The 144179-nt window shown below is 40.3% G+C and overlaps 1 protein-coding gene across 1 annotated transcript; it reads right to left on the reverse strand.

The window, feature by feature from the left end:
* Nucleotides 1–6153: 6153 nt before the first annotated feature.
* LOC136876933 (complement C1q-like protein 4) lies at nt 6154–88950 on the reverse strand. Its single transcript, XM_067150696.2, has 3 exons — nt 88887–88950; nt 9672–9979; nt 6154–8903 (listed from the first exon to the last, which is right to left on the reverse strand). Exons 2-3 carry the CDS (start codon nt 9968–9970, stop codon nt 8699–8701), a joined length of 504 nt encoding a protein of 167 aa, XP_067006797.1. The 5' UTR covers nt 9971–9979; nt 88887–88950; the 3' UTR covers nt 6154–8698.
* Between the last annotated feature and the right edge of the window lie 55229 nt (nt 88951–144179).

Genomic DNA, 144179 nt, shown 5'->3' on the forward strand with positions numbered 1-144179 from the left:
TTTCCCATTTTCACACCAGGCAAATGCTGGGGCTGTACCTTAATTAAGGCCACGGCCGCTTCCTTCCAACTCCTTGTTCTTTCCTATCCCATCGTCGCCATAAGACCTAACTGTGTCGGTGCGACGTAAAGCCCCTAGCAAAAAAAAAAAAAATAAACCTTCACTCCATGTGAGCACTGTGGAGAGGTTTTTAACTTAACTCTGGCTTTTGTCATACAATTTAGTGATTAGGATTGTATGCCATCACCTCTCCTAACCTGTTAGTCTACATTGTGATGAACTCATGATCAACACGATTTCCGCCAATGGGAACCACTGTGTCAAACAATGAAGACTTGATACCTTAACGATCTGAGCTGAGCTGTATTTTAGGAAACTGAAAATGAATCAAAGAAACTGTAAAAGTCAACTTAGGTCCTGTGCAGATGGTAAGTAAGCGCTGTCTTTGGTGTTTTGACATGTGCTAATACATCTCTATGCTTAGCATTTCTGAGGACGTTTTGCATTGTTTAAAATATACCCTGTAATGTTGTTGTATGTTGGGTATTCAGCCCGAAGGCTGGTTTGATCCTCTGCAGCTCCACCAACAGCTGTCATAAAGAGCCTAGGCGTCACTGAAAAGGCGAACAAGGGAAATGAGGAATGAGGTACTTTTCCGTTGTTTTCCTAGAAACTTCCTCCATTTAGCCCTTCAAACCAGTATACCTCCCGGAACGCCTTCGAGAATTACACTTTTGGCATGGCTCACTATACCAAAGCCAACGGCCGTAGCCGTGTTGAAACACCGGATCCCGTGAGATCTTCGAAGTTAAGCAACATTGGCCGTGGTCAGGAGTTGGATGGGTTGCCACGCGCTGTTGGTGAGGGGTAAGGGAATGGAGGAGCGGAAAGGAACTGGCCACCCTACCGCACTTAAACTCCGGCTCAGGAACACCTCTGCGGAGGTTCGGATCCGCCTTCGGGCAGAAAAACCCTTACCTTACTCTACAAAAAAAAAAATGACTTCAAGTGAACTGAATACGTTTGAAGGTTTACGAATTTATGATTCCCATATCTCACCATTACCGTAAATACATAATTCATTATCTAAATTTACATTTTAGCATAGCGGTTTGAAAACAGAAGACCGCGAAGATATTACAATGATATATAAAATCTTCGTTACTGTCAGTCTCTTTTATGCCATAATTTTGAATTAACTCTTCGAAGAAGAAGTATTTCAAACTGAGATAAGTTATATTCCTCGTTTGCAAACTAATATCCTAAGTGTGCATATTGATTAATTCATTATTTGAAAATCTATTAATGTTCTCGAAATACGTTGAAGTTCTGTAATAGTGAAAGTTCTAAATTTGCTAAGAATATTTTGCTGGCGTCATCCTGTACTAGTCACATTCATTTTCGCATGAGTCGTTGTGTGTTTTACAGTGAGAAAAACCCTTACCTTACTCTACAAAAAAAAAAAATGACTTCAAGTGAACTGAATACGTTTGAAGGTTTACGAACAACAGTTGTTTATGAACAACAGTTGTTCATAGTATAGGCAATATATACGTAGAATCGAAATGTTCTGCAACTCTGTTGAAGTTAACTGTGACAAAACCAGCAAATAAGCCACTGATAAAATTTCGTCGTTACCTCGGTTACTATTAACGAGGGTATTATTTTCAAAGATGGCTGTCTTGATATATTTCATCCTCCATGTAACAACTGACAATTAGGCACTACTGCTACTACTACTAAAATGTTTTAATTCCTCCCCTGAAGGGTGAGGCGGGCCTCATAGAAGATGACGCCGTCTCTCACGTCAGGAGATATGTTACGGTGAAGGTAGTGTGCGGAGAAGGTGACGAGGTTGGCGGCCGTGGCCTATACTATATAGGAATGGTCCCGGCATTCTCCTTAGTGGGGGAGTTCATTTTCAACTAGTCCCGGCATTCTCCTTAGTGGGGGAGTTCATTTTCAACTACAGTGCAGCAAGAATGTACTAGGGAAGAAAGTACTCCTACCTATTAAATACACTAACTAGCCATATAAAATTAAATAATACGTTCTCTTAACGAAACCTATATTTATTGAGCGGCAGTGGTGACTCAACCATTTATTTCATATGGCACACACTACAATAATAAATAAATAAATAAATAAATAAATAAATAAATAAATAAATAAATAAATAAATAAATAAATAAATAAATAAATAAATAAATAAATGTTCTTCTTGATTATAGACTGTTATATGCCTTTCAGGATTCAGTCTGCAATACTCTGTGAATTAACTACAATCCTCTATTTGTAACTAGCTTTGAGGTCTCGTTAGTTTTCCAAACTTTAGATCACTAAACTGTCATCATATTGGTCTCCCTTTGCTTCTCTTACCTTCTAAGGCCAAGTCTATTATTGTCACAGGTAATCTATCCACCTCCTCTTACCTCACATGACCCAACCACCGAAGTTGATTTTATGCACACCTTTCTACATAGATTTGATTACTAACTTAGGCTTTCGCTCCTTATTCAGAGTACCCTACTGCCATTTTTCCTACCAGTAATCATCTCTCCTTTCCTCCTGTTAGTTACAGCTTATGAATGAGATATCCTAAGTCTATCCAGGATAATTTCTTCCGAGAACCTTTCTTACAGAATACTCTGTTGATTACAAACACAAGCTCACTGCATTAGCTTTGTTTACACCTTGATGTTATTTCACTTACTATACTACCATCGTAGGAAAGTGCACATCCTACGTACTTGAAGTAATTCACCTCTTCGAACTTAATATCTCCTACCTGACAGTAGTTCTCTATAACTGTTATTAAGGACCGTAATGGCATCAATGTAAGCCTAGGTTATTCTGGTTATGCAGCACATACCTGTCTACGAAATGTCACTGTATTATTTGTCAAAAATGGAACTTAATAATTCCTTTTACACAAATGAAGTGAAAAATCTGCGGTAAATTAAAAAAAATACGGTCGTTACTAGAGAAATATGTATACGTACTTACGGGCTGTAGATAGGACTCCCTTATGTTTTATTCCGCTGCTCGTGCCGTCTTTTGTTTCTTTCTTGAGGTCCAGGGCTAGCACTGACGAATGGAAGTGCTATATCTGTGAATTCTCAATATATTTGTCCATATGACTAGCGCGGGCAGTTGAAATAGCAAAATAGCATGATCCTTGGAGCAATAAATATATTACTTTTTTGTTGAAAGGGAAATAGCATTCTTGAAAGAAAAATAGCATTTAATGAATAATGAATAATAATAGCATTTAATGGATGAATTAGGGCGCAAAACGAATGAGCAACATGAAGAAAACGACACCTAATTAATGAAAACAACTTCAGTGAGCAGACATCACACACGAAAGTGTTAGACAAACAAAACACATACGGAAGTGCTGGGACGTAGCAGAAAAAAATAGTTGTAAGGTAGTAAAGTATGTATCCATATCATTCTTTGCATGCAAAATATTTCGAACTATTTCATAACTTACCGCAGATTTTTTTACTTTATTTGTGTAAAAGCAATTATTATGTTCCATTTGGGACAAATATTACAGTGACATTTTGTAGATAGGTATGCGCTTCATAACCATGTATGGGTATTGCTAGTATTTATAAGAGATAACAGAAGCTTGTATAATTTGAAAGGTGTAGAATATGGAAGTAAACTCACGTCGAAATGTTGGGATGAACAGTTTTCTTTCACAGGCAGAGTCAAAGTGGATTGTAATTCTGCTTCTCGTGGCTCCTTCATCGTGATGTGCTGTCGTCCTTTGGTCCCAAACTCCCGGATCAGATAAAGGAAGTCATCTTGCACCTTCTTGCTATATTTCCTGTCGCGCCTGTGTTAATTACAGTGATCCTTGACTTACGAGGATTTCAGTGACAGTATTGCTACTACTTCGCTCATTGAATGTTTGAGTGACTTCAATTTGCACGCTTCTATTAGACTCCATGAGGTTCATATTTTGATATGAAGCCTAAATATTTGTTCAACAGTGAACCGTGGTATACTTATTCACAACAATGCGGACTTGAAATGTCTGTGTGACGGTGAAGTGACTTAGCATTTGAAATAGACGACTTAGTGACCATTACTATTTTAATAGGTACTTCACACTCTTTCACGCCTTTCTTCGGTACTGCAGTTCTGTTGAATAAAAAGCTGCACCCACTTCTTGACAGATGTAGCTCACAAAACCATTGAACTTAAGAACAGCCGTTTGAGAAGGATGCAAGCTTCACGATGTGGACTCGCAACCAATCTCGACGTCCTCCATAGCCTTTTCAGGTGAGCTAGTGTTGATAAAAGTGGCGTTATTAATGCATTGTTTTATTGTTTATGCACTTATAAAATGCATTATTTTGTTTTGAGAGCAGAGCTGATTAAGGCGTGCAGGATCATACACAAAAAGTGGTGATTAGTTTTCAAGATACACATGACAGTAGTCGAACCACTCACCATCTAGGATAGCAAAATAGCATTATACCAAAGAGAGGAGCAACAACATCCATTTGACCATTCTCTTTTTATGAAAGTGAAGAGTATTATATAAAGGAAATTTAGCATACACAAGGTGAGATAATTCCAACTGATATCTACGTTCTCTGTTATAAGTGAGTGGACAATGAAAAAGGTTGTCTTAAAAAAAGAATACTCTCCTACACAAAACTAATATTAACGTAATAATATGATGATATTTCGGCCAATTCCTACTAGAGGTTCTAAATTTCTTACATCTTCCAGTAGGTCAGGTAAGATTATAGCGACTATTGCACGAGATCCTCACAGTAGTTTTGAAGTTTCGCGTGTACCAAACTATATGCTTGATATTCCATATAAAATGAAGAATACGACGAGGAAATAATATTTCAATTGAGGAATTACTTTGCTTTCTACATTACTGGAGAAGATCTTCGTTGTTCGTAGAAATGACTAGAAGTAAAATTATGACATTGCGAATCTAATAAATGTGAGACGCGTAAGACCTTTCATATCGAAGAAAAGTATATATATTTTTAATTCCTGCTGAGAGTTATCTGAGGGAGCAACTACTGTGTCCATTGTGCCAGAAGTTAGTTATGATGCAAAGCGAGTATTAGTTTCCTTAAGTGCTTGAATATTGTTCTTGATTTGTTCATTGCTTGTTGACGCTGAATCGTTTCGGAACCTGTCGAGCGAATCCGACGCTGAACATCTCAACCCTTCTTGATTATCGTAATACGTTTTATTACATAGAACAAACACTAATGACTAACGTTGTGGTGCACCAAGCCGCGGTCGGATTGAATCCCGGATGAGTTGATGTCTATGGAGTTTTGCGTATTCATATATCAGTACTAACGGAGGCCATTTTGAAAATGCCATGTAAGCGAGTTTCATATACGTTGTGCTCCTATATGATGCGTGTCTATTCCAATTCCATCAATCCACCAAACCCGCCGAATCTCTTGGCCAGAGAGAAGGTGTCACCTTCTAGTTGGCCCGCCCCTCCCCTTCTGGGAGGGGGATTGAAACCTTTCCTAGGTTCTAGGTGTTTCAGTTAATGGACTATGCAGAGTTGTAGAAAAGTAGTTCTGAGGTGGAAATGAAGCGTTTCCGAACCTATACCCATGTAACGTATTTTCTTCTTCTACGTGTGAAGAGTGTGTCTTGAAAGTTTGGCTGTAAATTATTGTTACACCCTGCATACCATTCCGGATTTTCCGTACAGTATTTTATACCCAACAGTTCTTTCACACATAGTTGGGATGTTTCGCGTGGATGTTTCTTTTTTCTTTGAAATTACGACTACTGGTTCTTAAAGCCTTTTATCAATACACGCTCTAAACGACGATAAAAACTGCAGCAAAGTTCATGCGGTAGTTCCCATTATTGTCAATAACAGACTGACACATACCGGGGACTTTATTTTACAGAATGTATAGGCAACTAATGTCGTAGATAAACAATATATGATATTTTATAAATCATGTAAATTCTATCCGCGATGAACAAAAATTAAAGTATGACAGATACTAGTGTTTGCAACTTGTTGTTTCATTGTCCACCCATCTTTTATCACAGATAAAGAGAAAGTAAGAGAAGAGTGCTTACATGAAGAAGGAAGGAAAGGCCAACAGTACTACAAGAATAAAGCTCTGTTAGTTCTGTCCAGAAACATAGTGCCAAGAACTTTATTACAGTATTTCCATTTTTTGTTTCCAAAATTAAAAATAAAGAGAAAAATTAAAATGTACATCTAATATAGACAGATTTGTACTTTGGAGGTAAACAGGAAATAATTATAATAAAAAGTACAGCAGGCGAAGAGTAAGATACACGCTAGATAGGCTCAAGTCTGGTGAGCCTATAACCACAGTTCCAAAGGTTCCCAAATACACACACACATTCACTTGCAGGCAGGAGCTTCGTCTCACACAGGCCAGTCTTAATGTTGGAATAATACAGTTCCACAGGACCTCTAAGCAAGATGAAGATTTATCCCACAGGGAAAGCAATGGAATGCCAGATATTCATTAGGAACATTCTTAAAAAGTTTATATACAAGCAACATAGAAGAAAAATCAAAAGACGAGTAAACGCCAGAAAACACGAAATATAGTAATCCATTTTATAGTCATGTTTTCCAATGCCCAATAAAACTGAAGAAGAATATGAAGATGAAGATGAAGGTTGAGTTATTGTGTAGATATTATTGTAAAATATTTTTAAAATAAGATCATACGAATATAATAAATATGGGAGCTGTTCTCGCTGATGTCTTTCTGGGACATATCGAAGTCTCCAGTAATATCTGCAAGTTTAATCATTCTTTGATAACCTGCATCATTTTGTGTCTTAGACTGCTTAAGTGAGTGGTTCTATGGGCCTACATTACGAGTAGATGCCCCGATGTGATGAGATATAATCTTTGCTTTTCGTAAAGTGAGTATATAAAAGCACTTGAGAAAAAGTTCTTAAGATACAGTGTAAATGAGCGAGGTATAGTTATCGAATAATTCGACTAACATGTTCTAACTTGCAAGTGACTTAAAATAAATTATTTACGTTATTTCGTCATAATAGTTGACAGTTGTCCTCGTATACGCTAAGTCTCATATTCCTTTTAAACTTCAATGCCATCTGCCTTGTGTTTTCTATAAATCATAACTGTTCATGGTGACAAAAATGATTTCTTCTAATTTACACGCAAAATTACCCATACACTCGAGAAATATTGGAATTAAATGACATGGATCAGGAATAAATGTTAAAACTGACGAAGTTCGGTTCGTTTTATGAATCGGCAGCGTCGCAGCCTTAGGTTCATAAGTTCCTTTGTTTGATTCCCGGCTGGGTCGAGGATTTTAGCCACGTGTGGTAATTCCTCTCACTCGGGGATTTGGTGTTTGTGTCTGCCTCAGTAGACATCATATGTATACTAAATCACAGTTCACAACAGGAACACTCAATAGAGAATATATCTCGGATTAACGTAAGAAAGAGTGTGTGGCTATGAAACAGGATCGAGTCCATACGAGAGACACAGTTTACATCTGCGATCCCACAAGGATGTGGGAAGAACGACGGAAAATAATAACAATAAGAAGTTATTTAAAGTTGATGGAATGTGTTTTCTACCGGTTGTACAGACATATTTAACAAGGAACTTCCGAAATTCACTCACTGCGAGAATAGAAAATGACACATAACATTCATTTGTAAATGTTACGAAAATATCCTAATATTCTTTCATCGCTTATTTTTATAATTCTTCGTGCAAAACTATTATATATTTCTAACAGTATAACTAAAAATACGTCACTTTGCAGTTGAAGAAGCAAGAGTTCTAAGATTTTTTTTTTTGTTTGCAGATTTCTCTCTAAGACATTTTGTTATTGGAAGTCATTGTAAGGGAAATGGTTAAAATCTTCGATATTAAGCGTCGGAAAACATGAGCGTTGCAGGATTAATTCTGTGTTGTATCTTACGGGTATAATTATCATCTTGGCTTTTAGGAACTTTTCATTGTTTAATTCTTCAAATAAGATAAAAACATATTGTGAATGCTTGCTTCTTTCCGCCTGTGAGAAAGTCATTGATGCATGTTATTTAGAGGCCTAGCATTTCATGGCCGTCTAATGTGTAGCATGCTCCCATAATATACCTTATACCAGATCTACGAAGTAGTGCAGCATAGAGAGTACACAGGCAGAAGGAAGCATTAGCCTGGCATTCCACTGCAGCGGAGCACGACCCATGCATGCGGCAACATAATTATAGCAGCAGCCTCTTCCTTCAGACTAGAGTATTAATTGTCTTTTTTAAATTTCATATGACACGTATCACAGTCTAGGAACAAATGAATTATAAGACATTATTTGCAGTGATAGCGAGCTAGGAGCACGAATAATGTGATTCAGAGAAGATAAATATTGATACGTATTGAAACCGTCTTCCCATTATGGGAATATAAACGATCGGATGGTGGAGGTTTATTATTCGGAAATTATCGTTACATTTTCCGCTCTGGACATTTAAAACCATTTACCTCCGGCTGGTAACCTGTAAACTATTTATTTAAGAATAAAAAGAAAGAATTCGTTTCAAAAATTAAACGTCGAATAATAAAGAAATTAGCGCTTATTCTTTCTTTGAAGAATGGAAGAATTATTGAATTTAGAGAAAGTAAAGCCCTAGAGAACGATATCTAAGGTTTTTTCGCGATTCTAAATCCATTAAAAGCACAAGAAGGTGCATCCTTTTCCTGATGAAGTTCTCCGTCTTCCAACCAGATGGCAGCCTGGTCTCCAATATCCATGTCCAGAAGAGCGATGTTACTGCCTCCTCCTGGTCCTGTGCTCACTATAGTGCTCCACGTATCGCTGCTAGAAGCCTTCTTCTTCAACGCCAATCTGGAAAGCAAAAGTAAATCTATTTAGTAGCTATTCCTAAATTACTTCCATGGCATGTAAATATCATGAGTGTTGTCATGGAATTACATTATGTGCTATATTTTCTACTAACAATCGTTGACGGGACAGTGTTTGTATAATTGCATAAGAAACCCCATCTAGTGGAGTTGAGTATCAGCACACCTTAACTGACAACAATAGTCTGCAAGGGTATTACTACTGTTGATAAGTTTTAGGAACATGAGACATTTTCCTCTTAAAACAATAATCACCACCACCACCAACACTTACGACATCAAAGGTCTTTTAATTTTTTTGGACTCAGTGATCACCTGAATTTTAAGCTTATTAAAACAGTCACAACAACCACCACCAATAAGTATATGTAAGGACAGGTAAAATTAGAATAATCAGACTCGTCGCCATAAGACCTATCTGTATCGGTGCGATGTAAAGCCACTAGAAAAAAAGAATAATCATTATTTATAGCTGAGTTTCCTTATTCATCATTATTGAATTATCTATCTAGGTTCATAAACATATAAATTTACCGCTATGGGCAGCTAAACTTGGTACAATAAGCAATGATTACAGCCGAACTTTCCATCGTATTTTATTTCATATCATTATGAGTCAGGCACTTCGTGAATATTCCTTGTAAGAACTACTCAGCAGCTAATTAAACTTTAATTTGTTTTCTACTGTTAGCATTCATCTTGTGTACTGTTGAATATCACCCTTTCAATAGATATGTGTATTGTCTCGTACTTGGTATTCCTGTCGCCTGAACCGGAGAAAGCGAACTGGTACAGTCCAGGGCAGAAACAAGTGAATTCCCCTGAGTCCCGGCTCCAGCCGACTCCCTTGTCCGTGAGTTCTGTGGCGTAGCCCAGCTTGGCTGGTCCCTTTCCTGAACCCTGAGGACGCGCTCCAGCACTGGAGAACGCCACGACGCCATTGCAGTCAATGGCAGTGGCGAACTTCTTGGCGCCCACCACTCCTCTCGGTGTCTCCGGGCGTGCTGTGACGCCCAGCGTCAACCCGAGGAAGAGCACTGCGATGAGCATGGCGGATATCTGAAACAACAGGAGAATATGAATGAAATGTTGCGATTGGACTAAGATAAATAGTACGACTAGTTTGGGTTATTGTGTGGCTCAATAACATTATAGATGTTATTAGTTGTTACGTCCCACTAACTACTTTGTACGGTTTTCAGAGACGCCGACGTTCCGAAATTTAGTCCCGCAAGAGTAAATCTACTGACACGTGGCTGACGTATTTGAGTACATTCACATACCACCGGACTGAGCCAGCATTTAACCTGTCAAGTTGGGGTCAGAAGGCCAGCGCTTCAATCGTCCGAACTACTCAGCCCGGCGACTCAGTAACGAAAGGCAATTCATCTATGGTCGAATTTTATTCATTTTCACAAAAACATCTAAATGCAACATGTCTATGACTTCGGAAGACTAAAGCCATTAACTTCACCCTCCTTTCTGAATGGTGGAAAGCCCGCCCAGGCTTGTCTGTGATTTACAAGCGGGTGGGGGAGTTAGCAGAAAGACCGCAGAGCGCACAACAATCCATTGTCACATTGTCATAAAAATAAATTGTTAGAGGTGTTCATCCAATCTTGCAGAGACTTAAAGATCAGTAGAGAAAAAAAAAAGTGTCTCCCTCGAATTCGCGTGCTTGAGTGTTACAAATTCTTCAGATGAAAAGAAGAGGGGAAAGAATTGAGAAAGAATCGCATAATAGTTTACTATGAAATTCCATCACACTAACAAATACTGGTCACTTTACAGAATAGAACAGAATACTCCCATCCCATAGTTCCCGATCGTCTGAAACTAGGGAGAGAGCATTCATTTGTTGTAATTTATTTATTAGGTACAAGCATTAAGTTGTCCTTGTTACAACGATTTATGTATTACTTCTTCTTCTTCTTTTTTATCTGTTTACCCTCCAGGGTCAGTTTTTCCCTCGGACTCAGCGAGGTATTCCACCTCTACCGCCTCAAGGGCAGTGTCCTAGAGCTTCAGACTCTGGGTCGGGGGATAAAACTGGGGAGGATGACCAGTACCGGTACCTCGCTCAGGCGGCCTCACCTGCTATGCTGAATAGGGGCCTTGCGGGAGGATGGGAAGATTGGAAGGGATAGACAAGGAAGAGGGAAGGAAGCGGTCGTGGCCTTAAGGTAGGTACCATCCCGGCATTTGCCTGGAGGAGATGTGATAAACGACTGGAAACCACTTCCAGGATGGCTGAGGTGGGAATCGATCCCACCTCTACTCAGTTGACCACCCGAGGCTGAGTGGAGCCCGTTCCAGCCTCGCACCACTTTTCAAATTTCGTGGCAGAGCCGAGAATCGAACCCGGGCCTCCGGGGGTGGCAGCTAATCACACTAACCACTACACCACAGAGGCGGACACTTTTTTATTTCTTAAATTTAAAATACTGTACACGGTATTTTTACTGAATAGAGTGTTTAAATATGTACCATGGCTCATTTCATAAGTTATATTCTTTAATCCGGATTTTTCTTTAATCCGGAATTTCATTAATTCGGTCAACCTAGAGTCTCAATTAGTCCGGATTAATGAGGTTCTACTGTACCTAGGTATATCCATTATAAATTTTATCGCCCATTTTTTTTCCTTTTTGTTACCTGTCCTAGGACAAACATATCTTACTCTTTATTATTTTCGTTAGTGTTTATTTTATTTTTCCTTATTTCCGTTTGCCACATGTTATGTAGAATAAAGAAAAATGTTGCTGTTCTCCTCGGTGTATTCCATTGTTAGTTTAATAATATATTAATTTAATAATTGAACAATTGTATAGAATTATTTCTCTCTTTCTATTTTGGTTTTATATTCCTTAGCCAGATATTTTGCCCTAAATGCATCAGTCTCCCAACATTCTCAGTAGATGGACCTCTTCAATTATTTCTCTGCAATACAAACAGCGATTTTCATCTCATGCTTCCCTCTCTGACTCTTATTCTTATATATACCAATTAGCCACTACACCATACCTCTTAATTTGCCGTCTGTAAGCTTTCCTTCATTTATTATTTTTTGATAATTTCACAGAATTCCGATAATGTTCTTTTAGTCTTACATTCTGCCATAATTATCTGTTCAATGTTTTTCACTTTACTTCTTTTTTCTGAATCTCAGGCCACCTTACAGACATGTGACGTTTACCTATTTGGTACATTTGATTCAGAATCGTTGTGATTTGAAGGTGATGATGCCTAAGTCACAAATATTATGCTGTGGATACACGATCAAACAACGGACTGTTATTTATTTATTTATTTATTTATTTATTTATTTATTTATTTATTTATTTATTTATTTATTTATTTATTTATTATTCCTCTATTTATTCTTATTATTAATTCTGGTTAGAATGGACCTACTTTGGACCACGCTTGTTCAACTGTTGGACTTTGAACTTTGCCCAATATTCTCGTATTTTATGCCGGTCAAACAACTTTCTTTCATCTGCCCAGAGGGTACCTTTCTTCCGGTTTTTTCCACGAAATCCATGGACTTCTTTCAGGGTGTGTAGTACTGACCATCTGTCTTGAAGATCTGATATTCCCAGTTCTTCAATGTCCTTCTCACTTTTTGTCAGTCAAGTGGTACGAATCTTCTTGTTCTGCCAGAAATTGAACAGGCGATTATTTATTTATTTACAAAGTTAAGGGCCGATGACCTATATTTTAGAGCCTTTAAACAACAAGCATCATCATGACCACAATCATCTTCATCATCATTATCGTCGTCGTCATATTCATCATCATAATCATCTTCATCATCATCATCATATTCATATTCATAAAATACTAAGCACATTTCACTTGTATATCACACTAGGTGACAAGGTAAATAAATAAATAAATAAATAAATAAATAAATAAATAAATAAATAAATAAATAAACTTGAATAGTAATGTTAATAAACCTTCAAATGGAAATGTTCTGCATTCTGCAGGACATACAGCACATGGATTTAGTACACCTGAAACTCAGGTAGAAGAAGTCTAATTGCTCAGTCCTTATAACGGAACTGTGAGGATGCTAACTGTCCAGGCATAACGTCCTCGTCGAGAACTAGGGTCTGTTGAGCGGATGAGAAGTTTTGTAGGTGAAGCGTAAGATCAATAAAAACATCCTGTCGCGAATGGTGATAGCTACTCCTTGTATTTTGCGACCAAGTGACACCGCAAGAAATTTCCGTCCTCCTTTAATATCTCACACTTTCCTAACTTTCACACGAGGTAACAGCTACCAATAGTACCTAGTAGGTGATGTTCGTGCCAGGAATCAAAACGTCCATTCTCTAACTAAAATTAAAAAAAATAGAGCAGGAATTTTTCTGTTCGGGGTTATCAGTTTTAATTATTTTTACAATCTGCTTTACGTTACACCGACACAGACAGGTCTTATAGCGACGATGGATAAGAAAGGGCTAGGTACAGTTCCAACATTTGCCTGGTGTGAAAATGGGAAACCATGGCAAACCATTTTCAGCTCTCCCGACAGTGGGATTCGAACCCACTGTCTCCCGAACGCAAACCGATAGCTACGTGGTCCAATCCGCTCAGTCACTTGCTCGGTAGTTTTTTAAAATTACCAACAGCAGCAGGGAGTAAGTACAAGGTTCATACATGAAATGTACTCATCCTGCAACAGAAATGGGTATCGGGATGATTCCTTCAGACAAAAGTGGTCAGGTATATAGTTTACCATTGATAACAATAATAACAACAACAAAAACAATAATAATAATAATAATAATAATAATAATAATAATAATAATAATAATAATAATAATAATAATGGTGAGTGGAGTCAGCGCGTCTTGGTGTAGGTCTTTCGAAATGACGCCTCATAGGCGACCTGTAGGTCTGTGAGGATTGGGTCACTGTCTATGATGAATTATAATGCTGAAGATGACACAAATATCTAGCCCCAAGTCATCGGAATTAACCTTGATCCAGACGGGAATCGAATCCGGGTCCCTTTGGCCCGAAGGCCAGTATGCTTCAGCATTAGAATTTATTACAGGTAGGGCCCTCATCCTCACAGAAACGCAAGTCACCTTTACAGAGACAACTCGAAAGACCTGAACCAAGCCTTTTTGGAGGCCAGACATTATTATTATTATTATTATTATTATTATTATTATTATTATTATTATTATTATTTTGCTTGTCTAGCCACCCTAAGCCACTTTGTTTCCTGTAGACAGAGCGAGTTGGACGTGCGGTTAGGGGCGCGCAGCTGTGAGCTTGCATCCGGGAGATAGTGGGTTCGAACCCCACTGTCGACAGCCCTCAAGATAGTTTTCCGTGGTTTCCCATTTTCACACCAGGCAAATGCTGGTGCTGTACCTTAATTAAGGTAACGGCCGCTTCCTTCCCATTTCTAGGCCTTTCCTATCCTATCGTCGCCGTAAGACCTATCTTTGTCGGTGCGACGTAAAGCAAATAGCAAGGAAAAAGGAAGTTTCCTGTAGATGTCTACGTATGAGTCACTCGATTGTGAAGCCAGGTCGTCAGTAAAGTTCTCATCCCGCCATTAGCTGGAGTCAAGTGGGAAGAGCACGATTAAAAACCGCACCCAGTATAGTCGCGACCCAGTCTGCCTCGAGGTGTGTGTACAAATAAGGCATTCTTATGCTCCTCATGCCATTAATTCTTAGATGACGTTCACAGTTGTACTTTGCGGATTATTTGAGAGAGACAGAGAAGTTAACATTTACACATGCGAGTCACATTTTATTTGCAATATATGTAATGTATGCAATTAAACCGAATATATTATTTAAAGGAGTCATTTTCGACATATTTACATTGTTCTTTTTCTTCTACTACCTCTTTACCCACATATGTCGGATCCCGGGTGCGAAATGGATAGCACACATAGATTTGGTCCTGTTTTACGGCCGGATGACCTTCCTGACACCAACCCTAGATGGAGGGATGTAATCACTATTGCGTGTTTCTATGGCGGTTGGTATGTAGTGTGTTGTCTGAATATGAGGAGAAAAGTGTTGGAACAAACACAAACATCCAGTCCTCGAGCCAGAAGAATTAATCAGACGCGATTAAAACCCTCGACCCATCCGAGAATCGAACCCCGGACCCTATGAACCGAAGGCTTCAACGTTGAACATTCATCCAAGGAGCCGAACGACATGTTTACATTATAATATCTAAATATCTTTCCAAATATTTTAATATTTTAACGTCGTTCCGACTCAGTTAGGTCTTTTGGCAACGATGGAATAGGAACGTGTGTGGACTGGGAAGGAAGTGGCTGTGGACTTAAGTAATATTCAGATCCAACATTTGTCTGGCGTCAAAATGGGCAATCCTTCGGGATTGTCGATTATGCGGTTCGAACGAACTGCAGTATATGCTGAATGCAAGTTCACAGCTATGTGTACGTGTAACCAACTCGCTCGGTAAACAAAATGTTCTGATCGGTTGCACGGTTTGGGTCAAGTAGCTGTCAGCTTGCATGCGCGAGTTAGTGAGTTTGAACCCCACTGTGGTCAACCCTTAAGATGATTTTCCGTGGTGTCCTATTTTCGCACCAGAAAAATGCTGCAGCTCTACTTTAATTAAGGCCACGGTCGCTTCTTTCGCACTCTTAGCCGTTTCCTATCCCATCGTCGCCAAAAGACCTATCTGTTTCTATGCGACATAAAACAGATTGTAAAAATAAAAAAATAACCAAAAATAAAAACATCTTCATTTCTGTTTCGTATTCGAGTTTCAGCTGTTCGAATTGCGACCTTTCATGAAAAATGAAACAGAAATTGCTGAGCTGCTTATCCCTTGTTAGAGAGAGTTGCAGCTGAGGTCGATATACGAATGGAAGATCGCTTTACTCACGGTTAGACTACAGTCCGATCAAGTTCATGTCTTTTACATTTAATGTACAACAAATGTAACTATGAAGAAAGAACTGACTAAATATATTGTTAACTGCCGGAATTTAAGAATATGATTTCGAAATAAGCCAAGTAATCTTAGGAGAGTCTAATGTTAAGATCGTAAATATGGACACTGCAACGACTCATTGTCATCCTTAGTTGGGACGTATTCTTTTTTTTTTGAACTCACAGTATACTTTGGAAGCCCGTACAGTGTAGATGCAAATAACGTACTGTATGTTGGAGAGCTCCATTTGAATAAACGCTCGAAGACACATTGTTCACTACCGCGTGGGTCGGTACGTTGTTAAAGTTTATTGCCTGAGTGAAGGGAATGAGTATTTATTACAATTCGTGTTCTGCGAACGGCAGGAGGAATTTTAAACTACAGGTTAGTGGAAAAATGTTGTTAAAAGTGGAAATTGTTCTGTTTTCTAATACGTGCGTGTGTATGCTTATTAGCAAAGCCGGTGCATACTGCTCTTTAACAAAAATAGATACTCCAGTTTGAACCAGTGTGTGATAAAGTACAATGTGCCTCTAAAATGTGGCGGAGTGAGGGAGACATGGTAAATGTAGGCACCTAGCCGACACCAATGTAAAGATGGGGTGGAGACACCGAAAGTCATATTTTCTACTTTCCCTTTAGAATGAGTATTGTAACTAACTGTAGCGTTTGCCCATAGTATTGTTTTGGAATTAGTATGTTTTCTTTGTAGCTAATCTATAGTACTTAGGTAGGATTGCTGTGATAATAAACAGCGACTTGAGTGTGTAGTTATCTTAGCAGTGTCTTGGAAGTGTTTATGGGAATTTGGCACATACTGACATTTCAACGACCTCTTATTACCATCCTAGGTTGGAGCTTATGTGTTTTCGGATGCTTCATAATGATGAACGTGTATAATGAGAGTTGTTGGACGGTAAATCTGTAACATTTGTCAATAATCTGGGAAGGACGTCACTATACTGCCTTAAAAGCGTGCGTGGATGTTACATTTGAAACGGTTAAGGATACTGGTATAACAGTGTACACGATCGGGCACTCGGCCAAATGTCAAGAGCGTGAGAACTTCGAGCGAACGTTGAAATGTATTATTATTATTATTATTATTATTATTATTATACAACTTTTATTTTACGTTGATCATTTGTAGATCCAGTTTTAAATTTGAAAGGCAAAACAAAACAAAGAAGCCTTTTTTCAGTTATTCATTGTTCTCTTATTGCTCGTATATTAGTGAAATAACTGAAAAGATGATAATAGTGATGGTGATTGCTGTCTGAAGTGGTTAAACATCCAAGTAATCGACCCCTTCTGCGAAAAACATTTTCTGTTAATTAGTGCAGGTCTGTAGATGTCTCGCCGGCCCTGCGGTCTAGAGGTAGTGAGTCTGCCCTTTATCCGGAGGTCTCGGCTTTGATTCTCGGCCAGGTCATGGATGTTTACCTGGATCTGGAGAGCTGGGCCGAGGTCTACTCTTGAGGAGCTATCTCACGGTAAGATAGCAATCCCTGTCTAGAGAGCCCAGAATAACGGCCAAAAAGATTTGTTACGCTGACCACGCTTCGCCTCATACTCTGCAGGCCATCTGACTGAGTAGTGGTCCCTTGGTAGGTCAGCGCCCATTAAGGGTGTAGCGCCATGAAGTTCGGTTTGATTCGATTTCCGCAGATATCTACAATTAATTTTTCAAGTTTGCCACTTTGCGGAAGTCAGCTAATCTTTAGAGTGGCCTCTGCTGAGTACTACTGAACGGCAATTGGAGTCGCCTGTATATAAAATGATAATGGTGGATTACCTGGAACCACTTTCCAGCCTCAAGTTTCCTTCCCAGTCTAAATTATAAACAGAGTTCTCAGAATTTGCACGCATGTTATTGAGTTAAGAATTCACACGTGCAGTAGTGTCCTGTTTGCATTCACAGCGGTTTGTTGCGCAGCCTTGGAAGTGAAGTGAAGTCGGCCGGAACTGTGTACGGAGCGCTTACGAGTACTTTCACTGGAGTACGCTGCACTTTCTACTCGGGCAACCTTCAAGCACTAGATATGAGTCACCTGCGGTACAAACAAGCACAACACGGAACTTTTTGGTTTTTCTAGTGATTTAACGTCGAAGGTTTTTGGCGGCGCAAGAATGGGATCTCCCGAATGGTCACAGCTACGCGATCATAACCGCGTGGCTAACTCGCTCGGTGGCATGGAACTTGTTCAATGTTTAGAGCTGCCCTTTGATATCTGAACTGCATCCATATTTAAAGTATAAATATTTGAAATCTTCATTGCTGAATTACGTAGCCAGTGTCACTGCTATTGAATACTTTTTTCAGTTGGACTTCATCAACTTATTTATAGTGTCACACATTTCACGTTCCATCTGTAGTCATTTCTTGGTGGAAGTAGTACACTAATGCACAGAAATGGTGTCCCGACATAAACAATCAACACTGCCCCACTCCAGTACCGAACAGGAGGGGAAAGGAGTGAACGGGTAGGGTTGAAAGCCACTTCAGTGTCGAATAGGAGGGAAAGGGAGTGAACTGGTAGTGCTGAAAGCACAGTGTGTTTATTATATATACATCCACCACTGTGCCCATTTCAATCACAACAGTCTTATAGCGGGCTGTCTACCTGCAGCAATGCATTAGGCGCGCAGGTGGGGGACGCCATGATTTGTTTGTATCCGAACACAATTTCTGTGCACGTGTTTACTTTTTCATCTGTATCTTAGTACCGACAAGAGTGAAATGTAGTTTTCACCAACGTTTCAGTCTTAACCTTGGCTGCTACAATGTGGGAGCTGCTGGTGTATGGGTGGTGCTGAGTAATGATCAGTGCGACTGAGTGTTATGAAATGTGTTACTCGCAGGGTCAGGCATGCTGCAATAGCATGGATCTGTCCTGTACGCCTCATTTTGGCGCCGTCGTCTGTTTTGACGTGAAACGACATTCAAAATAGAATCCTGTGTCACCGGTAAAAAAAATCAATTAAACAAGGAAGTGATTACAAATCAAAAAGTATAATGAATACAGGAATGGTTCATGTATTATTTTAAATTAGAAGAATTAATGCAAAAGATGTACCACGGTTACTGACCAAACGCTTATGATGTCATCACATGATGGCCACCAAATTAAGTTATGTTTTTTGGAAGTTACTTGCCGTGCGTTGTGTTGTACCTTGGCATGTAGGTGTCATGCAAAGGCGAGTGAAATGCCATTTGATTTTCAATAATATCCATCACACAACACCAGAAATGTTAAAATGTGACCGTAATTATTTTTAAAAATTGTAGGTTGTGTGACTGAAAATGTCAGCCAAGTAAAATCACTTCAGATGGTAAACGTTCAGCCGAAATAAAGAGCAGAATTGCTCAGGCAAACGTAGCCTATTGCAACAAAAAGGGTGATGTTTACATCAAGGAATCTAAGTGGAGACCAAAAAGTGATTTATTAATGGGGAAACCACGGAAAACCATCTTCAAGGCTGCCGACAGTGAGGTTCGAATCCTCTATCTCCCGAATGCAAGCTGACAGCTACGTGACACAAATCACACAGCCACTCGATCGTTTTCACGTACACTATGATGTTATATTATCCGAGAGAAAAACATATGTTTTCCTCTCTTTATAAGCGTAATGGATTAGGAAAGGCCTAGGACTCGAGAAGAAGCGACCATGGCATTCTTAAGTTACAGGTACGTCTGCGTGATGTGAAAATGAGAAACCACGTAAAATCACGGTTGCTTATAGTGGGAATCGAACTCATCATCTTTCGAATGCAAGCTAATATCTAACCGGACGAACCGCGCGCCCACCATGCTCGGTAAGGGAAACGAATGGCAGCGGAAGAAACAGAGCACTCTTCAGTCAACAGCTACTACTGACAGCACAATACAATATATTTTGGTTACTCTCAAAGTTTATAACAAAATATATAATCTTGTTACTATTAATATTTAAAATATTTTTTTGCTGCTTTTCTTTTCCGTAATATTAATTTCATCGCTCTTTCAGGCGGAATTTGCTGTACCGAAGCGAAGGTTGGTAGGACTCGCGGTAATCTTTTCACAGTGTTGAAGACAATAGATTCGAAATTAGCGAGAATGTCTGATGATACGACAGGGTGGGACCATTGAAAGGAATTTATAATGTGATGGAGTATAAGCTAGGAGTAAACACGCTGGATGAAACAGTACCAATCTGTGAAGATGTTAGGGCAATGCAAGCGAATAAGTCAAGATAGGTTACCTAAGATTTCTGGAAGTAGAAGGAGATCTAGCTGACATTGGTTATATTTCTTTCAATAGATTTTTAGGTAAAGAGCATAAAATTGAAGACGCTGCAGTTTTACCTGTGATTATAGAATAGTGCATTCTAAAAATGATGCAGAATGAAGGCTGAAAGGCACATCCGACTATAATGAAAATAAATTAACAAACAAATGTATCAATTAATTCAACGACATAATAAATGAGTTGATGTTGCATAATACTTCGGTGGCAATCATCCTTGTAGAATAGGGAACATGCATGATCCGGGGTTTTAATTAAAAATATGCTAATCTGATTCAAAATTTCGTGCAGAATTCAAAAATGTGATCAGAATGTACAAATAATAACTCCAAACATGATAAAAATCTACGAAAATGTCACGTCACGCAAGTACGCGATCTCATTGGTCTGACGTCATCGTACAGGTTGACTGAATTAGCAGACGAAATAACACATAGTGCGCTGTGAGAAGCAGGATACACTTTGCGTATTTCTACTTTACGTTAGTGTCTAGTATGATTAAATTCGAGGTCTATACATCGGATAATAATCTGAGTGGTATATTTTAGACTTAAAATGAATCCTGCGCAGACAGTGAGGCAGAAAACTTATAAATGGTGTAGAGTTCCGATGTGCAATAGCACATCGCATACCATACCAAACAAATTGTTTATACAAGTTCCAAAGACGCTAAAACTAGGGAGAAATGGATTTTGGCGAGCCGGAAAAATGCTGGTGATATATCGGAAAAGTCTACAGTTTATTTTTTGAAGATTTTAACGTAAGATGAATTTGTTTGAATTTTCAAATCATTTTTCCATGTCAGCTGTTCTAGTGGTAAAACTTCAACTTTTAATGTATGATGATTTATTTAAATGCTTCAATTACATCTTGGAATATGAAAGTAATAAACAGTGCATTAAATAATGCTGATTATTAAAGTATTCTCCAAACCTAACCTATGTTTTGGGTGATCTATGTCAAGATAATAAACCAAAGGGGATATGAACCATTTTGACAGCTCTAATTCTACCAATATATCTTGGCATGGGACAGTTATGTATGTCTTTATTGAAGAGCTTAATTGGTAAAGAAATTTAGGCTATATCTAAATAGTCTATAATGTAACAAAGAATAGGCGTGTACATCATGAAAGGAAACAACGTGAATTTAACAAATGTATAACTCTACACAAAACCAATGCTTGTTTGTTGGGGTCTTATAAGTTAACAATGCTCAATTATAATAATTATCATAATATTAATGAAATAAATAACATAATTACACACAGGTGAAAATAGTGATGTAGGTGTTTAAAATATTATCCAACTTGGCCTAAGTTTTAGGTTATACAAGCCAAGTCAATAAACCGAAGGGTAAAAATACCGCGCGAGTTGGCCGTGCGGTTAGGAGCGCGCAGCTGTGAGCTCGCATCCGGGAGATAGAAGGTTTTGAACCCCACTGCTGGCAGCCCTGAAGATGGTTTTCCGTGGTTTCCCATTTTCACATCAGGCAAATGCTGAGGCTGTACCTAAGGCCACGGCCGCTTTGTTCCCATTCCTAGGCCTTTCCTGTCCCATCGTCGCCATAAGACCTATATGTGACGGTGTGACGTAAAGCAAACAGCAAAAACAAAAAAAACAAAAAAAATCACAGCACCCAAAGACATTCCTGTATTGAGCGACTAAAATGTCACCAGGACACTTTTCTTTCCTGATATGCTCAGCTTGTTAAAAGCCAAATGTAATTAATGTTATTGGCTTCACGCCCCGCTAACTACTTCTACGATTTTCGGAGACGCCGATGTGCAGGAATTTAGTCCTGCAGGAGTTCTTTTACGTGCCAGTAAATCTACCGACACGAGGCTGACGTATTTGAGCACCTTCAACTACCACCGGACTGAACCAGGATCGAACCTGCCAAGTTGGGGTCAGAAGGCCAGCACCTCAACCGTCTGAACCACTCAGCCCAACTTGTGAAAACTAGATGAAGTCATATTTATCTTCATCATGTTTAACTTTTTCCCTCCACCAAGATATTTAATTCTCTTTCATGGGCCCCAACCATAAATATATATTTTTTTAGAAATGATAGGTTATAGACCTACAGAACTATGATCTTTCTTTCTTTCTTTCTTTCTTTCTTTCTTTCTTTCTTAATCAGTTTATCCTTCAGGGTTGGTTTTCTCTCGGACTCAGCGAGGGATTTCACCTCTACCACTTCAAGGGCAGTGTCCTGGAACGTGAGACTTTGAGTATGGTGATGAAACTGGTGAGGAGGGCCATTACCTCGCCCAGGCGGCCTCACCTGTTATGCTCAACAGGGGTCTTGTTGGAGGATGGGAGGATCGGAAGGGATAGACAAGGAAGAGGGAAGGAAACGGCCGTGGCCTTAGGTGCCTGGAGAAGAAGTAGGAAAATACGAAAAACCACTTCGAGGATGGCTGAGGTGGGATTCGAAACCCTTCTACTCAGTTGACCTCCCGAGGCTGAGTAGACCCCGTTCCAGCCCTCGTACTACTTGTTTTCAACTTTCATGGCAGAGCCGGGAATCGAAACCGGGCCTCCGGAAGTGGCACACATTAACCACTACACCACAGAAGCGGACTAGTACTATAATGCTACCTATATGTTTATGTTAGTGCTGAAATCCGATTTCTTACTTTACTAATGCTGAAAGCCCGAAAATGTAATGTTATTCTTTAATAGGGGAATCAGTCCAGAAGGAAATATTGAAAGTGATGTGATATCTATCCAGGTTCGTTGTTATCCTAATACTATGGGTTACAGTACATTGCACGTATATAAAAGACGCCACTTACAAACTTGCTTGTTATCCGCTAATTTCTGCGGCCACAAAAGTCACATTTTTCAAGAATGATGACATCTACACATGGTAGATTGTCTGACTGTGCTGTTTTGAACCTTTCTTCTGTCATTTCGAAGTTATTCGCGATCATGAATAATAAACGATCGGCTTTTAGCAACGGCTGATGCACAAAGGCTGGTAGAGCTCCATGCGGTACTGGATCGTGACGTCATAGCGCGCCGCTTACGTCAGAGGCCGTTTCACTCGCCTTGCGGAAAGGCACTATTAAATATTTTTTTAATGGTAGAAAACAAGGCAACATACCACAATGTAATACGTTTACGTACTATTTCATTGGTGTACTTTTCAAAAAAAATATTTTTGAAAATGATGCATGTTCCCAATTATGCTACTTCACCAAATTTGAGCTGTTAAAGAGATGTAGCTGTGAACTAAAATGAGGACAAATTATATCATCTTAGTCTTTTCCTGATGTTTTACAGCAAAATTGAAGGTAATAAATTTGTTAGAATTTTCATCCAAGATAGCCGTAGCCTCGTTTCGAGTCACTTAAAGATTGCCTGATTATACCGTATCTTAAATGTTCATGAAAGAGAATGAAATGTAGAACAGGCCCTACGTCAGAATCCCTTTCTAGCCTGTTCGGTTCCTTACGGGGAAAATCCTCCTCTATTTCCTTAGAAATTCCTATCATACCTTCAGTCTTCATCCAGAATTGATCCCGTAAGCCGCTTCAGGACATCGGATTATCCAGTCAAAGGGCTTCCCCATCTCTAAGGTACCATTCAGTTACCACTCTTGTCTACTTCATACCATTCAAGCAACACGCTTGTTTGGTTGTTGCTATAGTGATCATGGTCATGGAACTACACTTTCACGTGTCTGACTCGTTGGCTGAATGGTCAGCGAACTTGCCTTCGGTTCAGAGGGTCTCGGGTTCCATTCCCGGCCGGGTTGGGGATTTTAACCTTCATTGGCCCGGGTGCTGGGTGTTTGTGCTGTTACCAACATCCCTGCAATTCACACACCACAAACAACACTGCTAGTGGCTTTACGTCGCACCGACGCAGATAGGTCTTATGGCGACGATGGGATAGGAAAGGCCTAGGAGTTGGAAGGAAGCGGCCATGGCCTTAATTAAGGTATAGCCCCAGTTTTTGCCTGGAGTGAAAATGGGAAACCACGGGAAACCATCTTCAGGGCAGCCGACAGTGAGATTCGAACCTACTATCTCCCGGATGCAAGCTCACAGCCGTGCGCTCCTAACCGCACGGCCAACTATCCCGGTACACATAACACTATCCTCCAGCATAATAACACGCAGTTACCTACACATGACAGATGCCGCCCACCCTCATCGGAGGGTCTGCCTTATAAGGGCTGCACTCGGCTAGAAATAGCCACACGAAATTATTATTATTAGTTTTACGTGGAATCTGAACCACAGGGACGTAACTTCTCATTTCAAATGCCCCACGTGTATTGGCCGATATTAGAACCTCGGCGACTTTGGCGAGAAGCTAGAGGTGATACTACTCGGTTATCACACTCCCTTTAGATTTATTCTTGCTGCATGACCTTCCCATTCCATATTTCTCTCTGGTCTTGCTCTTAGTTTGTGTTCCACGTTTGGTTTCTCAGAGAAGTGCATAACAAACTTCTTGCTATTCTTCAATGGCATAAAAAAGATCTGGTGGCATACACACACATTAAGGCCCTTGATTTCGTAAGATGATGGCTAACCATGGAGATGGCCAACAGATATTAGACCGCCACATGGTCAGCCTTACGACGTCATCAGAGGTATTGCTTCGATTTCTCAGACTGAATCGCAGTTCTTTTAACTGTCTCTTGCTTAGACACTTCCTTCGTTTGTAGGTAAGGATTGTAGAATACATCCCCGGGATAACCCCTTTAGAGCGTGGGTTGGTGATCACATGCCCACAGATAATCTCGCATTGTTTCCACTCAAGTCGACCAGGCTTTATATTTTCGAATTCTATATGACTTTGTCAGATCACGTTTTCTTCCAACTCCAGTGGTATTAAGATCTGTGAGGCCTAGAGTTTCTTACCCTTTCACTCCTTTCATGATCCTTCTATTTCTTTTGCCAGTACCTTCTTTATTCTTAGTGTGGGGCCCCTTCCTTTTCGCCTTCTGACAATAATAATCTCAGGATGGTTTCCTAGCTTTAAGAGGAAGTAAAACAACTACTACTAGTTGGAGACTAAGCCCGTGCTTCTAATACTAGAACAAGTAGCATATAGTGCCAAGTGCTGAATGTACTTAAAGACGCACAGTCATTCAAAGTTCCTCACATATACACTTTTCTCAAAAACAATTGAACCTATAGATATAATAATTGTTGTAGGTATCCACAGGATTCGTACCAACATAAGAACTGAATTATATTTTATTAAAATTAAGTCTGATAAAATACAAAATGCGAGGAACAAAAAATACCATGTGTTCGTTCTCTTTTTGAATTACTGTACATAAAATTAGCGATTCCATAAAGCTGAGAAGTTATGTTAAATTACAAGGATCTTCAGTTTATCTATATTATTTGGGGAGTCACACGAACCTTACCCTTCTGGTTCTTTCTTGTTTTCGGCCATTACGTGATCATTCAAGTTAAATTTCAAATCCTAGATCCACCGGGTTTAGAAACACGATTTTCAAGTGAAAAATCAGAAACTAAGCCACTATACCCTAGGTACACACTAATGTCTCCTAGAAGGTTATGTAAATGAAATATTTACAAACAGCTTTTTTTGCCATACCATATCACTGACTGTTTATGGTAAGGGTTTAACTCATATCTGCTTTTGGCTTTCGTCGGTTGAGAAAGGGCTAAGATGATACAGCTTCGCCGTTTGATTGATGTGAGAACGAGAAAGCTTGGAAAATTATTCAGGTTCAGCCCCAAAATTTACCTGATGTTAAAGGGAAAACGCACAGAAACTACCTAAGGTTAAACTACGCCATCTTATCGGGTTATCCCGGGCTGAGTGGCTCAGGCGGTTAAGGCGCTGGCCTTCTGACCCCGAGTTGGCAGGTTCGATCCTGCTTCAGTCTGATGGTATTTCAAGGTGCTCACATACGACAGCCTCGTGTCGGTAGGTTTACTGGCACGTGAAAGAACTGCGGGACTAAATTCCGGCATCTCGGCGTCTCCGAAAACCGTAAAATTAGTTAGTGGGACGTACATCCATTATTATTATTATTATTATTATTATTATTATTATTATTATTATTATTATTATTATTATTATTATTATTATTATAGGATTTAAAAATGACGAAGATGGAAAACCATCTTCAGCGTTGTCCATGACAGGGTTTGATGCTACCATCTCCTAAACACAAGCTTATAACTACATAACCCATTCCAGGTTAGCAATACAAAGCAAAGCAAAGTCTTCTCCGTACAGGCCATGAAGGCCCTTGGAGGGGTGGAAGGTAAAGGCTTCCACTACCCGTAACCTCGGCACTTGATGGGGTAGAGTGGTTAGCCCTACGCCCAGCCGCTTTTGCCCCCAGGAATTAACCTGGTACTCATTTTTGGTGTAGGCTCCGGAAGTCGAAATCTTATTTCTTAAATTTTACGAGTTCTTGACGGGGATTCGAACCCACGTCCTTCCGGGCGAACCGAGAACGCCTTTACCGCCTCGGCCACTCAGCCCCTAGGTTAGCAATACGCTCGGTGCCAAAATTCAGCCACACTTTAGGTATTCAAACGTCTCTGCTCTTTAGCTTATATCCAGATCAAATACTCGTAGTTCTTATCAATGGATAGGTTTCTTGATCAGAAATACAAAGCTTAAGTTTACAAAGAGTAAGAAGAAACAGAAATCCACAATATTCGATAGGAAAGTTGATTCTTGGCCTGAGAGTTGTCATAACTTCCAGACCCATGCATGATACTTATTTCAGAGCACGTTCGCCGCATGTCACGATCCTCCACAAAAGGCTCACTACAAGGAGATAACCTCCCTCTCCTTGTGCAATGGTACTGTGCGACATCCTACGAATTATGAGTAAGATTCTACAAGATTTCACCACACTCGTTCAATGACCCGGTTTAGGTGGGCGCTTAGCAATATTCTCCAGTCACGTGGGAAGGTGGAAAATTGATTGCCTACAACCGAACTTGGAAACTTAAATAGTAAAGAACAAAAGGATTAATTTAGGATTTAAAAATATATCCTCTTTCAAATGGTTATATTAGTCATCTGCCCAAAATAACTCCTGATGGAGGAATCGGCCAAGATTTCCTCTGATAAAACATTGTTTTAATCTGAAGGCTAAGGGCAATGTGATCTTTAAAATTTCTTTAATTAAGACCACGGCTGCTTCCTTTCCAGTCCTTCTCCTTTCTCATTCCAATGTTACCAAAACACTGTGTGTGATAGCATCACGTTAAATCATAAGGGCTTACCGGGCGAGTTGGCCGTGCGGTTTAGGGACGCGGCTGTGAGCTTTCATCCGGGAGATAGTGGGTTCGAACCCACTGTCGGCAGCTCTGAAGATGGTTTTCCGTTTTTCCCCATTTTGACACCAGGCAGATGCTGGGAATGTACCTTAATTAAGGCCATGGCCGCTTCCTTCCCACTACTAAGCCTTTCCTATCCCATCGTCGCCACAAGATCTATCTGTATCGGCGCAAGGTAAAGCAAATTGAAAAAAAAAATCGGAGATTTCATGCCCAGGATCATATTTTCCACGCATGACAGTTTATTCTCATCATCATCATCGTCATCATCACTTATTATTCTTCTGGTATCACGGAGTGCGCTGGCCGTGCTGTTAGGGTCGCATAGCTGTGAGCTTGCATTCGGAAGTTGGTGGATTTGAAACCCACCGTCCGCAGCCCTGGAGTTCCCTTTCCCTGGTTTCTCATTTTATACACCAGCCAAATGCTGTGGCTATACCTTAATTAAGTTCTCGGCCGCTACCTTCCCAATCCTAGCCATTCTCCATCTTTGCGTCGTCGAAAACCTTCGACATGTTAGTCCGACGTTAAACCGCTAGTAAAAGAAAATAAATAAATAAATAAATAAATAAATAAATAAATAAATAAATAAATAAATAAATAAATAAATAACCCTTCTGATACCTTCTCCTCACACAAATTTTGCGGCAAAAATAGAGTAATTATTCGTATTCCTATTTTACGCTTTCCGTATTTTCATCAAATGTTTTCCAAATATTCCAATAGGTTCATGCATTGTTTGGTAAATTTCTTGAAAATTTGTGTTAGTAAACTATTTTTTTCAAGGGATAAAGTAATTTCATGCCAAAGTAAGTTAACGAGTATATGGTTATTAATACAAACAAGACGCCTGAATTTATTCCACCCACTTAGCTACAGGCTGTACAGAAAGTGCGATGGTACGCCAATTAGAAACTGCACAGATCAGGTGTGGGTGAGGCATGGGGCAATGCTCTGGAAACCTCCTGGGCTTCAGATCGGCCATTCACCTGAAAGTCAATCACACCTTTGTTGTCTTCCGTAAGATTCGTGTAAACCATTCCTTTAGGCATACAGCTAAATTGCAGTAATAAACCTATCTCAACAATAATTTATTCTCCCCGTTTAAGACTACACAGAAGGTATATTCGGAATATTTGATTATAAAGTACTCATATTGTCTACTTTTGCTCTGTACTGAACATCTCTCTGTCTAGAACTATGAGTAGCCCATGTACAAAACGTTCTATATCCACTAAAAATAAAATGTGCTTTTGTTCGCGACATTGGTCCTTAGTAACTCCTCTAGAGACAAGGTTCAAATAACGTCGCAGAACGTGTTTAATATCTAATAGAAATTATTGTAAATTAAGGTAGAGATGCAAAGAAGGTTATGTCCTTTAGGTATCCTAAATACATGATGCTGTGTTTCAAGTCGCAGTTATTTCTATAGTAATTGTTTAGAGGGCTACAAAAGCCAGTGAAACTTAGCTCATACAAAGCAATGTTTTTTGTATTGAATATTGTGTTAAAGTAGATGAAGCATTCATTTAAAGCGAAACTCTTCTTAGGATGCTCGTAAGTCTCAATTTGAGTAGCTCAGATGGTAGAGCGCTGGCCTTCTGATTCGAAGTTGGCAGGTTCGAACCTGGCTCACTTCGGTGGTATTTAGAAGTGATTAAATATGCCAGTCTCGTCGGTAGATTTTCCGGAACATAAAACAACTCCTGCAGGGCAAAACTCTGGCACTTAGGCGTCTCAAAAAGCCGTAAAAATAGTCAGTGGGACGTGCTGTAAAACCATTAATATTTATTAACTTTGAAACTTTCCCAGTAAGACCCTTGACGTTCAGCACTTTCAATCTTTTTTGACATTTTGGAATTCTGGAAAGCTACTCTATACTCTCGAAAAGGTTTTTAATGATTTTGAACCAATGATATTTTACGAAATAAAGGAATCTTTTCCCACTTCTTTGCTACAAAACTTTTTTTCACATGCTCATTATTTGATCTTCTTTTCTCAGTCTACTCGTCTGAGACTTACCCAACGATAATTCATATGACGTATTGTCACGCCGGTGTCAGTGCTAGACTAATTGTTAACCGCGCAGCAAGGTGATTTTAGTACCTTAAAATGGGGGCACTGTTGCTTCACCCGATGAAGCTTTATTGAGGTAAGGCTCTTGATGCTAGGTACAATGGCTCTTCCTCTTTACAGTGGAATGCTCGATAATCTGCTACACACCCTTCTCCAATATTCTTGCGAACAAAATATGTAATGATTAATTTATCATTTTAAAATACGATTAATATGCTGTCTTCAGTAAAGGGTACTCGGCATGAAAAGGCTATATACCAAGAAGTATTTCCAGATTTACTGCCATGTGTTAAATCCAATAGGCGAAGAAACAGCATTCTTGTAGTATTGTGTGTCTACTAATATCTTGATTATGGCAATGAGGCCTTCAATTGTGCTCAGAATCCAAACTAGTGGCCTGAAGAAACTGGTCTAGGCTCCATTCGGTTAGAGAACATAATGCGACGGCTGTACTCGGCCAAACATTTCACATTGCCATTAATACAACAACATCGCGTAGCAAACGGAATACAGCCAAGTGCAGCGATTCAGTTTCACGTACATAACATGCACTAATATGAATGCTGTTTTATTTTCTTTTACCTACAAATCAGTTGAGCTGTTGCATCTTGAGAGATCACTTCCTAAGACCATTTTTACAGTTTTGTATGTTTCTTTTCTTCTGGTATAAAATTATAATTTTGTCTTTACGTTTCATTGGTTCTTAAGCTACGATATACTGCAGATTGTGTAGAAAGCTATTTTCCATTCGTAACTCTTTGCTCAAAATTAGTTTTTTTAAAACTGGGGAGATCTGATATTGTTATAAGTGATCTTCACTTCTGTAGTATCACTGTGTTAAGAAAAGTGTTTCCAATTGAAAATATATTTTCTTACTCATAATAGGATTTAAAAGAGAATGGAAAATCCAATACGGTTTAATTATGTTTAGTTCTCATTGTTGGTGGTAGTCGTCGTACTATTCTATGGCAAACAAATGAATAATTTGAAGGGATAAATTTGACACAGGCAGAAAAGACCAAACACAAATATACTCGGCTAGATCTTTTATACTCCGTTGTAGTTTATACAGTCCGCTTCTGTGGTGTAGTGGTTAGCGTGATTAGCTGCAACCCCCGGAGGTCCGGGTTCGATTCCCGGCTCTGCCACGAAAATTTGAAAAGTGGTACGAGGGCTGGAACGGGGTCCACTCAGCCTCGGGAGGTCAACTGAGTAGAGGTGGGTTAGATTCCCACCTCAGCCATCCTCGAAGTGGTTTTCCGTGGTTTCCCACTTCTCCTCCAGGCGAATGCCGAGATGGTACCTGACTTAAGGCCACGGCCGCTTCCTTCCCTCTTCCTTGTCTATCCCTTCCAATCTTCCCATCCCTCCACAAGGCCCCTGTTCAGCATAGCAGGTGAGGCCGCCTGGGCGAGGTACTGGTCATTCTCCCCAGTTGTATCCCCCGACCAAGAGTCTGAAGCTCCAGGACACTGCCCTGCGGTAGAGGTGGGATCCCTCGCTGAGTCCGAGAGAAAAGCCGAACCTGGAGGGTAAACAGATGATGATGATGATGATGATGATGTAGTTTATACAATCGTGCTTTACAAGAATGTTTGTAGTTTGCCGATATAGCTGGGCATCAGATAATTTCATATAACCTAGCGGTCTCCAAACTGTACTCGGGCATATAGGGCTCTAATCCGAACCGGTGAGGTGTGGAATTTTGTTTGATGAATCCTTTTTGCATAGGCGGGATTTGAACCGTAGCTACCTTGATGAGGAACCAGTGACTAAGCTGAGCCACTCTGATATCACACCCATCATTCCAACAGACCACCCCGCACGTCATGCACAAGAGATTACTTTTAATGTTCTGTTTCACTGTGGGTGGTATATGCACATAATAACGATACCGCTGCACTGCGAACAAATATGGTGCCTCGCATGTTTGTGAAACTAATTCCCGTGAAGTTTGTGTTTTGTGACTCGCTCAAGGTGCCAGTGATTGATGGCGCAAGTCTTCAGCGTGGGTCTTCGCTCCTAGCGTGCGCGTAGGTAGGTCGGGGTCCAGCAAATGTTTTGACACTGTCAGTGGGAGAGGCGTCTTCAGCATCACGGGTAGATGAACCTGGTAGTGTGTGGCAACTGCCGACATGCCAGACCATATTGCTCAAGAGCTTCTTTTCTCCCAGCAAAATTTCAACTCCCATGAAAATAATTTGCTATTCAGGAAGATCTGCAATGTAGAAATGTTATTCTCTCTGATTTTACGAGTGTTATTTCTTTATTAGATACCGCTATGATTCAACATAGGAGCTACCTCTCCCAGGCAGTAAACGCTTGCTAGGTTCACACAGACGGACGTTGGTTCAATTCCCTATTCTAGAAGTTGAAATATCTAGGAACGAGGATTCCATTTCTTGAGAGGCATATAACCCTGAGGTTGGTTCACTTATCTTACACCAAAAATGAGTAATTCCTAGAGGCAAATATGGCTGAGCATAGAGCTAACCACTCGATCTTCTTGATGCCAAGGTTACGAATAGTGGAAGCCTTTGCCTTCAACTCCTCCAAGGGCCATCATGGCTTGCGCGGAGATTACTTCGCTTTGCTGTGATTATACATTACTTTACAAGTGGAAATCCCAGAAAAGGGTTATTAGCTATTACGTCAATTGTTCATATGAGGCTCAACCACTACAGATTTCAAAGCCATATTTTCCTATTTAATATGAACATTCCAAACTGCTATTTTAAAGGGACGCCGGCCCTGTGGTGTAGGGGTAGCGGGCCTGCCTCTTACTCGGAGGCCCCGGGTTCGATTCCCGGCCATGTCAGGGATTTTTACTTGGACCTGAGGGCTGGTTCGAGGTCCACTCAGCCTACGTGATTAGAATTGAGGAGCTACCTGACGGTGAGATAGCTACCCCGGTCTAGAAAGCCAAGAATAACGACCGAATGGATTCGTCGTGCTGACCACACAACACCTCGTAATCTGCAGCCCTTCGGGCTGAGAAGCGGTCGCTTGGTAGGCCAAGGCCCTTCAAGGGCTGTAGTACCATGGGGTTTGTTTTTGTTTATTTTAAAGGGACATCAATACAGGGTTAGCCAGCCCCGTGGTTTAGGGGTAGCGTGCCTGCCTCTTACCCGGAGGCCCCGGGTTCGATTCCCGGCCAGGTCAGGGATTTTTACCTGGACCTGAGGGCTGGTTCGAGGTCCACTCAGCCTACGTGATTAGAATTGAGGAGCTATCTGACGGTGAGGTAGCGGCCCCGGTCTAGAAAGCCAAGAATAACGGCCGAGAGGATTCATCGTGCTGACCACACGACACCTCGTAATCTGCAGGCCTTCGGGCTGAGCAGCGGTCGCTTGGTAGGCCAAGGTCCTTCAAGGGCTGTAGTGCCATGGGGTTTGGTTTGGTTTGGTTTCAATACAGGGTTAGATCCTCTCAAATTGTAAGGAGTATCAAATTATTCGTTATTTCACGATTACTAAGAAGAGAGTAACTCCTAAGCAGTGTCTGTATTTTTTTTTTTTTGCTAGGGGCTTTACGTCGCACCGACACAGATAGGTCTTATGGCGACGACTGTATTCTTTTAGCAATGTGTACACCATTATAAAAACCTAACATAAAAATCATAAAAATTCAAATTTAAAGTCTAATATTTTGTTCAGTGTATTTTATGTACTTCCTTCGTTATTTCTAGTTTTGTTGCAGCATGCATGGCTCATTCATGATCAAAATCCAATAAATGAAAAAATCCTTCGTTCAGTTAAAAATTCCTCGAGAGTTGTCTTCACGATGCGGGCCGTATAATTGTATAATTGCATTCGGGAGATAGTTCGAGCCGGCTCTGCGGTGTAGGGGTAGTGTACCCGCCTCTTACCCGGAGGCCCTGGGTTGGATTCCCGGCCATATCAGGGAATTTTACCTGGATGTGAGGGCTGGTTCGAGGTCCTCTCTGCCTACGTGATTATAGTTATATTTGATGGTGAGTTAGCGGCCTTGGTCTAGAAAGCTGACCATACGACACCTCGAATCGGTAGCTCTGAAGTTGGTTTTCCGTGGTTTCCCATTTTCACATCATGCAAATGCTGGGGCTGTACCTTAATGAAGGCCACGGCCGCTTTCTTCCCATTCCTAGGCCTTTCCTATCCCATCGTCGCCATAAGACCTATCTGTGTCGGTGCGACGTAGAGCAAAATAACAAAAAAAAAAAATCCAGGCCTTCGGGCTGAACAGCGGTCGCGTGGTAGGCCATGGCCCTTCGGGGCTGTTGCGCCATGGGGTGTGTTTTTGGATAATGAGCTCGAACCCCTACCATCATAAGTCAAAATTAATTTTCCATTTTCACACCAGACAAATGAGACTTTAATTAAGACCACTTCTACTTACGTTCCAGTGCTAGTCATTTTCCTTCCTCAATGTTGCTGAAAACAACAACGTATTGAAAATCGAGCAATTGTTTACCCTGGTAGTATTCTTCAGGAAGAAAGGGATGTCCTACGTGAAGATTCAAACTCTTGACATCAAATATTCCTTACATCTCATATATTTCAAAATCGTTAACTCCCCAATCGGCAAAATCGCTCACCTTTCCAATATGTCATGTTTGGCTCTTGGTTCGTCTACAAAAACTTTTATAGCTATGTTGGCTGCAGCGCTCTGTTTAGAGGTGGAAACGATTGTCAAAATTAACATACAAAACGCCCAGGTTGTGTATATTAAAAAATTCAGCAGTCGATAACAGAACAAGCTTGTATTTTTATATGATTATTAATATCGTGATCGTAGGAATACGACCTCCCGACTCCTTAGCTGAATGGTCAGCGTTCAGGCCTTCGGTTCAGAGGGCCCTAAATTCGATTTCCGGCCGGGTCGGAGACTTAAATCGCGATTGATTAATTATTTTGGTTGTTTGTGTTTGTCCCACACTCTCCTCCTCATATACACAGAAACACGCAATAGTGATTACGTCCCTCTATATAGGGTTGGCGTCAGAAAGGGTATCCGTCCGTAAAACAGGGCCGATTCCACAGGTGCGACACAGTTCGCACCCGCGACCCCACATTTGTAGAGAAAGCGGTAGAATGAGAAGAAGAAGAAAGTCACAGGACATCCAGTTTAACGTGAAATCCAACCCAGATTTGCATTCAAAATCCCATGCTTTGGCCTGTAATAATAATAATAATAATAATAATAATAATAATAATAATAATAATAATAATCTCTCCATATCTCTTCCCTATTTCTTGAACGAGCGTTACGTCATACGGTGGGTAATTGTTTTGTAGAATTACGATCGGTGTCATTTCGCACCATCACCTATTGACAGACTCTCCTACAGTCGCTGGAATTCGAGCCCTGGACCATGAGGGTGGATGCTAGTGGCTAGTTCACTGCTATAAAACACAGTGGACCGTTATACATGACATCACATCGGCGCCATCTGAGGTGAGAACATCTCATCCACGCAAATTAGCAAGTCTGAACAATGCAACAAACTTGTGCTGTATTTGTTTTCTAAGGAGCGGCTGTTGAACACGGAACCTACTGGAGGTCGTGTGTCACATACGGTGCTCTATTTGCAGCAGAAGTCCTGTCACGTCCTGCTTTCAAACTTGTCTCTAAACCTGTAGGAGATAACCCGTCTATTTCCTGTGTATGTTTCTCCTAAATTTCTTATTCTTGAATAATAATAATAATAATAATAATAATAATAATAATAATAATAATAATAATAAATTACGACACTACAAGACAGTTGTATTGACCGAAGCTTTATATGCCTCAGAAACCATATGCTTAGGTGGTAACTCTAAAATTACAGAAATTGAAAGGCAGGAGCGGAAAATTCTCAGAAAAATTTATGGTCCTATGAGAGAAAATGGAATGTGGATTAAGAGGAGAACAGCGGGCCTCTACTCCTTCACCGACAGGTTTACTGATGCCGTACGGAAAAGGCGCCTTAATTTCTATGGCCATATCTATAGAATGAACAGCGACAGACTAACTAAAAGATTATTCAAAGTAATCAACTCAAAGAAGGTCAAAATAAAATGGCTAGAAGAAACTAAGGCGGACCTCCAAGAAATAAATATCACAGACGACATCATGGAAAATCGTGGAGCTTTTAGAATAAAAGTAGCCAATCATAAATTTAGGGAGAAACCAAAAAAGACAACTGGTAGGAAGTGGTCGACAGAACGCAAGATGCAACACAGTGCATTCATGAAGAGATTTTGGGAGGATAAGAAGGCACAAACCATCAAACCAACTAACTAGTTCAAACGCGCTCTATGAATGGGCATAACGAAGAAAGAATAATAATAATAATAATAATAATAATAATAATAATAATAATAATAATAATAATAATAATAATAATAATAATAATAATAATAATAATAATAATAATAATAATAATAATAATTCTCATCTTCTTCCTAACGTATATGCAGTTATCTGTGATCGACACTTTGTACGGATTTAGCCGGCCGGATGACTTTCCTTACGCCAATTCTATGTGGACGGATGTATTCACCATTGTGATGGTGTGCACGTGATGTGTCGAATGTTAATGAATATGTGTATTAAGGCGAACGTCAGCACCCAGCTTCTGAGCAAGAGGAATTTGACCAGGCAACGTTAATCCCCTCTAAATAGAAGGCTACTGCCTTGACCATTCATACAAGGAGCTGGACAATAATGAAGATGATAATAATAATAATAATAATAATAATAATAATAATAATAATAATAATAATAATAATAATAATAATAATAATAATAATAATAATAACAAAAGGGCAGTATGTTTTGTGAAAAAGTTTCAAACTTACCGTGAAAGAATAATATTATTGGTAGCTTGTTGGAAGGCTATGTTACCAAATAATTTGTCTTTCCTTAGGTCCAAGTTCTCTTGCAGCTAATATGTTCAAAATAAATTATTTTTATCGCGAAAATGGAATTTCTCGTACAAACAGACAATTTCCGCGAACATCAACGAAATATCTAGATGTAAATCTGCCATATTCATGACAAGACGTACAAGTATCTATTGGTGGATCTAAAACTCATATCTCGTTTTTGTCGCTAGTAACAAAATACACCCGGTTCTGACGATTATAATATAGTATTTGTGCAGGTCTTTCGGGTTGACGCCCTACAGGTGACCTGAGCTTCTGTGAGAACAGGATCTTACTTGAGATAAATGCTAATGATGAAGACGGTACAAACGCTCAATTAACCAATTAACAAATTACAGTTAAAATCACCGAGCAGGCCGGGAATCGAATCCGGGATCCATTGAACCAAAAGCCAGTATACTGTCCATTTAGCCAATGAGCCCGACATGATTGCAACGATAATAATGTTACGACTCTAACGTACCAAAAACTAATTTTTAGTCCCTCATGACTGTTGATTTCAAAATTATAGTTACGGAAACTTCAATGTTGCCTTCAATGCTATTTTTTAATTTTAAAATTCCTACATGCCTTGGATAGGAATAGAACAATAAAGACTGAAAATTTCTGTAATGTACTCACACCAATAATCAGTATCATTACAGAACCATACTTCACATCAATTAATGAAACGAAGGACAAATAATCCAGAAAACAGAAGTCCTACTTCATGATCTATCGTTCTGTCTGGCTGTAACAAGTCGGATCTAGAGGTGAGAGGTGTGATGGAAGAGAGGTGATCACGACAAGAGAAGACGAACCTTTCTCGCCTGCCTTCTTGACCTCTGTGTCACGGGTCTCCCACTCACTCGCTCTGACATTTCACAGCTGGAGCAAGGCCGCTCAATTTATTTCCGCACCGCATCGCCACTTTCTATCTTCACTCTTGCACGCCTCTTTCCATTGCACCAACATTATGCAGTTGCAACAGAGTAAATTGGTATCACTATTCGTCTTTCACATTATATAAACCAATGCAAAGTCATCTCCTAAAAAACCTTGAAGGCCCTAGCAGGAGTAAAGGTTAACTTCGGCATTGGGAGGTATAGATTTGCTAGCTCTGTATCCATTCGCAGTTCTCTCCACGAATAAATCTGGTACTCATTTCTGGTATAGGCCGAGTGAACCACATAATCACTTCTTGACGTCCACTCGGGACATATTGAAGTAAACCGCGAACGCCTTTACCGCCTAGACTAGGCAACCCTCTTCACTATTGACAAAATGACATCAGTATCAAGGTTTTATGGTCAGGAATTCTAGACATAATAGACTTTTCGGTTTATGTATTGTGATACTAGACAAATCACTAGAAAATCTGACTTTTCTCGATGGCCTTGATTAACCTTTTCAGAAGAAACTACGATTGTTCTCATATGGCAAAATCAAGAAGCCGAGTGAGATAATCGTAAAATGTAGAGATTTTCTGCAGTTTGTTTCAATTTATAGAGCTGAAACATAAGATCATGAATAATAATAATAATAATAATAATAATAATAATAATAATAATAATATTTATATTTGATTTTAGAATTTTAGCATCAGCTTCTTGGTGTCTACCTTTTATTTAGGGTCTCGTGTTCGATTTCTGCTTGTTGAAGGATTTTAATTCTGAACTGACAGCTGGAACATGGCTCACTGGACCTTGTATGACCAATTGAGGAGTTTTCTTGAAGTTCTAGTTTTATCTATTATTAGTAAACTGAAGATTTATAAGCAGTAAAAATGTCCAAAATATGCATGAAAATGTAAATGAGATGGAGACTTCAATGGAAGCTACATTTTGCTCTGATCTATGTTAAGAGACAGGCAGATGAATACTGCATCCCTCAAGAAAGAATATCTTCTTCTAGTTCTTCTTTTTTCCTGGCTTTTCTCATTTATCTAAGGTTGGCAACTTTTTAAATGAATTAAGCTCAGATTTATGGTCACATGCCTTTCTTGTCGCCAAACGTACGTAGGGTTTTGCACTCATTATCCCGCGTTTCTCTGGTGGTTGGTAATGTGAAGTGTGTGTAATTTAATAAGCATAATTAACACGATCGCAGACACTCAGTCCTGATCTAGAATAATTTACCAGACTCTGTTTAAATTTCCGGCTCTGTTAGGATTCGAACCTGAATTCTATGAACCGTAGCCCACTACCCTTACCATTTAGACAAGGAACTGGACAACCAAAAAAAAGCAAAAGACTGGATGAAACTATTAAATAAGTACAATAATTATTGGAGTCTCTCAAGGAGGGTCACAGGCACCTATACCATTGTATCATTCTATCATCTACAAGCAACATCTTATTAAAATAAACAAGTCTAATTACATTACCATGGAATGATCTCGGCAACATGTAATTTATGGGGCTGATAATGACCTTGTGGGCGAGGAGGGGACCGACCTGCGTCTCGTTTCGCCACTCGGAGAGGTCGAAGGCCTCACAATACGCACACACTCTAAATACGGTTAGTTGTGTCATGATAAGGTCAAGTACCTTCGAGCACGTGGGTCGGGTAAAGAGCAGGAAGACTAGGTTCCACACCCACTAGGCTGCGTGCCGGCACAAGGTAGGCCACAGTGAGGAGAGGCGTACCTTGCTCAGGTGATTGCTCTCAATTAGCTCCCTGGCTCACCTTACACTGAGTACTGGATCCGCAGAGAAGGCCAGACGGTTTCACTGAATCACCATTGGCTTCTCATCAAGTTGGCTGTGGTTCGAAACCCGGCCGATCCATGCAGAGTATTTGAAATGGAAAACACATCCCAGCTGTACGGATTCTGCTTAAAATTTGAGGTCCCGTGGCTATGATCATAAACTATAAGCTTGCTTGGTTGAGTTGTCCAGTTAATTTCAGAGATTTCTCTTTTGAAATAGGCTCTGACTGTGCCAGGAAAAGGAGAATAGCTTTCTATGTTACTGTGGTAAGATTGTCTCTGCATCACCTGATGACGGAGACTGACAAAGATGTAAACGAACTTCAGCTGACAGACTTAAAAAACAGATAGTCTGTGAAGCAGATCCTGAGAGAAATCCATGTTCCTTTTTTTTTTCAGGAAAACCTACCGAAGAAGAGAGACGCCCTGTGGTTAGAGGAAAGAAAGGAGCTTCGCTGGGAGAAGATGTGACAATACTGGCCAACGGTTCAACAAGCGTGGTCCCAAGTAGACTATCCTTGCAAGAAGAAGAAGAAGAAGAAGAAGAAGGATGAATGAATTAAAGAAAGAAAGAAAGAAAGAAAGAAAGAAAGAAAGAAAGAAAGAAAGAAAGAAAGAAAGGAAGGAAGAAAAGAAGGTGAACCTCCCAGCCAATGTACTACATTTATGTGGCTTGCCTACCGAGATGAACGCTTCCTAGCAATATGCTCTGCATATATTTGAATGCCGAGTGATCTGCATGATGACATCATATTCTCGACCATATTACTTAACTTTCGCAGCCGGTTCCATTGCCTCTCATATCACATAATACGTTGTTTGATCTCGGGAGGCTACTCCTATCCCACGGGACTATGAACGGCTGTCAGATCCTTGGCTTTGACAACATGAGACAGGGAGAGCTGGCCGTGCGGTTAGGTGCGTGCAGCTGTGAACTTGCATCTGGGAACCCTGAATTTGGTTTTCCGTGTTTTCCCATTATCACACCAGGCAAATGCTGGTTGTCTACCTTAATTAAGGCAACGGACGCTTCCCTCCCACTCCTAGGCCTTTCGTATCCCACCGTCACCGTAAGACCTATCTGTGTCGGTGTGGCGTAAAGTAAATAAAAAATACAACATGAGACAGGTATGAGCGATGACACTACTCGAGTATCCAGTTCCTATGATGCGAACTTATAACTCATGTGGTCGGTGGATGTGTACCTTTCAGCAGGATTGACAAACCTATGTCACTTCTGGTCCAGTAGGGAAAGAAACTGGAAACTACCTCACTACTAATTTCCCTAATTCCCCTTGTCCGTACTGTCCTAGATTCCTATAACAGCTGACGGTGCAACAGTTTAGGAACTAACAACCTCTCGGATTAAGGACTCGACGTACTGAGAAATTCAATAATTTGTTTTCATTTAGCTGTAAGTTTTATATGACGTGTAGAGAATGGATTTAAAAATCACACAATACATTTTTACAAGATGTTTTACGTCGCACCGACACATGTATGGCGACGTTAGGACATGAAAGGGGTAGGAGTAGAAAGGAAGTGGCCGTGGCCTTAATTAAGGTGCACCCCCAGCATTTCTCTGGTGTGAAAATCGGAAACCACGGAAAACTATCTTTAGGGCTGCCAACAGTGGGATTCGAACCCTCTGTCTCCCGAATACTGGATATAGGCCGCACTTACACGACTGCAAATATCGAGCTCCGTACTGAATAGAATATCCACTAAGGAACATGCAATCTTCATTAAATAAATGCATATTTCGATAATACAGTAGAATTTATATTGACTCGATACAGCTAAAGTTATGGATATTACCTAGATATTCTCAGTTACTTTCATTGTGCGCGTGTCGGTGTCATAATTATTCCATCATCTCCAGGTAGTATTTAGCAAAAAATGAGAATTAAGTCTTGATTTGTCATGGCTGTAATAGGGTCTGTAAGCAGCAGCAGCAGCAGCAGCAGCAGCTCCATGACGCAATGTAACTTACATAACAGGTTATCTTAACCGCTCGGAAAATTCCTAAGCGAACTTCAGAGTTAAACACATTTTATTAATATTTACTTATTAAAAATAAAACCATTAATATCTCTTGGAAAATGAGAGCTTCTCGAGAATTGTAAATTTAATTTTTTTAAAAATAGGATAGAATATTTCACGAAACGTGGGAGTACTCCTTCGTTCAGGCGGCCGCGTTCCCTTAGATCGAAAAACAGCGTTCAGAGATGGAAGGAAAAAGTCCAGAATTTGAAAAGGGATATCCTGGCTTTTAATCAGGTACCATTTTCACACATGTTTGGAAGCCAAGCGAAAGCACTTCGAGGTACCAGATTTCAACGGACGTCTACTGAGTTGTCCTCACGTTGTTGATTACAAATGGTTAATATTATTTGTATTATTATTATTATTATTATTATTATTATTATTATTATTATTATGGAAAAGAATGACCGAGATCATCATAACAGTAGACGTGAAATCCTACACTCTCCACCCAAACGTCGCGTGAAGTGGTTTTGCGTCATTTCTACGCGCGACCACATACGGCAGTTGGTACACAGGGAACGTTGGTAACGTTTGGGTGGACAGTGTTGGAACACCCACTGTATGTATCGCCATACGACTTCCATATCTTTGGTCTGTTGAAGAAAGGCATTGGAGGGTCGGAGCTTCTACTCGGGCCATGTAGTCATAGACAATGTTAGAGACTGGTTCTAATCTCACCTAAAGGACTTCTACGAGCAGGGTATTCACCGCTTCGTGAAATAATGTTGCATGTGCTTGGGTAATTTTGGAAATTAAAATAAACCATGTTGATTTCATTCTGTGGTCGCTGTTACGTTTTCATTTCATCCGCACTTAGATACATCCAGTCTACTAGATATTAAGCCAAGAACGAAGGACAACACCAATACAAGAGACCTTTCACGAGCCAACAATCAAATGCAATCTCAGTCACAGAACTATGTCCTTATTACCGGCACAGTTCAAATTTTGGCAGAAACTTTTTCATCTAATAAACGATAATACACTCCGTTGTCATATATTCTCCTTTATTATGCATTCTCGGTCATGCCTTTTCCTTATTATTACTCCAGATCGCACTGTAAAACGCAATAATTTTAATTGCAACATTTTATTCTAAAGTGTACAGTTTACCACCGGATAGTATAAAATCATTCTTACGGAATCAAAGGTCACTGCTTCGTATCTCTGTGAGTGTATAATATTGGTGTAATATTTAGATTTAGTTGCATATTTTGATATTCAGAAAGCGCAACTAAATACCGTAAAGTATTCACTCATGCGTCAGTTGCTAACAATTCCAGTTATTAGGTAATCTTATCTGGTGAGAAAGTTGCTTAACCATTTGCTAGGTTTACTTCATTTGCCATCAATCTAAAATCTTTCGAGCGTGGCATCGTCAGAAACATATTCCAATTTAAGAACCAACTCACGACAATCAATCATGTATTGAACATTTTATACAGGGTGATTAAAAAGGTTGCACAGAAAACTCAAGTAGCCCACAGAGCGATCAATGATAGTCGTTTGTGCACATGGTGAAAGTTAGAAGCTGGACACATAGGGTTGTTGTCAGGACGGGAATCCGACTGTAAAACCGGACTAAGTCCCTATGTGGGGAAACGCAGTATAATAATAATAAGGATAATAATAAGGCGGGTATACTTCCTCTTTCTCCTACGATTAATGTTAGGATCTGCTGATAATTCAGTTCGTGTAACGAGTAGTTGCTTGTCACAGATTGTGATCTCGTTTAGAGACCCGCCCACACACAGAGTATTTAAATTCTATATAATTTTTCCCTCAAGAAATGTCACACTACACTTTTCAAGGCGATCAACGAATGCGCCTTATGACATGCAACCCGACAGCAGTTCTGGTCAACAAGTTGCCTGTCCAAGGCCGTTAGGGTGTGGTATACTAGAAACGGGAGCTGGAGAAGCCTTCTAACCACACCACTAGATGGCAGAACCCTTCTTACTATTACAGGTCTGTAAGTTATGAAGGTATTCTCCTTTTTTGAAGAAAATTAAGAAAATATTGGACCTCCTTGGCACTCTGACTTGAACAGAACATGTACTGTTACACCTGTGTGTGATCAATGAGGAAATACGCATTATAATAACTAATAGATGCCGTTTTCTTTCGCTGCTATTTCCTCAGATGAGTAAGTTTGCTACTTTGTATTTTCCGTATTAGAGTTGCCGTATTGTGGATACTGAACCACTCCCGATGGTTTCACAACCACGAGAATCTTCTCCGCCTACACACGTGTTTTCCTTCTATCTTGTCTTTTAGTATCAGATGATCGGCCTGTGTCATTTCGGAAGTAAAGTAAGCTCGCGTTCTCGTATTCCTCGAAGTACAGTAGTTCACCTCTTTAGAGGCACCCTCCCCTCCCCAATGGAGGTGAGCTAGGTGTCATTCTTAAATCTCTAGCAGTACTGGGAAACGAACCTGAACCTTCAGGGTTGGCAGCTAATAATGTTAACTATTACGCTACGGAGGCGTGAATTTTATATTGTGGAAGATATTACAGGAACAGGCTGCTTTCTATGATTCGTGAGGGCTAAGATTTCATGTGATTTCCTGGCAGGACGGAGAACCTTCTCGCTGATGACGTGGTCTAGGGTGTAACCAGAAAAATACTTAATGAAATTGTATGATTAAAAATTGAAAATTAATTTAACATAATTTAACTGTTATCAACCTCAGTGACGTGTCGACTAGTCATTAGCCTCCGGTTTCTAAGATAGTGAGTTGGATTATGGCTGAAGTCCTGTCACTCGGCGGCTCCGGGTTCGATTTCCGGCGGGGTCAGGGGTTTTTAATTGTAATGATTAATATGCTTGGCCTGCGGACTGGGTGTTTGTGATGTACTTAATCTTCCTTTCCTCACATACAACATTCCACATTACCGCCATTCCAATTACACGCAGCTTCATACAATATGGTGCCAGTAGGGGGCAAAAGATCCACATGGGTCGACGCCCCAAACAAATAGCGTTTAAAAATGGCTCAAGTCGGAGGAATTAGAAGTTGGATACATAAAACAATTCTATTATTATTATTATTATTATTATTATTATTATTATTATTATTATTATTATTATTATTATTATTATTATTATTATTACCTATAAACGCATATCCTTTACTGGCAATTAACTCATACAGAACAACCTCAACAAGAACTCTGGGCCACATTGAGTGGCTCAGACGGTTCAGGCGCTGGTAGGTTCGTTTCCTGGCTGAGTCCAGTGGTGTTTGAAGGTGCTCAAATACACCAGCCTCGTGTCGGTAGATTTACTGGCACGTAAAAGAACTTCTGTGGGTATAAATTCTGGCACCTCGGTGTCTCCGAAAACCGTAAATGTAGTTAGTGGGACGTAAAGCCAGTAACATTGTTATTACTATTATTATTAAGAATTCTGGAACTTCGTTAACACACTGAATGGTTTTAAAAATTATAGGTGATACGTGTCTATAAGTAACGAGCTGCGTGCCAAAGATAGTAAAGGTATGCTTCCTTCAAACATAAGGACGGAGGTTCGATTTCCAAAAGAAAGAAGACCACTTAATAATAATAATAATAATAATAATAATAATAATAATAATAATAATAATAATAATAATAATCTTGTTTTCCGTCCTACTAACTACTTCTACGGTCTTCGGAGCCACCAACGAACCAAAAATTTTGTCCCACAGGAGTTATTTTCTATACTGGTGTAATTATGATGCGGGAGTACTTGAGATCTTCTAATACCAGCATCGTGAGGCGGTATCCAACCTAGCAACAAAGGATAAAATACCGAGTGTCACTCAGCCAGGCGAAAATTTTGAAATGAGATTTCTGAATAAGGATGTGTTTCTGATATTACTTCAGTCTGTAACAGAAATGAGTACCAGATTAAATCCTGCGGGTATATCTACTGGAGTATAGAACTGCTATATCGAGTACAGTTTTGAGGTTACAAATAGTTGAAGCCTTTGGATTTGACAAGGAAATTTTTGGCCTATACAGGGATGAACATTTTATATGCAACGAAGACAATGATTCGAAATGAAAGAACAATTTTCGTGAGATTTTCAAACATACACATACTTTATATCTCATTTAGAGTACATGTACTCTTACCTTACGTAGAAAGGTTGAAGAACTGTAGAATCTACTGTTTGTTAATTCAAGTCAAATCTCTTCGTAAGAAATAAATCTGGACTGATATAATCAGAGGAAAGTTTTCAGGGAGGTCAAGAGTCTGCGGAATATGTGACTACGTGAGCTGCATCTGAGCCAGGAAATCTTCGTTGCAAGGACACTCAGTTTACTATACACATAACGGGGGCTCAAGGTGATTGGGTGCATTTCATTCACGGCAAATTAAGTCCAGACCACGAAATGACAGTTGACCTTCTCCCTTTAGCCTTCTTACATTTTATGATGCATAATGCGCTAATGCTAATATAGAATGCAGCCAGAAGTATTCAATAATTTGGTTATAAAGTATGGTCCAAAATATTATTTACACTGAGAATAAATTAATGTAACAAATATTTCAGATTATCATAAGAGTTCCAAAAATATGCATAAAAATAAAACTCGAATTTGACCAAGAAACGGACCATTGTTTTGCTTCCATGATTGGCATGATTTACAATTCATTCCGTAGTGATCATGCCACCTTTTCTAATCACAGGAAAATAATATTTCAAAAGCACAAATAAAACAGTCAGACAACATATTGTTATCTTCGTCTTAAAGCTATGGGTTACTGACTTTCCTGACTTCACACTACAATCTTTCAACGCGGTCATCGTGCATCTGTCTTGCTTTGGTGTGGTAATTATAGGCTACTTCTGGAAGTCTAGAAAGAGTCATATTTAAAATATGTACACTCAGTTAGTTCTAATAACTCTCAAAAGCATCCATAAGTGGATAAGACCAATTTCCTATCGTGTATCATGACTCCGGAAACTGTCATGCCTCTGCAACCTTTTACTCACAATTAAGAAAAGTCATTTCAACACCTGTTTATATATTGTAAACTTTATTCTTAAGTTCTCGAGCCTCCGTGGCTTAGACGGCAGCGCGTCGGCCTCTCACCGCTGGATACCGTGGTTCAAATCTCGGTCACTCCATGTGAGATTTGTGCTGGACAAAGCGGAGGCGGGACAGGTTTTTCTCCGGGTACTCCGGTTTTCCCTGTCATCTTTCATTCCAGCAACACTCTCCATTCTCATTTCATAGCATCTATCAGTCATTACTAAAAATCACTTTGGGAGTGGCGACCCCATCGTACTAATAGCCTATGTCTGTTTCATTCATTCCATTCCTGACCCGGTCAATGACTGGAAAACAGGTTGTAGGTTTTCATTTCATTCTTAAGTTCTATATTTACCTGGAACCCCCCCCCCCACTTCAGAAGTACACTCTGGATAACCCTCATAGAAGCAACTATACTAATGCTAAGCTCAAGCCCGTATAAGAAGAGAGGAGAGAGAATGTTTGTTTACTCAGTCCAAACGTGGGTCTTAGTTCCGTATGAAGACGTGTGAGCGCGAAATTTAACGTATTTTAACTTTATTTTCTTTTTTCTTGACTAAGATACGTAACATTCATTCTCCTGCTTGACGGTTCTGTTAGAGACTTGTAACACCTCCATGTTAGGTGTATAAATTTTAACTTTGATGAGAAGAAACACATTGTAACCCAACAACAGCGGTAGTGGGTATCATGGTGACTCTCTACTGAAGTTATATCAAGTAAAAGACCTCACACCGAGCTCGATAGCTGCAGTCACGCAAGTGCGGCCAATATCCAGTATTCGGGAGATAATGGGTTCGAACCCCACTGTCGGCAGCCCTGAAGATGGTTTTCCGTGCTTTTCAACTGCGATACATTCAGGCATCCCGAAACTTAATATATACTGGAAGGACCGGACGAGTTGGCAGTGCGGTTAGGGTCGCGCAGCTATGAACTTGCATCCGGTTCGAATCCCACTACTGGCAGGCCTGAAGATGGTTTCCTGTGGTTTCCCATTTTCACACCAGGCAAATGCTAGGGATGTGCCTTAATTAAGGCCACGGCCGCTTCCTACACACTCCTAAGACTTTTCTGTCCCATCATCGCCATAAGACCTATCTGTGTCGGTGCAACGTAAAGCATCTTGTAAAAACACCTCACTCAATCTGGGTTGGAGCACAACCACGCTTCCATAGAGATCGAGATCATCGAGTGCCAGATAAATTAAATTTTCCAGAAATGTGCGAATAAAAGCCGAGCCCGCAGCCCCACACCCCACGGTCTAGCATAAAGTATGCCTACCTCTTACCCGGAGGCCCCGGGTTCGGTTCGAGGTTCACTCTCTCTACTTGATTACAATTGAGGAGCTACCGTGGTGATATTGCTGCTTCGGTTTAAAGGCCAAAAATAAATGCCGAGAGGATTCGTCGCTCTGACCACGTGGCACCTGATAATATGCAGGTTTTCGGGCTGAGAAGCGGTCACCTGGAAGGCTAAGGCCCATCAGGGATGTTGTATCATGGATTTCCTTGTTCGTATGAAAAGGTCATGTATATGTCCGCAAGCAAGCAAGTAGGTCCGAGCGAATTGGCTCTGTGGTATAGCTGGCATTCGGGAGCCCTAAAGATGGTTTCCCGTGTCTTCCCATTTAATAATAATGTTATTGATTTAACGCCCCACCAGCTACTCCCCAAGGTTTTCCGGCACGCCAAGGTACCGGAAGTTTGTCCCGCAGAGGTTCCTTTACGTATTTGTAGATCTAATGACGTTAGGCTCTAGATTTTGAGCACCTACAGATACCACCGGACTGAGCCGGTATTGAACCCGTAAATTTGAGCTTAGAAAGCCAGTGATCTGCCATCTAAGCTACGCTAGCCCAGCGGATTCTCATTTTCACACCAGGAAAATTCTAGGGCTGTATCTTAATTAAATCCGCGGTCATTTTCTTCACTGACTTAACACGATTCTATTCCATCGTCTACTAAAACCTATCGGAGTTAGCGCAGCGTCAAACCGCTACCGCCGAACGGATTGACCGTGCGGTTTTGGTCACGTAGCTGCGACCTTTCATTCGGGAGATGCTGGGTTCGAATCCCACCGTCGAAAGCCCTGAAGATGATTTTCCGTGGTTTCCCATTTTCACACCAGGTTGTACCTTCATTAACGCCACGGCCATTATCGTCACAATACCAACCCTTTCCCATTCTCGCATCACCGAAAACCTTCGATGTGTTAATGTGACGTTAAACTACTGAAAAAAAAATACTACTAGCAAGTAGGCTTTTACGTGATCGTTGATGCTGTAATTGTAGCTCTGGGTCCTCCAACTTGACATGTAATCCGATCTTCAGGGATATGCGTTATCATTTCGAAAATCTCCTTATGCCTTGGCCAGAATGAACCAAACACGCTTTTACCGTCTTCATAAGGCAGTCCCCTAATTCTTTTTCTGCTTCCACCACTTGGGTCGCGGGTGCGAATCCACACCTCTGGATTTGGTCCTGGTTTACGGCCGGATGCCCCTCCTGACGCCAATCCTATGAAGGTTGTATTTACAATTGTGAGTTTCTGTGGTTTGTGCATATGGAGAGGGATATATTGAGACAAACAAGAACACCCCGTCGACGATTCAGAGGAATAAACCAGACACGATTAAAATCCCCGACCCAGCCAGGAATCGAAACCAAGATCCTCTGAAACGAAGCCCTCGATGCTGAACATTTAGGTAAGAAGCCGCACAGCCCCCAGTAAGAAAAATGCATCTAAAATTAACTTTCCAAAAGGGAACCATTATTTCATATCTACTGACACGAGGCTGTTTCAGATGTCGGCAACCGTCTTGGCAGTGTTTTCTCCGCTTTGTGCAGCTCGGAGTAGGTCTATAGTTGACATGATGGTCCAGGTTCTGAGATTTTTTAAAACCAGAAAGTACTCTTTTCAATACTTCCCTTTCCTTGAAGGATAGACTGCAGTACTTGATATCGGCTTCAATTTCTCATATTGTGGCCAAGGTACTGAAGTTCCCTTGTTTTCACGGTGATCAGACTTTCTTCATTCCCCTAAGAATCTTAACATCAGTGACATCATATGATCATATGTCCGTGGCACACGCACCATCCTAAGGTTGAGTCACATCTGGAACGATTCCGATCTTCTATAGAGTGACACGTTGGAGTCCGCCCCCCACCCACGGTATACCCTGGCTTCGTAAGAGGCAACTAAAAGGTGCCCCAGGGGCTCAGAACATGGGATCGTGGTTTGGCGACCACGGGGCATTCACCTGATTACTGGCATTGCTTCCACTTGTCAGACACCTCAATTTCATCTATCCTATCCGGCCTCCCTTGGTCAACTTTTGTTCTTTTCCGACCCGACAGTATTACAGCACTCGAGGCCTAGGGAGTCTTTCACTTTCACGCCCTTCGTGGACCTTGTCTTCCTTTGGCCGATACCTTAATTTTTCGAAGTATCGGATCCCTTCCATGTATTCTCTCTGCTTAGTGTTAGAGGATGGTTGCCCAGTTGTACTTCCTCTTAAAACAATAATCACCAATCACCGTTAAGGCGGCTACACACGTTACGGTATAATTGTGCGATTTAACTGCAACGATGAACTGCGCAGTAAAACTGAAAGCCCTATAGCCTCCACACGGTACAGATAACTGCGTCGATCGACAGTACTCATCACCTCATCAGACATTTATCTTAAGCAACACGTCATCGACGGACGATGATGACGTACTAGCGGTGTTGGGCCTATGTGTGTGTATAATGAAAAAGCAACAGAAGACATGCAGCGTGTGGTGTAAAGATTGGCTACTACAGAGAAAGCAATATTCACACGTAAATTTATTAAATGAGTTACGCTTCGTACCACAGAATAATAGCACGTTAGTCCTGTTCGGTCAGGTTCCATGGGTAGCGTGCTGGCCTTTGGTCAGAGGGGTACCGGATTCAATTCCTGGCAGGGCATAACATTGGAAGTACAACTGTCACATGGAAATTTACAGTATATTGCAGAATTTTCTTTAAGATCTTATATTTCGGGGAAAAGACTCCAAGACAGCTACAGATAATATATACCAGTTATCGGTTTCGCACAGTTATACAGTAACGTGTGTAGCCGCCTTAACGTTGATTTTACGAGAAAATTATTCTTAGAGTTACATGTAGTATGTGTTGTTCATATAAGAAGTCCAATTGATGAAAGTACCACAAACGTGGAGTGTATATCGTGTTATTTTAGATTGTTTAACTTTGTTTAACTCCTTTTTGTAAGAACTCTTAAGATTATTAATCTTTTTTACAACTACGCCTCTGTTGGCTTTGCAGTCAATTAATTTATATTTTTCAATCAACTTATTATAGGCGGCGTCTTTTCTGTTCCGATTGTGATAATCTTTAGACTTCGTCTACCAGAGACAAGATTCATTTCTATAGCATTCAATGAAAGCTTCTAAATGCTCACGATATCCGCTTTGGTCTTCCTGAGACATGTTGTGATATCTTCACGAGTGACTCACTTGGACTGAGCAATCGGCAGCCGCCATGGTCCACGCGTTGCTATAAAACTGTGTAAACGCAATCGACACAGTTTTATTGGTTAGAAAAATGAACTTGCTCCGATGAACTGTGCAAGTTGAAATAACTGCAACGATTTACCATCCACACGTGAGATAAATCTCCGCAGTTCGGTTGGTGCAGTTAAATCGCACAGTTATACAGTAACGTGTGTAGCCGCCTTTAGAGTCTGTTTCAGTTCAATAATGCAGAACAAAGAACACATAACATAGCAGAAGTCTCATCTTTAAATTTATTGTTAACTCATGGCGTTTGTTTAAGGCAACCTTGGCTCCTCCCATACAAGACTTTACCTCCTCAGAAGGATCCAGATGGTCATTTATGATCGCACCAATATGTGTGTCTTTGCGTACACGTTAAATGGACTTTCCTCGTATGGTAAGATGAAATGTAAGGGCAGAAATTTTGTTTACGATCAATAGAATTTTCTTGAAACCCTGACCACACAATTGTGTAGGTACGTATTATTGTATCTGAGTAGATACTGCTTTCGGTCCCGAGACCGGTCCACATCGAGTGTATATTGTACTGGCAACATGAAATTCCAATATGAAGGAAAGCTCTCTTCCTATAACATAAGATTATGCGATCTATTTAATTGGGATGAAAAAATCGCTAGGGACTGAACGAGGTACTAATTTGGAGATCGTAATCGCGGCTACTTCGTTTCACCCCAGTGTGCACTGGGTTCATCAGTTCGATTGTCGAATCTCTTCATACAATATTCACAGTCGGTATGGTAAGTCTGGTTAGAAGTAGTGGAACTAGGGAAGATATCTGATGTTTTCTCGTGATATACAATAGAGGCTTCAGCACGCTGCACTGGGCTGCTCTACCGTTAGCTCCATCCTCATCCTGGACCCGCTCACCTTGAAGACTTGCACTACCTACGCTCAACTCCAGTTCTGCAGCTAGTGTAAGTACTGATGGGTTTCTCCCACCACGAATAGCTTCGGAGAAGCCTCGATGTAACGATGACAAACAAGATAGCGTCCATTCCTTAGCTTATTGCTAGCCACTTTCCATAATCCATACGCGATATCAAGTAACGTACCTACAGTCGGTGTCACCTTAAATTGGCCCTTAGTGCTAAATTAAGATAAGATGTTTCCTTTATCCTGGCAAAGTTAGGAAGGTATTCCAATATTTAAAATATTTCCCAGTCTTAAACTAACACACTAATTCTAGTAACAACTACCCTAAGATTATGCGAACAATGTACTCACGTATGCGAATCCCAGTATTGCTGCTTGGATTTAAGTACTAAAGCAATCAATTAAATATGCTTGTAGTCTTACGTGACAGTTCAAATCATGATAATAGCTATCAGACCTGTAGTTTTACCGAGCGAGTTGGCCGTGCGGCTAGGGGCACGCAGCTCTGAGCTTGCATTAGGGAGATAGTAGGTTCGAACCCCACTGTCGGTAGTCCTGAAGATGGTTTTTTGTGGTTACTCATTTGCACACTAGGTAAATGCTGGGGGGGTGTACCTTAATTTAGGCTACGGCTGCTTCCTTCCCACTCCTAGCCCTTTCCTGTCCCATCGTCGCCATAAGAACTATCTGTTTCGGTGCGACGTAAAGTAAATAAAAAAAACAAACAGAAACGCCAGTTTTGTTTTACGTAGAAGCTGAATCACAAAAATGTAAGTTTTCATTTAGAAAACCGCACATTGCATTGACTGGAATTCAAATCGCTGCCATATTAAATGAGAGGCCAATGGCGATGCCATTCGGATATCATGCCCCTGCACTGAGATGCTATTGGGTGATTTTCATAAGTAACAATTCGAGTTGGCAGCAATTATGGATGTTACGTCAGCCGTATTTGCTTTTTTGGGGCCAATGTTACATGATTTCGAAGTTATTTGAAAAGTGGCCCGTACTGTTCGTCCACGCTGGATTCCTGAGCTGAACTAGGGTGAGCTCCGTCTAGGAAACACAACTGAGAAGAGAGGCGGGTTATAAGTTTCACTCTTCAGACCGGGCTGAGTAGACCGCTGGCATTCTGAGCCCAACATGACATGTTCGATCATGGCAGTCCGGTGGTATTTGAAGATGCTCAAATACGTCTTCCTCGTGTCGGTAGATTTACTGGCACGAAAAGAGAAAACTCCTGCGAGACAAAATTCCACCACCTTGGTGTCTCCGAAAACCTTAAAAGTAGTTTAATGGGACGTAAAGCCAATAACATTAAATTATAAAGGATTTTTCAGTTCAGTTCGACCGGCTGCGCAATGTGAATCTCGTATCTATACTAGACTTAACTAAAGTTCGTGTCTGACAGGTAAGGTTGGAGGGAGGAGCACTGCACGTGCCATTTCACGATGTTGCCACATTCCAGCATTCCTTTCTACATGCTCTTACCCCTCGCTTCCGGCTCACTTGTTCCTCCTTCATTCTGACCGCTGTGATCTGTTGTAGACTACCTGGCCAGGCGATGTCTTCCCATTTGCGATCACTCTTATTCAAACAATCAGGTTCTTATCAGTGACAGTGACAGGTTTGGCAACTCCCAGCAAGACGAGCGCCCTGAATTTTTATCTCCATGGCAACCGCAGTCGCCCCACCCTCGTTTCCATGGCAACCACACAGCCACTCCATTTATCCCGCCCCGGCAGGCAGTAAACGGACCTCCCTCTAAGAAATGTCAGACACCAACTCTTATTATTAGCAGTACACTTGTAATGACTCACGTTACTTACAGAGTCCAGACATTCTTCTCCCCACAGGATGATGACGTTAACAGTTTGGAATTACCGGGAGAAAGTTTAGTTTAACAAATAGTTGCATACTTTTCTTTCAATGCCTTAACGAAAACATCTCTTCAAAGCGTATAATGCACTTGCGAATTTATTCGCCGGCTTCTAAATTCGCTCTGTGCTAGTTGGCTGACTGAAGGTGGAGGTAAAGAACTACAAAGCGGATGTTGTTCCACTAACGTTGAGATGATGCAAGGAGGAACGTCCATCATGACGCTATAACCGTGCGTGACAAAACCTTGACACAGATAACGATCTCTGTGACATTCTTGACCGGAAGTTAGTCTCTCTATGATTCATACGTCATGCTAGAGGTGGGCTGTTCACTGGTTCCAGAGAGAGGATCCCAACCTTCCATAGCTTTATGTAACAGTCCGCTTCGGTATACATGATGTCATAATACAAATAGATGTTCCTCAGCATCTGGAACTCCCCTGTTGCATCACATAGGAAGAACCCAGACTACATAGCCACTTCTTCTGTCTGTATATGATCATATTCATAAGTATAAGTCGGACTGAGCAGTTCGGACTGAGCAAGTGACTGTGCGGTTTCGGTAACGTAGCTGTCAGCTGGCATTCGGAAGATACTGGGTTCGAACCCCACTGTCAGCAGCCCTGAAGATGGTTTTCCATGGTTTTCTGTTTTCACACCAAGAAAATGCCCTAATTAAGGCCACGGTCGCATCCTTCCCGCCCCTAGTTCTTTCCTATTTCATCGTGCCATAAGACCTATCTGTGTAGGTGCGACGTAAAGCAAATTGCAATTTTTAAAAACTGAATAGCTCGGATGGTAAAGCGCTGGCTTTCTGATTCCAAGTTGGCAGGTTCGATATTGGCTCAGTTCGGTGATAGCCTATTTGAAGATGCTCAAACACACTAGCCTCGTGTTGGTAAATTTATCGGCACATAAAAGGACTCCTGAGGGCCAAAATTTCGTCTCCGAAAACCGGAAAAGTAGTTAGTGGGACGTTAAACAAATTATTATTATTATTATTATTATTATTATTATTATTATTCATAAACAATTAATAAAACATGCCTTTTCTAGAAGCACTTTCATACACATATACGATTTCCTTAATTCTTCTTCTTATTTTTCTTCTTCTAGGCCAATTTCCTGGGGTCGGCAATTTGTGTTGAATTACCTCAGTTTTACGGTGGGATGACTTTCCTGTCGCGAACGCTACGTGGAGCGAATTCATTTTTGCATATGTCTCTGGTGGTTTGTAGTGTAATTTGTTGCATGTGTGGATGAAGATGTATTAAGACGAACACAAGCACCTAGCTGGAAGAATTAACCAGACAAAGTTGAAATCCCCGACTTGGCTGGGAATCGAACCTGGTGCTCTCTGGATCTAAGACCTGGCCATTAAGCCAGGGAGTCGGACACGATTTTAGAAAAAAATATAAGCTCGAGGACGTACTTAGAGAGGGAGGGGGAGTGGTCAATCTATTGCTTATGCAGGAATACAGGCCAAATGTCTTACAAATCACGTTCTGCTACTCATTATTCTGTTGTAATTCTGAAACATAACCTCTGCGGTAGGTGACCAGTGTGATAAACTCAGCCTGGACACTTTGAATATTAACCAGCTGTGTTGAACAGAAAGGGAGAGTTGCCTTATAAGGCTCAGTGGCTGTGTGTTGTTGCCAGGCGGACAGGAAGGTTGAGAAATGTTCTCTCTGTTCCTGCATTGCTCTGGTCACTGGTATACGTGATAAAACCTTGAAGGATTTTACCCACTTTTGCTATATACTCCACAATGTGACCTTTATGTAGATCTGTTCCAATAATAATACTGCTATTGTCTATGAATATCACCTCGACTGTGCCCTATATAACAGCCTCCACATTTCCAATTGAAAACAAGATGACGTCGCTCGAAGGAAAGCAGGCAATAATTATTGTACCGTGCGATTGCCAGCAAGTGAACGTACGGTATGCTTGGAAAGTTGACGTGCATCTAATAGGAAGGGGTGAATGCTCTCCGGAGATGAATAGTGATGATTGCAGAAAAGACGTGAGAACTATTCCGATATCAGTATCTCATGCCAGATGCATCAATAAGAACTGTTTGTAAACCGAATCGTTCAGTGTTGTCTATTTCAGTGGTGTAAGTACAGTTTTGAATCCTGCAAGGCTAGTAGTGTTGAATGGCTACAATTAAAGTTTTTCTTGTTTACAATTTGATTAACGTCGCATCGGCACAGATAGGATTCAAGCCCATAGCCGCCCGCTCCTGACCGCACGGCCAACTCGCCCGGTATATTATAATACAAATTTTGTTCATCTATACTGCTAATAATAAGAGTTGATGTCTGACATTTCTTAGAGGGAGATCCGTTTACTGCCTGCCGAGGCGGGATAAAGGGAGTGGCTGTGTGGTTGCCATGGAAACGAGGGTGGGGCGACTGCAGTTGCCATGGATATAAAACTTCAGGGCAGCTCGTCTTGCTGGGAGTTGCCAAGTCTGTCACTGTCACTGATAAGAACCTGATTGTTTGTATAAGAGTGATCGCAAACAGGACGACACCACCTGGCCAGGTAGTCTACAACAGATCGCAGCGGTCAGAATGAAGGAGGGAACAAGTGAGCCGGAAGCGAGGGGTAACAGCATGTAGAAAGGAATGCTGGAATGTGGCAACATCATGAAATGGCACGTGCAGTGCTCCTCCCTCCAACCTTACCTGTCAGACGCCAACTTTAGTTAAGTCTAGTATATATATAGTATAGTCTAGTATAGTACAGATATTGATTTTTAGGTTATGTTTATCTACCTAAGTTGAATTATATAACATTAGTTGACGATGTTTACAGAAGAACCGAAAGTATCTTGTGGTGAAGTACAATGTTTGTGAGCTTGAAGAGGCACCAAATTCGGTGTTCGAAAATTGTAATTACAGGCAAGTGGCATAATGTAAGTGATGAGTCAGCAGACGAGTGGGACGAACAGTTGTAAATAGTAGGTAAATGGAAAGAGTTCATCTTATGAAGGAGAGAGCGATGCTGCTAGTAATGACAAACTTTCAAAACATCGTGTTTGTCTCCTCAGCCCATGTTTGGTACAAGGTGAAGAGATCATCATTACTGCACCTTTCTCTCGTCGTATGCCCACACAGGATGAGAATTGAGTGCAGAATACCTTGTCAACCAAAAGTGCCAAATTGTCACTATGAACCAGATAATATTTCAGTAAACAGTGAAACGCAATTACGAGCTGGAAGACGGACCAAAATAGCCTAATAACTGTCCGACTCGTTGGCTGAACGGTCAGCGTACTGGCGTTCGGTTCAGAGGGTCCCGGGTTCTATTCCCGGTTGGGTCGGGGATTTTAACCTTAATTGGTTAATTCCTCATCACGGCACGCAGGTCGCCTACGGGAGTCAAATCTGCACCTGGCGAGCCGAACCCGTCCTGGGATATCCCGGCACTAAAAGCCATACGACATTTCATTTCAGCCTAATAACAAACCTCGCTAGCAAGAAAGGAAGACAGGTAGATAGAAAAAAAAAAAAAAAAAAAAAAAAAAAAAAAATATGGAGTATATTTTTTAAAAGATACCAACAGTATTCTTGAAGTGATGTTAGATGTTGTAGTTGTTGTTGTTGTTGATTTTGTTACTGAACAAGTTGTATGTACGTTTCGGGCTATGAAACAGCTTGCACTCGGGAAATAGTGGGTTCAAACCCGATAATCGTTAGCCCTGAAGATGGTTTTCCGCAGTTTCCCATTTTCACACCAGGCATATCTTGGGTCTGTGCCTTAAATATGGCCACGGGCGTTTTCTTCCGAGTTCTAGCTTTGTCTTATCCCTTAGCCACCATGAAACTCATCTGAATCGGTGCGAATGTTATCTGGAGAGTCCGTTTTGAATTGCTACTTTCGGATCTAAAAAAATTCATTCCGGTTTATGATGTTGCAATACTTGTACTTTGATCAAAGTGGAACGTTAATTATCGTGGTGTAATGTATGTCTATCCCTTTGTCCCTTTCCTGATACGTAGTCGGGGATGAGGTGAGATGGTATGTTACAACAACAATTGGCTTTACGTCGCACCGACACAGATAGGTCTTTTGGCGACGATGGGAGAGGAAAGGCCTAGGAGTTGAAAGGTAGCGGCCGTGTTCTTCATTAACCTTTAGCTACTCGCGCTCAGTTTTCCCCCTTTATTACTCGCGTGGGGTCTTTAAGGCCTCCGGGACAGTATGCATTGAAAAAACTCCAATTACAACACAATTGCATCTTATTTTACTGCAAACACTGCACCACATTAAAAAGCATGTTTACAAGAAATCATTACATATAAAATAACATTAAGTTCATGACAGTGTTCTTTTTTCTCACATTACACGCACTTCTCACATATTTTCTTCATGTGGTCTCCACAAACACGTTCCTTGTTTTTTTCACATCTAGTTTTTATTTTTCTATCCTTTGACTGGGGCAAATCACGCATCTCTTTCTTGAATTGTCTGGCTCCTCTACATCTTCCCTGTCACCATTATCTCTGCATAGTCTTTTCTTGAGATTTCTAGGCAAGCTAGGTAAAGCAGCACGCAACAACAGCCATGGTTTAATGAGTTCTTTCACCAGCTCTTTCAAAAATTCTCTCCTTGGCATGCTTTTCTTGTGGCTGGAATTGAATTTCCATACAACGAAAACGTTGATACCAACCACATTGAAGAGATGATAGAAAACAACGAGTGTCCATCTGTTGGTTTGTCGTGCCACGTTGTAAGTTTGGCATAACTTGTCATTTGTGTCTACACCACCTTTTGTGCTGTTATAAAACAGAACTATTTCCGATTTCTTCTTCTCAGCCTCTTCTATATCTGTCATGATGCATGCTGGAGATCAGTATTACCGCTCTGTGATTGCTGAATATTTCACAGTCTGGATCAGAATCAGAAGCAGCTGGGACATCATCATCATCATCATCATCATCATCATCATCATCATCATCATCATCATCATCATCATCATCATCATCATCATCATCATCATCATCATCTTCTTCTTCTTCCTCTAAAAGCCACTGTTAATATCCTGTACTTGACGACTGTGCCTTCCAGCCATATTCATCTGAAAGCGAAATACAAATCGAAGTAACCCGGAAATATGAGATAAATCAATAACACATCGCTCTATTTGCTGCACTGCATCTCACGTCAAAGTAGAAGCTCCTTATACTGTACGTAATAGGCTTACTTTTTGTATATTAATTCCCAGATATCACAAGAGGTTCAGATGCTGGCCAGAATGTGTGTATTTCACGTTCACATCATCAAAACTAAATAAATAGTTAGTTATAAGCAATATGTGCCAGAATAGGAAAAGAGTTACCTTACTTTATTTTCATACGTAATTACTCGCGTGGGGTCTTTCAGGCCTGGTCACTGCTCTCCACTGAGTACCTTACTCGGCAACAATGAGCCAACTACTGAACTGAGTTCCCCTCCCCACTACATGAAGCTATTGCATGTGTCAAGGTCACACGTAGTCACTTCGGGAAAATATAACAATTTAAAAAGGGAGTGGGGCCTCAAAGACCCCGCGCGAGTAATTAAAGGTTAAGGTACAGCTCCAGCATTTGCCTGGCGTGAAAATGGGAGACCACGGAAAACCATCTCCAGGGCTCCCGACAGTGGAGTTCGAAACCACTATCTCCCGGATGCAAGCTCACAACTGCGCACCCCTAACCGCACGGCCAACTCGCCCGGTATGACATGATTTTACGAGCGGATGCCTTTCCTGGGGTCAACCTCTGTTGAGGAACTGACGATGTTGAATGAAACTGGATAAGGGGGTAGAAGGAATTGGTTGTGGCCTACGAGGAAGAACTGTCCCGGAATTTGCCTGGAAGTGAAAATGGAAAACTACAGAGAACCATTCTCAGGACAGCCGACGATGGAGTTCGAACCCACGCGTGTTCCGAATTCAGAGTTGTAGACCGTTAACATGCGCGTTCACTCCGCTCGCCTATTGTGGTGTATTATTATTATTATTATTATTATTATTATTATTATTAAAAAGCAAATTCACCTCCGTACAGGCCATGAAGGCCCTTGGAGGAGTGGAAGGTAAAGGCTTCCACCATTATTAACCTCGGCACGTGATGGGGTAGAGTGGTTAGCTCTACGCCCGGCCGCCTTTGCCCCCAAGAATTAACCTGGTACTCATTTTTGGTATAGGCTGAGTGAACCTCAGGGCCATATGCACCTCCGGAAGTGGAAATCTCGTTTCTTAAATTTTACGACTTTCTGACGGGGATTCGAACCCACGTCCTTCCGGGCGAACCGAGCACGCCTTTACCGCCTCGGCCAAGCAGCCCCTTATTATTTATTATTATTATTATTATTATTATTATTATTACTATTATTAGCGTTTTGCTAGTCCACACGTATTCAATAGTACAAACAATTCATGTAACACTAAATTGTGGTCAGGTTGTCCTTTCTTTTAGTCGTCCAAAACCATCCATCATACACAGATGAAATTCCACATGGATCATTTGAATACTTCTTGTCCACCGAGGTTCATCTCGATATATGGAGCGGTCATTGGGGGAGATTCCCTGTGAGTTAACTGGCAAGATTTATGCCAAAATTCTTATACTCTTAGGCCTATGGAGAATTATTGAATGCCTATTAAAATCTTCATCCGCACGGAAATCGTATGTTGCTGTTGCAACAATGTAGGTCATCCCATCGAGAAAGAAATGCCATAGCTGGCGGGTATTTCTAAGTGCTGCTCTTATTGCTCCTCTTAGAAAGTAGGTCCGACTAGCTCTGGGCTGGATAATTTGCAGCAGTAGGTACGCATTTATCTTCACAACAGCTTTGCGTGAAGTAACTTTCTTTCAGACACAAACTGAAGTTAAGAAATAGAGGCGATGTTTTACTTATAAAACTAATGGAGTTTAATGGACATGGAGGGTATGAGAACAATAGTATTTAAATATTTTATTATTAAGGGCCACCTTTTCAATACAAACTGGACAATCTTATACATTACATTAACGTTCAGGGACTAGTTTCGACCCAACTGTAGGTCATCATCAGCCTCAAAGCAAATCAACACAAATATATCGAAGAAAATAACCAATGTAAAGTCACAAAGGTCTTAAAAACTGTATGCGCAACTCATAGAATTGAAGTTAAGAAAATATTTAAATAAAATATTTAAATACTATTGTAATCACAGTTCAATACGGATCTATCATAATGAAATGTATATCTTCTAAGGGTATGGGAACTTCAGGGAGATCTAGAGGATGTTTACAACAATGAGAACAGCGAATAATTGATTAGGTAGTGACTGTATTAAAGTCAAGTAAAAACCTGTTGCATGGTAGATTCATACTAAATAATAATAATAATAATAATAATAATAATAATAATAATAATAATAATAATAATAATAATAATAATAATAATATAAAGAGAAAAAGAAGGAACGTCAAATTAGTTGCTACAGACATTTCAAGAAAAGACGCCCAAAAATATCAGCCTCAATGGCATATTCCGAGGGTTTTAGCGATGGCGATACTATATTTGGACAAGTGGGTGAACTAAACTGGATGAAGATGTGCTCTTTGGAGTGTTGCCTCAGTAACCTGTTAACATTTGCGCGCTTCAAGCCAGTCAGTCAGTCAGCCAGCCAGCCGGCTTCACTTTCACCCAGAGGGGATAACGGGATATCAGCGGAGACAGACAGATCTGGCCATGTAAGGCAACTCACTTACCTACTTCCCCCACCATTCACCTTTCACTCCTCAACCACGATCGCAGATTCGGTTGAATTCACTTTCCACACATTTTGATGGCAATCCGGGGCACAATTTGCACATTGGACCCCACCCACTGCAACTAGATCAATGAACATTGTTATATATTGCTGCAATATGGAGCAGCTGTTGAGGTCCACCTACATCTGAGTCACTGATCACATGATAAGCGGTTCTCTTACGACAGCCACCCACAACTTACGAAATCCTTCCTGCAGAACGGGCAGTTACGCCTGCAACTGCGATATGCGCTGGCACTGCAGGAGAAACGCCATATTGCCATTGGCGTTCTCATTTGTCAGGCTAGAAAGTAAATTAGATCGTAAGAAATAACCGACATGGGAATTGTTCGGATTGGATCTGACTGAATGCAACGAAACTTAGTGCGGTAATAAAAAAGACATCAGAACATCGCTGTGCGACAACAGCTGTTACACAGACTGCCTGCAGCATGACAATTTGAGTGGTTGTGAACATCAATTCGGCATTTTTCACGTTCTTTAAATAATGTTTGGCAGTTAAGTACAAATAACTTTACGGAAGATAGGGGATAAATGTTCGCAGTTCGTAAAATCTGATGTTTTTTTTTTTTTGTTTAACGAATGGTGTGTCTGAAAGAGGAGTACGTAATAGTGTGATGCTTGTGAAATAGGTAGTAGCTTCGTTTGCCCCTCGGCATTTACCACCCGCTGTACAATGCTTCAGGTAGTATCCGTGCGAAAGTTGTATGAAAACGTTCTACGTACAAGAAGCGAACTTTTTCGCACTGGAAAATATTGTAATATGTCATCAAAGCCTTACGTCTTTTATCATCAAATACTACCTGAGCTACAAACATAAAATTGTTACCTTCATTTCTTTATTTTTTTTGGAAATAGGGCATTATTTTGATTCCATGTGTATTTAGGACACTATCAATAAACAAGGAAAAGCCCGCCTGATGGCCATGATCGTTAAGGCGCTGAAGTCTAAAAACGGTCTCACACCGAGGTTAGCCGGTTCGAGTCCCGTTGGTCGAAAAAATTTTCACCATCAGAATGTTGGCCGGCAGGGTAGGGGAGGTGGTGGTATACAATTTCTAATCACTAGATTGCGTGCCAAAAGCCTGGATTAAATTACAAACCTCTCCGCAGTGCTCATATGGAGTGAGGGCATATGACGCTGTTGATGGTGATTCGTCCGTCGGATGGGGACGTTAAGCCTTGAGCAGACCCCTTGGTGCTATTCGACAGGAGTAGGCCATGTGCCGGCACCGGGTTTCACCCTCTCCCTACTATCATATATCACGTCATTCATTTCATCTCTCATTAACTCCTCTGATGAGGTTGACGTCAGGAAGGGCATCCGGTCATAAAAAACCGCCACGACAAATTCATCTCACCTCATACCCGACCCCGTAGGGAAACGGGACAAGGGTTGGAGGGTTGGACAAACATCAATAAACAAGGAAAACGAATATTTTGTACTTATTTCAAAAGATTCAAGATTTTATGATATATTAGCTTGCATTTGGACACATTTACATACTATATTTGATAGTAAAATAGGTGTGAAGAGCGTAGAATTGTGTCCGTTTTATCAAAGTCTCATTGCCCGTAAAATGCGTTCATTTCGGATTTAAAATAGAATGATCGGAATATATATACTCTGCATATGCAGGGCCCTTTTACGTCATCGGTTGAATGTTCTGAGCCACCCAGCTTTTTTTTAATCAATTAATTATAACACTACCGTTGTTTTTTACGGCACAATAATTATTACCATTAACATTTGAGTCTATCAATTGTTCATTCAAACAAGTTTCTTTAGAGTTAGTCTGGTTGAACCCAAAGAGTTCCTTCATCAGGAAATTTAAATAGAGCGAAAAATTAAAACATAATAGAAGAATTAAATGTGAAAACATTTATTAATAATAATAATAATAATAATAATAATAATAATAATAATAATAATAATAATAATAACAACAATAATAATAATAATAATAATAATAATAATAATATAAATCGTATAACGTCAGCTACTCGTTTGCACGACTTTCTTCTGTATTTAGGCAGCCTGTGTAACCTTTTCGATACATCAATTGCACTGCCACTTAGTTGCGAAAGTAGAACCATACGAGACGATATCCAAGGGTTTTATTCTTCTTTTCTTCTCCTCAATTTCTTGGGGATGGGGCACTGTGTATTTATTTATGTATTTATTTACTTATTTAATTAATTAATTAATTTGGCCGAATACTCTTTCTGATGTCAACCCTTTGTGGAAGAATATATTAATAATTGCGTATTTTTATGGTTGTTGGTCGTGTGTGTGTGTGTGTTTTGTGTGTACATGAATCAATGAGCATTGAGGCAAACACCAATACCCAGTTCTCGAGGCAGAGGAAATAACTTTACACACTTCAAATCCCCGACCTGTCTGGGAATCGAACCCAGGGCCCTCAGACCCGAAGGACACTACGCTGACCATTCAGGCAATGAGGCAATGTCCAAAACTAAGTAGATAATTTTGTTCAGAGGATACTGAGTGGGTGCCATATGTTTTGATGCCTACTATAGTGGTAAAATTCACTACCAAGAATTTTTGCATGACCTTGGATACCGAACTACCTTGGTCGGAATTTAACATGCGTTTTTGGGATCATCTGTCTAAAAATGTACTTCTGATTGTATACGGTATACGCAAAATGATTCATGTTGGTTCAAGTGAACCCAAAAATATCCGAGATAAACGGAAGGAAGAAATTGAAAATTTTAGTTTTTCTATCCACACAGTCAACAAGAGAGGTTGAATTTCTATTGCTAATTATTGTAGATTATGTTAAATGTTATGTGTGGAAGTGTTTGAAGGTCATCAGTGATTGAGACTAAGTTCCGAAGACATGTGTACTATTACAATGAATACTTACTGCATAATTCAATGGTTTGGAACAATTATATTGATATAACAAGTGTAAACTAACGTTCAAGAAAGGGACTTCAAGAAAACTTGTTTAACATTTACGGGTTAATAACTCGTCAAAGAGAAGTTTCACCAGAGTTTGTTTACTACGCAGTGTCTAAATGTTGGCAGCTCTGTACATGTAAGATTAACTGACATGTAAAACACACAGCTTTTCACTACACTGTGATTTAAGTTTCGGGCCGTGTCTCATGTACTCATTGATTAATGGCGAGAAGAAACAAGGTACCAACACTACCACCGTCAAGAATAACTGAAGGAATGGAATTTAATAATAATAATAATAATAATAATAATGAAAAATGAAATGGCGTATGGTTTTTATTGCCGGGATGTGTTCAAGGACTTCGGCTCGCCAGGTGCAGGTCATTTTGATGTGACACCCGTGGGTGACCTGCGCGTCGTGATGAGGATGAAATGATGAAGATTACACATACACCCAACCCCTGTGCCAGCGGAATTAACCAATGATCGTTAAAATTCCCGACCCTGCCGGGAATCGAACTCGGGACCCCTGTGACCAAAGACCAGCACGCTAACCATTTAGCCATATAATAATAATAATCAGAGCATTTGACTGGAAGGAAAGGTACCGGTACCCACCATGTTGGTGCCTATTAGAGCAACTTCCGCAATCCTAACATACACTCCGGTATACCCTCGCCGCCAGCATCCATTCCTTTCTCTCGCAGAAGTTTGCTTTTGTTTTGTTTGCGAAAGTGTCTAACGGTCTGGCCAGTCATTATTAGTCTATTTCCTTTTGATCCCGTGAAGCTTTGGTCTTTTTTGAACCTCTTCACTACGTGTACTTTTCAGTGTTTCAGGATCAAAAGTAGATTTGACAAATTCTATTTCTTCAGCCAATGACTGAAAACTTTCTTGCAATCTCAGATTTCTTGTGAACAACCAGGTTTTGTGGCAGGTAAAGAGTCAGTAACAAATGTGAGGCAGATAATTGAGAAATGCCGTGAGTTCTGTGTCCCTGCCTATATTTCTTTCCTTGATTATAAAAAGGCTTTCGACTGTATCAAGTGGGACAATTTGTAGGGAGTGCTCAATGAATGTGGAGTCCCAAAACACTTAACATCATTATTGAAAGATCTATATAATAGTCATGATGCAACCGTAAGGGTGGATGGTGAATGCTCAGAATTTTTCAATGTGACAAATGGAGTCAGGAAAGGTTGCATATTGTCACCCCAACTCTACATCTACGCAGAGTATGTAATGAGAATAGCACTGGATGGCTGGGATAGTGGAATTTCAATCGGTGGTAGGAAAATCAACAATTTACACTCGTGGAAGGAACTGGACAAGAACTTGATGAATTGCTCTCTGGATTGAAAATCATTAGTTCGGATTTTGGTCTAGTAATTAACATGAAAACGACCAAACTAATAGTTATCAACCGACAACGTCAAATCCCAATCCAAATGACAGGATGCCTGAAAGATCTGGAGTTGGTAAACGATTGTATCTGGGTTCCATAATCAGTAACATGGGAAATTGTGATAAACAAATGAAACGACGGATTGTCCTAGGTCGTGCCGCAATTGTTGAACTTACAAAGATCTAGCAGAACCGGGCATTATCCAAAACAGTGAAAATACGATTGTTAGAATCACTGCTGTTTCCTGTTTTCCTGTAAGGTTGTGAGACCTGGAGTGTTAAGGCTAGTGACAAGAATCGGATACCTATGAGATGTGGTGTTGGCGGAGAATGCTCAGTGTACCATGGGCAGAAATAAGAACAAATGCCTCCATTATAGAAGAACTGAGCATCACAACACATCTGTCTTCCCGCGTTAGTGAAAGTTACCTCCACTTCCTGGGACACATTTTGAGGAGAGAAGGAGATCACAATTTAGAAAAGACCATTCTGCAAGGCAAAATTGAAGGCAGCAGACCAAGAGGCAGAACAACAAGTAGATGGTTAGAACAAGCAAAGATGATCACCGGTATAATATCTTAAGAAGAGCTGAAGACCGCTCAGGATGGAAACATCTCGTTAAGGACGCAGTTACTAATGAAGTGAAACGAGGTCACGACGCTCAGCAATGAGTAAACCGACTGCAGCAGCAGCTGATGATGATGATGATTTCTTCAGCCTCCTTTATATTGCTCATTGGCATAAATTAACTTCTTATTTTATTCTTTTTAAACAATGATTGCATTGATTTAATTTACAGTAGATTTAGATTTTCAAAACTCACGTGAACACCTGCATGTTCTAGTGCGGATAAAGAACTGATAGCCTAACACTGGAAACTTCCTGTTTCCGGCTGCGTTACCAACTTATCAATCCTATGAAACATGTAAGCAGGTACCAATTTGTGAGAATCAGAATCGGAAATTCAATTCGTAAACACAGTACCATCTGCTGGAATATTTGTAATGAATTGCTCTGTCAATAAATCGCAGTTCTGTCAAAAAACTTTGGAAAAGAAGGTGGTGATACTGCGTACAGTTGATAACCGACAGAAGAAAAGCTCTGATATAATAATAATAATAATAATAATAATAATAATAATAATAATAATAATAATAATAATAATATTTATCTTCGTGATACCCATGCGCTTGAAACTAAACTCTTGGTGTCATATGAGACAATGACGAGACTACTGCTGACTCAGTACTTCCTTCCTGATGAATAAGGGGTTGATAAGTAGTTTCTACACTAACATATTCTGTTTTCATCTCCCAACGATATAGTAAAAATATAATCCTGATTTTTAGGCGGTAATTAGTTAGAATGCAAATTTACTGAAGCGAGTAAAGAAGTATCGTCTATCCTGCACAACGGATGTGCTATGGGTTTTATATATATATATACATACTGCCAATCAAACCCCTAAGAATGAATGTAACATCCGCTACACAACTAAAAAACGGGCTAGATTACTCTTCCTAATAACCAAATTTGTTTTCATTCTAACGTATTACTCCCTAAAGTCTGGCTCCATGGCTCAGTGGTTAGCGTGCTGGTCTTTTGTCACGGAGGTCCCGGGTTCGACTCCCGGTAGGGTCAGGAATTTTAACAATAATTGGTTAATCCCGCTGGCACTAGGGCTGGGTGTATGTGACGTCTTCATCATCATTTCATCTTCATCACGACGCGCAGGTCGCCTACGGGTGTCAAATCAAAAGACTGCGTCTGGAGAGCCGAACTTGTCCTAGGACACTCCCGGCATTAAAAAAAGCCATACGTCACTTTTTTACTGCCTAAACATCTGGGGTATAAGGGGCATTAGTGAACTGGTTTAAATTTCCTCAATTAAAAATTATGATATACGTAACTCTGTTTCATAATACATGTTTGCATTTACGAACTTTTGCCCAGTAGTGGAGCATTAGCTGCCATTCTGGGAAGTCTGGAGGTGCTGGTATTGTCAGAAATTTAAGATTGACAGGAAGGCTGGTATGTTGCCAAAACTTTACATGTACCTTTCCTACATTGGGAGCGTACCAAATAAAACTTCACCACATTGGAAAGGGGACACGAATTCACGGCGTAGAAAGAAGTTAAATTGTACTGATGTACTTAAAGCCGAATGCCACAGAACTGATCTCTTTTTGTTGTTCCTATAGTTAATGACAATTATTTACGAAATTATTTTTCCACTTAGAATTTATTAGGTTATTAGTTCTTAGGAACGGCGGGCGTGATTAGCTCAGTGGCTTAAGCTTGTGGTTTCCCACTTGGAAAGCCGAGGTTTGAATCCCGGCCGAGATTTCATCTCAAGAATCACGTGGTGTCAAGAAGGGCATCCGGTCTTAAAACCCCAAAATGACTCTGTGTGGTTCCAGCGACCCCAGAAATAACTGGGATAATCTTAATAAAGTTATAAGCTTTTGGAACTGTAGTGAATATTATCCAAGAGGAAGATTGAAAAATTCGATGCGAGAGGGAACTTACTGTTACCACTTCCGTATTCTACGAGGAAAGTGAGAATGTCAAAAGGCCTCTTCTGCCGCTTGGAAGGGAATTAAGATAAAGTAATAGTGTTTTCAACGGTGCCGGCTTCGTGATGGGAGCATTCATCATTACTACATTTACCATTACGTAAGACGGACGTTAAAATGATGATGTTCTGCACATTGGACTTTCTCTTGCTGGAGCTACGATCTGAGTTGATCGTCAAGTTTCGCTCATGTACAGAGTTCTTCAGTAATGTTTGGTTTTATATCTGAGACAAGTCATCTGTGAACGCTATCAGCAATGAAGTAAGCAGGGAGTTTGAGGGCGTATAATTATATGCAAGGTCCCAATTAGAGTATAGACCCAGTGTATGGAACCACACCAGGGCTACTTGATATGAGAACTGGAAAATATTCAAAGGAAACAGCACGATTTGTTCTAGGTGATTTCCGACAAAGTGTTACGAAAATGTTGTAAACTTTGGTCTGGGAAGACCTGTGAGTAAGGAGACGAGATGCTCGATTATGCGGTATGTTTCGAGCTGTTAGTGAATAGATGGTGTGGAATGAAATGATTAGACAAATAAGCTTGAGTGGAGCTTTTAAAGTAGGAAGACCATAATATGAAGATCAAGTTGGAATTCATGAGGACAAATTGTCATAAATATTCATTTGTAGGAAGAACAGTAAGAGATTGGAATAAATTATCAAGGGAGATGTTCATTAAATTTCGAAGTTCTTTGAAAACGTTCAAGATAAAGCTAGGTAAACAACTGATACGGAATCTGCCACCTGGGTGACAAAAATATAAATTATTCATGATGTTGAAGTATTGTTTGTAGATAAGCTCCATTTAACACATGTTATACCAATTTATTTTATAGGTATTAAAGTTAAAATGTTCATGATTATTGTTACAATATTCTCCTGAATCAGGATATTCGCATGTCACCGTTATTTAATTGATTTGATTGATTGATTGATTGATTGATTGATTGATTGATTGATTGATTGATTGATTGCGAGCCTCCGTGGCTCAGGCGGCAGCGCGCCGGCCTCTCACCGCGGGGTTCTGTGGTTCAAATCGCGGTCACTCCACGTGTAATTTGTGCTGGACAAAGCGGAGGCGGGACAGGTTTTTCTCCTGGTACTCCGGTTTCCCCTGTCATATTTCGTTCCAGCAACACTCTCCAATATCATTTCGTTTCATCTTTCATTCATTAATCATTGCTCCAGAAGAGTGCGGCAGGCTTCGGCACCCGGCACAGTTCCTACCCTCACCGCTAGATGGGGACTTCATTCATTCCATTCCTGACCAGGTCGAATGACTGGAAACAGGCTGTTGATTTTCATTTTCATTTATTTATTAATTCATTATTTACTCATTCTTTCCTGTGTTTCCTTGCTTGAATATTTTAATCTTGTCTCACATCAGAATATTCATATTATTTCGTATTCCTTTTCACCAACATCCATTATTTACAAACGGTAATTTGCGTAAGTTAATATCTTAGGATGCGTTTTATCTTGGTCTCTTGCTCATTGGTCACCTTCCATGAGCTCATTTGACTTTCGTTCGGCGAGTTTCTGCGGTATTCGCAGCGTATTGTGTATGTAAAACGAGATCTTAAGTTTCAAAGTTTCACCTTGCTCCAATTTACATAACAAACAGTTATCATGATCATTTTAGTTTCCTTTACACCCGCTGGCGTAGCGAGTTGTTATTACGTCAGTCGACTTAGAACTGTTCCCGTTATCCAAATTAAGCTATGGTTCCACTGTGTCCTTCACGGCATAGATTGAATACATTTCCAAATCGCTTTCCTTATTAGACTTCCCGTATGCCATAAATTCTGACTTAGTGCTCCCATTCCTTCTCTGCCAGTTTTTTCATACTCTGGATTTATATTTACTCGGTCCGGTTCTGCGGTTGGATGCCCTCCTGACTCCAATCCTATGCGGAAGGATTTGTTCAAATCCGGTATTATGTGTTAAGTATATACAGCATGTATGCAGTGACTCGCAGTGAAAGTGGCACACCTATCCTATTACATTTATTGATGGAAAAGCACAAGTTGTGCGTGTAAACTCGCATTGTATTATTATAAATTATTTAATAAGAAATACAATTCAATAAGGCAGTACTCTGCAAGAAATGTTATATAGACGTACACAATATTATTTATTAATACACAATCTGACATCACTTCAGACATCGTTAAGACTTCGAGGAACATCTGCGTACAATTAGTACGGTGTGTGATCGATGACCATCGTTCTTTCTCACCATCGTAAGCCTGTCTGACATCGAACGAGCTAACGTTTCACAGTAGGAGGGTTCAGTTTTACACTTTTCTTTCGAAAGGCTTCCTTAAGGTGGCTATTATTAGATATGGGATGTTGGATATTTTGCTTTAAAACACCCACACATTTTCAATCATATTGTTGTCTCGGGGCTGAGCAGGGCTGCCTAGACACGAGGAAAATATTATAGAGTACGCACATGCGTAATGCACGAGCTGTATATTTCAGATCATTGGTAAAATGAGAAACTGACCTTTACGACTAACTTTTATGCACATGGTTTCAGGTGCTTTCTTAGAATGTCCAAATACATATCCTTGTCAATGGTACCATCTATGAAATGCAGTTTCCTGACACTGAATACTCCCACATGTGCCTATATCATCGAGGACACACCTCCACGTTTCACCGTTATTCTCAGACGAAGTTCTGTTATTGGTTTACGACCGACACTGACCTTTCCATGCGATGTAAAAACATTTTCTTTACTTTCATCCGTAAATATCACTGTTTGGCCTGCATGTTACTAGGTATTTCTTCTTCATGCTCATGTGGGTTTGCTTCTCATTAATCGTCAAAGGAATCATTCTATAACAAGGATCCTCCTAACAGTTTCTGTGCAGTAACCTGCAAGGTTACTTCTGCTACCTTGATGCGTTTCGGTGCACTTAACATGGATTTCCTCTTTACCTGAAGTCGGATCCTTCACTCGTGATGGGGCGAGTATTTTTCTGGCACTACATGTTTACTTGTTTGCTACCCTATTTTTCCGACGAAGGCGATGAACAGAAATTTGAACAGTAGACTGACTACAATTCACAACCTTGATGATGTTACGCAAATATCTGCGCAGTTGGTAAAGAAAAGTTGCTAGTTTTCTTATAAAAGTGTGACCTCGTTCATGTTCTATGATGATCTATGACGAGTTACTTGGATTAGCCGTCATGTAGAGAACGAAGGGTCCAAATATCTGAGCCAAAATGGCACCAAATTAGGAGTAAAAATGTTCAATGTACCACTTCCAGTGTGACGTTCATTTTTACAGTAGATTTTTTTTCTGATTTAATGCGGATATCTAAAAGGAGTAACGAAAAAATGAAATGGCGTATGGCTTTTAGTGCCGGGAGTGTGCGAGGACATGTTCGGCTCGCCAGGTGCAGGTCTTTCGATTTGACGCCCGTAGGCGACCTACGCGTCGTGTTGAGGATGAAATGATGATGAAGAAAACACATACACCCATCCCCCGTGCCAGCGAAATTAACCAATGATGGTTAAAATTCACGACCCTGCCGGGAATCGAACCCGGGACCGCTGTGACCAAAGGCCAGCACGCTAACCATTTAATCATGGAGCCGGACTAAGGAGTAATGACGTGGATATATACAAATCCTCAGGAAGGATCATGTATGGAATTATGAAATCAACAATTTGCGTTTAAAGGGATATGCCATACCTACCAAATATCATAGCTTTCGAAATGTACAGAAGAATGCTTCGAATATCCTGGATAGAAAGAAACAGCAATGAGGAAGTCCTCAACTTGTAAATAGGAAAAGAAAAACCTAACAACCGTCAAGGAGTGAAAGCTCAGGTGCATCGGTCCCATCATGAGACGTGAACGGTATGAACTTCTCTAACTCATCATTCAAGGAAAAAATTGAAGACAACGATCTGTGGGGAGGCAGAATAATTCCTAGCTTAAAGACTTGCGCCGCTGGTATGGACGAACCGCTGTTTCGTGAGTAATCATAATCAACTGGCTGTACCTTAAGTCAAGCCACAAGTACTTCCTTCTCATTCCTAGTCCGTTCCTATCCCTTCGTCGCCGAAAACCTGTCTCACAACGGAACTATCAATGAGATTATATTGACACTTACCTTAAATTTTTCTAAAATCATCTGCGTCCTTTAGGAGGTTCACTCACCAAACATAGCTGCGAGATTTAACTGGAAGGTGCCGAAGTCGAACCTTGAATATTTCGTATTAAAGCAGTGAGTTAGAAGCAGTTGGACATCCCGGAACAGTTGACATCAGACTCTGCATTTATACTACTATGTTTATCGGCATTCTGGTTTAAATTTTGGAAAAATCCAGTTAAAACTCGCAGCTAACGTTTGGTGAGTAAGCTTCCTATATGACTGGGATAATTTTAGCAAATTTTGAAGATAGTTTTCTACAGGAACTCATTGATAGTTCATTTGTGAGTGGGGCGTTGAACTGCCAGTATATAAGTTACATACACCACTAAACAAGCATTGAACACAAGTACCATGACCATGGATTTGTGTAGAAATCTCTATTTTAGACCGTTTATATCTGTAATTAAGGATGTAACGATTTTTAAAGAATTATCTGAATTTTTCTGTGCAGCAACTGCGATACGAAGCATTTTACGAAGGAATCGAACTAACCAGGATGTATATTTTTGGGAGAATTCCATCTTGGTCACAAGGACATTCGTCTGGGTATAATGAGGTCATAATTCTGTCGACCTTCCCTCGCTGTTTAAACGAAGGATACAGTGACCTTTTATAAACAAACGAGCTTTAATTAGTTGGACAACGGTGCGATTGACTTAGGACTTGTTCAAGAGGATCTAAACGTGACAAGTCCTACAACAACAGTTTTGTCCTTCCAGTACGCAGCCAGTTGCATATCAAAATTATTATTATTATTATTATTATTATTATTATTATTATTATTATTATTATTATTATTATTAAAATACACTGAAACTGGGAGATATCCTGATGGAAATGCTTGCTTATAATAGCACAGTGACGGCATTAAATCAAAATATAGATTATATAATAATAAACATACAAAATATTACATGAAACCATATCAAATTAAGAAGTGATAAGATTACGAAAGAATAAACAAAAACACGAAAAAAATATAAAAATACATGAAAATTAACTGCATAGCTTTAACAAAAAGAAAGACATCCAATCACAAGTAGCGAACCATACTAATGAAACGCAGTTACACAGTAATTAATACAATATTTGCTAACTTAACATTGTATTTACAACAGAATAACGTACAGAACTATCGGGATATTCAAGTCTTTTCTTGAAATATCAAAAATTTTGGGAAAATATTCTAAAACTTTAATTATCGGGTGATCTTTACATGAACAAGTACCAAAAAATACTACCAAATATTCCTTTACGATACAACAACAACAACAACAACATGGTAAACTATTGTAAACATTTATTTATAAATTGGGGAACTGATATACAATATCTATATCCGTAGCTAGAGTAATAGAGGAAGCGGTCGTGATGTTGGTTAGGTGTCGTTTAGCTGGAGTAGAAGAGGGAAGGTGATGGTAATTCTAGAGTTCAACTGAGTGGTTCAGATGGTATATTACTGGTTTTCTGATCCCTAGTCTCGCCTTAGTCCTGTGGAACAATGAGACACTACACTTCAAAATTCGGGAATATCTATGCTCATGAATTTTCTAACATAAATAACATCCTAGAGCTAATTTTACCTCTGAAGTATACAAATTGATTATGTCAAGGAAGAACTTTTCAATATCGAAAATATTACTTGCTACTTTATAATATACATATAATTGATATAATATACAATTTTACAACACTTCAGATAACTTCAATCCTAATATCGTCTTCAGAACAAAAATAAACAATAGAGATACCTGAAAATTTTATGTTCATTATTTCTACGCTAGCGGCATCCAGAGAGTTCAGCTGCAAAGAAGCAGAACATGTACACTTCTGCAAATTTATAAATCATATAGAAAGATACTCAACTGTTTAAGAATGTATGGGGAGCAAGTAAATTTTCCTTTGCATGTGCGAGGCTTCATGTTTAATATGACCAGGAAATGACTGTTAACTGTCGTGCAGAATGCAAATGTTGTGCATCCGCTCATAGCACGGCCCATATAATTTATGTAAGGCCAAGTAGCTTTCTCTTGGTCACTGGGTGAGTGGTCGTCGTGACTGGGTGTGCTCCTTATGCTACTCATCTCATGTGATGCTCTTAGTGCAGCATTACACGTGACCTTGTGTTCAGGACAATGTGAATTGTGAAATATCCGGTCCTGGAACCTCACGATTACTCATGCCATATATAGTTACTGTTGCACCGATTTTTATTGCAAAATGATCTGAAATGTGGTGAAATTTGAAGATTCGCAACATTTATTTGAAGTTCATAAATACATTTATTTATTTATTTATTTCAAAGACATTCTGGCCTTTTAAGGTATCCTCTTATACATGTCTTTACTCATCATTAGACCAAATACATCCAAAGCAAAGCAAAGCAAAGCAAAGCAAAGCAAAGCAAAGCAAAGTCATCTCCGTACAGAGCACGAAGGCCCCTGGAGGGGTGGAAGGTAAAGGCTTCCACTATCCGTAACCCCGGCACTTGATGGGGTAGATTGGTTAGCTCTACGCCCCGCCGCCTTTGCCCCCAGGAATTAACCTGGTACTTATTTTTGATGTAGGCTGAGCGAACCTCAGGACCATATGCACCTCCGGAAGTGGAAATCTCATTTCTTAAATTTTTACGACTTCCTGACGGGGATTCGAACCCACGACCTTCCGGGCGAACCGAGCACACCTTTACCGCCTCGGCCAGGCAGCCCCTGTCAAATACACTCACTGTCCTTTAATAAGGATACGAGCTTCTTATGGGTAAACTAAGTCATATATTTTCAAGCGTTTATCAAAAAGGCAACAAGGACATCCCGACTATAAATGTTTCGCTGGATCAGAGAAAGTTTCTTGTTTTTTTCTGTTACTGCTTAACGTCTGAATATTACGTCAGAGGAAGTAAATAGGTATTTGTTGAGGAATTGTCGTTTTACTTGACTTCTCATCAACAGAAGTGAGATATGCATAACGTGTTTTCTTTATTACACTCATATTATTAATAAGAGTAACAATAATTATATCATTCGTTTTATGTCCCATTAACAACTTTCTACGACTTTCGAAGAGACCGAAGGCCGATGACCTACGATGTTAGGCCCCTTTAAACAACAGGCATCATCAGCGAAGACACAGAGATGATGCAATTTTGTCCCGTAGGAGTTTCTTTACTTGGTAGTAAATCTACCGAAATGTGGCTCACATATCTGACCACTTCAAATACCACTGGACTGAGCCTGGATGCAACTTGATCTCAGAATTAAAGTGCTTGGACTGACTATCCCGATACCACTGTGATGGAAATATATTATAAGTACGTAATACTTTAATCTTGACACGTATAGCTGACAGTTCTTGTTAATACTCCTACTGTAATGGTGCCTGTTACATTCTTGAATTTCTCCGGAAAGAGTGATGCTCCGGTTAACCTTTACGTTATTCTTAAACCTTGAGACCTACATTGAGGGGACCATATACCATCACATTCCTTTTATTTGTAAACCTATCTGAAAATTAAATAAATACTGTTCTGATGAAAGGTTGAACATCTTTTACAAGTAAAAATGTAATAAATAGTTGTGTAAACTGCTGCGAGAAGATATACCAATTTCCTCTTTGAGAACTTTACAATCTACTTGTTTCCCAGGTATTTTATTGTACGCACAGTGACTATATTTGTTACTACAGTGCAACACTCTTATAATCAACCCGTTCCTTCATGACTGAAGGTTTACAATCAATCTGTGGTCTGATCAATTACCCTTCTCTAGTCTTACCGGCCCCTTGCTAAATAACTGTTCTAACTGCAACTGTGTCTCTTCCTTGATTTGGTCTTGCCATCATGTTTTACCTCACTTACCTCGCTTTTCTTTCCAATAGCAACCAGCTTTTAGAGGTTGTTGCCTGATCGTATCACTGTGTGTCTGAATAACTTGAGAATTCTATAACAGCTGATAGATGTATGCCATTTTCACACCTTTAGTTCATGAATGATTTGTGTAATATTTGTCCATTATTCCTTTCAGAGGTTATGCACCATTTTTCCATATGCCCATATTTCAATGGCGTCAATCATTATACTGCCTACAGGCCTATGTTTCAGTACCATATGGAAGATCTGAACTTAAAACGGGTATGAAATAATATTTTTGAAACAGTACATAGCCTGTGAGACTGAAATAGAAAGTACATTGGAAAGCAGCCCAGTTTGCGCATGTGTGTGTGTGAGATCGAAAGTACTCTGTAACTCTGATTACAAACCCGTTCTCTCCCCACTTAACGGTGAAATAATAGCTGGTCAACGCTACGGCTGACCAGTTGAAGTCTGTTGTGTCACACTTACGAGAAGCACATAGATAACGAACTAACGTCGATTGTCCATGAGCTGAATTTTCCGGTGTTCCAGAACTCCAATTTACAGATAGCAAAAACGAGTTAAGAATATAGTTCTACTAAGAGTCTAATCTGAGTGTTGATACATAAGGCTAGTCCCAATACTCATTTATTCAGTACGTTAATTACCCATGTAGTATCTTTGTGTCTGTTTTACCGGGCGAGTTGGCCGTGCGGTTAGGGGAGCGCGGCTGTGAGCTTGCATCCGGGAGATAGTGGGTTCGAATCCCACTGTCGGCAGCCCTGAGGATGGTTTTCCGTGGTTTCCCATTTTCACACCAGGCAAATGCTGGGGCTGTACCTTAATTAAGGCCTCGGCCGCTTCCTTCCAACTCCTAGGCCTTTCCTGTCCCAACGTCGCCATAAGACCTATCTGTGTTGGTGCGACGTAAAGCCACTAGCATGTGTCTGTTTTTTATTAATACGCTTGCAAAAACTGCTACGTAAAATATTTCAGTGTAGAACTTTGGACGGTAAATTCCTGCCGTCTAAGGTGCAGTACTATGCGAGTTGTATCAGTGAATTCTTTTTTTAACGATAAATGTCGTGCGAGTCAGTATTTCACCGACAACATCGTCACAAAGTGGTTTTTACAGACACAACGAAGATACTCATTTTAGAAATTTGTATGAGTGGGTAGCAGACGAACCTACTTCTCCTCGGTAGTTCATACGATCAAGTACCCCCAGTCATTACGCCAATACTTTCAAACTGAGCCATACCTTCCAACTGATGTGAACGGGATGAAATATTGCCAAAACCAGAGTACAAGACAATTATTATTATTATTATTATTATTATTATTATTATTATTATTATTATTATTATTATTATTATTATTATACTAATTAGTTCGGCATAAATTTCAACCTTGTCATTTTACACCGGTCTTTTCTTTCTTTATAAACATCGTCATATTCTGACTATATAAAGATTTCTTCAGGTTTGGTTGGACATATTAGACTCCTGAAGCCCCTTTTTTTCACAAATCAGTCAACAATTTTATCAAATAATTCACTGTCAAGGTGATATGGTCACATCAGAAGGAAAATCCGCCGTACTTATGAAATAATCATTTTCATGTTATCTTAGTCGACGTAATAAAATGGTATAACCATAATATGTATACATGTTAATTGCACCTGCTAAGAAAATGTAAGTAGAATGGGACAGGATTTACGAGACTATATCTAGTTCTAACTGTCAATTATTTTGCGATAGTTAAATTTACTTTCTCTGCCGTAATGTTGTAGATGCTGGCATTTAACCATGGCGAACTCTTCAAATCCGCATTCGACTCGTATTTCCTGATTCTTTAAGTTGGAACTTAATATTTACAATATACATCTCTGGTCAAATGTGAAGCAGCAAAATAATTTTTGAGCTTTGTTCCAGTTTATAGTTGCAAATATTTTATTTATTTTTTATTAATTCGGGGTTTCATTGTTGATATATGACTATATTTATCTTTCCTGGTCTTGTCATTCTGTCACTGATAAACCTGGGACTCCTGAAAAATAATGGTCATCGCACAATATCATACACTAAATATTATACTTTAAAATATAATATGTACTCCTCACTATTTTCCTAATATTCTCAACCAATGGTTATCAACAATATAAGCAAAAATGCAATAGAAATTAATTCGGTGTGAGGTGGTTTGCCACCACTTTGATCTATGACGACTAGACTGTGGATATTATCATGGTTTTCGTTTTGGATAATTGATATTTATAAGTTCCTGAAATTATTAATCGTTTTTTGGGTGCATCATTTCCGATGTTGATTTATGGGTATATATAATAACAACGTAAATAATAGAAATTGTTTCCAATGTATTCTAAATATCCCTAGATGTTCCGGGAAGATTGAAATCAATAAGTTCTTGAGCATAAATTATTTAGGTGATATTTCATTAATTATTAATTAATTATTGATTAGTATTATTAAAATAGTCTAGTTATTGTTACCTCGACGCAACGTACTGCATTATATCTCCAACTTCGGAATGTATTAACAACACTGAAGTAAATAAACACAAGCGCACTTGTATGGAGAAAGAGGTGATTGGAATAGAAATCCATCTTAGTAACTACACTTCCAAGCCCTAACTGTAATGCCGTGTGATCGTCAGTATTCAAAAGACCGGGCGAGTTGGCCGTGCGCGTAGAGGCGCGCGGCTGTGAGCTTGCATCCGGGAGATAGTAGGTTCGAATCCCACTATCGGCAGCCCTGAAAATGGTTTTCCGTGGTTTCCCATTTTCACACCAGGCAAATGCTGGGGCTGTACCTTAATTAAGGCCACGGCCGCTTCCTTCCAACTCCTAGGCCTTTCCTATCCCATCGTCGCCATAAGACCTATCTGTGTCGGTGCGACGTAAAGCCCCTAGCAAAAAAAAAAAAAATATTCAAAAGCACTGGATTGCGGGTCGGTCGTAGTTCGATTTCTGCTGCTCAGTAAAGGAAACCAAGCGACGTTTTGAATATTTATCGTACATAACGCTAACGAATATAACGCTTTAGGCTAAAATAACCGGAAGGAGCTTGGTGTGGGATAGTTACAATTAACGTAAACCTTGAGTGTGATGAAATAGCATCAGTATCAGCCCACGCGGGAAGAACAACAGTTACTAAACTGTTTCTACTGGTTGGCGAAAGCGAACCATTTTCTTTGTTACAAGAGCATGTTGGATAACACTGAAAATTTCGAACAACCTATGGGAATTGATATCGCAATAGATTGACGAGTTTCAACTCACGAAGGTGATAGTAAATTGAACCTGGGCCAATATGGATTTTTCGTAACTGAAATCATGTGTATGTTACGTTAACATTTCGTAAGATGGCCACCTAATTTAGAAGGTGAAGTATACATTTTACCAAGCGAGTTAGCTGTGCGGTTAGGGACGCGCAGCTGTGAGCTTGCATTCTGGAAATAGTGGGTTCGAACCCCACTGTCGGCAGCCCTGAAGATGGATTTTCTTGGTTTCCCATGTTTACACCAGGCATATCTTAATTAAGGCAACGGCCACTTTGTTCCCTCTCCTAGCACTTTTCATTTCCCATCGGCGCCATAAGACCTATCTGCGTCGGTGCGGCTTAAACCTATATGTACACATGTATAAGTCCCCAAGTCCTTTTATTCTAGAATATATTCTTTCGTCTGGTCAAAAACAATGACTGTATCTCCGTTATTTCGAAATATGTTCATGTATGTCTCTTGGTACAAACTACTCTTTCATATGCAAGTTGCTCATTTTCCGTAAGCGGTTTTTCATAATAATTCAAACACTGTTGAAAATACTATATTTGCATACATTTTGCATGGTAGTGTATTTTATTTACATAAACACCATGTTCTAGGTCATTTTCATTCACACTAGTAATGCGACGTTAAATAGTGCTAAAGAAGAAACTGATATTTAAAAGTATCATATAAGAACATTCTCAAAGAATACGGTATTTTACAGTTGTAGAGAATGTTAGTGATATACAAAAGTCTTAAGATATTTTCAAGAAAAAATATAATGCAGGGAGGTAATATATAATATAATATAATATAATATAATATAATATAATATAATAGTAATAATAATAATAATGTTAATTGCTTCATGTCCCACTAACTACTTCTACGGTTTTCGGTGACGCCGAGTTGCTTGCATTCAGCCCCGCAGGAGTTCTTTTACGTGCCGGCAAATCTATCGACACGAGGCTGACGTATTTGAGCACCTTCAAATACCACCTAACTGACCAAGGATCGAACCTGCCAATTTGGGGTCAGAAGGCCAGCGCCTCAACCGCCTGGGCCACTCAGCCCGGCAATGGATATATATATAGAGAGAGAGAGAAGGGCAAGGGAAGCCAATTTCACCGCATTTGCTTAGAATGAATGACAATGAAATGAATGAAAATCCACAGCCTGTTTCCAGTCATTCGACGGAGTCAGGAATGCATTGAATAAATCCCCCATCTAACTGTGAGGATAGGAATTGTGCCGGCTGCCGAACTCTGTCGCACTCCTCTGGGGCAATGATTAATGACAGATGAAGCGAAATGATAGGGCCTACTGGAGAGTGTTGCTGGAATGGAATATGACAGGCAAAACCGGGAAGTACCCGGAGAAAAACCTGTCCCGCCTCCGCTTTGTCCAGCACAAATCTCACATGGAGTGACCGGGATTTGAACCACGGAACCCACCGGTGAGAGACCGGCACGCTGCCACCTGAGACACGGAGACTCTCTTAGAATGAATAAAATACAAACATTTTTAGCTCAGTAACTACGGTACCACTTAACCGAAACTGTGCATACTTAAAATACAATCATTGCCATTCTTGAAATAATGATCTGAATTTAATGAGCCTAGTACGTTTCTGTCAACATTTTATCACATTTATACGTTCACTTTTTTAAAGATGTGCATGCCCCCTTATAGGCCCTTGATGCTAAATTCCTACATTTGATGATCGTGATCCCCGTAGTTAATGAGTGGAGTGGTAATTAAAGGAAGTCAAGTAGAAGGCATGCTTGTTCTTACTCGAACTAGGAAACAAGTAACGTGGAAAAGCACGTCTGGAGATTTCAATGAACGATGAAAGATGAATCTTCCATGTTGTGCTTTTTAATTTCCAAGAAAGAACAAGTAAAATACAAAAAAATGAGCTTAATATGTAGGTAAGTGGTACGGACAAAATACGTGCAATCATGCTTAAGATGGTACCGATATTCCACTGCACCGTGACCACATTGTAACACTTAACCTCCGAGGCGTGACGAATACAATGAGTCCTCTGACCAGCTGTTATTCCCTCATTTACACCTCATCATGTAAAGACGAGACCTTCAGAAACTGTGCCACCATCAAGAGATAATATACGAAACTTATTTCATATCCTTGTTGAATGGACATCCTGTACGAGTGGATGTAGGGTTACAGATACATCAACATCTCACTTTTCCTTACAAGGTCCTGCGTGATTGCACTTACAATATTATGGTGTTACAATAGAAGTTGTGTCGTTAACTTAAATGAGGAATTATCTTCAGTGCATTTATTTCTTTGAAGTGCCATTGTCGGATGCCCCATCTGACAAATATTAAAATTGCCAAACTTACGTTCCTACTTCTCTGAAATCTCCTCAGTTCTAATCTAGATGTGATTTTGGCATCTATTTTACAAGACGTTGAAGTTTGGGGGGAACAAACATTACGTAAGAGCGGTTAATTCAGGTAAATGGGTCGTGAGCCTGCTGCTTACTCGGAGCACCCGGGTTATATTCGTGACCACTTCAGATATTTTAATTCTGGACTGAGGGGTGGACGAGAGGTTACTCAGTCTCGTGAGACCAATTGAGGTGTTGTATAATGTGAGACAGCGAGTTCTGTTACGAAAGCCAACTAATACGAGTGCACAGTGACCACATAGGACTATGATATCTGTAGGTTATTTGCTGGGCAGGTCAAAATACTAATGGGTTATTGTGTCAAGGGTTTGTTAGTTAGTTTGTTTGCTTGCTTGTTTGTATGTTATCTAATTCAAGCCATGAAAAAATCTTTGCTTCGATCATGCTTTAGTGGTTGTTTTGAAACTGCAATGAAATGTTTTTTATTCTCCGTTCTGCATTTTGAGAGATATGAGTACATATAATATAAAAATATCAAATTGCCAAAAATTGCATCATGAAATCAAAAATCAAGATCGATAAACTACAGAGCCATAGTTTTACATCAATGCTACTAACTTAAACAATGCTCTTTCTAGAAAACAGTGCACACAAAATCCTTGTCTGTCACTTGGTTTTGGAAATGTGGAGGTTTCAAATGAAGCGCGTGAAAAATGGAGTAATTTTATGTGTAATTTCGTAAACCTCTAAACTAGTATTTTACAGTAAATTCGTTAATAAATGATTAGTAAATTATAAATAATGATTTCTGTGTTTGATGAAAATCTGAACATTAGAAAAAGTTTCTAATTTTAAGGGTCCAACTACATAAGGTGGTGTAGTGCTCGATTAAGAACTACGATAGCATATCGTATGTGCTTATAGGGATGCCTCAAAAATCCGGGACAGCGTTCAAATGAGTGGTATTGCAAGAAGTCAAATACTTCACTATTTCATTGCTTTCCTCTCAGGGCCAGAAAGTGTAATAGTACAACGAACAACATTATTCATCAGAAGCTGACGTGTTTTGAATGTCATTACTCAGCATCCTACATACTATGACAACTGTGAATGAAATCGAGACATCAGTGAAAGCTCTCGCTGGTGCCAATGAACAAACACAAAACTACTCCATCCACCAAGAAAAGAGTCTTCCTTTTATTAATCTTGAAAGAACTATCTGTTGTTCATTTGGCTTAATATTCTAGAGTTGTGTTCGCATAAGAAGCTTCGTCTCCAGAAGTCGTGAATCATTGAGACAGCACTTGAGGAATTATTTAGCAGTCCACTCTTGGTCAGTAGGTGAGTAGTTTTCCTCTTCAGCTAATGAGTAACACAAACAACTCAAATAAGTCATGATACGTGGGATGACACTCCTCAGTAATGAGTCATTAGCGTGAGTGTAAGAAACATGTAATCATCCACTGTTTGTATACAGCTTGACCACGAACAACAGCACTGATTCTCTCTGGCAAGATGGGTCTAACTCGTATTCATTCAGGGATTTATTAGTTGAGCATGCCTTTGCTGGCGGGACCTAGTGTTTACAGTGCACTATGTCTTCTGGTATGGGCTATAGCAATCTTGTTACTTTCATTGATCTGTCTCAGCTTTATCCTTGGCTTTGACAAAATGAAAGTGACTGAGGTTTGAGTGATCCTAGTAATGCCATTCCTTCTGCAGCCAGTCCCTGCTATGAATGGTGTGAAAATATTGCTCAGAGGGTCGGTTGTTGCATGCATTTCAGTGGGCTTGGCAGACTGATATGTAATAGCAACTTCTGGCTCGGTGAGGAAAGCAACGGGAAACTACCTCACCCCTCATTTTCCTAGTACGCCTCTTCAGTGATGCCTAGGCCATCTATGACAGCTGATGGCGGAGCTGTTGAGGATCCAACCAGCCTTCAAGCTGAGGACTAAACATACATACATACATACATTAGTTGAGTAAAGTAATAGATGGCTCTGTCTCCGGTTTGAATACATATGGTGCTGTAATTAACTTCCCATATACAAATGTGAATCCCGTCGCTATGGTCACATCCGGGAGATAGTAGGTTCGAATCCCACTATCGGCAGCCCTGAAGATGGTTTTCCGTGGTTTCCCATTTTCACACCAGGAAAATGCTGGGGCTGTACCTTAATTAAGGCCACGGCCGATTCCTTCCAACTCCTAGGCCTTTCCTATCCCATCGTCGCCATAAGACCTATCTGTGTCGGTGCGACGTAAAGCCCCTAGCTATGTTCACAATGTCAACAGCCATGTAGAAGTAAAAGCGTTCTTGCTTTTCTGTATGTATTCACCGAGTTTCACCTATCCCGCACTCTAGGAGTAGCAGTCCTTTTCCATGTTCCATTTCCGGCCAGGTCATCAATTTTTACCTCGATCTGAAGGCTGGTCCGAGGTCCACTCAGCCTAATTGAGAACAATCATTTTGGAGATATGACGGCAAGATAGGAGATCCAGTCTGCAGCGATTCAAGAATAATTTTTTGCTAGGGGCTTTACGTCGCACCGACACAGATAGGTCTTATGGCGACGATGGGATAGGATAGGCCTAGGAGTTGGAAGGAAGCGGCCGTGGCCTTAATTAAGGTACAGCCCCAGCATTTGCCTGGTGTGAAAATGGGAAACCACGGAAAACCATTTTCAGGGCTGCCGATAGTGGGATTCGAACCTACTATCTCCCGGATGCAAGCTTACAGCCGCGCGCCTCTACACGCACGGCCAACTCGCCCGGTGATTCAAGAATAATGGTCGAGAGAATTCGTTACGCTGGTCACGCGTCGCCTCGTAATCTGCAGGCCTTCGTGTCGAGCAGTGGTCACTTGGTAGGCCAATGCCCATTAAGGCTGCCATGCTATGAGGTTTTGTTGTTTTAGCTGTTGTTTTTTCACTGACTTACAATGATTCAAATGAGGAAATTGGTACGAATGATAACGTTAATAAACTAACACTGTCGGTTGAATAGCATCCTCCGATAAGTAAGATGTTAGGGGAAAATTTGGTCAGATTCGTACCTCACATCCCCTACCCAAAGTTCAGGGATCAAATCTCAGTCGGGGCGCAGTAGCTGAGTGAGATCACCGCTGGATTTTTAAAAAGGAAGATGCAGTTCAATTCCTGACCAACGTAAGGTCTTTTTGAAATGGCAAACTATCGTCCACGCAAAATTTTAGAGCATATGGTAATGGTCACAAAATCGACAGCATAGTTGTTTGTTTACTTGCAAATCTCAGCTCATTCGGTTGGCATTTCATTGGGAGAGAATATGCCAGTTGACTTACTAGCACATTAAATATAAATTTTGAAAGCATTATCTTGTGACTACGACTTTTTACATTTTATGTATATGTAATAATGTGATCGAGGAAATCCCTTTAGTGCTCATTAATCTCCAAAACGCACCTTGGACAGTACAGAATTCTCCTGAATTATTTGCCACTACAGGCGTCTGAACTTGAAACTTTACAATAACCTACACTTTGAACCGTCATAATTCACGGTTGCATTCAAACAAATTCAATTCACGTACTTGTTCTGTAAAATCTGAGATTCTCTTTCAAACAAGTAGTTTCAAAGTATGATCCTAATGAATCACATTTTAAGTTTTCAAATTTCAATACACACCATTTTCTGTAAAAACAAGGTAGCAGTAATAAGCATTGAGGAAATTACAGTTTACATACTTCGATAGCAAAACACTAAATTTTGTGAAAATATTTGCAAACATATCTGAAATTAAATTCTGAATGCTAGCCAGCGACAGCGGAATACGAAAAAATGCTGCGTGCCTTGGAGATGAGCATTCTTCGATGGGTACTTGGAATGATCGGATTGGACCATGTAACGAATGTAACTATAAAATTATGGGTGTTGCTCCGATTGTGGAGAAAATGCGCGAAGCCGGCCTCCGGTGGTTCGCCCACGTCATACGCGGCGAAGAAACATCCGTGGTGAAGAAGGTACCTCATATCACCCCATCTGGAAATTGATCTTGTGTTTGGCCCGTGGTTGATCGGATACAGGAAGACAAGCACTATGCTCACCTGTATCCTCACATTCACTGGGCAGAACCAAGTGAAGATCGGTGAGCTGAATGGCGGACCCTGAACGAATGCGGGAAAAACACTAGAAAGATGACAAGGATAATGATAATCTGACCATAATAAAATATGTACAAGAACGCTGATTTAGGTTGGCAATGCCATTTTTTAACAGATCCGCCCTGTCCAACATCAACCTCCTTCCCCCTCTAGCATGCTTCTAGCAGCGTGATTGGGAAGCTACTTAGTCCTACCTTCCTCTAAAGTGAGGCTATTTTTGACACCCCATCCCCCACCTCTTCATTTCACACAGAATAGAACATTAATTTTTCTGTGGATTTACGTCAAGCCAGTCATAGCCAGAACCAGTACGGGCTACGTGGAGTAAGTGTTAGTTAGCTAAATGTGAAAACCTTACATTATTGTGATCTATGGAAATGGGGCAGATTTTTCCGGATCCAAAATGGTCATCCTCACTGGAGGACGGACGATTTATTATTTCCTTAATAAATCTCTCCCTCCCAAATGAATGAAACAACATATTAATACATTATTTCTCCATTTCTGCCTTGGTATGTGATACTAGATATTGGAGTTAATTAACTGATACTGTAAAATGTTGTATCCTTGATTAAAAATATTTCGCACTATAAGGTGAACACTGTTCAAGACCAGATGTCAATTTTTAGGGAGTCACTTTTCTCATAATCTACGCCTCTAAGGTCTGTGCTGGCCATCTTCCACTAAGAAAGATGACCTCAATGTTCAAAGCAATAAGCTGACAGTTGAGAACTATTGCAATTAAAGAACTGAAATGTACCAAAATCGTAACAATGATATCAGTACCTATAGGACAAAACAATCCTAACCGAGCTCGATAGCTGCAGTCGCTTGAGTGCGGCCAGTATCCAGTAATCGGGAGATAGTGGGTTCGAGCCCCACTGTCAGCAGCCTTGAAGATGGTTTTCCGTGGTTTCCCATTTTCACACCAGGCAAATGCCGGGGCTGTACCTTAATTAAGGCCACGGCTGCTTCCTTCCACTTCCTAGACCCTTCCTATCCCATCGTCGCCATAAGACATATCTGTGTCGGTGCGACGTTAAACAAAATAGCAAAAAAAAAAAAAAAAAAAAAATCTTATAAGTACCAAGGGAACAACTGTAACCAGCGTATCGATAGTTAGGCAACGGTTGAGACAATTGTACGGATGGCTAGGAAACAAATGAGACAATGGTAACCGTACCTATAAATTTATCACACCTAATAGCTGTATAATTTGTTATTATTAGTTGGATGTACATTTTCTTGTAAGTATAGGGTAGACTGAAACCAAATTTTCCGTAATTGATTTTTTTAACAAGCTGCTTTTTTCTTGCTATTTTGCTTTACGTTGCACCGACACAGATAGGTTTTATGACGACGATGGTTTAGTAAAGCGCTATGAGTGGAAAGGAAACGTCCGTGGCCTTAATTAAGATACAACCCCAGCATTTGTCCGATGTGAAGATTGGAAATCACGTAAAACCCTCTTCAGGGCTGCCGACAGTGCGGTTCGAGCCCGCTATCCCCCGAATTGAAATTGCACCAAAATGAGAAATCACTCAATAAATTGCGATTTATTTGTGGAATTTTAAATGTGATATTTAATTTCTAAAGTGATAGTTTAGACACAAATGCTGAATCATTCATTGATAGTATAAAATTGTCATTATTATATGTCCACCAATAATCCCATGAGCATAGTGAACTAGATTTATACCGGGGATAGGCATATAAAATCTGCAACCTAGAATGTTTGAATTTTAAATTTGGAATTTTATTCAGTGGTTTCACTTGAACTTCCTGGTGTTCACGGAGTTGACATTTCCTTGTGAAAAAGTAATTCACGTTTCATAATTCAAGAGAGTAAAGATATTGACATCAGATTACTCTCTTTTAGTGTAGAATCATAATTAATAGTCCGAAATTCCTCTAAGCAAAACACAATAGAGTAAAATTTGATGAAAAGTAGGTGCCAATTTAGTTAAAATATGTCCTCTGTTTTTGATACTGAAACTGTAGCTATCAGAAGAGCCCGGTTCCTTGGATGAATGGTCAATGTAGTGGGTCCTGGGTTCGATTCCCGAGCGGACAATAAATTGTAGCCCTTTATGGTTAATTCCTCTAGTTCTGGGCATGAATGGGCTCATCTTAATACACATCTTCAACACACACAACACACCTCGCTACCAACCACTATAGAAACACGCAGAAGTGACTACATCCTTCTACATAGGGTTGACGTCAGGAAAGGCAGCCGGTCGTAAAACTGGGCTTAAACGACGTACAGTTCCAATCCCAAGTAATTGAGAAAAGGCCAGGAAGAAGAAGCAGAAGAAGAAGAAGTAGCTGTAGCTATCGAAAATTAGAAGAATAAGCAAGACACGTGACTTGTACATCAGGGTAATAAATATCAGATAAGAGAAAATAATATATGCATTTTAACGATTTAGAGACCATGAAAAGTAGATATTAGCGGCGGTCATCTTATAGACAATTTCCTTATCAAGAATTTAGTTTGTAAATATTTACGTCAAAAATTACAAATCCGAAATATCACAGAAAGCCATGTAAATCTCACAGTGAATGAAAGGGTTATGTTCGACAAGTAAGGAACTGTAAGCGCAAGGTATGCGCTAAACACTCTCACTTATACAACAGATTATGAGTGTTTGCTTTACATTACACCCTACTAATATTTCCACTCTCTGGTACGACACAAAATAAGTAATTTTCACTCAGGTAACATTTAAAAAATAATAAAAAATTAACACACCCCCTTCATTCACTCTGGTCTTCAATAATCAGGGTACTTACGAGAAGTGCTGTGTTGAGCAGGCGCCGACCAGCTGCACACTGGGAGCGCTTATGCGCGCAGCTCCTCGGAACCCGCTCCTTAAGTACCGCCTGCCCTCCTTTCCGCGAGCTCTCCTCTCGTGTCCAGCACCGCGTCTGCACGCTCAGGAGGGGACGCCCAATTTTGACAAACTGAAGCAAAAATTTCTAGCCACCTCTGCTGCTGCAGAATACCACTACCACCACTACCTTTATTATTATTATTATTATTATTATTATTATTATTATTATTATTATTATTATTATTATTATTATTATTATTATTATTATTATTATTATTTGCTATTTGCTTTACGTCGCACCGACACAGATAGGTCTTATAGCGACGACGGGATAGGAAAGGCCTAGGAAGTGGAAGGAAGAGGCCGTGGCCTTAATTAATGTACAGCCCAGGCATTTGCCTGGTGTGAAAATGGGAAACCCCGGAAAACCATCTTCAGGGCTGCCGACAGTGGGGTTCGAACCCACGATCTCCCGATTACTGGATACTGGCCGCACTTAAGCGACTGCAGCTATCGAGCTCGGTGTTAATATTATTATTATTATTGTTATTATCATTATTATTATTTCTTCGTTATGCCCATTCAAAGAACACGTTTGAACATGTTCGTTGGTTTGATGGTTTTCGCCTTCTTATCCTCCCAAAATCTCTTCATGAATGCAATGTGTTGCACCTTGCGTCCTGTGGACCACTTCCTACCAGTTTTCGTCTTAGGTTTCTCTACGAATTTGTGCTTGGCTACTATTGTATTAAAGGCTGCACGATTTTCTGTGATGTCGTTCGTATTATTATTATTATTATTATTATTATTATTATTATTATTATTATTATTATTATTATTATTATTATTATTATTATTATTATTTAATACGAAGTTCGCTTTGTGTTCAAAATTGATGTTAAAATATTCTAGCCTCAGTGACTGACTCAGACGGTTGACTCACTGGCTTTCTGAGCCCAACTTGGCAGGTTCGATCCTGGCTCAGTCCGGTGGTATTTGAAGGTGCTCAAATACGTCAGCCTTCTGTCGGTAGATTTACTGGCACGTAAAAGAACTCCTTTGGGGCTAAATTCCAGCACATCGGCGTCTCCGAAAACCGTAAAAGTAGTTAGTGGGACGTAATAACAAATAGTATTATTAAAGCATTCTTTGCTCTAAATGATTTCATGTTAATATGAATAACATCTGTTGTCTAGGAGTTACGGCTTCTCGATGTAATAGAAAATCTTCGATTTGCCGTTCTGAGTGAAATTTAAATACGATAAAAACAACACCACATATTAGAACGCCAACGTTTTTGCCCGACTTTTGAAAAATAGGCTACCGTGGCCAGAACTGAACAAGTGAATTTAGGTATAAGTTTTCGACAACACTGATGAGAGAGGGTTAGGACGGGGAAGAAAATAGCTTTGGCTTTAACCACACATAAACATGAAAAATCGCGAAATACTATTTGCTTGGCTGCTGGCTGTGGGGTTCGAATCCAGCATCCCCTGAAAGCAATGAGACATCTACACGGCCCTGATTGCTCAGAAAGAAATTGTTTCGTTTTATAGGAGAGGCACAGATTTCGTAAGAAAGTAATTGACAGCTTTTTCTTCTTATTGAAATGTCTATACCAGTTTGGTAATAATCCTTACTAACACATAAAACTGAATGTCAGTGTGCCTGTGTTTGTCTTTCTGTCTTTCGTTCGCGTAAAAAGAACTTAACCGATCGAGATAAATATGGCAAGCTTACAGCTGGTACCTTCGGTTGGAATAAGCATGGCTGACCGCATTGACGGGAATTAGGGGAGGAGGAGGAGGAGGCAGAAAACCGAGAAATATGCTGAAGTAAATGTGAACGTGGTCAAATACATTAAAGAATTCACTCCACACGAAGTTCACTATTCGAGAGGGAAAAATTACCACGACGAGGACTCGTATCTGAACACAAGTATAATGTGGAAAATAAGTACTATGTGGAAAACGTATTCTGAAAAATACTCCGGGACGCCTGTGCTATACGAATATTATTGGAGATTTTAGTGATAATTTTAATATTGGATTTAGCTTCCCCAGCACAGCAGTTGTGTTTCTCATGTACAAGTGTGAAATCCAAAAGTGAAGCAGAAAACTCAAGAGAGGAGAAGCGTTGTCTACAACACGAGTTTGGTATGTCGTGAATAGGAATAGTACTCGATAATCAGCAAACGTAAACGCCACTGTTTTCAAAGTTTTTAAACTCTACAGAACTTAGATATGTCCTTAATCATTCAAAAGAAATGTCCACTCAACCTCCACACGGTGGATGTTACACATTTTTTTGATCTTTTAAATGTTACAATCTATGCCCATACAGAAGAAGCAGCTGATAGAAGCTATCAATTAATCTTTAAGACAAATATTTATAGATTTATATGCTATAGCTTCATGTAACATACAACTCTTCTTCCTTCGTCCAACTCAATCTTTCTTTAATCTTGACGGATTCTGAGGAATTAAACATTTCTTGAAGTGCTCCCATGATCTTTGAAATAACATCGAGGCCACTATACTCCTCGAAGTTAATGTGTATGCGTTACAAACACACACTAACATTTATTATTTGCAAACTTATGGAGCGCCAGTACCCTTGCAACCGAAGTTGTGAGGTCTAATCTCAGGTAAGACAGATGGTATTTAAGAGCGCTTAAATTCGAATTATAACGAGCAACGGGGTTCGAGACGCGAAGCGTTTAGGTTGCATTCGGGATATAATGGGTTTTAATTCCACAATCGGCAGCTCAAAAGATGATATTGTGTGGTTTCTGGAAATGTTGTGTTATAGAAGAATGTTGAAGGGGAGTTGGATAGATCGAATCACGAATGACGAGGTACTGAATGGTTTTGGGGAAATTTTACGAGAAGGAGAGATTGAATGATGAGTACGAGTCGTAAAGATACAAGCTTCATTTGGCGAGATAACGTAGTTGGAACTCAACTGTGAAGCCTTGCAGATCGTTTTTCGTTGTCTTCTACGTTCACAGTAAGCAAATGCTAGTTCTTTGGCTTACGCAAAACAACGATAACTTTTGTCGCCGTCCTGGGACTTTCGTATCTTCATGTCACAAAAGATCTAAGTTACTTATGCAAGCGTAGCATTGGACAACCAGTGCAGTATAATAATAATAATAATAATAATAATAATAATAATAATAATAATAATAATAATACATAAGAAAGTTAACAAGCAAGATATCAACAACTATCGAGGTATATCCCTTTTGCCAGTGGCTTATAAGATGTTTTCAACAATATTACTGAACAGGGTAGAAGTAACTCTTGACTGTCATTTGGGTGAATATCAGAGTGGATTTAGAAAGGGAAGATCTTGCTCAGAATACATATTCAACCCGAAGTCCATAATCCGTCACAGATTAATTAACTTCGAAGACAAGTTATTAACATGAATTTTTAAAAAGTCTTTTGACTCTGTTGATAGGGAACTCTATATTAAATAATCCAAGATTTCGGAGTTAAAACCAAATTGGCAAACCTAATCCGTGAAACCCTCACAGACACCGTATCAAAGGTAAAATTTATGGGTGAAATATCTAAACCATTCAGAATAAATACAGGTGTGAGGCAAGGTAAAGGTTTATCTCCGCTCCTATTCAAGTGTGTCCTGGAGAAAGTACTAGGAATTTGAAATGAAAAACTGAAAAAACACAAGCTATCACCAATAACACTGGAAGAAAGTACAGAGGTGTTGAAATAAACTGTCTAGCTTTTGCGGATGATTTTGCCATATTTTCAGAAAACCTGAACACTGCAGCAATACAAGTCAATCTCTTGGAAGAAATAGCCAACAGAGCAGGTTTAAGAATCTCTGTAGAAAGAAACAAATTTATGGCAAATATAAAAAATACTCCAGAATTTCTAGTAACAGAAATTGGTCGAATACGGAAAGTGAAGAAATTCAGACATTTGAGAGAAACAATTCAAGAAAATGGTTTGGAAAAGTCCGATGTAGAAGAAGGGATACACACGATGGAAAGAGCATACGGTATAACTAGGAATATCTACAACAAATAGTGTTTATCCAAAAACCTCAAAATACAACACTACAAAACAGTGGATAAACCGGAATGCCTATACTCGAGTGAATGTCTAGTACTGATTTAAAAGCTGAATAAGCTGGAGAGAAAAAATATACGAAAATACTCTGTCCGCTAAGAACTATATAACTCTGGAAATAAGGAACTACTGATGAAATATACCGAAACATAGAAAACATAACAGCTGCAATGCGGACAAGGCGATTGATATTTTTGGACATTTATGCAGAATGGATGACAACAGGTTAACCAAACAGATCTTCAAATATCTTTGGAACAAGAAGTCAACAACTTGGATTCATGAAGTCAAGAAAGATTTGAAAAGAAACAAGATAATACAAGAAGTAGCAACAGAGAGAGAGAGAGAGAGAGAGAGAGAGAGAGAGAGAGAGAGAGAGAGAGAGAGAGAGAGAAATTTTTTGAAATAAATGGTTAAAAGTGGAAGGATTCCAAGGTCGGCAGGGAAAGAAAACAGGATCAAAATGGTCCGCGGAGAGGTATTTTACTTGTTTCCTTCTTGGAAATTGAAAAGCACAAAATGGAAGGTTCATCTTTCACCGCTCGTTGAAATCTCCAGACATGCCTTTCCACGTTTCTTGTTTCTTAGCTCGAGTAAGAATAAGTACACCTTATACGTGACTTCCTTCAATTACTACTCAACTCAATAACTAAGGGGATTACGATCATCAAATATATGAATTTAGTATCAAGGACCATTGAGGGAGCATCTACATCTATCAAAAAGTTAATGTATAAATGTGATAAAATGTTGACAGAAACATACTAGTCTCATTAAATTCAGATCATTATTTCAAGAATGGCAATGATTGTATGTTAAGTATGCACAGTTTCGGTTAAGTGGTACCGTACTTACTGAACCATAAAATTTCGTATTGTATTCATTCTAAGAGAGCCTTCGTGGATCAGGTGGCAGCGCGCGGCCTCTCGCCGCTGGGTTACGTGGTTCAAATCCCGGTCACTCCATGTGAATTTGTGCTGGACAAAGCTGAGGCGGGACATGTTTTTCTCCGGGTACTCCTGCTTTCCCTGTCATATTTCATTCCAGCAACACACACCAATATTTCATTTCATCTGTCATTCATTAATCACTTCCCCAGAGGAGTGCGGCAGAGTTCGGCAGCCGGCACAATTCCTATCCTCGCCGCTAGATGCGGGATTCATTCATTCCCTTCCTGACCCGGTCGAATGACTGGGAACAGTCTGTGGATTTTCATTCATTTCATTTTCATTCATTCTAAGCAAGGGCGGCGAAATTGGCTTCCCTCCCATTTCTATCTCTCTCTCTCTCTCTCTCTCCCTCCCCCCATTGCCGGGCTGAGTGGCTCAGGCGGTTGAGGCGCTGGCCTTCTGACCCCAAATTGGCAGGTTCGATCCTTGCTCAGTCCGGTGGTATTGGAAGGTGTTCAAATACGTCAGCCTCGTGTCGGTAGACTTGCCGGCAAGTAAAATAACTCCTGCGGGGCTAAATGCAGGCACTTCGGCGTCTCCGAAAATCGCAAAGTAGTTAGTGGGAAATAAAGCAAATAACATTATTATTATTATTATTATTATTATTATTATTATTATTATTATTATTATTATTATTATTATTATTATTATTATTATTATTATTATTATTACCTCCCTCCATTATATTTTCCTTGAAATTATTTTAAGACTTCTGTATATCAATGATATTTTCTATATCTGTACTGAATAGGATAAGGAGACATAGTTTGCAGATGAGGAAGTATTTGAGCAAGAAGGAACAATAACGGATGAAGAATTGAAATTGCCATGTGGTCCCTAGAAGACCCTAACGGTGAAATAAATAAATAAATAAATAAATAAATAAATAAATAAATAAATAAATAAATAAATAAATACTTTTAATTTGACGCCACCTGGCTGCCCGCTCGTCAATTTTGACGTTCCGTTTTATTCTAGGCTACTAGATGGCAGAGTAAAGTGGATCTCTCTTGGGCGTCTATGGCTGAGTTTTAATTAATTCTGTCGGGTTAACACCAAATGTGTCACCAGATTAGTTTCACATCATGCCGACATCGTACGGCATGGAGTATCAAACTGATCTTTTTCATCCTCCTAAAGTCTGACTACGCCTATCGGGTTTGAACCCCTTCATCTTGAGGTCCGGGGGCCGACTCTCTTTTACAGAGGGACAAAAACTAAACAATATCTGAAGAGGACAATAAAGAGGCCATGCTCCTTGAAGAGCGTTGGTATTGGCTAAAGAAGGGTTGTTGGCAGCCGCACTAAGGGTTCAGCACATTCGAGTGTGTCACACAACAAAATCGTCTTTCATACGGTATTCTGAAGAATGGCACAAGAGGGTAGCAGCGACACTATTACCAAACAATGGGCATATTAATACAGTCAAAAGCTTGAAACCGTTAATGGATTCTGAAGTATCTGGTCTCCATCAGCGAACAATATTCCGAAGTCTATAGAGAGAGTCTACTGGCAATGTTCTGCGTGTTCTAGTTACAAGGGTTTTCAACGAATTATAATTGACAGATAGAGCTTATTTTCAGAGGTATGATTCATTTAATTCAAATGGACAAATCTTTGAAGACCACCTCACCTCTTAAGGAGAGATGGTCATTTCCATTTATCTTCAGAATACCAAGTCCCAAGACCCTACAGGCCTTGTTAGCTCTTTGGGTGAGTTGATCAAGGGCGGTCAGATAGGCAAGTTGAAAGTAGAAAGCCTTAGGTTGCCAACCCACGCTCCTTTCATTAAATATTAATTTCTTATTATAACGGACGAATCTTAAGTCAACCAGGCGAGTTGGCCGTGTGGTTAGGAGCGCGCAGCTGTGAGCTCGCATCCGGGAGATAATGGGTTCGAACACCACTGTCGGCAGCCCTGAAGATGGTTTTCCGTGGTTTCACATTTTCACACCAGGAAAATGCTGGGGCTGTACCTTAATTAAGGCCACGGCCACTTCCTTTCCATTCCCAGGCCTTTTCTCTCCCATCGTCGTCATAAGACCTATCTGTGTCGGTGCGACGTAAAGCAACTATCAAGAAATCTTAAGTCCTGTGTTTTATGCTCTTTGACACATGTCCTCTTTTTTACAATACACAATACTTAAGTTCACATTCTTTTATCCACAGGCCTTTAAAGCAAATGCGTCCACATTTATGTCTGCGATCGCGTGGGTCTATTTAATGTACGTCTAGAGATTTGAAATACTTCCCTGATACTGAATCGAGTTGAGCCTCTGTTGACTGCATGATAACAACAATTTTATTTCGTTGTCTAGATCCTGTTCTTCAGGCTGTGGCATCCTCCCAGTATTTCTTGAGCCCATCAGCCAGCGCCTTCTTGTACTCTTCGGGCAGAGTTCCCCCTCACTTTCTTTAGGGTCTAAATTTGACCCTGTCCTTAGTGTTACCTTCTGGGATACCGATTTATCTCAAATCCTTTTCACATTCCTGGAATCATCTTCGCCTTGTTGACTTCAGTTTTATGAAATTCCACATTTTAGTTAGTGGGTCGTCTAACATGTTGACAGTATGTCCGTAGAATAGTAGTCTTTTCTTCTTAATCCATGCTCTGATCGGTTCTGTCTTGCTGTACGTCTCTTCACTAGATCTCAATTGTACCTGCCCATCGATGAATCTGTTACCTAGGAACTTACTTAATATCCTGCGTTCTCTTCTTTTACAGTTGACTGACTTGTCTCTGTCTACTCATGACCAAAATTTCTGATGCATTTTAAGAACTGTGTTGTAGTACCTGAACTGGGCTCCTATACAAATTGTCCTCTTGTCCTTCGCGAGATAGTATGCCCGGTCTAACTTTGTATCCTAACGTTAAAGATTCGTCTTCCAACCCAATCTTCTAGATCACCTTACCCAGATATATGAAATGCTTGACTTGTCTTATCTTCCCTTACTGAGTGATCATCCAGTCCAGTCCATTTCGTGTGGCTATTTCCAGCCGAGTGCAGCAATTTGTAAGGGAGACCCTCCGATGAGGGTCGGCGGCAACTGTCATGTGCAGGTAATTTCGTATTGTTGAGGTGGAGGATAGTGTTATGTGTGATGTGCGAGTTTCAGGGACGTTGGGGACAGCAGAAATACCGCGTCCCCAAGCCAAGAGAATTAACCATTAAAGGTTAAAATCCGACCCGGCCGGGCATCGAGCACGGGACACTCTGGACCAAAGGCCAGCACGCTAACCATTTAGCAGTGGAGCCGGAATAGTCCATCACTGATGTTAGTCATATGTTTTGTTTTCTCAAAGAAAAGTATCCTTCAAAGTATAAACATTTTATTTTATATCGTCGGAAGTATAAACGTATTATTAAATAGAGATTCGGTGTGTTTTCGGACAAAATATACTGTACAAATGTTAAGTAAAATTGTGGATTAGTTCTAAATTACAGAATAAGTACCCTCTTCAGTACAAAGCTTCAGCTGGTAGGACAAGTGTTTCGGATGTTACTCAGTTCGTCTGATATTTCTCTAGTGAATTCGAATCATCCGTTAACTTGTCTCAAGTCTCAAGGTATGTTTAAAAATAGGATGTCGAAAAAGTAATTGATTTTATATCATAGAATTGGTAGGTTTAGTTAAAGTTATATTCTTCGCAATGGACATCGAAAAGGCGTGGGAATCGTGTAAAATGGACATTTTGGAAATGGACATAATTACAATGGATCTTCGTGCACAATTGGCCCGTATTTTATGGACATAACCACAAAGAAACTGGATGAAAAGTACATTGTATGCCCGGACCTATCATTCTACAACTAACTGGAAATGACGGAATATTCTTTAAACTTCTCTGCCATTGTCAAGCAAATCCAACTGTCGATTTTCTGTAAGCCTGTGGCATAAAAATGAAAACGAAAACCTACAAACTGTTTTCCAGTCAGTGACCGGGTCAGCCATGGAATGAATGAAGCCCCCATCTAGCGAAGCCTGTCGCACTCCTCTGGGGCAATGATTAATGACTGACAGATGCAATGAGATGATGATGGAGAGCATTTCTGGAATGAAAAATAACAGGGAAAACCGAAGTTCCCGGAGAAAACCTGTCCCACCTCAGCTTTGTCCAGCACAAATCGCACATGGAGTGACCGGAATTTGAACCACGGAACCCAGCGTGGGGAGACCGATGCACTGCCACCTGAGCCACGGTTGCTTCCGTATGACATGAAAATTTATTTATTTATTTATTTATTTATTTATTTATTTACTTATTTATTTATTTATTTATTTCGAATTACTTCCCGATATAGCTTCTTTAGCCGCAGATTGAAGAAAATAATTGCAGAATTTGACAGATAAATGAGGAGCAGATAAGACGTTTTCATATTAGCCACCTGAAGACAACCCGACTTCGTAAATTTAATGTTTACGGTCATGCTGGTAATTTGTAGTCGATTATTTCTCCCTTGCTTGTCCAGTAAAAACATTGAGATTATATCCAAGGAAAGAAGACACTCTGAATACTTTTAATATTACAAAAGTGATCGTAAACAGTAGGCTATAAGAGGATTACTAATAGCAGCAGTTATGATACACCTGGAAACTTCTGTAGTTATAATAATATTCTAAGTAGAAATACCTTGGGTGTAGTGATGTCCTAGAAGTGAAGTATGTTTTATTGCGGCTCATTAAAGTTGATCCAAGAAATTCCCCACGTGCTGGTCCAGTGGACACGAGGCGTTTTCTTAGGGTCGTTTCTTGAGACCACCTCAGTTAGTAGGTAAGAAGAACCTGTAGTAAGTTTCAAAGACATAAAAAATGTTACAGTGATAAGAAGGGTGATGATGGAAGGGAATGTAAGAATTCACGTAAATTCAGCAAATAAAACTTATTTCTTTTCTTTGCTTTACTCTAAATAGTCAGGAGGTATGAACAGACAGGCTCTGTACTATCTTCATAACTCACTGGCTAGGCTGCTGGTAATGCAGTAATATAAAACCAAACCCCATAGCACTACAGCCCGTGAAGGGCCTTAGCCTACCAATCGACCACTGCTCAGCCCGAATGCCTGCAGATTACGAGGCGTCGTGTGGTTAGCACGACGAATCCTCTCGGCCGTTATTCTTGGCTTTCTAGACCGGGGCCGCCATCTCACCGTCAGATACCTCCTCAATTCTAATCACGTAGGCTGAGTGAACCTCGAACCAGCCCTCAGGTCCAGGTAAAAATCCCTGACCTGGCCGAGTATCGAACCCGGGTCCTCCGGGTAAGAGGCAGGGACGCTACCCCTACACCACGGGGCCGGCTAAATGCAGTATTATATGTTATATGGGTTCTTAAATTATCTAACTTCGAGGACCTCTTTGATATGATGTATACTGCTGGGTTGAGGGGCTCAGATGGTTAAGGCGTTGGCCTTCTGACCTCAACTTGCCAGGTTCGGTCCTGGCTCAGTCCGGTGGTATTTGAAGGTGCTCAAATATATCAGCCTCGTGTCGGTAGATTTACTGCCACGTAAAAGAACTCCTGCGGGAAAAATTTCCAGCACCTCGACGTCTCCAAAAAGCGTCAAAAAGTAGTTAGGGGGACGCAAACCAAGAATATTATTATTATTATTATTATTATTATTATTATTATTATTATTATTATTACACTTAAGAAAATGGAAATTGCAACACCATGAAGTCATTGGTCGTTTGTGTTGATTTTCAAGATATGGAACGATGCCATGAAGATATGTAAACGATCAAAGTTTCAGACCCATTGGATTGTTACTACACATCCCCCACGTGATTGGTCTTGGAGGAATCAACTCCAGTATACGGACCCTGGTGTAGCGTAGTTGACTTGCAGTCTGTGCAGTGAAGTGTTCCCCGTCAAACATGCCTCGACGATAGAGAAGAGCACGCTATCAACAACTGTCACCGTTTGAGAGGGCTCGGATAATTGGGCTGTGTGAGGCTGGATTATCGCTAAGGACTGTCGCTGCACGTGTTGGCCGACAGGCATCTGCGGTACAACGTGTATGGCAGCAGTGGTCAAATGAAGGTACCCACACTCGTAGACCTGCCACAGGCCCAGCGCGACAGACAACTGTGAGAGAGGATCGCCGCATCATTCGGATGGCCCGGATGGAACCCCATGCAACAGCAGCGCAAATTCGAGCAGCTGTGGCACCCCACGTTACACAACAAACAGTTGGTAATCGCTTGCGTGCAGCTGGCTTACGAGCCCGTGTCCCTGCAGAAGGTGTTCCATTGACCCCACAACAGCGACGTGTAAGGCTGGCCTGGTGTCGAGAAAGATCGACGTGGGTCGACGAATGACATAGGGTCGTCTTTAGTGATGAATCGCGCTTCTGTCTTGCCCACAGTGATCGCCAGAATCATGTGCGCCGACGTACCGGGGAGAGGGGCCACCCAGATCTTATTGCTGAGAGTCACACAGGCCCTACACCAAGAATTATGGTCTGGGGAGCTATTGGCTTTAATGTGAAATCACAATTAGTGCTTGTTGAGGGCACTATGACTGCTGGACAGTACGTTGATAGGGTACTCAATCCAGTGGTTGTCCCTATGATGGCGAACATTGCTAATGAGATGTTTCAGCAGTACAATTCCCTGGTTCACACTGCACGCATCTCCAGAGCAGCTCTCCACCTTAGAATGGCCCGCCAGATCCCCGGACCTCAGTCCTATTGAGCATGTGTGGAACATGATGGGTCGACAACTGACCAACCGTCCTCAGCCACCCACAACTCTGGAACAACTGACCCGTGCAGTGCAGCAAGCATGGGCCACAATTCCTCAGGAAGCGATCCAGGGCCTTATTGACTCCATAGCTGCCTCTGTGGATCCGTGGTAGAGTGTCGGCCTCCGGATCCCAAGTTAGCGGGTTCAAACCCGGCAGAGGTAGTCGGATGTTTGAAGGGCGGAAAAAAGTCCAATCGACACTCCATGTCGTACGATGTCGGCATGTAAAAGATCTCTGGTGATACATTTGGTATTTACCCGACAAAATTAATTAAATCTCAGCCATAGACGCCCAAGAGAGATCCGGTTTACACTAGGTCCGCTAGATGGCAGACAGAGTAAACCGGAACGTCGAAATTGACGAGCAGACAGCCAGATGGCGTCAAATCGAAATGTCTGCAAACGGTAGCTGAGGCCATACGATTATTATTTATTTTTTATTGACTCCATGCCTCGACGAATTCATCAATGTGTTGCAGCTCGTGGTGGGCACATCCTGTATTGATTGTTGTCCGAACTTTTGGTCAGAGGGACCTGAAAGTGTAATAATTGAATCACAACCGAACACTCATGCTGCATGTTCAATTCCAGCAATGTAGCACCACTCCTTCTGGGTGTTGCAATTTCCATTTCCTTCAGTGTTGTATTATTATTATTATTATTATTATTATTATTATTATTATTATTCTATAATGTACATTTGGCCAGTCACAAAATTACGGAAGTTTTGGTGACCGATGCTAACCGGTATAATAGAGCTCTGCGAGATAAATATAACGATATCATTTGCAACGCTCTGGAACCAGGGGGTCACGAGCTATACCAATTACCGACCGAGTTGGCCGTGCGATTACGGTCGCGTACCGGTGAGCTTGCAATCCGGAATCGGTCCCTATCCATTAAGAGTGTAAGAACAATTGTCGACTTAAATTTCCCGCGGGCATTCCAACAAGGGCACATTTGCTAAAATACATCTGAAATTCCGAAAGAAGTCGTTCCCATCGTGGCACTCATATGACTACACTTCTCCATCAATCTCAGTTCATGTTGTTAAAATCAAGAACGTGTAAGGGCAATATTTAACAACACGGGAGTCTTTGTCAGAGTTCGTATTTGTACGGTATTTTGTGCTAACTAAAACGAGGCTCAGAGATCATATTCTGAAATCATTTACACGGGAATGGGCCTGAGTCTCATGAAGAGTTCTGCCGAAATAAACTATCTAGCTGGGTCGCGACTTTGGAACTCGCTTCCAGCTGCTGTCAGAAACTCTTAAGACAATCTGGAAAGTTAACACTGCTTGCAGAGATTTACCTGCTGCTGACTGTTCGTGTGACTGGTGATATATGATAGGCTGTGTGATGTTGGTAGGTTGGCTAGGAACACGGAAATATACTGGTTACAGTATTATTTTATTGTTATAGTACAATGTACATAATCTTTAGCTTTTACCTCTTGCACATAGAGATTAATATCAAAACTTATTGCCATACTTGTTCTCATTTTACATTATTATATATTATGTTCCGTTTATACATTGGATTTATTTTCGTTTACTTCTTGATCTTTGCTTTCTTTCTTCATTACATGTTCTCATACACTTTTATTTAGCTTATTTATCGTTGATTTTATAATGAAAATGAAAACCTATAACCTGTTTTTCCAGTCTTTGACCGGGTCAGGGATGTAATGAATGAACCATATACAGTTTAGGCTATTATTACAATGGGATCGCCACTCCCAAATGCTATGAAATGTTAATGGAGAGTGTTGCTGGAATTAAAGAAGACAGGGAAAACCGGAGTACTTGGAGGAAAACCTGTCCCGCCTACGCTTTGTCCATCACAAATCTCACATGGAGGGACCGGGATTTGAACCACGGTATCCAGTGTGAGAGGCCGACGCGCTGCCGTCTGAGCCACGGAGGCTCCTTTATTTTATAATATAAATGTATATTTCTCTTATTATTCTGTAATGTATGTAGTTAAATATAAGAGAGCGCCACGAGCGCAAACTTCGCCACTGATAAATTCACGAATAAATAAATAAATAAATAAATAAATGATCCAAAATCTAAATCTGAAAAGCATAAAGTACACAGAGCGATGTGGTTTTCACTATTCTATTTTATTTCTGGAGAAAGGTTTATATAGACAAACATTCATCTATGACCAACGGAAGGCGAGCAGTAACGATTTCAGTGAAGCACGTCGAGGTCAAAACCGGTCGTCCGAGCGCCTTTTTAGCTTACGCTGGCTAAAGTGTTAAAGATTCTTCTATACTATGAGGGTAAGAATTGTTCAGCATAATACATTCTACGTATATCTGGATTTAACACATAACCCACTATAACGGTTTTTATGTTACACTTTGCATTAAGAAACATCATACTTTAAAACAGATTTCAAAAGTAACTAGTTAATCCTTACCAAAATATTGTTTATGTCACCAATGTAGATTAAAACTGAATTTACAGAATGTTACTTCCATCTATACATCCGGACATATCGTAGTTTTAAATTTTTCGTGCAGTATATATTTTGAAGTATGGAAATGTAAATGACCAGCTTCAAAGCCTGCTTGCGAGCTATCAAAGACTTCGGCCAGGATTCAATAAACATGCTACGGTACAATAAATAATTTTCCAGTGATTTTCCATTATCTATATAAAATTCATGATTACCCGTCATGCCGAGACGGAAAGCGACTATAAGTCGTAGTACATAGCATTCAAGAAAGTGTATGTATCAGGTAACAATGAAACTGACCAAAAAAGGGATTTTCGAATGGCACAGGACAGAGAAAGAATGACTTCACAAAGACAAAGAGAGTCGTCATTCTCCAAATTAACTAACCAGGTTCAAGTATATTACTCACTATACACAGCAGAATTTCTGAATTCCTTACATCCTTCCGGCTTCCCACTACACAAGCTTATTTTGAAAGCGGAGGTGCCTATTAGTGTTACATAATCTGCACCCGCCAAAGTTATGAAATTGACGCGACTGGTAGTGAACATTTTGAGAAACTGTTTGATTGAAGCTTCTAATTTAACTAGCTGTGTTACAGGAGAAGCGGTCTTAATACCAAAGAGTATTAGTGGCACAGGAGAAGCGATCTTAATACTAAAGAGTACTAATTTAACTAACTGCGGCACAGGAGAAGCGATCTTGATACCAAAGAGTACTAATTTAACTAGCTGTGCCACAAGTGAAGCGGTCTTAATACCAAAGAGTACTAATTTAAGTAACTGCGGCACAGGAGAAGCGGTCTTAATACCAAAGAGTACTAATTTAACTGGTTGTGGCACAGGAGAAGCGGTCTTGATACCAAAGAGTACTAATTTAACTAGCTGTGTTACAGAAGAAGCGGTCTTAATACCAAAGAGTACTAATTTAACTGGTTGTGGCACAGGAGAAGCGGTTTTAGTACCAAAGAGTACTAATTTAACTGGTTGTGGCACAAGTGAAGCGGTCTTAATACCAAAGAGTACTAATTTAACTAACTGCGGCACAGGAGAAGCGGTCTTAATACCAAAGAGTACTAATTTAACTGGTTGTGGCACAGGAGAAGCGGTTTTAATACCAAAGAGTACTAATTTAACTGGTTGTGGCACAGGAGAAGCGGTCTTGATACCAAAGAGTACTAATTTAACTAGCTGTGTTACAGAAGAAGCGGTCTTAATACCAAAGAGTACTAATTTAACTGGTTGTGGCACAGGAGAAGCGGTCTTAATACCAAAGAGTATTAGTGGCACAGGAAAAGCGATCTTAAAACTAAAGAGTACTAATTTAACTAACTGCGGCACAGGAGAAGCGATCTTGATACCAAAGAGTACTAATTTAACTAGCTGTGGCACAAGTGAAGCGGTCTTAATACCAAAGAGTACTAATTTAACTAACTGCGGCACAGGAGAAGCGGTCTTAATACCAAAGAGTACTAATTTAACTGGTTGTGGCACAGGAGAAGCGGTCTTAAAACCAAAGAGTACTAATTTAACTGGTTGTGGCACAGGAGAAGCGGTCTTGATACCAAAGAGTACTAATTTAACTAGCTGTGTTACAGGAGAAATGGTCTTAATACCAAAGAGTATTAGTGGCACAGGAGAAGCGGTCTTAATACCAAAGAGTACTAATTTAACTAGCTGTGGCACAGGAGAAGCGGTCTTAATACCAAAGAGTACTAATTTAACTAGCTGTGGCACAGGAGAAGCGGTATTAATACCAAAGAGTACTAATTTAACTAGCTGTGGCACAGCAGAAGCGGTCTTAATACCAAAGAGTACTAATTTAACTGGTTGTGGCACAGGAGAAGCGGTCCCAATACCAAAGAGTACTAATTTAACTAGCTGTGGCACAGGAGAAGCGGTCTTAGTACCAAAGAGTACTAATTTAACTGGTTGTGGCACAGGAGAAGCGGTCTTAATACCAAAGAGTACTAATTTAACTAGCTGTGGCACAGGAGAAGCGGTCTTAATACCAAAGAGTACTAATTTAACTAACTGTGGCACAGGAGAAGCGGTCTTAATACCAAAGAGTACTAATTTAACTAGCTGTAGCACAGGAGAAGCGGTCTTAATACCAAAGAGTACTAATTTAACTAACTGTGGCACAGGAGAAGCGATCTTAATACCAAAGAGTACTAATTTAACTAGCTGTAGCACAGGAGAAGCGATCTTAATACCAAATAGTATTAGTGGCACAGGAGAAGCGATCTTAATACCAAAGAGTACTAATTTAACTAGCTGTGGCACAGGAGAAGCGGTCTTAATACCAAAGAACACTAATTCAACTGGCTGTGGCACAGTAGAAGTGATCCTGATGCCAAAGAGTACTAATTTAACTGGCTGTGGCGCAGGAGAAGTGATCTTAATATCAAAGAGTCAAATTGCCGCTAAGAGTCTACTTTGGCATGAAAATAAACAAAGCACAGGATCAGACACTTAAACGTAGGTGGAGTTAGTAACAGTAGATAATGTTTTCTCATGTGCAGCTTTACCTGTCACTTTTGCTTGTTACATCAAACGAAATATTTCCGTTTTCATTATTGGAGGAAAAGTAAATGGTGTCGTATACAGAGAAATCGTATAAGTTCTCGGTTAAAAGTGGCCTATGGCCTTCATAACTGCTCCCTTGAAAATCCTGTTGGGTAGCTAGTAATTAATCTTATTAATATCTCAGGTCAGTACCACTCGTTAACAAAACAATAATAACGTATGATTGTGAAAAGAAATACTCTTTCAAATAAAGTTCTGTTGCTTACACTCCGGGATGCTCTAACCTGCTGGGCCATTGCACTTCTCATCAGTCATGCCTCCTTGTTCAGATCAATCAGACCACATCGCTTCTTTTGTTATTTGTTTTGTTTCCACTTGTAGCACCTTTTGTTAAAGAACTCCTTAGTTTTTTAACTATAAATACCTGCCAAGTTTTCGCCAATCTAGATCACAACTTTTTTTGCCTCTTCGTACATTATACTAAATTATTCTTACACCGAATTGTGATCTGCATTTCAGTCATTTAGCTACGATGAACAGTTGCCATTAAAAAATGCTCTTTGCATAATTGATAATAGTGCCATACGGATAATTAGAAGAAGCAAATCGTTTCATTTAGAAGATTTTTAGATCTCCTTAATTACTGGTTCTGCTACCTATAGGCCCTATAAATGGAGTACCCTCTGGGGGTGGGGGACGCAGGCGAAGAATACACTCAGGGTATCCCTGCCTGCCGTAAAAGGCGACTAAAAGAGGCGAGAAAGGGATGGTGAACTTAGAATCATGAGACTACTTGTGATTGGTAAAATTACGTGAGGAACACCATGGGAAAACGTTACTTGCGATTAGTACCACCCTGTGAGGAGCACCACGGGTCTAGGTTACCTATGAGCAGTACCATTATATGAGGAACACCACGGATCTGGTCGTTGCCTGTGATTAGTACCACCGGGCGAGTTGGCCGTGCGGTTAGGGTCACGCAGCTGTGAGCTTGCATCCGGGAGATAGTGCGTTCCAACCCCACTGACGGCAGCCTTGAAGATGGTTTTCCGTGGTTTCCCATTTTCATATCAGCCAAATGACGGGGCTGTACTTTAATTAAGCCCACGGCCGTTTCCTTCCCACTCCTAGGCCTTTCCTTTCGTCGCCGTTAGACTATCTGTGTAGGTGCAACGTAAAGCAAATTGTAAAAAAAAAAAAAAAAAGTGATTAGTACCATAGTGAACATTCCACCGAGGCGGGGTAGCGGGCGCTCGCCTGCACAGGCTAGTGTCTAGCGCGGGATGGTACCGAGCACTGCGCTCTGTGTTCAGAATGGGTCTACGTTGCCTTTGAGTAGTATCACTATATGAGGAACACCATGGGTCTACATTACCTGTGATTAGTATCACTATATGAAAAACACCGTGGTTCTACTTTGTCAGTGATCAGTACTATTATGAGGGGCTGGTGAACTTGATTTTGGACCCCTTTGGACAACAAGCATTATCTCACAAAATAATACAATGTGAACTGGATCTACTGACAGTTTTGGGTTCATGGTAATTTTTTCATCATCATTTGTTTTAGATTCTAGCCAATGGATACATTTTGACGCTTTAATTAAAGTTTCATTTCGTTGAACCTCGTACCACTGGGGACCAACAACCTAGCTGTTACCCCTTTTTAAACAGCAAACATCATCATCATCTATAAATAGAATTGTAAATTTCTCTGTACACAAAAATTTGTAGCCTAATACTTCGTTTTTATCTCGATTTAAGTACAAAAGGTTAAAAAAATAGGTTCATTTCAATTTTTGCCGGTCTTTTTGTTTCTTTGTTTGTTAGAAATCACGGTACCGGGCGAGTTGGCCGTGCGCGTAGAGGCGCGCGGCTGTGAGCTTGCATCCGGGAGATAGTAGGTTCGAATCCCACTATCGGCAGCCCTGAAGATGGTTTTCCGTGGTTTCCCATTTTCACACCAGGCAAATGCTGGGGCTGTACCTTAATTAAGGCCACGGCCGCTTCCTTCCAACTCCTAGGCCATTCCTATCCCATCGTCGCCATAAGACCTATCTGTGTCGGTGCGACGTAAAACCCCTAGCAAGAAATCACGGTAAACGCTCAACAGAATTTCTAGAAACTCGGTATTTAAGTTCGGGGGTAGCCGTGTTGTGCACTAGGCTATACGTTCTTTTTATAACGTAGTAGCAATATTGTGGAGGAAGGGAAAGGAAATGTTAAATTTTACTGTAATATTACCTATATCTAAAAGCAGTACAGCTTTCTTTATTCGTATCAGAAGCACCAGTTAAATACAACACAAAATATGAACAGTAAGATGTAGAATAAATAATTAAGATACAGTACAGTGAATTATTAATAAAAAATGATGTATTAAAACTGTTCTAAACATAATGACACCGAGACAATTAAGCCATTCACAAATGTCTGATCGCCAGGTAGCTCTTATCCTAATTGAATGTTCTTTGGCCAGTAGCGGATGACGCCAACAGCATTGGGGTTGGCAAGAATTAAATCTTCCATCGTGCATGTTGTTGGAGACAAGGGGCACTGATAAAGGTGTTGAGCTGTCTGTAGTTCCCCACAATCTCACAGGGGAGAGTCACTTGAAACCCCATTTCTGCAGGTTCAGCTACGTTCTGCCGACTCCAGTGCGTAGTCTGTTGAACGCCTTCCATGTAGCCCAGTCCTCCTTGTGGCAGGATGGAGGTTTCCTTTTGGCGTCAAGAGAAGACCGGTTCTTTCATTCCAAATTCTCGTTCTAGAAGTGTCAGCGTGCATGTCGAGACTGACTGTTGTCTGAAGGAAGCTTTTCCTATATTTTATTCGAGGTTCGGTGAGGAGATATCCAAATAGAGGGCGTGTTTGTAATCCGGTTGCCTTAAATCTTTCATTGTTCGCTGCTATCTCTCTGGGTATCTTCTCAGGAGCAATACTAGCTAAACCGTGGGTTTCTCAACAAGAATAGGCTTTAGACTTTCAGTAATGATTCTGCTTCTTTCGTTGAGTACAGTGTCAGCCTGTTGTGTATGGCCTGATTTATGCTACACTGGACTGAAATATTCGCTAGTTGAGTTCCCAAAGTAGTGCCAATCAACTTGCGAAGAATGATGTTTCATGCGGATGCCTTTTGCCTTGTGTTTTGGCAGTGTTTCTTCGAACTCAGAGGGCAATCCACGATAACTCCTAGATAACTGGGAGTGAGGCAATGATTTAGTACCTTTCCCTTCCAATATATATAAGTTGTTTTACGTCGCACCGATACAGATAGGTCTTATGGCGATGATGGGACAGGAAAGCCTTAGGAGTGTGTAGGAAGCGGCCGTGGCCTTAATTAAGGCACATACCCAACATTTGCCTGGTGTGAAAATGGAAAACCACAGAAAACCATCTTCAGGGGTGCCAGTAGTGGGATTCGAACCGGATGCAAATTCACAGCTGCGCGACCCTAACCGCACTGCCAACTCGCCCGGTCCTTCCAATATATATTAAGTTTGGGGATGCCTGAATGTATCGCAGGTGAAATGCCCAGGTTTTTAGTCTTCTCGCATTTGGTTTAAGCTTGCGTTGGTCATTGTGTGTTCACAGATTTTACAATGCATGCGTCAGAGAAATTTCTACTTCTTCAAAACTGTTAAATAGGGTGGCGAGTGCGAGGTAATCAACGTAAATAAAGCTTTTGCTGTCTTTTGGTAGTGACTGGTCATTTTTTTTATAGATGTTAAATAGGATAGGAGCCAACATATTGCCTTGAGGCAGGCCATTCCTTTGGTTGCTGCGTCTACTTCGTTGTCCTTGAAATTCCACAAAGAAGTGGTGATTTTCCAGGAGAATAGCTATCATTCTCGTTACCTTGATATCAGTGGTTCTGAAATACAGATTTTGTTGTTGGAGCAATGATTTACGGTATCACAATTAGCGAAAAGGTCCACAAATGATACTCGTGTGATTTCTCTCATTTCGAAACCGTCCACAATACATTGCGTTAGATGTACGATCTGTGCTGTACAACTCTTTCCTGGTCTAAATCCAACTTGTTGGAGTATAAGCAATTCGTCTACAACTCCCGTTAAACGGTTAAGTAGCATTCCATTATTTTATATGGATGACATAGTAAGAATATCGGTCTGTAAGGTTTGGGGTATGGATGTTCCTTGCCAGATTTGAGAATAGCGATATTTTGGGAATCCTTAAGGATGTCAAACAGCTATTAAAGAGATTCAGAAGCCATTCCTTCGTAGCTGAGCCGAAGTGTTTGATCATCTCTACTGTTATATCATCAAAGCCTGCTACTGTGCCATTCTTGTACCTTTGAATAGCTTTCTTTCACTCAGGTTAAATGTTGAGACAGGTAATTCTTTATTCAGGTGGACCCTGTGTTCCATTTTTCTGAAAAGGTAAAGTAAATTCGTGTCCTCATCCCGAGGTGGTGCAGCTCTTTTCAGGCACACCCCCATTGAAGGTGAGCTGCATGTACCATATCAACCACATACCAGCCCTCCTGCCAGTTTTTTAAAATTTCTGGCAGTACCGGGAATCGAACCCGGGCCCCCGAGGACGGCAGCTAATAACACTAACCGTTACGCTACAGAGGCGGACTCTGAAAAGGTGACTGGTCTTTCCATTAGAGATAAGTAGTTTCGGTTTGGTTCGCCTAAACGTTGCCGTGGACTGATCCTATATTTGGATCGTTTTAGCGATCTCCAAACTTTTTGACTATTTTCTCCATAAAGCGTATCCATGCATCTGTCTTGGCTTCTGAAATAGAAGGAAGGGGCTGTCTTCCTGCTGAAATAGTTTCTTCACTGAATGGATTTCGTTAAAATAATGAAAAGTAGTTGTCCATTTTAGCTGCTGTTTCTGATGTTAAATCTTGTACGTACCTACGCCTGCATCCTCGTGGAATAGAAGTTCTGTCATCTTTCTTCATAGAATCGACAAATTCATCATATTTCTCTGGCACTGAATGGATGTCTGCTGTCATTACATCAAGAGTTGTGCTGAACTTTAACCAATCTGCTTTTTAAAGTTATATCTCCTTCGGAATAGAATAGTTGCCGGTCGAAGTTCACATTTTAAGGTGCGGTTTTGGGTGTTTGGAATCGAATTACATATTGATTTTACACGTTGTTTAAACACGTTTTCAGTCAAAAACGTATCTGGATTGTCACTGGTAAGTGGCGGAGGTAATCTGGAGTCGTGGATAAGTTGTAGCTGGAAACCTTTTGCCCAATTCAATCGATCTTCTCCATTAGTGTCATCCTTAGTCCATCCCCAAACACTGTTATGACTCTTAAAATCACCATTTATAAAATTAACCTATTGCTTGTGAAAATTATTTGAGGGACTAAAGGAGTAGGAGGTTTGGAGGTTTATAAATAGATGATACTGTGCAGTTGCTAAGCTTCCCCCGTTATTATATCTACGTCGTCTTCGTCAGTGATTGCAGCAGACAAGATACAGAGCTCAGGTTTTACCAATACAGCACTTCCGTACTGTCTGTGGCGATCTCTCAGCTACGAGTTTCATACCAGCTATTTTCAGCCGTCATTAGTGTTCATCTCTACGTTTTTCCTGCAAACACAGTATATCACTGTCATGTGCGTGGCAGAGTTGGTGTAATAACTCTTCTTCAGGCGTTGACAAGCCTCATTAAGTTGGTACTCCTGGAATTGTGATGTTCAGTTCAGCACTGGAGATTTTAGTCAAAGTACCTAAGCAAGGACATCACGAGCAGGAAATAGCATCACCCCAGTTCCTAATAGACGCTGTTAAAAGGTATAATTTCCAATTGCTTACTTTTCATGCGTTTTTGTCTTTCGAGGAGTATGGAAATTATGAAGATATTCCATAATGGCGTATTGTTCGCAAAATTTCAAGCCCACTGAATATGTAGACCATGCTTTGGAATAATGTTATTCAGTGGATTTAAAATGATCATGTATACATAGATCTAGTTGTGCTGTTTTGCTCTTAACTTCCCATTTCAAACATCGTAGCTCAAACCCTCAGGGAAATTTGAAAATTGTCCATTTTTCAAGAGATCTTGGAGTTATCATGTTTCCTGGTACCAAATTTTACGGGAAGTATCAAAGTCCTATCCTGATAATGTTATGTTTAACAGATTTACGTCCCCATTTCTCTGGAAATGTCCCAGATAATGAAACGAAATTTGGATAAGATATAAATTCATATTTAATACATTTACTGATCTACTTTCTTAGTTCTGAATTTATTGGAAATCAAGAAGTATTTATGATCAAACTATGTGTGGTATCTCTACCATTGTATATCGATATACAAACAATAATGCTGTTAATGATAGACAAAATTTTCAGAGCTCTAGCTTAAGTAGTTTCTGAGAAAATGGGAAACATTCGCAAAAAAAACGTAGTTTTCCAGAAACCACACTCGAAAGTGTAATGCCACTTACAAAACGTGGATGCTGCCATGTTTATTACCACATAAACACCAGATAGGAAATGATATCATAGCAAACAATGTGGTAAACTTATGCAGCAGGATGTTTACTATAAATCACCATATATTACACCTTCTAGAGCAAATAGTTCCCGATATATCTTGTTTTAACTGAACAAGTGCTCATTAAATCTGGAGAAATGGCTTGTGCAGTAACTTATTTTTTTAAACATTTAAAAATATTTGTAGTCATCCAAAAACAAAGAAACATACATCAAATTAAGGAGGAAACCCAAAATTATAATTTTCCATAGAAACTACAAATCAACAATTTTCCCCCCAATACCACTTTTTTTTTTTTTTTTTGCTAGTTACTTTACGTCGCACCGACACAGATAGGTCTTATGGCGACGATGGGACAGGAAATGGCTAGGAGTGGGAAGGAAGCGGCCGTGGCCTTAGTTAAGATACAGCCCCAGCATTTTCCTGGTGTGAAAATGGGAAACCACGGAAAACCATTTTCAGGGCTGCCGATAGTGGGGTTCGAACCTACTATCTCCCGAGTACTGGATACTGGCCGCACTTACAGTAAGTGACTACAGATATCGAGCTCGGTATACCACCTTTTATACTCTCCTTAAGTGTCAAGCTTTCCTGAACTTACCTCATTAGTTCAAGACTATTTTAATTTTTATATCTATCTCTCTACACTTTGAAATCCAACCCTTCAGTGAAATATACATAGACCGTTTGCTAGAGTCTCTTTTTTAACTTAATTTCGGTTACGCTTCCTTATCGGAATAATAGTGTTACTGTTCTTTTACATCCCATTAACTACATTTTTACGGTTTTAAGAGACGCCGAGGTGCCGAAATTTTGGCGCAAAGGAATTATTTTACGTGCAAGTAAATCTGCCGACAAGAGGCTGACGGATTTGAGCACCATTAAATATCACCGGACTGAGCCAGGATCGAACCGGCCAAGTTGGGGTCAGAAGGCCATCGCCTCAACCGTCTGAGCCACTCAGCCCGGCTTCCGTATCAGAGAAATCACTACTGTCAATTCTCGATTATCCATGATAAGAGGTTGTAATCACCCCGTGGATAAACTAAGACACGGCATGTACGAAATTAATTTTTAAAATGAGGGTTATTTTTATTTTTTACTATTGGTTTTACGTCACACCGACACAGATAAGTCTTATGGCGACGATGGGATAGGAAAGGGCTAGGAGTGGGAAGGAAGCGGCCGTTACCTTAATTAAGGTACAGCCCCAGCATTTTCGTGGTGTGAAAATGGGAAACCACGGAAAATCATCTTCAGGGCTGCCGACAGTGGGTTTCAAACCCACTATCTCCCGGATGCAAGCTCACAGCTGTGCCTCCCTAAACGCACGGCCAACTCGCCCGGTGAGGGTTATTTAAAACTTGTAAATGTAAATGTCTTGCAGCACTTGAATAATTCACTATGAGAGGATATAAACTGTTTCTACACGGTAATAAATCATTTTAAGTATCCGACTTCTTCGATGAATGGTCAGGACCCCGGGTTCGATTCCTAATGATCCGAGGGTTTTAACTTTTGATTAATTCCTATATCTCGGAAACTCGTGTTTGTGTTCGTCCTGATACAGATCTTAATTCACATAAGATGCAGCACACTACCAACCACCACAGAAACACGCAATCATGAATACTTCCCTCCACAAGGTTTCGCGTCAAGAAAGGATTAAATCCTACATACATACATACATACATACATACATACATACATACATACATACATACATTACATACATTATCATTATAGACTGTTATGCCTTTCAGCGTTCAGTCTGCAAGCCTCTGAGAATTTACTAAACGTCGCCACAATCCTCGATTTGCAACTAGTGTTGTGGCCTCATTTAGTTCCATACCTCTTATCTTTAAATCGTTAGAAACCGAGTCTAACCATCGTCGTCTTGGTCTCCCTCTACTTCTCTTACCCTCCATAACAGAGTCCATTATTCTCCTAGGTAACCTATCCTCCTCCATTCGCCTCACATGACCCCACCACCGAAGCCGGTTTATGCGTACAGCTTCATCCATCGAGTTCATTCCTAAATTAGCCTTTATCTACTCATTCCGAGTGCCCTCCTGCCATTGTTCCCACCTGTTTGTACCAGCAATCATTCTTGCTACTTTCATGTCTGTTACTTCTAACTTATGAATAAGATATCCTGAGTCCACCCAGCTTTCGCTCCCGTAAAGCAAAGTTGGTCTGAAAACAGACCGATGTAAAGATAGTTTCGTCTGGGAGCTGACTTCCTTCTTACAGAATACTGCTGATCGCAACTGCGAGCTCACTGCATTAGCTTTACTACACCTTGATTCAATCTCGCTTACTATATTACCATCCTGGGAAAAAACACAACCTAAATACTTGAAATTATCGACCTGTTCTAGCTTTGTATCACCAATCTGACATTCAATTCTGTTGAATTTCTTACCTACTGACGTCAATTTAGTCTTCGAGAGGCTAATTTTCATACCATACTCATTGCACCTATTTTCAAGTTCCAAGATGTTAGACTGCAGGCTTTCGGCACAGTCTGCCATTAAGACCAAGTCGTCAGCATAGGCCAAACTATTTACTACATTTCCACCTAACTGAATCCCTCCCTGCCATTTTATGCCTTTCAGCAGATGATCCATGTAAACTACAAACAGCAAAGGTGAAAGATTACAGCCTTGTCTAACTCCTGTAAGTACCCTGAACCAAGAACTCATTCTACCATCAATTCTCACTGAAGCCCAATTGTCAACATAAATGCCTTTGATTGATTTTAATAATCTCCCCCAGTATGGCGAACATCTTTTCCCTCGGTACCCTGTCATATGCTTTCTCTAGATCTACGAAACATAAACACAACTGCCTATTCCTCTCGTAGCATTTTTCAATTACGTGGCGCATACTGAAAATGTGATCCTGACAGCCTCTCTGTGGTCTGAAACCACACTGGTTTTCATCCAACTTCCTCTCAACGGCTGATCGCACCCTCCCTTCCAAGATGCCAGTGAATACTTTGCCTGGTATACTAATCAATGGGATACCTCGACAGTTATTGCAATCCTTCCTGTTCCCTTGCTTATAGATAGGTGCAATTACTGCTTTTTTCCAATCTGAAGGTACCTTACCAACACTCCACGCTAATTTTACTACTCTATGAAGCCATTTCATCCCTGCCTTCCCACTATACTTCACAATTTCAGGTCTAATTTCATCTATTCCTGCTGCCTTATGACAATGGAGTTTATTTACTATCCTTTCCACTTCCTCAAGCATAATTTCACCAACATCATTTTCCTCCTCCCCATGAGCTTGGCTGTTTGCAACACCACCATGATGATTTCCTTTTACATTGAGAAGATGTTCAAAATATTGCCTCCACCTCTCCATTGATTTCCTGGGATCTATTATGAGTTCACCTGAATTACTCAAAACACTGTTCATTTCCTTTTTCCCTCCCTTCCTAAGATTCTTTATTACTGTCCAGAAAGGTTTCCCTGCTGCTTGACCTAGCCTTTCCAGGTTATTACCAAAATCTTCCCATGACTTCTTTTTGGATTCAACAACTATTTGTTTCGCTCTGTTTCTTTCATCTACGTACAAATCCCTGTCTGCCTCGGCCCTTGTTTGGAGCCATTTCTGATAAGCCTTCTTTTTACGTTTACAGGCTGCTCTCACTTCATCATTCCACCAAGATGTTCGCCTTTTCCCATCTTTACACACAGTTGTTCCTAGGCATTCCCTTGCTGTTTCTACTACAGCATCCCTGTAAGCCACCCATTCACTTTCTCTATCCTGAACCTGCTTACTGTCTACTGTTCGAAACTTCTCACTAATCATATCCATGTACTTCTGTCTAATTTCCTCGTCCTGGAGATTTTCTACCCTTATTCGTTTGCAGACAGATTTCACTTTCTCTACCCTAGGCCTAGAGATACTTAATTCCCTACAGATCAGATAGTGGTCTGTATCATCGAAAAATCCCCGGAAAACTCGTACATTCCTAAAAGATTTCCTGAATTCAAAGTCTGTTAAGATATAGTCTATTATGGATCTGGTACCCCTAGCCTCCCATGTGTAGCGGTGAATAGCCTTATGGTTGAAGAATGTATTCGTAACAGCTAAACCCATACTAGCACAGAAGTCCAGCAAACGCTTCCCATTCCCATTAGCTTCCATATCTTCCCCACATTTACCAATCACCCTTTCGTATCCTTCAGTTCTATTCCCAACTCTCGCATTGAAATCGCCCATTAGCACTATTCTATCCTTGCTGTTGACCCTGACCACAATGTCACTCAATGCTTCATAAAACTTGTCAACTTCATCCTCATCTGCACCCTCACATGGTGAATACACAGACACAATTCTTGTCCTAATTCCTTCCACTGACAAATCTACCCACATCATTCGCTCATTTACGTGCCTAACCGAAACTATGTTGCGTGCAATGGTATTCCTGATAAAGAGCCCTACCCCAGACTCTGCCCTTCCCTTTCTAACACCCGTCAAGTACACCGTATAATCTCCTATCTCTTCCTCATTATCTCCCCTTAGCCGAATATCACTTACTCCTAGCACATCCAGATGCATCCTCTTTGCTGACTCAGCCAGTTCTACCTTCTTTCTTCCATAAGCCCCATTAATATTGATAGCTCCCCATCGAATTCCATTTCGTTCGCCAAGTTGTTTCCAAGGAGTCCCTCGCCTGTCAAATGGGAGTGGGACTCCATTACTCCCATAGGTCCGAGGCTTGCTTAAAGTGTTCTGAGCTCGGTAAATTCATGAAGCAGGATGCTACCCTACTTGCACATAGTCCAAGTGAGGATCTCTCCTCTAACGGGTTATGGACCACCGGTGAATTGTATAGTCCTAGCCGCGTGAGCACAAGGAGGACCACGACTCAGAATATGTCCGAGATGCCCACTCCCATTCCATAGCAACTGGTATCCCGACTCTCAGGACCACTTACTAGGCCACTCAGCCGTTGCCCATGGTTCACGAACTAGGACGTGACTACAGTAACCCACTACCTCCAAGAAATTGAAGAAAGGTAATGAAGAAGAATAAGTCATTATAAACAACTAAATAATTTAATTTTGTCACATTCGAATACTTTTTACACTTTGCCGCAATAGTCCGCTCCCACTACGCTGCACATTGTGACCGTCGTTCAGCATCTCAAAGCAATGTACACACGTGACATTGTTTTATGTTTTCCACATTCACTTTCTCCCCGCCGTCGATTTATTGTGGTTTTTGTTTGTTTTTCATTCTACTTCAACTGGAAGACGAAGCAAAGTATTTTCTTTCAAATTACAAAATCGCATATAGTATGTTTCTCTACTCCAGTTGTTAGACAGTTCCGCCTTTTCCATTTTTGCTCAATACTGAGAAATTCCCTTTTACGCTTCAGTTCTGACATTTTCACGCCGCGCTGCGTCGCGTCGTTTATCGTGGAAGGTGGAGTTTACAGAGTCTAAGCTCGATAAGCAAAACATCACGAAGAAAGAACATCCTCGGTTAAACCACTCACGAATAATGGAGAGTAGACCGTAGCTGTAAGGATTCGTTGCTTTAAGCTCAGGCAGCAAGCTTTCACTTTCTAATCTCATATTTTTGTGTCCCGCTTGACTTCATTCGACCACCAACGATAACTATCTACATGCCTGGTGGGTTATGAAGTGAGCTTGGCATTTATTTTGTTCAGAATTAATTTTTTAGTTGATAGTTATTGTCTAATGAGATTTATAAGTTTCCAGGGTTACGTATGATTTATATTTTTAACTTTCCCTCTTATACTAGCAGTATTTTCATCATGTTTAGCTGAAACTAATCGAATGATCTGAAGTTGGCAGATGCAATACCGGTCGAATTAGTCGATTTTGAAGAGCGTTCAAAATGATCGGTAGTCAAGGTTTTTAATGTTGACAGTTCGTAATCCTGGACCTTGAATTGCCTAGTCAGCTGCTAACATAGCATCTTCTTGTGTACAAGAATCAACCGCTTCTTTTGAATAGGAACATGTGTTTTGAGAATCCATGGGTTGATTTAATGCAACTGCACAAGCCATGTCGTAAGATTACTTTAAGCTCTCTTGTAGAACACTCAGTGCCATCCGAAAAATAAATTGATCCAGTCATAGAAACTGTCCGATAGTACTCCGTTTTTTCTCCTAGAAAGTAGCACATTCGAAATGTAGACATTGTTAGGCAGGCCACCTAGACGGCACAACTTCAGAAGGTGTGCAACTCAGTGGCTGAGGCCAAGCGTTCTTCTCTTTCCTCGTCTTTTGCTTTACATTTTCCCAGTTGCTAGGGATCGTCACAACATGTAAATTAAACCCAGTTTCATGGTCTTTTTCTGAAGCCAACCGTGTGTGGAGAGATGTATTTACTACTAGCTAGATACCCGTGCTTCGCTACGGTATTATACTGAAATTTATAATTGGATGCTTATTGGTTTAGATATATAATCCGCCGAAATTCGCAATCTGACTCGCTTACTGCGGGAATCCACCAAAATTCGCGATCTGATTCGTTTTCTAATAGATTACGGCAAGTTTCCTCCCATTTTTCAATCTTTCTTTCCAGCAGTTGGGTCCCTAAATCTTTGCCATCTTTTCCTATAAGCATTTTTAATATGGATCAAATCCTTCAGGAGATCCCGCGTGGTGTCGTCTTTGGGTGCCTTGGCGGTACTGAACCCGTGGCCGGACCGTATTCGTAGTCATTACCAGGCCAGGACCCATTTCCAGCCCGGTCCGCACAATTTGACGACGGTCCAGAACATTATTATTATTATTATTATTATTATTATTATATGTTTTGGACCCCACAGCAAGATGCAAGACCGCTACTTGGCGGTAAATTACATCTGCTGCCATTGTCATTGTTGACAATGTGACCAGCACCATTGTCGCGCGTAGGCAAGTGTGCGGGATTTCTGGCGATACGAATGACATACTTCCGTGCATTATTGACCTTACCATAGAGGTGAACAATTTGACGGTCAATCTCATTCCTATCGTTTATTTCAAATGTGTTTAATTTTTATTTATATGCCAGGAGAATCTACTGTAATCGAAGAACGTTCTCCGAAGGAAAAGATGGCTGTTGAAAACGAACCCAGGAAAGATTAAAAAGGATCGGTTTATGATCAGAATAAGTACATCGAAAATCTACAGCCTGTTTCCAGTCATTCGACAGTGTCAGGAATGGAATGAATAAAGCCCCATCTAGCAGCGACAATAGGAATTGTGCCGGCTGCCGAAGCACTCCTCTGGGGCAATGATCGATGAATGACAAATGAAATGAAATATTAAACAGTGTTGCTAGAATGAATGATGACAGGGAAAACCGGAGTATCCGGAGAAAAACCTGTCCCGCCTCCGTTTTGTCCAGAGCGAATGTCACATGGAGTGAGCGGGATTTGAACCACGGAACCCAGCTGTGAGAGGCCAGCGCGTTGCCGCCTGAGCAACGGAGGTTCTTTATCAGTACATTATGAACAGTAAAATCAATTGGTCTCACCTACTTTTACACCCTACCGCCGTTAAGTTTATTTACGACCCCCCCCCCAAAAAAAAATTAAAAGAAGGCGTGTTTCTTTATGTTTAAAGGAGATTCCAAACACCAATGTTCACGTTTATTACCTTCAGTTTTGAGATATGATATCCCCATAAAAATAATTCACTTTTTCACTTCCTTTCACCCCCCCCCCCACCCTTAAGTGAAATTTCCGGCAAAAAATACTTGTTTCTTTAATAGTAAAGGATCTTCTAAATACCAATTATCACGTCTCTAACTTCTTCAGTTTTTGATTTATGTGTCCTCATGAAAGGAATTCAATTCCTTTTCACTCCCGCCCCCCAAGATGGTTCCCCCCCCAAAACGCGTTTTTCTTTGTTTTTAAAGGAGTTCCAAATACCAATTTTCACGTCTATAACAACTTTAGTGTTTATTAGATGTATGTTCTCATACAATTAAGTCAATTTTTCAATTCTTTTACCCGCCCCCCCCCCACTTCATTGGATTTTCCGAGAATACGTGTTTCTTTACTTTTAAAGCAGATTACAAATATCAAATTTCACGTCTGTAACATCTTCATTTTTGAGACATCAGTAGCCTAATTATAAGAATTCAACACCATTTTGAGTCCACCCAAGTGGTATTTCCGAAAACTAAAAATACACGTTTCTTTATTTTTAATAGATATAAAAAATACCATTTTTCACTTCTGTAACATGTTAAGTTTTTTGAGATATAGTGTGGAAATTCTCATTTTAAAATTTCACCCCTTTTTAATTCCCCTTAAGTGGAGTTTCCAAAAACAAATCACCTATAGTTCTTTACATTTACAGGAGATTCCAAATACCCACTTTTTACGTCTGTAACATTTTACGTTTCTCAGATATTCAAAGATATAGTCTTTCAAAAATTTCATCCTAATTTGTCACTCCTGTTTAACCGCCATTAATTGGATTTTCCAAAAACAACAAAAAAAAACGTGTTTCTTTATTGTTAAAGGAGATCCCATGTACAAATTTTCAGTTCTGTAATATCTTCAGTTTCTGAGATATATGTATCCTCATTAAAGGCATTCAACCAATTATTCAAAATTTTACACCCCTCCTATTGGGATTTACAGGAAACAAAAAAATACGTGTTCTTTTATTTTTAAAGGAGATACTAAATACCAATTTTTACATCTGTAAACTTTTAAATTTTTAAGATGTAGACACACTCATTTCAAAAATTCACCCCCCTTTTCACCCCCCTTTTTCACCCCCCATTATTTGGATTTTCCAAAAAACGAAAAATACCCGTTTCTTTATTTTTAAAGAAGATCCCAAATGCCAATTTTCAGATCTGTAATATCTTCAGGTTCTGAAATATAAGTAGCCTCATCCTGATTAAAGGCATTCAACCACTTTTTCACCCTTTTTCACCCCTCCTATTGAGATTTTCTGAAAACAAAAAATACGTGTTTCCTTATTTTTAAAGAAGATTCTAAATACCAATTTTTATATCTGTAAACTTTTAACGTTTTGAGATATAGATGCACTCATTTTAAAATTTCACCCCCATTTTAACCCCCTTAGCGACGGAATATCCAAAACTCCTCTCTTAGCAAGCACCTACATATTAATATGAATGTGTCTCCAAAATTTAATTTCTTTATGTCCAGTTGTTTTGGCTCCGCGATGATGAATCAGTCAGTCAGTCAGTCAGTCAGTCAGGACAAGTTATTTTATACCGGGTGGTACAGCTGCCCCTATTCACGCAGTTTTATGCAACCCGCAGATTATAGTCGAACCTAAAAATATTGACCTTGACTACTCACTACAATGTCTGCTCTTACAACGCTTTCCATAATTCGTTTATTCGTGTCAAGCAAATCAGCATTAATGATAAAATACCGATTGATGGTAAAGAATCGTGAAAATTATGTGTCGCAGAAACGTCCTGTACAGAGAATATTGTTGGTGAATGACTAGAAGTAGCAGCAACACAACATCGCTAAACAGCAACCCGTGATAGCCGAGCTTGCTAAAAGTTAGAGGAGAGTACCGGTGTTCGTTAGTAGGCGGTTCGAGTCCTGTGTACGACGAATATTTTTATTGCGTTGTTGATGTTCGTGAGAGTCGTGTTGTTGACGACAAATCTAAATCATGATCAGTTCTTATATTGCAGGTACTCAGCTATGTTTGTTTTTTAAGGAGCTCTTAAAAGAGCTATTTGCAATAAAGTGAGATTGTACCGACAGCGGTGCGATGGACTTATGCATGGCCATTCGATTAATGAAGCAAATGTTCAAAATGACCACCTGCTTCGTTAATGCACATCTGAGCACGGTGGAGGAGAGACATTCTCTCTTGCTGCAACATATGTGGTGGAATCTGCCTGCAGGCTTCCGTGATGAGCCGCCGTAAATGATTCGGGCTCTCAGGCTCCTGCTCATAGACTCTTTCCTTTAAATAACCCCAGAGGAAAAAGTCGAGTGAAGTAAGGTCAGGTGATCTAGCCGGCCATGTGACCGGACCCCATCGTCCAATCCATCGTCCAGGATATGTCCTATGCAAGTGGTTCCGTACTGTCAACGACCAGTGTGGGGGAGCTCCATCCTGCTGGAACCACATCCGTAACCGTGTCATAAGAGGCACATCCTCCAATAAGAGTGGGAGGTAATCACGAAGAAACTCTAGATAGCGTCGTCCCGTGAGGTTTTCTTCGAAGAAATATGGTCCAATTATCTTGTCACCTAGTATCCCGCACCACACGTTGACGCCCCATTGTACCTGAAATCGAGCTCCCCTGATCCAGTGAGGATTTTCAACGCTCCAGTAATGGAAGTTGTGACTATTAACAGTTCCGTTGTTGTGAAATCTGGATTCATCACTAAAGAGAATGTCCATTAAGAAATTCGCATCAGCTTCAACTCTTTGTAATATCCATTGCGAAAATTATATCCGTTTTGGAAAGTCATCTCCGTGAAGTTCCTGGTGCAGCTGTTGATGGAAAGGGTGGAATTTTAGGCGGTGCAATATTCGCAGTACAGATACATGACTGATGTTCAGTTCATTTCCTATGGCCTGTGAGCTTGTGTGCGGGTTGTAAGCAATTGCATTTTGAACAGCTTCGTCGTTATTTCCAGACGTCACTGGAGCATCCCGAACGGGGGGTAATGTATGAAATAACCCCGTTGCACGCAACCGTCTTTCAACACGTCGAAATGTATCTGCAGTTGGCAGCCTTCGTCCAGGAAATCGTTCTTGATACAAGCGTCTGGCTTCCCGTGCACTTTGCCTTGCTTCTCCATAAAGTAGTACCATATTCACATAATCATCCCGTGAATACATAATGTTTGCTTTCGTGCTAACCGTACAGTACGTGCTCACACGTTGCTGCTAGAATTACGATATGCTGTTTCATGTGCCCTACGTATGAAGTGTAGACCGCTGTTAGTTGATCTTCGAGTCGAACGTGCGCAGTTGCTTGGTTGAATGGGTGGGTCAGAATGTTGACAACACGCGCACTGCGCTTCATTCCCTGTAATCGTTTGCCATATGGAAGTCGCATGTTATTATTCCTTTCGTATGTATGCTTTCTTTGTAAAGGTGGCAAATTACTTTTGAGACTTAAGAACGTTAAATATTTATTACGAATGGCCTTACAAGTATAATATAAAAATAAAATTGAAAAGCTCGAAACTAGATTCGAACTTTAAATGCCTGCTAACATATCGTATGGTCGCTGCGATTGGTGCCATGTAGCCACTGCAGGCGACAAGGAATTGGTCTCGTAGCTCTGTACTAATGGAATTACCTAGGCTATCGCTTCGATACTGATCGTTGATGTTAAAAGTTCTGAACTCGAATGTGCAAACACCACAGTGAACTAAAGAATCGCGTCTCTCTTACGCCCAGATAGTTGCAACCATTTTCTACGCGTTACTTGGTTGAATGAGTCCAGCGTTATGTTTCAGGTGGTATTCACAATCGGTGCGTATGTGGCGATATTTATGATACCTGTTTATTATAACTTCCGTAGAAAAATATCGGAGACTTCAGAATGGTGTTCGTAAACGATGCCTGGGCGAATACGAAATGACATTAAAAAATGCATGACTCAAGAATGGTTGGAACCCTTCCTGCTTCAAGTAACCTATCGAGGTACGTCTTCCATACATAATTCCGCGCAGCTATTTGCAACGTACAAGCGCCATCTTTGTAACTCTGTATTCACGAGGAGAGCGGAAGTTCCGCTTCGACAAGTTACTGATGAGTTACAGCCTTATAGTCCCGTTTTATGCCTGTTTTGATCGCTCTAACGGTAGTAATTACATGGCGTAAGCTATCACATCTGCTGTACAGCATTTGCGTGCCATAGATTATAAACTACAGTGCAAAACACGTTTCTATCAATTTCGATGTGATGAGACTGTACAAAATGGTGGTGCATTGACATGTCTGTAATTGGTCTTACCCTATCACGTTTTCTATGATACCACGACCGCCCTTTCTATCAAAAGAAAATGGCCTCTTGGACCAATCAGGTACGCAATTCTCTACCGACAGCTATAGGCGTGTTTATGGTTTGTACAGTATAGTAACATTTCGTAAAAATTAGTAGAGTATTGGACACCGCTCTACATACAATGGTACAGTGTTTTTGAGATGGACCTCACTTACTGCCTCTTGTACCATTTTTCCATTGTGCGGAGAAGTCTACATCGGGTTAACTGCACATAACATTGCTGTAAGGTGTTGCGCAAGATGGGACTAAGAGGCATTTACGTCCTAGCTGGTTGCATATATTCGGGAAAAAATAGGGGCAGCTGTACCACCCGGTATATATAAATTGCGTAATTTGTTGGTTGGATGTGAATGAAGATGTGTGTATTAAGACGAAAATAAACACCCGGAACCAAATCCTGAGGAATAAATCAAATGCAGCTAAACTCCCGCCTGGCCGGGAATCGAACCTGTGGCTTTGTGAAGCGAATACCCGTAAGATGGTCATTCAACGAAGGAAATGGACAGTCCACACGATAATAATAATAATAATAATAAATTATTAGAACAAAGATACCATACCCCGATTGAACCACTCACCAATAATCAATAAATAATAATAATAATAATAATAATTACTATTATTATTTACCATTGTTATTTACCACGTGTTAACGAGCTAAAGCTATGGAGCCAAGTTCTGCATTTGGAAGACGAACGGGTTCGAACCCCACCGTTGGTTGTCTTGAAAATGGTTTCATCATGTGTTTCACATTTCATATCCAGGCAAATGCCGGGACACTTCCTATTCATAGGCCACAGCCAATTCTTTCAAGCTTCTTACGCAATTTCACTCACTATCTTTGTGTCTAGGTCTTTGGCTGAATGGTCAGCGTAGTCGCCTTCGATTAAGATGAACTCGGGTTCGACTCCCGGCCGGGCCGTAGATTTTAACCTTACATGGTTAATTCCCCTGGATCGGGGACTGAGTGTTTCTTCTGTCCCCAAAAAACCCTGTAATTCAGACGGCACCGCATACGACATTATCCTTCATCACAATAACACAGAATTTCCTATACACAAGAGATGCCGCCCACCCTCTTCGGAGGATTTGCCCTACAAAGGCTGCACCAGGCTAGAAACAGGAATACGAAATTATTATTTCATCATTAGCTCCTCAACTGAGGTTGGCGGTGGTAAAATCATGTTATATTATTTCATCTCATATCGGACTCCGTATCAGAAAAGAGTACGAAGGGGTAGACGAACATTATTATGGGTATTATTATTTTCATTGTTTTACGTTCAGAATTCTGGGCCTTAAATTGTTTCGTCAGCTGCTATCATATCGTCTTCCGGTGTGCAAGAATAATTCGTTTCTCTTACAGAGGAGCGTGTATTATTGAGAATTCTTGGATTGATTTAACGTAACTCTTCAAGCCATATCGTGCGGGATGTTCTAAATTCTTACATACTAATATTGCCATCTATGTGTGTTCTAATTTAATCCATCTTATTGATTTCTCTGAATGTTCTCTACCGAAAGGGCTGAGTGTCTCGGATGGTAGAGCTGTGACTCTTTGAGCCCAAGATGGTGGTTTCAATCCCGGCTCAGTTCGGTGGTATTTGAAGGTGCTCAAATACGTCTGGTTCGTGTAAGCAGATATAGTGTCCGTAAAAGAACTCCTGCTGAGTAAAATGTCCGCTACCTTGATATCTCTGAAAACGGTAATTATAGTGGGATTAACATTGTTACTTTGCTGTTCTTACCACTCTCTTCTCTCCAATGCCATGTTAACGAGACCTGAGCGTCTCAAATTCTATGTATCTAGACAAATATATGCCTTGTTCTCACCAGCTGATTCTTCATCTCTTTAAATATGATCAAATCTACTCGCCCGTTCTTCCTTAACATTGCATCTCTTAAGTTTTTAATTAGTTGTCCACTATTCACGTTCACATATAATTCCATGATCAGAAAACAGTTCCTGATGGTTCCTGGTTAGTTACCGGCCTTCTACTTTCAAGGTAGCGACTTAAATTCCGGATGAGGTTGGTAGCAATTCAGAGAGTTTAAATGTATCAACAACATTAGATATACCGAGCAAGTTGGCCGTGCGGTTAGGGGCACGCAGCTGTTACCTTACATTCATAAGAGAGTGGGTTCGAACCCCACTGTCGGCAGCCCTGTAGATGGTTTCCCATTTTTACACCAGGCGAATGTTGAGGCTTAATCTTAATTTTTTTGCTAGTGGCTTTACGTCGCACCGACACAGTTAAGTCTTACGGCGACGATGGGATAGGAAAGGCCTAGGAATTGGAAGGATGCAGCCGTGGCATTAAGTAGGGTACAACCCCAGCATTTGCCTGGTGTGTAAATGGGAAACCATGGAAAACCATATTCAGGGCTGCCGACAGTGGGATTCGAACCCACTATCTCCCGGTTGCAAGTTAACAGCCGCGTGCCCCTAACCGCACAGCCAACTCACCCGGTTTTACCTTAATTAAGGCCACGGCCGCTTCATTTCCACTCCTAGCCATTTTCTATCCCATTGTCGCCATAAGACCTATCTGTGTCCGTGCGACGTAAAGCACATAGTAAAACAGAAACATCAGATATGATGACGACACTGTCCTTATAGCCAACAACGCGGAGAACCTGCAGCAGATCCTGTCGAAAGTGGTGAAGACACATTACAATTTTTTGGTCTAAATTTGAACCCAAAGAAGACCAAATACATTCTTGTGAGGAAGCGTGCCGTCTCAAAATCTCAGTGTCAAAACATTCTAGTCTCAAAATATCCGAATTCCAGAGGACGGTTTCACAAGCTAGTTTGCTACCTGGAAAACGAATCACAAAATATCCGTATTTCTAACGTTAGTACTGTATTAAAACACCCTCCATGTGAATGAAAACCTGCAACCTGTTTTCCAGTCAGTAACCGGGTCAGGAATGGAATGAATGAAGCCCCCATCTTGCGGCGAGGATAGGAATTGTGCCCGCTGCCGAAACCTGTCGTACTCCTCAGGGGCAATGATTAATGACTGACAGATGAAAATAAATGATAGTGGAGAGTGTTGCTGGAATGAAAGGAATGAAAGATGCCAGGGAGAACCGGATTACGCGGAGAAAATCATATCCCGCCTCCGCTTTGTCCAGCACAAATCTCACATGGAGTGACCGGGCTTTGAACGACGGAACCCAGTGGTGAGAGGCCGACAAACTGCCACCTGAGCCACAGAGGCTTTAAACACCCTCCATGTATACAATATTATTATAAAAGCAAAGTAATACAAAAAGTTTCACTGTTAGCACCAGTCGGGACTGCGTGCCCTCTTTTAAATGTGGTACGTCGTTCTTAAGGTAGGCCTGCCGTACGGCTTCGCAGTAACGTATACGACAGGAGTCAGTAGAACTAGTTAGGCCTAGTTCCATTTTCTAAATGTAGCTTTTGCTTTATCACATATGTATAATAATGGTTATTTAAAATTTTTGCTGTGAAAATAATTACAATTTTTTCGTCAGAATGTTGCCACGCGTTTCAGTCCAGTTTGCTGAGGAAACAGATGGTTCTAAAAAAATGTCTATGTCTCCAGGTTCCTCATATTTACTGTTGACATTTTGATCCTTTCATCTACAATGCAATATTTCTTTCTTCACTTCGAGATTCATATCCTTCCTCTCTATCTGAAAACCGCTCCGGCTCCATTTTCTAACCGGGTAGCGTGCTGGCCTTTGGTCACAGGGGTCGCGGGTTCGATTCTCGGAAGGGTCGGTAATATTAACCATTATTGGTTAATTTCCCTGGCACGGGGGCTGGTTGTATGTGTTGTCATCATTTCATCCTCATCACGACGCGCAGGTCGCCTACGAGAGTCAAATCAAAAGACCTGCATCTGGCGAGCCGAACCCGTCCTGGGATGTTCCGGCACTAAAAGCCATACGCCATTTCATTTTACCTGAAAACCGAGTGTTCCAGCTTCTTTTTTCAAACAGGATACCAAATCCTTGAAACGGGGATGAGGTCTTTTTATCAGATGGTTGTATTTATGAAATGGCGTATGGCTTTTAGTACCGGGAGTGTCCAAGGGCAAGCTCGGCTCGCCAGATGCAGGTGTTTTGATTTGACTCCCGTAGGCGACCTGCGCGTCGTGATGAGGATGAAACGATGATGAAGACGACACATACACCCAGCCCCCGTGCCAGCGAAAGTAACCAATTATGGTTAAAATTCCCGACCCAGCTGGGAATCGAACCCGAGATCCCTGTGTCCAAAGGCCAGGACGTTAACCATTTAGCCATGGAGCCGGACGGTTGAACTTACAATAGCATCCTTCAACGGCATTGTTTGGTCGATGTCGGTTTCCATGACAATTCCACAACTAAATGGCATTTGTGGATTCCCAGCAACTGGTCGTTGAAGAAGTCGAAAAAATATTTCGAATAAAATTAATAAAAATAACATTCTCCCTCACCGTAGCAAAATACGGGCACCCAAGTAGTAAGCTTAGAATAGTTTGTTTTTCAAGTCCCTATCTCCTATACAACTATCTGCACTTCTCGGATATTTTGAGACTCATTCATTACCCTATTTATTTCGGGTGCATACTTCTTGCGGATACTTTGATACTGTTTTCTGTCAATTTTATATTTGGATATTTTGAGACTCTGACTTTTGACTATGGCAAAACCCACCATGAGAAGATTAGAAGCATTTGAAATATGGATCTACCGTTGCATGCTTCGTATCAGCTGGGTAGACAAAATACAAAATGAAGAGGTTGGCCATATGTGTAAAGAAAAACAACAGGGTGAGGCTGTTAAGATGCAGGAGCTCTCCTACTTCAGTCATATTTTGTGAGGCACCCGGAAAATCATTATGCAAGGGAGGGTGGAGGGAAAAATGGGATATACAACAAATATGTGACAGCCAACATCCGATGACGGATAAGGTACTAGAAAAAGAAGAAGAAGAAGAAGAAGAAGAAGAAGAAATGTATCATTGAATACCGGGACAAATGATCAAGTAATGGACCTTTCTTTAATGACAATTGGCTGTTGAAACGGACGTAAATCAGATAATATTATAAGGTATTACATCCAACATGCTAATACGCGTCACTACATGCAAAATGGACTGTTACCTTCTGCTTCTGGATGTATGTTGAGGGGTGAAGCTGAGGTATCTTTAAACTCTTTCAGAAAGTTAAATGCCGGACTGAGTGGTTTAGACGGTTAAGGCGTTTGCCTTCTGACCCCAACTTGGCAGGTTTAATCCTAGCTCAGTCCCGTGATATTTGAAGGTGCTCAAATACGTCAGTCTCGTATCGATAGAATTACTGGAACGTAAGAGAACTCCTGTGGGAGTAAATTCCGGTATCTCGGCGTTTCCGAAAACCGTAACAGTAGTTAGTGGGTTATAAAGCAAAAATAACATAACATAGAAAGTTAAATAACAATAATTACATGTCAGAATCGAAAAGATCACAGAGACAGCGAGGAAGAAAAAGTTGGACTTTTGCGGACATCTGAAGAGGATGAATCCAAAGAGATTGGTGCATAAAATACTCACCCTTCAGGATAAATGGGAGCTCCATCCCCGCTGGCTGACAAAGGTGCACAAAGACCTTCATGATGGTAGTACTGTACAAGAAATACTTGTTTTTCGAAATAAAGGTGCAGAAATGAGTGGTGATTCTGAGAAACAATTAGCCAAACAGCGGAATATCCTGGCGGAAGAACGACAGAGAAGAAGTCGGAGGCTAAAAAGGAACTTTGGAGAACATGTAAGAAGTTCTAAGCCTGAGAAATCGAAAGGTTATGTACTTTGTTTACTATTAACCCCACAGGTGGCTCTACAGATGCAAATAAATAAATAAATAAATAAATAAATAAATAAATAAATAAATAAATAAATAAATAAATAAATAAATAAAAATAAGGGGTTTCTTGCGTTAACGCTGGGATAGAAACCTTGGACTCACCAGTCTGTCGCACTTACCTTTTAAGCCGCAGCACAATTGAATCATACCGCTAATCAACATGCAAGGAAAGCAAGGACATTTCTATATTTACGTACAGTTCTCTCTAGTGGCATATCATTTGCATAATTATGAGTAGTAAACCTTTCATTTATTTAAAGGGCAACAACTACAGTGGCATTTCTCATTTGGCTGGTGTCCTTTCAATCCTAACATTACTGGCAGTAAGACGCTGATCATTTCAAGATGTATTTTTCATTGGATGCGCCGGGATTAATGAAAATGGAAATGCAAGCAGCCGGTTAAGACTTTTTTAGATTTTCAGAACGTCAACATAATATAGGTACCTAATTTACGTACTGTAAGAAATAGGTGATACGTGACTTCAGGGGAGCAGTCGGACAGAAGTTGTTCTTCTGTTCCCAAGACAGCAGGTTCTATCCCACTTAAAATGATGGAACTTGAAGGTATTAGGCACGACAATTCCGTATCTTTGCCTTTCGGCACCTTAAAGAACTCTTGCGGGACAAAATTCTGACATCCTGGTGTTTGTGGAAGTCTATACTAATTGAAGAGCGGGAGTACATGGAGGCAAAACATGGAAAGATAGTAAGAGCAACCGAATGAGATGGCCGTACGTTTGAGTCGCGTAGCTGTGAGCTTGCATTCGAGAGGTGGTGGGTGCGAATGTTACCATCGGCAGCCCTGAAGGTGGTTTTATGTGTATCGCATTTTCACATGAGGCAAATTCTGGGGCTGTACGTTAATTAAGGCCACGAACGCTACCTTCCTATTCCTAGCCCTTTCTCATCCTTGCGTCTGTGTGTAAGTGCGACCTTACACCACTAGCAAATATATACAGCATTATTCAGCTAAGTTGTCCATCTCAAATATCTTCTGATCCGTTAAAAATATAGGCACCCCCTGTGTGCAGACGAAGAAAACATCCCCTGTCTGTTGAAAGAGATGACTAAAATGGGCAACCAAGGGATGATGAAATTAGAACCATGAGAATACTTGTGATTAGTAAGTACCACTACGTGCGGAACACCATAGATCGACGTCACTTGCGACTAGTACCACGTTGCGAGGAAAACTATTGGTCTACGTTACGTAGGAACAGTGCCATTGTGCGAGAAACACTACGGGTCTGGGCGTGTGTCATCGTGTGTATTCCACCAGTCGGTTCCACTGTGTTCAGAATGGGTCAGCATTACCTATGAGTAGTACCACTGTATGAGAAACAGCGTGGATCTACGTTGCCTGTGTTTAGTGTCACTAAGTGAGAAAAACCACGGGTGTGGCTGGCAACCGTAATGTGAGGAACACCCTGGGTTTGTGTTGCCATTCTGTGTGATAAAGCGTGGGTCTGCGTTGCTTGTGAATAGTACCCTTATGTGCGAAGCATCATAGGTTTCTGTTACCTGTGAGTGGTACCATTGTGTGTGACATACCATGGGTCTACATTACCTGTGATTAGTACAACTATAGGAAGAACACCATGGTTCTGCTTTACCAATCATTAGTACTATTATGAGGAACGGGTGATCTGGATCTTGAATCCGTTTAGATAATGAGTATCACCCCAATAATGAAGGCATTGTGAATTGGATCCATTGATTGGTTTCACGATCATTTTTGTCATCATCATTCGTTTCAGATTGTAGTCAGTAGACACATTTTGAGGTTTCCATTTTTTCATTCACCTCGTACCATTAGGGGCCCATGATCTAGCTGTTAGGCCCCTTTAAACAACAAACATCATCATCATCATCAAAAATATATGCACCCTGTTTCTGGAATTTTTAAATTGTAAAAAGGGTCTCCTAAAACACTGTCCAATTTGTTTCCATCACGCACGTAATTACGGGGGATGACTGAGTAAATAACTTAAAGCTCATTATTAACCCTAGATACGGTTGGCATCGTTCGCTATTATGTAATATGGGCGTTGAAGGTTAATTTTTCCTCAAATATTACTCCTAAGTCTATTGCCGAAGCTCTTTCTAATTTAGTATATTTTATACAATAAGACGCAATCTTACATTTCTTTTTCCTGGTAAATGTTATTTGAGGAGGACTGGTTTTTCTGAATGATGTGGAAAATTATACTCGTAGGGTGTAGCAGTATTTTCAGAGACAATGAGGAAAGCAATGGAAAACTCTCTCACTCCTCTTACCTAATACACCTTTCTCCAGCGTTACCATCGATTTTTGCGGTTTTAATTTAATTGCATAACATTTGGCGGTACTGTTTGAGGATCTAACAAACATTCAGGATGACTTTGCATACAGCCAGACGCATGCATGCCTGATATAAAATAATACGTATTTTATGTCAGTTTACAATTCTATTCCTTATTCTGTATTTCAATCAATCAATCAATCAATCAATCAATCAATCAATCAATCAATCAATCAATCAATCAATCAATCAATCAATCAATCAATCAATCAATCAATCCCCATTGATGTGCATTTAGGGCTGGCGCCCAGGTGGCAGATTACCTAGTAGTTCTTTACCTAACCTGTTCTTAAATGATCTCAAAGAAGTTGGAAATTAATCACACATCTCCCTTGATGAATTTGATTTGATTTCACTTGACTTGTTTATTTATCATCAACAGAGTCATTACCTCTCCAATTACAGATGATATAATGAATTCAAATACTACTACTACTGTCCGGCTCCATGGCTAAATGGTTAGCATGCTGGCCTTTGGTCACAGGGGTCCAGGGTTAGATTTTCTGCGCCTGGCGAGCCGACCATGTCCTGGGACACTCCCGGCTCTAAAAGCCCCACGCAATTTCATTTCACTACTATTACTACTACTACTACTACTACTACTACTACTACTACTACTAAGATGTCTACGAATTTCACTAGTTGACTAGTGGAATACATCCACCATCCCGCTGACAGTCTGTCGGGTTTTACGGGAAGAAACATGAATTGGTAGCAACTGGAGTAAATTAGAACAATGAAGGAAATTACCGATGCATTTGTGTATACCTGTGCCGAGTTACGTGACTCAATACGCATCATTGTACAAAACAGATCATAATCTATGGGTGACAGCATTAAGTATTGCTGTGAAAGGATCAACACTTCAGAGCAGTACTCTAGACTAGATCGTGTAAGCTATTCCAATCCCTAATTCCTCTTCCTATAAACGAATATTTGCCCCAGTTTGGTCTTTTGAAATTCCAACTTCATCTTAATTTTATGATTTCTCCCACTCTTAACGAAAACCCACTCAAACTTATTCGTCTATTGTCATTCAAGGACATCTCACTACTGAAAGCTTGAAACAGTCCACTTAGTCGAGCAGCTCGTCTCCTTATTTCGAAGTTGATGTTTGGAAAAGTCATACTTTCGCTAAGTACAAAATAGACAGTAATTATTACAGTGTATGTTCCATCTGTAAGTGTTCTTATAGTTTCGGTTCTATTTGAACAGTTTAACTAAGTTAAACATGAATATCTTGAAATGGAAACATGTTAAGGCTTTCGACTCTCCTGAAAAAAAATTGTTATATAAATTATCTCTTTTCCGCCTCTTACCCTGTTCCTTGTGTGAATGGTTCAGTGGGCTTCAGGTTCGATTCCCGGCCGTGTCGGGGATTTTATCTGGGTAACGTTATTTCGTATGGCTCGAGGACTGGGTATTTGTGTACGTCTCAATATACATCTCCATTTACACAAAACTCACCATGGTACTAACTATCACATGAACATACAACATCCCTTCACATGGGGTTGGTGTGAGGAAGGGCATCCTGACATAAAATTGGGCCAAATCCACACACTTGCCGACTCCAAGAAATTGGTAAAAAGTCCACAGTTGAAGGAATGAGCTACGAATTTTAGATAAATAGAACATAATTAAGTATGAGAATGTATTCATTACTCATTCCTGAAAATTACAATCCTTTTCTTAATCATCGTCATCCGGTCGATTAGATTAGCAGGTTGTCTTTTTCTGCCACTATGAGCGCTAATGTAAGTCAATGCGTTGTTTCACTTAAGCCCTTATAACTACATTCGGTCTGGACATTTTTCAAAAAATCAAAACCCCTGGGGGTATTGAACCAAGGAAAACATTACAGACAGAATTATGTAAATAAGTTAATTAGGCTTTGCTTTTAATCAAAAAGAAAACGAGTAAAGAAACGAGCATTTTAGGTGTTTTTTTCGGAACTGCATTTAGATCAGGACTGATTTTCGAAATTTGACTTTTTTTTGTTTGATAGAGCTATCCAAGGGGCTTTTAGCCCTTCAACTTTCGGCACAATTGAGGAAATCGCTTAATTTTACCTTTTCCGTAGTATGGCGACCCCTACTTTGTCTGCTAAGTGTTTTCAACATTAATACCACGGAGAACAAAATGTCCATTCTGCCTCTCGAAGTTTAACGCCACGAACCTGCTACGCTGGTGTAGCAGGGAGAGAGGTGATACTCCCACGTGGCGCGTCCCAGGTGGCGGATAGGGGGGTCCTAACCGGCTTGCCGGCGGACTTGAGGGAAATAAAATACCTCTCGCGGACCAAACACACAACCCCCTGTGGGTGAGGGACGCAGACGCTGCCTGTCGTAAGAGGCGATTGTCTTGGAACCATGAAACTACTTGTGATTAGTACCACCACACGGAGAATATCATGGGTCGCTTTTACTTGCGCGTAGTACCACTATATTAGGTACCAAATAGGTTTGTGATTAGCAGCACACAGGAGCACCGTGCGGTCGGCTTTTGCAGTACCTGTGATTAGTATCACCATTTGAGCAGGACCATGGGATGATAGCTACCATGGTTCTGGCTTGCCTGTGATTAGTGACCACTATATGAGGAACACCACGGGATAGGGGAAGGTCCCTGTGGTTAGTACTCGTATGTGGTGAACATCATAGGTTTGCATTGCCTGTAAATGGCGCCGCAAAGTGAGAAAAACATAGATCTGTATTATATGTCGAATTTCATAACCTCTGAGTAGTACAATAATGTGTGGAATACCGCAAGTCTCTGCTACTTTTGATTAGTACCGCAACAGGACAAATGCCATGGTTCTACTTTCCTAGCGATCAGTACCGTTATGAGGGGCCGATAACTTGGATTTTGGACCCCCTTTAGACTGCAAGCATCATCGTTTCAGTGTTATGCTCTAGCAGCGGTCCCTTGGTCAGTAATCCTATTCTTTTACGTCAGTTTGTGTGAATGTAAAGCATTGCGAGTCGCATCCACTGATAGTTTTAAATTCATGTCCATCCATTCATTCTTCGTTCTCACGCTTTGAATTCTGGTCAGTGGAGAATTTTAGACTTTTAATTTGTCATTCCATTTCGTCTCATTTCGTGCCATTAGGAGCCGATGACCTCGATGTTAGGCCCCTTTAAACAACAGTAATCATCATCATCATCATCGAAGTTTAACGCTTTTTGTTCCGTGAGGGTAGGATATCTCGAGTAATATGAGATATCTAGACCAGCTAGCCACTACTGAATTAGTCAACGATCTCTTGCAATAATGTTGCAACCTGTTGGATGTTTGAAAGCCAATGGGTGTGGCTGCATTTCGCTCTGTCAACTTCCGACGTTTGCCTTGAGCACATTGGTGATAAAGGAACAAGATCATCGAAGCAGAAACGAACTCGTCTACAATGTAGATGTATTCTGGGTCTGTAGATCTTGAGAATATGACAGTAGTGTCTTAGAAACCTGCTCTACATTCTGGTTTCTTCCACTTCAACAATCGATCAGAGCTGTCCATGACCTTTCCATGAGCGGTTGACCTGCAAACCCACCAGTACCACCCGGACCGCAGAGCGTGTAGGTGTTCATAGGATAGCTGCTTGCTGCCATGTTGAGCAACGAACAAAATGGCATCAGAATTATACGATGAGTAATGCACGCCGCAATAGATATGGGAAGCTACGGTTACTGAGGCACGTGTCTACCTCTTAGTAACGGAGAGAGCTATGCAGGTCTCTTGACGCTCTTTACCTTTCGCAAAGCCATGACTCTACTATCTTCTTCGTAAAGTTTCGTCCTCTCTATCTTACGATGAAATCCAACAATAATATAATGTCTATTATTCTCGACAGTAAAAACATTAAAAATAAAAATCAGCTGCATTAAGACTGTCCTGGAATTGTGTTGAACCTACGCGTATGGAATACACAGCAGATCTAAGGGTTTTAATAATTTGGATACTTTTATTTCTGCTGCCGGCCCCGTGGTGTAGGAGTAGCGTGCCTGCCTCTTACCTGGAGGCCCCGGGTTCGATTCCCTGCCAGGCCAGGGATTTTTACCTGGATCTGAGGGCTGGTTCGAGGTCCACTCAGCCTACGTGATTAGAATTGAGGAGCTATCTGACGGTGAGATAGCGGCCACGGTCTCGAAAGCCAAGAATAACGGCCGAGAGGATTCGTCGTGCTGACCACACGACACCTCGTAATCTGCAGGCCTTCAGGCTGAGCAGCGGTCGCTTGGTAGCCCAAGGCCCTTCAAGGGCTGTAGTGCCATTGGGGGGGGGGGGCATTTCTGCTGAATGTTGAGAACAGGTGAGGCTTGCACAACTATCGGATTGATTTCCTTTTCTCAAGGTTGTAATAATCGATATCCGTGGTCGTTTTTATAGCATAATTCAAGATTTAACATCTCTTAAGGAATGCAATAAAAGTGTCATGAAGTGTAATGGACATTTCTGAGTTCTTCATAGACCAGGAATGCAGGAGGTTTATTCTTAAATAAATGTGCTAGTTAATTCATTAGCCCCGAGGCCGATATAATAATAATAATAATAATAATAATAATAATAATAATAATAATAATAATAATAATAATAATAATAATAATAATACATTATTACTGACCTTGTACGGCCCTTTTAAGGTTGATCCTCCTGCATGGTGGGCGGCGTTTTCAGTGTATAGGAAACTACGTGTTTGTGAACGTCAAGGGATGTTGTAGCAACTCAAACATCCAGTCCTCTAGCCAACAAATTTAACTGTTTTCCATTTAAATTTCACGACCCGGAATCGAACCAGGGCCCTACGGAACAGAGATCAAGATGCAAGGTTAGTTAGCCATGAAGCCGTACAGGAGACTGATCGGGTTCCAAAATAGTACCACCGTAGATGTTTCGATGACAAGGAAACCACAAGAAAAAAGAAAAAGTAAATTGATGTGCGGTTCCGAATACCTGTGAGCCTGCATGGTAGGTTCGACTCTCACCGTCGGCAGCCCTGAAAGTGGTTCACACCAGTACTTTCATTAAGGCTACCGCTGCTACCTTTCTAGTCATAGCCCTTTCCCATCCTTGCATCGCCGAAAACCTTCAATTTGTTATAAAGCATAAAGGAAGTTGTTTGCAAATTTGAATTATAGAAAAGTTTTCCACGAGCATATAACTACATCGTAATGATCACGTAGGATAGGAATTTCCGTCCGTAAACTGCTTTATTGATAATATACCTTGCATTCTGTGTCTTCATGTTGTATCGTATGGAGCTCCATATTAATATCTTAAAATAGTATTTCAGTTTTCATAAATTTTGGACTCATTTTTCCCCTTTCTAGGATACAGAATTACATTTCTTGGTTCGTAAACGTTCGTCGCCACAGCTGATGCTGTTGTCTGTGGTGCAGTGTCCTGATTGCAGAGAGGTCCACAATTCCCAATCGTTACTTTCTCAAAACAGCTCGAAACACTGCAGAGACCAGCGCCAGAATTAATTTGTTCCTAATGAAGTTGTACGATGTTCCCTTTGAGCTATATTAAACAAGAAGGAAGTTGTTTACGAATCTGAAGTAGAAACTTGAGAATATATAAATTTTCCCACTGCCGGCATCCCTGAAGATGGTTTTCCGTGGTTTCCCTAGTTTACACCTTCATTATGGACACGGCCGCTTCCTTTCCAAACCTAGTCCTTTCTCATCTTTGCGTCTCCAAAAAAAATTCAACGTTTTTGTGTGACGTCAAGCAAATTGGCAACAATGATTTATTTAATTTTTTTATTAAAACGAATAATAATGTTATTGGTTATACGTCCCACTAACTACACTTCAGAATATAAATCTGAATGTCGCAATTTGTAGACTTTTTTCTTTTTTTACAATTTGCTTTAAGTCTCTCCGACACAGATAGGTCTTATAGCGACAATGGGACAGGAAAAGCCTAGGAGTGGGAAGGAAGCGGCCGTGGCCTTAATTAAGGCACACCCCAGCATTTGCCTGATGTTGAAAATGGGAACCAAAATTCGTAGATTTACTTCTTCTCATTCATATAATGTAACAGCGCTCGCAAGAGATATATTTCTACTTCTTGTAACAACTGGGTCTGTTCGAACGTTACATTCTTTACCCGATACCTCCATTTCAACTCGTCGTTGGGCAGCCTAGTCAGACGAAATGGGGTCGCTCAGCGGATACCTCAGGGTTTTCTAATGGCAAGTAAGACATGTAATCTTACTACAGGATACGCTTAACGTGAGTACGAAGAGATTAGCAACTCACGGGTGATGCCTATAGAAACTCACGACGTAATAGTAGTAACCGTCGACAAATTTTATCTAAATATTTGACTACGTGAGAACTGGTCATGATTAAATGGAATACTTAATTAATACTTCTCTTAGCTAGCAACTAACTTATGAACTAGGCTATAATGAAAGAATTCATGACACATACAATTGTAGAAAATAAATAAGATATTTATTGATAAAATATTGGATTATTAAATTGGCATTTTATGCGAGGCATTATTTGGAATTGCGTAAAAACAAGTATGGATTATGAGTCAGCGCTGGCTCGTAGAAAGGGAAACAATATCCAGTATTAAACTATGAAGATCAGTTCCTTCGTGAAGTAAAATTGAGTATGTACATATTTACAATAGATCACTGGACATCTAAGGTCCGTACTGCAGTTGAGACATAGGTGTAATACCAACACAATCAACTTGTTACGATAGCTCATTTGCTTTAAGACTAATTAAACAAGTCTCACTTAGACACAATGTTAAGCCGAAGTGTATCTCAAGTCCACTAATAAGTTCAACCTTAAATTGAACCCAAACATCATTTTTAAATCGGAGGACTGAACTGTATCACGGATATATTTACTCGCCGATCCAATTAGGATTGAGCGTTGAATAAACATCACATGGTAAATTGTAGCTAATACTCAGTCAATGACGAGTCACTAATAAGTAAATTCATATAAGTGAACTCAAATAAGTAACTCTAGATGCGTAAATTTAACCGGATGAATCCATATGAGTGAACTTAAATGCATAATTCCATATGAACAAGTCTGTATGAATAAATCTGAATAAATCTGAATAGATGTGAGTAAATCTAAGTAAATCTGAATAATCTGAGTAAATCTGAATAAATCTGAGTAAATCTGAGTAAATCCGAACTCATGTTTTATTGCTACGTTCTCGTTGTGCATGGATAACTTCTTACGAACTAAGGCATTCGTTCCTAGTGCCTGTTAAATACGGCTCCTATTCTAGCTTTTCCCTAGCTATAGTTCGTTGAGAAAATGTAAGTTCAAACAGAGAATGTTAATCTATTTAGCTATCTAACTAATTTCAACATAATCTTTGGCTGTCATACAAATGTCCTTTTAGGTTCAATGCCCCTTTCCTTCGTTATATTCCATAACATTCTACTTCAATGCAAGCTACTTTATTCATACGCAGTTACTATGCAAGCGCTATGCCGCGGTGTTCAGAAACATACTCTCATATATATATATCGGTGTCGTGAATGCATTTGGTCAAATACAGCTATCAAACGTATCGTTGTATTCCGATATTCATTACAACACATCTAAAGTTGACATACGATTCCGTCACAAGCATACTTCTACAATAGTAAATTCTGTTCATACCTTGGCTTAGGTCGCTCCAGCGGTGTGGGCAATCTTACGTATACGAATCTAAAAAAAATGTAGTGTGGCATATCTTAAACTGCAGGCACTCAATGGCCCCTGCGTAGTGCGAATAAAACTTCTCATATCACTATATAACTCATACCTTTCCTCCAGTTAGCACAATCGTAACCTTATTTCAACATCCATATAATATCTTAACATCGTAGCCTCAATAATAACTCGTCGCGTTCCCAAACACACGACCATGTCAAAGTACCACACTGTTTCTTAAAACATCTAAAAGTTGCTATATATCATAACCTATGATTGAGTTCAATGCCCTTATTGTGAAGCAAAACAATGCGTGATTCCATCTGTTTATTTTTACACCGCGCGCAACCAATCGTGACGTCGACTTGTAGCTTTACCACTATGAAATCTCTGTAATCTGCCAGTATGTCATTATGATCAGCTGTTTCCAAACTTCTTTTTCAAACCTCACGCTACATACGTGTATTTTGACCGATATACGATGACGTATATATCCATTACATCAGAAACTACTGCTATATTGCTAGATCATGTAACTACGGAATTAAATATCTCACACTTCGTTGGTAACACTCACTTGCATTTCTTATGTATCGGTCTCTAATTGGCCCATCGGCACATACCTAAGGTACATGTGTAGGCAAACCAAAATTATGCGATTAAATATTGTAAATGACTTAGCTCGCTCATGGTTGTCCCTGGTCCAGCTGTTCTGCTCCCAAATGGATGTAGTTGGGTCTTCGGTTAGGTCATGCGTTGGACATCTGGTACATCATCCGCTTCTTCATCACGGAAGTGCTGTCTGGATTCCCGTCGCCTTCCTCATCATGGCTCGGTCGGATGGTTTCCTGTCGCCTTCCTCATCATGGCTCGGTCGGATGATTTCCCGTCGTCTTCCTCATCATGGCTCGGTCGTATAGCAAGATGTACTGGTCCCCAGCTTGGTCCATCATGTGTACTTAACACATCATCCTCATGGTCCTCTTGTCAGCATCTAAATTGATGATTATAGTGCAGTGTACAGCCATTATACAATTCCTTTTTGACGTCTGTAATCCTTAATTTTATTATTTCTTTCGTGGCTCTCCTACGTATCCTCGATTTCGTTGGTAATGATTTCAGTGCATCTATTCTCTGTCTGCCTTTCTTGTAGATCTTGAGGAAAACTTATTTTTATTCTGATTCAATCATTGGAGATGTTTCTCTTCTTGTGTGTGATCCTTTTTATGTTGGCTTGGTCTCCCTTTGCAGACTATAGATCACTGCGCTGAGTATCCACCCACGCGTATCTCGTAGCTCTTGTAGGTGATTCCTTCTTAATATCTCGATTCAACCATGCTATTTTTCGGTGATTTGACTTGTTTCTTCTCGTTTACGATGCTTTCCCTTTAATATATCTTTAGATCCTTTGTTATTCCTAAAAGAATTGTACCGCGGTCGGTAATTCCGTCCTGACTCTCCGTTGAGAAAATTTAAGATGGAGTTTTCTTAACAATCAAGTTTTCTACTTTTTTTTTGTAAAACAATACAGTAGACAGTCCACTGTCCGTTTCACCCTGAATACTTGACCGTTCCATGACGTGTATGGCCTTCTGTGTCATCGCAACTGGTGTCTATTCTTTGCTTCTTATAGATTACATGGCCCATACCTTCAGTCGGCGCCATTTTGAAAGCTGTCGCGGACGTGTGAACGGGCACATTCTGTTCTTTGTAACCAATATGGCCATTGATGTACAGATAATATTCTAGTTTACTGAATCTTAATTTAATAATCTTCTATAAATGATTGTGCATGTTACTGTAACATTACACAAGACTATATTTTTCTTTTTACTATTAGTTTAGTCTTTAGTTTAGTTTTACAATTATCGTTTTCTTTCTTTTTATGTTCTTTTATCACACTATACGTTTTACTGCACTCTAGTGTAATTGGAGCATTGCTTTGTTGTAGACTCTGTTAAATAAATATATAAATGAATGAATAAATGAATGAATGAATGAAAAAATGAATGAATAAATAAATAAATAAATAAATAAATAAATAAATAAATAAATAAATAAATAAATAAATAAATAAATAAATAAATAAATAAATAAATAAATAAACTAGATAAGGCCTGTAGAAAACTATATGTTTCAACAAATCTGTCGATGAGTGTCAAACTAAGACACTACTATGCAGTAATCTGACCTTCAGTCCTCTATGCAGCAGAGTGTCTATATTTAACTAAGAAGACCCCACTAAGAGCCCTCGAGGTACAAGAAAGAAAGTTCCTGAGACGGATAGTGGGACCAAGAATTTTACCAGATGGAAGCCGATGGTATCAACCAAATCGTGAGCTATATAAACACCAAGAAAATCTCATAGATGCCATCAGAAGAAGGCGACTGGCTTTTTACGGACACCTATCCAGGATGGACTCAAGTAGGTTATCCCATAGGATCTTCAAGGCTGCTAACAAGGGCAAAGCTACTGGATTCGTGTGGATGAAGCACGTGGAGAAGGACCTTTTGGAACTCCATATAAATCAAAATGACATAGCTGATCGGAGTAACTATAATACAACTCTTAAAACTAAATCCTTTGTAACATCCCTCACAGACCAAAAGACGAGACCAGGAAATGGTCTGAAGAACGTAAGATTGAATTTAGCCGAAAAATGAAGGACTACTGGGCCGTAAGAAAAGCTCGAGGTACCAACAAGGAAACGGCTGCCAAACCAACCGCTAAGAACACCAATTGTGGCAAACAACGACGATCACATCAAGAAACAGCTAAAACACAAGCTCCGTGGTCCATAGCTGGCCCTAACGAAATAAAATAAAAATAAATAAATAAATAAATAAATAAATAAATAAATAAATAAATAAATAAATAAATAAATAAATAAATAAATAAATAAATATCCCTTAAAGTATAAATAAAAAATTTAAAATTTTAAGAAATTACATTTTTTTTTTTTTTTACAATTTGTTTTACATCGCACCGATACAGGTCTTATGGCGACGATGGAATAAGAAAGGACTTGGAATGGGAAGGAAGCGACCTTAGCGTTAACTTAAGTACAGCCTGTTGTGGAAATGGGAAACCACGGAAAACCATCTTCAGGACTGCTGACAGTCACTCGCATCCAAGCTGATAGCTACGTGATCGAAACTACGCAACCACTTCCTTGGTGAAGAAATTACTGTACAGTAAATGAAAGGTATGATATAAGGTTACTAAGTCTACGGTGTATTGTGACGGGCTCATTTGTTTCCTTTGAGGGAAATACCAACATTCTTTCACATGTCAAGGGAAAACAGTGATGATTAGGATGTCTATCCGACGAGATTGCAACTAACGGAGTCAAGGTTTGTGTTAATTATTAAATCATGAACAAGATGACCTTTCGGAAATATAAACGAAGTGTTATTGTCCCTTAATAAATATTTTACTACAATATTTAACATACGTTTAATTTTATTCCATGGGTTCATTAATTGATTCTCATGTTATTTAATACATTTTTACACTTTTATGCAATTTAATTGACTTTATTTCACTTCATGGTAGAACAAAAAATTACTTTTACTATGAACACTAAACACCATGAAATGGCTTCTACAAAATGCATCTTATTCATTAAACTGCTGGAAAACCGTTACCTCCATTAAGTTACTGTGAAGTCGTTATCTGTATTAATATACAGCAAGACCACGGATGTCTATTGCAATCTAGTATACCACCTTTCAGTTGCTGAAACATCCGCCATCTCCGTTACACTGCTATATACAGGTGCGGCGGAATTAATAGAAGGATGTAAAAAGGACAGGACGTCGAAACAAATAAAAATATGTATTTATACATCGAAAATAAAGAACAACATATGCCATTACGTACCATATATACCATTTCATTGGTTTTGAATATAACGTCCACGAACCTACTACGCTGGCGTAGCAGGGGGGAGGCGATACTCCCACGTGGCGCGTCCCAGGTGGCGGATAACCGACATGCCGGCGGACTTGAGCGAAATAAAATAGCTCTCGCGGACCAAACACACATCCCACTGTGGGTGG

This window comes from Anabrus simplex, chromosome 7 (genome assembly GCF_040414725.1).
Source record: "Anabrus simplex isolate iqAnaSimp1 chromosome 7, ASM4041472v1, whole genome shotgun sequence".
Taxonomy (NCBI): domain Eukaryota; kingdom Metazoa; phylum Arthropoda; class Insecta; order Orthoptera; family Tettigoniidae; genus Anabrus; species Anabrus simplex.

Coding starts and splice junctions, on each gene's coding strand:
- LOC136876933 (XM_067150696.2), bottom strand. CDS start 9,970: ATGCTCATCGCAGTGCTCTTCCTCGGGTTGACGCTGGGCGTCACAGCA. Junction 8,904..9,671: donor TCAGGCGACAGGAATACCAA/GTACGAGACAAT, acceptor TTTGCTTTCCAG/ATTGGCGTTGAAGAAGAAGG.